Here is a 144,179-nt window from a genome sequence, read left to right as displayed (position 1 = left end):
CCATTCTCCACCTCCCCCCACACTCATTCTCCACCTCCCCACCAAACCCATTCTCCACCTCCCCCCACACTCATTCTCCACCTCCCCCCACACTCATTCTCCACCTCCCCCCACACTCATTCTCCACCTCCCCCCACACTCATTCTCCACCTCCCCTCCCCCCACACTCATTCTCCACCTCCCCTCCCCCCACACTCATTCTCCACCTCCCCCCACACTCATTCAACACCTCCCCCCACACTCATTCTCCACCTCCCCCCCACACTCTCTCCTTCTCCCTCTCTCCCCCTCGCCCCAGTAGAGTGTGAGGGTGAGTCAGAAGAGGAGGAGTCTAGTGGCGAGGTGGAGATAGAGCAGGAGGCGGGATCAGACCCTGAGGAGCCCCTCACCCCGGGGTCGTTGCTCTACCGGTCGTCACGGCTACACAACCTGCCACTCATGGCCGAGGCGCTGGCGCACGGGGCAGACGTCCACTCTGCCAGCGATGAGGAGGGAAAGACCCCGCTCATACAGGCCGTGGCAGGGGTGAGATACACGCTATAGATACACACACTATACAGACAGGGGTGAGATACACGCTATAGATACACACACTATACAGACAGGGGTGAGATACACGCTATAGATACACACACTATACAGGCAGGGGTGAGATACACGCTACAGATACACACACTATACAGGCAGGGGTGAGATACACGCTATAGATACACACACTATACAGACAGGGGTGAGATACACGCTATAGATACACACACTATACAGACAGGGGTGAGATACACGCTATAGATACACACACTATACAGACAGGGGTGAGATACACGCTATAGATACACACACTATACAGACAGGGGTGAGATACACGCTATAGATACACACACTATACAGGCAGGGGTGAGATACACACTATAGATACACACACTATACAGACAGGGGTGAGATACACGCTATAGATACACACACTATACAGACAGGGGTGAGATACACGCTATAGATACACACACTATACAGACAGGGGTGAGATACACGCTATAGATACACACACTATACAGGCAGGGGTGAGATACACGCTATAGATACACACACTATACAGACAGGGGTGAGATACACGCTATAGATACACACACTATACAGACAGGGGTGAGATACACGCTATAGATACACACACTATACAGACAGGGGTGAGATACACGCTATAGATACACACACTATACAGACAGGGGTGAGATACACGCTATAGATACACACACTATACAGGCAGGGGTGAGATACACACTATAGATACACACACTATACAGGCAGGGGTGAGATACACACTATAGATACACACACTATACAGGCAGGGGTGAGATACACGCTATAGATACACACACTATACAGACAGGGGTGAGATACACGCTATAGATACACACACTATACAGGCAGGGGTGAGATACACGCTATAGATACACACTATACAGGCAGGGGTGAGATACACGCTATAGATACACACACTATACAGGCAGGGGTGAGATACACGCTATAGATACACACTATACAGGCAGGGGTGAGATACACACTATAGACACACACACTATACAGGCAGGGGTGAGATACACACTATAGATACACACACTATACAGGCAGGGGTGAGATACACACTATAGACACACACACTATACAGGCAGGGGTGAGATACACACTATACAGGCAGGGGTGAGATACACGCTATAGATACACACACTATACAGGCAGGGGTGAGATACACACTATAGACACACACACTATACAGGCAGGGGTGAGATACACACTATAGACACACACACTATACAGGCAGGGGTGAGATACACACTATAGATACACACACTATACAGGCAGGGGTGAGATACACACTATAGACACACACACTATACAGGCAGGGGTGAGATACACACTATACAGGCAGGGGTGAGATACACGCTATAGATACACACACTATACAGGCAGGGGTGAGATACACGCTATAGATACACACACTATACAGGCAGGGGTGAGATACACACTATAGACACACACACTATACAGGCAGGGGTGAGATACACACTATAGATACACACACTATACAGGCAGGGGTGAGATACACACTATAGACACACACACTATACAGGCAGGGGTGAGATACACGCTATAGATACACACACTATACAGGCAGGGGTGAGATACACGCTATAGATACACACACTATACAGGCAGGGGTGAGATACACACTATAGATACACACACTATACAGGCAGGGGTGAGATACACACTATAGATACACACACTATACAGGCAGGGGTGAGATACACACTATAGATACACACACTATACAGGCAGGGGTGAGATACACGCTATAGATACACACACTATACAGGCAGGGGTGAGATACACGCTATAGATACACACACTATACAGGCAGGGGTGAGATACACACTATAGATACACACACTATACAGGCAGGGGTGAGATACACACTATAGATACACACACTATACAGACAGGGGTGAGATACACACTATAGATACACACACTATACAGGCAGGGGTGAGATACACACTATAGATACACACTATACAGACAGGGGTGAGATACACACTATAGAAACACACACTATACAGGCAGGGGTGAGATACACACTATAGATACACACACTATACAGGCAGGGGTGAGATACACACTATAGATACACACACTATACAGACAGGGGTGAGATACACACTATAGACACACACACTATACAGGCAGGGGTGAGATACACACTATAGATACACACACTATACAGGCAGGGGTGAGATACACACTATACAGGCAGGGGTGAGATACACGCTATAGATACACACACTATACAGGCAGGGGTGAGATACACGCTATAGATACACACACTATACAGGCAGGGGTGAGATACACACTATACAGGCAGGGGTGAGATACACACTATACAGGCAGGGGTGAGATACACGCTATAGATACACACACTATACAGGCAGGGGTGAGATACACACTATAGATACACACACTATACAGGCAGGGGTGAGATACACACTATAGATACACACACTATACAGGCAGGGGTGAGATACACACTATATATACACACACTATACAGGCCGTGGCAGGGGTGAGATACACACTATAGACACACACTATACAGGCAGGGGTGAGATACACACTATAGATACACACTATACAGGCAGGGGTGAGATACACACTATAGATACATACACTATACAGGCAGGGGTGAGATACACACTATAGATACATACACTATACAGGCAGGGGTGAGATACACACTATAGACACACACTATACAGACAGGGGTGAGATACACACTATAGACACACACACTATACAGGCAGGGGTGAGATACACACTATAGACACACACGCTATACAGGCAGGGGTGAGATACACACTATAGATACACACACTATACAGGCAGGGGTGAGATACACACTATACAGGCAGGGGTGAGATACACACTATAGATACACACACTATACAGGCAGGGGTGAGATACACACTATACAGGCAGGGGTGAGATACACACTATACAGGCAGGGGTGAGATACACACTATAGATACACACACTATAAAGGCAGGGGTGAGATACACACTATAGATACACACACTATACAGGCAGGGGTGAGATACACACTATATATACACACACTATACAGGCAGGGGTGAGATACACACTATACAGGCAGGGGTGAGATACACACTATAGATACACACACTATACAGGCAGGGGTGAGATACACACTATACAGGCAGGGGTGAGATACACACTATACAGGCAGGGGTGAGATACACACTATAGACACACACACTATACAGGCAGGGGTGAGATACACACTATAGACACACACACTATACAGGCAGGGGTGAGATACACACTATAGATACACACACTATACAGGCCGTGGCAGGGGTGAGATACACACTATAGATACACACACTATACAGGCAGGGGTGAGATACACACTATAGACACACACACTATACAGGCAGGGGTGAGATACACACTATAGATACACACACTATACAGGCAGGGGTGAGATACACACTATAGACACACACACTATACAGGCAGGGGTGAGATACACACTATACAGGCAGGGGTGAGATACACACTATAGACACACACACTATACAGGCAGGGGTGAGATACACACTATAGACACACACACTATACAGGCAGGGGTGAGATACACACTATAGATACACACACTATACAGGCCGTGGCAGGGGTGAGATACACACTATAGACACACACACTATACAGGCAGGGGTGAGATACACGCTATAGATACACACACTATACAGGCAAGGGTGAGATACACACTATAGATACACACACTATACAGGCAGGGGTGAGATACACACTATAGATACACACACTATACAGGCAGGGGTGAGATACACGCTATAGATACACACACTATACAGACAGGGGTGAGATACACGCTATAGATACACACACTATACAGGCAGGGGTGAGATACACGCTATAGATACATACTATACATGCACTGGTGAGATACACGCTATAGATACATACTATACATGCACTGGTGAGATACACACTATAGATACACACACTATACAGGCAGGGGTGAGATACACGCTATAGATACACACACTATACAGGCAGGGGTGAGATACACGCTATAGATACACACTATACAGGCAGGGGTGAGATACACGCTATGGATACACACACTATACAGGCAGGGGTGAGATACACGCTATAGATACACACACTATACAGGCAGGGGTGAGATACACGCTATAGATACACACACTATACAGGCAGGGGTGAGATACACACTATAGACACACACACTATACAGGCAGGGGTGAGATACACACTATAGACACACACACTATACAGGCAGGGGTGTGATACACACTATAGATACACACACTATACAGGCAGGGGTGAGATACACACTATAGACACACACACTATACAGGCAGGGGTGAGATACACACTATACAGGCAGGGGTGAGATACACACTATAGATACACACTATACAGACAGGGGTGAGATACACACTATAGATACACACTATACAGACAGGGGTGAGATACACACTATAGATACACACACTATACAGGCAGGGGTGAGATACACACTATAGAAACACACACTATACAGGCAGGGGTGAGATACACACTATAGATACACACACTATACAGGCAGGGGTGAGATACACACTATAGATACACACACTATACAGACAGGGGTGAGATACACACTATAGACACACACACTATACAGGCAGGGGTGAGATACACACTATAGATACACACACTATACAGGCAGGGGTGAGATACACACTATACAGGCAGGGGTGAGATACACGCTATAGATACACACACTATACAGGCAGGGGTGAGATACACGCTATAGATACACACACTATACAGGCAGGGGTGAGATACACACTAAACAGGCAGGGGTGAGATACACACTATACAGGCAGGGGTGAGATACACGCTATAGATACACACACTATACAGGCAGGGGTGAGATACACACTATAGATACACACACTATACAGGCAGGGGTGAGATACACACTATAGATACACACTATACAGGCAGGGGTGAGATACACACTATAGATACACACACTATACAGGCAGGGGTGAGATACACACTATATATACACACACTATACAGGCCGTGGCAGGGGTGAGATACACACTATAGACACACACTATACAGGCAGGGGTGAGATACACACTATAGATACATACACTATACAGGCAGGGGTGAGATACACACTATAGACACACACTATACAGACAGGGGTGAGATACACACTATAGACACACACACTATACAGGCAGGGGTGAGATACACACTATAGACACACACGCTATACAGGCAGGGGTGAGATACAGACTATAGATACACACACTATACAGGCAGGGGTGAGATACACACTATACAGGCAGGGGTGAGATACACACTATAGATACACACACTATACAGGCAGGGGTGAGATACACACTATACAGGCAGGGTTGAGATACACACTATACAGGCAGGGGTGAGATACACACTATAGATACACACACTATACAGGCAGGGGTGAGATACACACTATAGATACACACACTATACAGGCAGGGGTGAGATACACACTATATATACACACACTATACAGGCAGGGGTGAGATACACACTATACAGGCAGGGGTGAGATACACACTATAGATACACACACTATACAGGCAGGGGTGAGATACACACTATACAGGCAGGGGTGAGATACACACTATAGACACACACACTATACAGGCAGGGGTGAGATACACACTATAGACACACACACTATACAGGCAGGGGTGAGATACACACTATAGATACACACACTATACAGGCCGTGGCAGGGGTGAGATACACACTATAGATACACACACTATACAGGCAGGGGTGAGATACACACTATAGACACACACACTATACAGGCAGGGGTGAGATACACACTATAGATACACACACTATACAGGCAGGGGTGAGATACACACTATAGACACACACACTATACAGGCAGGGGTGAGATACACACTATACAGGCAGGGGTGAGATACACACTATAGACACACACACTATACAGGCAGGGGTGAGAAACACACTATAGACACACACACTATACAGGCAGGGGTGAGATACACACTATAGATACACACACTATACAGGCCGTGGCAGGGGTGAGATACACACTATAGACACACACACTATACAGGCAGGGGTGAGATACACGCTATAGATACACACACTATACAGGCAGGGGTGAGATACACACTATAGATACACACACTATACAGGCAGGGGTGAGATACACACTATAGATACACACACTATACAGGCAGGGGTGAGATACACGCTATAGATACACACACTATACAGACAGGGGTGAGATACACGCTATAGATACACACACTATACAGGCAGGGGTGAGATACACGCTACAGATACATACTATACATGCAGGGGTGAGATACACGCTATAGATACACACACTATACAGGCAGGGGTGAGATACACGCTATAGATACACACACTATACAGGCAGGGGTGAGATACACGCTATAGATACACACACTATACAGGCAGGGGTGAGATACACGCTATAGATACACACACTATACAGGCAGGGGTGAGATACACACTATAGACACACACACTATACAGGCAGGGGTGAGATACACACTATAGACACACACACTATACAGGCAGGGGTGAGATACACACTATAGATACACACACTATACAGGCAGGGGTGAGATACACACTATAGACACACACACTATACAGGCAGGGGTGAGATACACACTATACAGGCAGGGGTGAGATACACGCTATAGATACACACACTATACAGGCAGGGGTGAGATACACGCTATAGATACACACACTATACAGGCAGGGGTGAGATACACACTATAGACACACACACTATACAGGCAGGGGTGAGATACACGCTATAGATACACACACTATACAGGCAGGGGTGAGATACACACTATAGATACACACACTATACAGGCAGGGGTGAGATACACGCTATAGATACACACACTATACAGGCAGGGGTGAGATACACACTATAGACACACACACTATACAGGCAGGGGTGAGATACACGCTATAGATACACACACTATACAGGCAGGGGTGAGATACACGCTATAGATACACACACTATACAGGCAGGGGTGAGATACACACTATAGACACACACACTATACAGGCAGGGGTGAGATACACGCTATAGATACACACACTATACAGGCAGTATACACACTATACACTCTCACACTATACACTCTCCTCCCCCATCACTCTCTCTCTCCTTCTTCCCTCCCCCAACACTCTCCTCCCCCATCACTCTCTCTCTCCTTCTTCCCTCCCCCACCACTCTCCTCACATAACCACTCTCTCTCTCCCTCTTCCCTCCCCCAACACTCTCCTCCCCCATCACTCTCTCTCTCCTTCTTCCCTCCCCCACCACTCTCCTCACACAACAACTCTCTCTCTCCTTCTTCCCTCCCCCACCACTCTCCTCACACAACCACTCTCTCTCTCCCTCTTCCCCCAACACTCTCCTCCCCCCACCACTCTCTCTCCTTCCCTCCCCCAACACTCTCCTCACACAACCACTCTCTCCCTCTTCCCCCAACACTCTCCTCCCCCCACCACTCTCTCTCCTTCTTCCCTCCCCCAACACTCTCCTCCCCCCACCACTCTCTCCCTCTTCCCCCAACACTCTCCTCCCCCCACCACTCTCTCTCCTTCTTCCCTCCCCCAACACTCTCCTCACACAACCACTCTCTCCCTCTTCCCCCAACACTCTCCTCCCCCCACCACTCTCTCTCCTTCTTCCCTCCCCCACCACTCTCCTCACACAACCACTCTCTCCCTCTTCCCCCAACACTCTCCTCCCCCCACCACTCTCTCTCCTTCTTCTCTCCCCCAACACTCTCCTCCCCCCACCACTCTCTCTCCTTCTTCTCTCCCCCAACACTCTCCTCCCCCCACCACTCTCTCTCCTTCTTCCCTCCCCCAACACTCTCCTCCCCCCACCACTCTCTCTCCTTCTTCCCTCCCCCAACACTCTCCTCCCCCCACCACTCTCTCTCCTTCTTCCCTCCCCCAACACTCTCCTCCCCCCACCACTCTCTCCCTCTTCCCTCCTCCACTCATTCTCTCTCCTCTTTGTCAGGGCTCTCTAATAGCGTGTGAGTTCCTGCTGCAGAATGGGGCTGATGTGAACCAGAGGGACATGAAGGGGAGAGGACCCCTACACCACGCTACCTACCTGGGACATACAGGGTAAGAGACATTCATTCATCCCTAACCCCTACACCACGCTACCTACCTGGGACATACAGGGTAAGAGACATTCATTAATTAATTCATCCCTAACCCCTACACCACGCTACCTACCTGGGACATACAGGGTAAGAGACATTCATTCATCTCTAACCCCTTATACCACTCTACCTACTTTTTTTCAAATCAAATGTTATTTGTAACATGCGTCATAAACAACAGTGAATTTCTTACTTACGGGTCCTTTCCAACAATACAGAGAGAAAGAAAATAGAGCAATAATAGAAAGAAAAATAACATGAGGAATAAATCCACAATGAGTAACGATAACGTGGTTATATACACGGGGTACCAGTACTGAGTTGACGTGCAGGGGAACAAGGTCATTCAGGTAGATGTGTACATATATCTAGGGGTAAAGTGACTAGGCAACAGGATAGATAATAAGCAATGTATGTGATGAGTCAAAATAGTTAGTGCAAAGGGGGTTCAATGCAGATAGTCGGGGTAGCTATTGGTTAACTATTTAACTAACTATTTAGCAGTCTTGTGGATTGGGGGTAGAAGCTGTTCAGGGTCCTTTTGGTTACTGACTTGATGCATCAGTCCGGATTAGTGTCCCGCTCCCTGAAAGTGGCAGCTCTAGCCTGTTTCTCATTGCAGATATTGCCTATAATCCATGGCTTCTGGTTGGGATATGTACGTACGGTCACGGTGGGAACAACGTCGTCGATGCACTTATTAATGAAGCCGGTGACTGACGTGGTACACTCCTCAATGTTATCGGATGAATCCCAGAACATATTTCAGTCTGTGCTAGCGAAACATTCCTTTAGATTAGCATGGTGTAAAAAGGAAACATTCCTGTAGATTAGCATGGGGTAAAAAGGAAACATTCCTGTAGATTAGCATGAGGGTAAAAAGGAAACATTCCTGTAGATTAGCATGGGGTAAAAAGGAAACATTCCTGTAGATTAGCATGGGGGTAAAAAGGAAACATTCCTGTAGATTAGCATGGGGGTAAAAAGGAAACATTCCTGTAGATTAGCATGGGGTAAAAAGGAAAAATTCCTGTAGATTAGCATGGGGTAAAAAGGAAACATTCCTGTAGATTAGCATGAGGGTAAAAAGGAAACATTCCTGTAGATTAGCATGAGGGTAAAAAGGAAACATTCCTGTAGATTAGCATGAGGTATAAAAATTGGGGTACAATGGATTTCAGCTTCCCTGGCTAAGCTGGTTTTCTCTCTCTCTCTCTCTCTCTCTCTCTCTCTCTCTCTCTCTCTCTCTCTCTCTCTCTCTCTCTCTCTCTCTCTCTCTCTCTCTCTCTCTCTCTCTCTCTCTCTCTCTCTCTCTCTCTCTCTCTCTCTCTCTCTCTCTCTCTCTCTCTCTCTCTCTCTCTCTCTCTCTCTCTCTCTCTCTCTCTCTCTCTCTCTCTCTCTCTCTCTCTCTCTCTCTCTCTCTCTCTCTCTCTCTCTCTTTAGTCAGGTGTGTCTGTTCCTGAAGAGAGGGGCTTGTCAGACGGAGGTGGATGAGGAAGGTCACGACCCTCTGAGCATGGCTGTCCAGGCCGCTAACGCCGATATTGTTACACTGTAAGTCTTCACCGAAAACATCTGATACCTCTTCTAAAACTATCTTAAATAATCCCCCAGCATCCCCCCCCCCCCCCAGCCTCACTAAATGACTAAAATGTCAATATAAAATGTTACCCAAACTTTTGTTAATATTATTCTGTTTTCTGTTTCTCTTCTATATATTTTTCCTACCTCTCCAAACCTACCCCCCCTTCTCCTACCTCTCCCCCACCCTCTCCTTTTCCTCCATCACGCTCTCCCTCTCTCTCCCAGGTTGCGGTTAGCACGGATGAACGAGGAGATGCGCGAGGCGGAGGGTCCGTTTGGTCAGCCAGGTCAATACCCCAGCAGCTCCCCAACTGAACATCAGTACAGGAAATGTATTCAGGAGTTCATCTGCCTCACCATAGACTACTGCTAGGGGGCGCCACTGAGGCAGGATACATCCCAGAGGCCTATTGGTACCCTATTCCCTATGTAGTGCACTACTTTTACATAGGGAATAGGGTGCAATTTGGAATACAGCTTAGCCACTACTAACTGGGCATGGAGAGGCATATCATACAGGGCAGAGTAGTAGGATGAAGTTGCCCTTAGATAAACTGGTCTGGAGTCAGTGTTGCATTGTTACCGTAAGTGGTTAGGGTTATGATTTGTAGAGGGTAAAGCTGATTCTAGATCTGTGTCTAAGAGCAACATCTACTGGGAGTGTGTGTGTGTGTGTGAAGAGAAAATGAGCGAGGTGAGAGAAACAAGGGCCTACTGACCGTAGCGCAGAACAACGTCATTTTATCTGTCCAACAACGTGCTTCTCTTCTTGCCAACCTGGTGTCTACATCCAGGTCTTTTAACCACATCGCTCTCTGCTTTCCACACCATTCATATTATAAACTGAGTGAAACACAGTGTATCTGGCTGCTCCTAATAGTCTTGTCTGTGGTTCTCACTGTCAGGCCGTTTACTCGCTATACTGCTCAACACTCCTGCCTCTTGTACACTCTTAGAGGGGGAACAAAAAGGTGCTATTTAGAACCATTAATGTCTCTTTGGCGGTCCCCATAGGAAATCCCTTTCAAGAACCCTTTTTGGTTCCAGGTAGAACCCTTTTGAGTTCCGTATAGAACCCTTTCCACAGAGGTTTCTACATGGAACCCAAAATAGTTCTACCTGGAACCAAAAAAGGTTCTCCTGTGGACATAGCCAAAGAACCCTTTTTTTCTTAGTGTAGGCCTTCCTGTCCATGTATTACCTTTCCTCTTCCTCCCTCTCTTACCAGTAAGGACCTAAGCTTCCACAGAGTCTTTACAATATTATTCTACAGTGTCCTATTCAGCATTTTTACAGTAGTTTAGATCATTATATTATAGTGTTCTATTCAGCATTTTTACAGTAGTTTAGATCATTATATTATAGTTCTATTCAGCATTTTACAGTAGTTTAGATCATTATATTATAGTGTTCTATTCAGCATTTTTACAGTAGTTTAGATCATTATATTATAGTTCTATTCAGCATTTTTACAGTAGTTTATATTCCAGAATTTGATAGTACCATAAGAATTTATCAGCGGCCCATTGTGTTATAATTCATTAGAATCTGTCGATTTAAAAATAATGGCATGATTACAGTATGTCCATAACTCCGTATTCCTTAAAGGGTTAAATCTGGTCTGAAACGGAAGCCTTTTGTCCTTATATCTTCTGTGGGAGATGTAGGTTAGATGTAATTCAGTGGCTAGATGTGCAGGGCAGTACTTGTTCCAGCTGTTGTTTCTACGGTGGCACGAGGTTACAGTGATATGGAAGTGGGTGTTGTGTGGCTGCTATAGGCATGGTCAAGGAAGGTCCACTGCGTTAGTCTGTGAAGGTGGGGGTCGTCATGGTTTACTGTGTGCGTAATGCGAAGGGACGGATGAAGTGGTTTTAAAATGTGATGAGAATACCGAAGGACTGATGGACGGAACAAGAGACAAACACCTGCTTTGTTGTTACTTGTGAGCGAGGATTAAATGTTATATTATTATTACGATGATATCTTAATGTAAAAAAACAACTTTCCCTTCTTACAGTAAAGTGATTTCTTTGTAGTTGTTGTCGTGTTTTACGTCATGCTCTCTCATTTTGCTTGTTGAGTTTCTGTCTTTTTTTTTTGTATTCGTTTATTTATGTTAAAATAGGGAAGCAAAATTCCACTTCGGGAATCTTCCATGCGCGATTTCTGGGAAACCGAGGAGTTATTGGAACGTTGTGATCGTACGTTGAACCCAGAGGGACTAGTGCAATGATGATTATTGGGATTCAGAATTTATATGTTTCTGTAAATTATTTTCCTTTTTTTTTAATCTTTCAAACGTTTCAATACCCTCACTTTTTTTTCGGACTGGATATTTTTTGGTCTGGTCTTGCGTCATCGTGCCACAAACACATTCTGGCTTCAGTTCTAAACAAGGGTTTCATCAACCCTGTCCCTTCAACGTTCTCACTGAACTATACCTAGAATTACTGTACTAGACTTTTTGAAAAATGTCATTTATTGATAGACATTCTAGTGATTACGTGTTTCTATGTCTATATTTCAAACCTTTTTTGATTGCAGTCATTCAGTGTTTACTGATAAAGACATCTTCTTCACGACCACACCAGCGGTGCTTTGGTTGAATCAGGGGCCATTGGTAACTGTCCCTAATAGTAGGTAGGGAGAGGAAGAGCTAGACCCATTGAATTATCATCAAAACCCATTGTAATTCTATGGTTACAACTGACTGTCTTCTCCGGTCATCATTGCTCAATGCTCATTATATTCTGCATGCTTTTCGGTTGTGACCAGAACGTTCTAGAACGTATGTACGCGTTCTAGAATATGCTCTTGGGCGTTTTAGAATGCTGCGTAGTTCTTGGGGGCGTTCTAGAATGCTGTCTGCATTCGGAGCTTGATAGTCTCCTATTGGTCCCCTCATGGTGCTGTGCAGTCCTGTTAAAAAGCATGAGCTACTGTACAGTACAGCCACTTCCTCTGATGTCCTAAATCAACTTCCTCCTGTCTCTTTGGTAGACCTATGGACCTCTGTGCCATCTCTACGTCCACTTACGGACCAGCTATAGCTTCACTGTTTTTGTCAATTTGATTTATTTTTCCTTTTTTAATGAAACATAGAGCTGAACTGTTTTTCATTAGCTAGTCGACCTCTGTTTGTTCCTCAACTACGTTGGCATGAAGTCCTAAAGTAGTTTGATTTTATTTTTGTTCTCTGCCAAAGACTTTGGAACAGGGAAGTGTGCAACGGTGTTGTTAGGCATCAATCAGTTTAACTTCAGCGGGAATACATAAATACAGCGTTTAACATCTGATAACAAGTGGTACAGTCAAACAAAGTGGTAGAAACAGTGTTTTTACAAAATGTTCAAAAGAAGATAGTCACAGAACAATTATTATTTTCATCAATTGAGTGCGGCAGCAGGTGATGTTCTGCAATAACCATCTGAAAGTATTTTGAATTCAAAGTTAAATGATGGGAGTGATAAATTGGATATATTTGACCAGGGCCTGTGACTAAATAGGGTGGTAACCTAGCCCAGCTGATGTCATGGGTTTTGTTTCTTAGTGTTTTAACATTGGGGTTAAAGGATGCTTCTAAACAAACAAACTTGCTGTAAATAAAAACGCTTTTTTTATTTTGTTTAATTTTAACTCTTGACTCCAACTGCCTGCTCTGACTTCCGCATTCCACTACGGAACCCTGCCTGTTCCGTTCCATCTGTTCTGATTCTGTTCTCTTCTTCCAAACATCTTTCTGGTCAATCTTTTGGAATATTGTGACATAGCTGTCTCTCTGTACTACTTGGGGGAAACAAACATCCTTGTATTAATATCTCTACATTTGGATATCTTTGGAATAACTTTCTTTGTTCCTTGGTTTTAGAAAACACTGAGATGGTGATTTAAAAAAAAAAATGCATAAAGAGAATAAAACCAAGAAACTCTTGAACTCCTAACCTTGCTTGGACTGCTTCTGCCTCATTTCTGACTCCTGTTGTCTTCTCTCCTTGTAAACAACAAATCTTCCCTACGTTGCCGTAACTTTGCGGTTGGAATGTTACTGGAACGTTGGGAGAACATTACTCACTGGTCGCAGGGTAATTCCCTCGTCTACACTGTAACTGCGTCAACACACCACCTCACCTTAAGCATTCAACAAGGCACAGTACAGTCCCATGAAGCTAGAGCCAGATCAACGGGTCATATACTCATCTAAGAGAGGTCTTTCTTTTACCCAACTCTCTTCTGTCTCCTTCTCTGAGAAAAAAAATACACTGTCTGTTTACCAAATGCTACCCTATTCCCTACATAGTGCACTACTATAGACCAGAGCCCTATTCCCTACATAGTGCACTACTTTAGACCAGAGCCCTATTCCCTACATAGTGCACTACTTTAGACCAGAGCCCTATTCCCTACATAGTGCACTACTTTAGACCAGAGCCCTAGTTCAAAAGTAGTGCACTATACACTGAGTATACTAAACATCGGGAAGTGTTGCAGTTCTTGACACACTCAAACCGGTGCACCTGGCACCTACTACTATACCTCGTTCAACAACCCTTAAATCTTTTGTCTTGCCCTTTCACCCTCTGAATGGCACACACACACAATCCATGTGTCAATTGTCTCAAGGCTTAAAAATAATGATTTAACCCGTCTCCTCCCCTTCATCTACATTGATTAAAGGGGATTTAACAGGTGCCATCAACAAGGGATCATAACTTTCCCCTGGATTCACATTTTTGTCATTTAGCAGATGCTCTTATCCAGAGCGACTTACAGTTAGTGAATTCCTCTTCAGATAACTAGGTGAGACAACCACATATCACAGTCATAGTCAGTACATTCATCTTCAGATAACTAGGTGAGACAACCACATATCACAGTCATAGTCAGTACATTCATGTACAGATAACTAGGTGAGAGAACCACATATCACAGTCATAGTCAGTACATTCATCTTCAGATAGCTAGGTGAGACAACCACATATCACAGTCATAGTCAGTACATTCATCTACAGATAGCTAGGTGGGACAACCACATATCACAGTCAGTACATTCATCTACAGATAGCTAGGTGGGACAACCACATATCACAGTCATAGTCAGTACATTCATCTACAGATAGCTAGGTGGGACAACCACATATCACAGTCATAGTCAGTACATTCATCTTCAGATAGCTAGGTGGGACAACCACATATCACAGTCAGTACATTCATCTCCAGATAGCTAGGTGAGACAACCACATATCACAGTCATAGTCAGTACATTCATCTACAGATAGCTAGGTGGGACAACCACATATCACAGTCATAGTCAGTACATTCATCTTCAGATAGCTAGGTGAGACAACCACATTTCACAGTCATAGTCAGTACATTCATCTACAGATAGCTAGGTGGGACAACCACATATCACAGTCATAGTCAGTACATTCATCTTCAGATAGCTAGGTGAGACAACCACATATCACAGTTATAGTCAGTACATTCATCTTCAGATAGCTAGGTGGGACAACCACATATCACAGTTATAGTCAGTACATTCATCTTCAGATAGCTAGGTGGGACAACCACATATCACAGTCATAGTCAGTACATTCATCTACAGATAGCTGGGTGGGACAACCACATATCACAGTCATAGTCAGTACATTCATCTTCAGATAGCTAGGTGGGACAACCACATATCACAGTTATAGTCAGTACATTCATCTTCAGATAGCTAGGTGGGACAACCACATATCACAGTCATAGTCAGTACATTCATCTACAGATAGCTGGGTGGGACAACCACATATCACAGTCATAGTCAGTACATTCATCTTCAGAGAGCTAGGTGAGACAACCACATATCACAGTCATAGTCAGTACATTCATCTACAGATAGCTAGGTGGGACAACCACATATCACAGTCATAGTCAGTACATTCATCTACAGATAGCTAGGTGGGACAACCTCATATCACAGTCAGTACATTCATCTTCAGATAGCTAGGTGGGACAACCACATATCACAGTCATAGTCAGTACATTCATCTACAGATAGCTAGGTGAGACAACCACATATCACAGTCATAGTCAGTACATTCATCTTCAGATAGCTAGGTGAGACAACTACATATCACAGTCAGTACATTCATCTTCAGATAGCTAGGTGGGACAACCTCATATCACAGTCATAGTCAGTACATTCATCTACAGATAGCTAGGTGGGACAACCACATATCACAGTCATAGTCAGTACATTCATCTACAGATAGCTAGGAGGGACAACCACATATCACAGTCATAGTCAGTACATTCATCTACAGATAGCTAGGTGGGACAACCACATATCACAGTCATAGTCAGTACATTCATCTACAGATAGCCAGGTGGGACAACCACATATCAGAGTCATAGTCAGTACATTCATCTTCAGATAGCTAGGTGAGACAACCACATATCACAGTCATAGTCAGTACATTCATCTACAGATAGCTAGGTGAGACAACCACATATCACAGTCATAGTCAGTACATTCATCTACAGATAGCTAGGTGAGACAACCACATATCACAGTCATAGTCAGTACATTCATCTCCAGATAGCTAGGTGGGACAACCACATATCACAGTCATAGTCAGTACATTCATCTACAGATAGCTAGACAGGACAACCACATATCACAGTCATAGAAAGTATTGTTTTTCCTCAATACAGTAGCTATCAGTAGAGTCAAAGCTAGAAAGGGGGGGTGGAAGGTAAAGTGCAAGATTCATGTTTTATTTTATGGGGAGGAGCGAGGTGAGGAGGAAAGGGGGATATATAGTCAGTTGTACAACTGAAATGTGTCTTCTGCATTTAACCCAACCCCTCGGAATCAGAGAGGTGCGAGGGGGGGGGTACCTTAATCAACATCCACGTCTTCGGCGTCCAGGGAACAGTGGGTTAACTGCCTTGCTCAGGGGCAGAACAACAGATTTTTACCTTGTCAGCTCGGGGGATTCGATCCAGCAACCTTTTGGTTACTGGCCCAACGCTCTAACCGCTACTTAAGATACTGTTTTAACAGGTAGGGTTTTAGATGTTTTCACCTGGTCAGTCTATGTAATGGAAAGTGCAGGCGTTCTTAATGTTTTGAAAACTCAGTGTATAGGGAATAAGACACAGCCAAAGTAGGTTTGTAGTGTTTTGTTGACTGCTATCTGAGAAAAAGAATAAACTGACGACTGTTGTTGCTTCCGTTGCTACAGGCGTTGCCATGGGGACCAGCAGGAAGGTAAAGCGCAAGGATAGTGTTCGGGATAGAGTGAGTGATGCATCATGGTCTATCTCGCCTTGGGTGTATGGTGTGTTTGGTGTCCCTCTCTGTGGTCCATGCTATCCGGGATCCTTGGGGACATCCCTAACCGATCGGAAGTTGAAATGTAAAATGGTTAAGAAAGGGTTATTAAGGTTCGGATAAGGGTAAGGGTCTAAGGTTAGGTTTAGGATAGGAATGTCCCAGGGATCCCAGATAGCTCTGACCATCTCTCTGTCCTACTGGTGTACATGATCATATATTTAAGGAACCTCAATCTCTCTTCAAATGGTGTGCACACACACACACACATAAACAAACACAAAACACACACACACATAAACAAACACAAAACACACATGCACAAACAAACACAAAACACACACTCACACACAAACAAACACACATACACAAAAACAAACACAAAACACGCACGCGAACACACTTGCTTTGGGAGAAAATGTGGTTGGGTGACCTCACTGGTATTGTTAATCTATGTTCGGTCTCTTCCCACTGTGTGATAATATTGTTCTGCTTATCAATGGATCAACGCTTTTCTAAACATGGACAGCTGTGAGGGAAGCAGGCTACAGATGTTTGGTGATTGCAATGACCCGTTCTATCCCAGCTTTCACAATCATTACAAATCATGCTCGTCAGTATTTACCACAGGACTGAAAACACATTGGGTTTTATTTTGAATTTTGTCTGCATACCCCCGATAGCCCACCAGTAACACGTTTTGGCTAAACTTCTTACCGGAGAACGAGAAAATAAATATCTGTTTTCGTTGTTATCAAAATGGAAACCTGGTGCCTCCCAATGGATTACTATGAATTAAGAAGCTTACCTCCAAAACACTATAAGAACGAAGAGATATACTTTCTACACTTAGCTTATAGTTATACTTCACTAAATACTCGTAGGAACCAACACAGCCATAGGGAAGATAAAAATAAATAAAAAATGTTACTTTTATTTAACTTGGCAAGTCAGTTAAGAACAAATTCTTATTTTACAATGACGGCCTAGGAACAGTGTGTTAACTGTCAGCCTCCTGGGGAACAGTGGGTTAACTGCCTTGTTCAGGGGCAGAACGACAGATTCAAGATGAATGATATGACACAGAGCAGATTTCGATCAACCATAGAGAATGATAGAGGCCTCTAGAGGCCAAAATGCTGTTTTAGCATGGGCAGCGCCATTGAGGGCTTCCACCCTGGCTTCCACCATTTTAAAGTAGTCAAAGTAGTCAACTGGGTGGGGAGTCCTATGGTTTGTTGCCTCAATGGCGCTGCCCATGACGCCATAGATCCTTTAATGGCACAGATATAAAGATGAGTCCTCTATCTATCTCTAGGGGATCAACCCTCAGGCGAGGTGGTCAGGATGTTCACCACTATGGCTGTGTTTACACAGGCAGTCGAATTCTGATCTGTTGCCCAATTATAAGGAAAAGTGCTGATCTGATTGGTCAGAAGAATTACTCACTCCAGCTTCAGGGATGGGCAATATAACATTACTATAGAATACTATAGGGAAATAGATCTATATAACATTACTATAGAATACTATAGGGAACTAGATCTGTAGACCAATACTATAGAATACTATAGGACAGTAGATCTATAGAACATTACTATAGAATACTACAGGACATTAGATCTATAGAACATTACTATAGAATACTACAGGACATTAGATCTATAGAACATTACTATAGAATACTATAGGACATTACTATAGAATACTGTAGGGAATTAAAACTATAGAATATTACTATGGAATACAATAGGGCATTAGATCTATAGAATATTACTATGGAATACAATAGGGCATTAGATCTATAGAACATTACTATAGAATACTATAGGACATTACTATAGAATACTGTAGGGAATTAGATCTATAGAACATTACTATAGAATACTATAGGACATTAGATCTATAGAACATCACTATAGAATACTATAGAGAAATAGATTTATATAACATTACTATAGAATACTATAGGGAAATAGATCTATAGAACATTACTGTAGGGCATTAGATCTATACCTGTCCAATCATTTTAGACCAGTGCCATACTGAAGTACGGAAACCAATCCTGATAATTACCTGACAGTTTTTGTAGTTTTCCTATAGTAGATGTTCTGATCTAGTCCTGATACTGTGTTTTACTAACACCGGGATCTCTGAACCAGTGGGCTTCATTTAACACCACACGGGGTGACAGATTATCTGTGGGCTATCTAGTGATCTAGTCTGAACCTCTGATCAAATCAAATCAAGTTATCGCTAGTTCTATCTCTGGTCCAGGCCATTAGTGTGTGTTCCTTCACTAACCCACACAGGCACACTAATGCCCGAAACCAATGCTACTCTATTCCTTGGGGAGCTACAATGCCCGAATGGCGCCCCCTTGTGATTGTAATGTCCCCTCTTACAGGTGACACAACATATCACATCTTTCGGGAGTCCTCGCTCATGGCGTCCCACCAGCCCGAGAAGCTAAAGAAGAGAATGCACTTCAACAACTGCCAGACGTTGATGACATCAAAACATACTTCAGCCACTGCCTGAGGTAGTCAAAGACTCCTAACTTGACTCAGACTCTGAAGTGACTAACTAACAAGTCTCTGTGTCCTACACCTGAGATCTATTTAGGTAGAGCACCACCAAGACAGATCTATTTAGGTAGAGCACCACCAAGACAGATCTATTTAGGTAGAGCACCACCAAGACAGATCTATTTAGGTAGAGCACCACCAAGACAGATCTATTTAGGTAGAGCACCACCAACACAGATCTATTTAGGTAGAGCACCACCAAGACAGATCTATTTAGGTAGAGCACCACCAAGACAGATCTATTTAGGTAGAGCACCACCAAGACAGATCTATTTAGGTAGAGCACCACCAAGACAGATCTATTTAGGTAGAGCACCACCAAGACAGATCTATTTAGGTAGAGCACTATCAACAAGAAAGATTTATTTATCTACTAGTTTATTAGCATTCTACATGCCTAGTAAGTAGTTAGTAAGTGGCCTTGTGCATGCCAAAACAGCCCATAGGGCAGTGAGTCTTGTTTCTGCAGCGTGAGGCAGAAGTACATCCCTGGATAGGACATTAGTCTTATCACAGGTTCATAACTGCATAATGATGTATAATCTAAATTCAAATATGTTATTTCCTTATTTTCTTGGATTACATTTTATAATGTTATTAAGTACACAGTGTATGTGGTGATGAAAGGTTGATTTGTTAAACTTCTTACATTTTTTATATAAACTATAAACTTTTTAGTGGGTGCCCTGGTGCCCTGGTGTTCTCCTAGCAAGCGATAATTGCTCTCAGTTCCATTGCATTACACACAAGATTCATCATTGGACGAAGGCGTCTTCTGTACGGGAGTGTTTTGTTACGCTCGGTCTGAACATTTAACACCCATCGTTTGCGGTACGGTTTTGCAAGCATAAGGACCTTATCTTTATTTATTTTTTAAAGGTTAAATTGATACACACCTTTTATAGGGTTAAGGTTCCCACACGGCCGTATTTCCACGTTACAGCACTAGTTTAGGGAAAACATACGGAAGACAGAGTGGACTACCTGTGCTAATTAGTTATCAGCGTCTCCGAACGCCTGTGTGTAAGTGGAAGATGACAAACTTGTTGTCACTGAAAAATACTGTCGGCTGCAACTGCGTTGAAACCGGTTAAAACGGCGTACAGTGTATATTTAGTGTATTTTGCATTTGGGAAATTATTTAAAAGGGATTCGTGTTTCTAGAACCGTACTGCAATTGAGAATCGATTCAGGTTTGGATTGAATTTGGCTTCCAGAGCCACTTCATCTTTAAACAGAACATGTAAGGTCCTTGGACTAAGGAGTAACGTTAGGTTTCTTTAGTTCATTATTGGGTGATCGTTCCCTTAGTTAGGGAGAGTGGAAAAATTGCAGTTTCAATTCATGCTTGATTTGTATTACTGTATGTACAGAGACATGCATACTGCATACATTATGATATTGTTGTATGGTGGTATTAAGCATTTTGTATTGTAGATATGTAGTGGTGGTATTATACATGTTGTATTGTAGATATGTAGTGGTGTAATAATGTTATATAATGTACTGTTTTATCTGTAAATAAGTGCCTTAATGTGTTTGGACCCCAGGAAGAGTAGCCGCTGCCTCGGCAGGAACTAATGGGGATCCATAATAAACCCCAGGAAGAGTAGCTGCTGCCTTGGCAGGAACTAATGGGGATCCATAATAAACCCCAGGAAGAGTAGCCGCTGCCTCGGCAGGAACTAATGGGAATCCATAATAAACCCCAGGAAGAGTAGCTGCTGCCTTGACAGGAACTAATGGGGATCCATAATAAACCCCAGGAAGAGTAGCCGCTGCCTTGGCAGGAACTAATGGGGATCCATAATAAACCCCAGGAAGAGTAGCTGCTGCCTTGGCAGGAACTAATGGGGATCCATAATAAACCCCAGGAAGAGTAGCTGCTGCCTTGGCAGGAACTAATGGGGATCCATAATAAATACAAATACAGTACAGATAAAATGTGTCCTACATACAAGATAGAAAGTGTGAATATATATATATTTATATATATATTCAGACAAATTATTATTTTGCAACAAACAGGTGGAAATAAATGGGGCTATAAAATAATTTAAATGTCTGTTGGTCGTTCTTCTACATTCTATTAGGATTATTTAATACAGTTCAATGATTTAAATACACCGACTGTATTCATCATACATAGCGGCAGGTAGCCTAGCAATTGGGCCAATAACCCTGAAAGGTTGCTGGTTCAAATCCCCGAGCCGACTAGGTGAAAAATCTGTTGATGTGCCCTTGAGCATGACAGTTAACACTGTGACGCATTTAATAAAGCCTTTTTTTCTAGTAGGAGTGTGCCCTCTGGTGGTCATTTGAGAGCCATCTATAATTTTGTAGGCCTACACATGACCCATGTCATACCCAGTGAATGATGTATGATGATGTCTAGGATCATACCCAAACTGTCCATCCTATCACTGTTAATGAGAGAAGAAGAAGGAGAAGAAGGAGAAGAAGAAGAAGAAGAAGAAGAAGGAGAAGAATGTATCGTACCAAAGGTTCTAGGTCCATTTATACGAAAACAGTCTGAAACATAGATACATTTTATTACAGTGGTATACATTTACACAATGTAATATTAAATGTTGTCAAACTTAAACAAACAAACACTGATAATCAAAGTCAACATCTACCTTAGTACAATCAACCACCCCTAAATAATTATCTTCAAGAAAGACAGTTTAGTCCTCAAAACACACTTTCAGGTACAAAAAAATGCTCTCATCCTGCAGAAAAGAGGTGGTTTTATACGCACTAATTAGTCCCCTGGGAAACATAGACCGAAACCATGGTTCCTACCTTGTCACAGTACCATGTAGTAGCCTATCCTACTTGAGACAGACTCTTTTCACGCCACTTTCGATACAAAGGGATTTTCACATTAGGTTAGAAAAGCATTTTTGCTAACCCTAACCCTTTTCCTAATCTTAACCTCAGTTTCCTAACCGGTCACGTTAATTCTCCTAACATGCTATGTAATTTATCCTAACCTGTTACGATAAAGTCACTTCGGTATTAAAGTAGCATGAAAATAGTGTTTGCCTATCCTACAAATCAACCCTGAATAACAGGTCTGTATATCGTCAAATACCACAAGCCTCTATTAGAACAATAATCATTACAGTTGAATAGTTGAATAGTATTCGTCATTCTGGGTCAAGTGCCACACCTCAACAACTAACGTTGATTGCCCTTTATTCACAGAGCACAACATGTTATATATAAAACATAAGATGCATACATTTTGTGTGTTTTATTCAGTCAGATCCTTTACATATGAAGAAGAAGAAGAAAAAATAACGATTTAGAATGACAAATTATGTTAAATTAACTCTAAATAGACTATTTGTACAGTTTACACACTTTGCTTAGGATTGCACATCGTTTTATTTGTATTAATCAAATTGTATAACTATAAGTAATGTTGTTGCAAATATGATTCAATTTGTTTGGATAAATTATATTTTTATATGACTGTTAACAATGTAACAATTGCACAATGAGTTTCTAACTGTGGTGACAACATTGTAACAAGTGCAGAGGACATGTGTATCACGAGTTTGGCCTACACTTCCCCTACTGTAGATTAGACATAGTGAAACTAGCAGACGAAGCGATTACCGTTCTCCTAGCAGCAGGATATTATGCTGGCAGCACGATCACGTTTTATATATATATAAATAAGAGTCCCCTGCAAAGACATGCTAAACTGGGAATATCGTTGTTGTTTTTTTACCGATGCGGTACAACTGATTTTCACAGCATCGCAAACACCTTTTAAAAAATAAATTGATAATTTGACGTATTTCTTTTGAAAGTTTACACAAATACTGGTATGTTAAAAGCTATTGTGAAGGTTATATTCAAATAAATAAACTTTTAATAAAATAAAAAATACATGTTTTTGGAATTACTCAATAGAGTCTACAAGAATCTTGTGCTAGGCAACAGGTTTATTACAGAATACTGGTAAGTCTTTACTCCAACAACTCCATTCACTGAAATGCAATACACAGTATGTGGGATACTTATTGGCTTGTAGAGAGAGAACTTTTCTACCTGTCTCAGCTAAAGTGGGGTGGGAAATACTCAGTAGGGTAACCAAATATGTGCCGTTTTGGAGGGGAACTGATGTTGTACATATTCAACAGCACTTCCTTCTCCACCCCCTCCATAGCGCCCCAATAAAAATGCACTGTAAGTTATAGACAGCACATGTGATACATATTGGCTTGGTTTTGAAAAATTGGTTAACCGGTATTTACAGTATACCGCTAACCTTGAAAGAAAAGCAACATAGAGGTCTATAACTTGTAAATTATGTTCTCCATTGTTGTTCTGAAAGCTTGATTATATTGTGTACTGTTAGCCTTGTAGCATTGTTGTTCTGAAAGCTTGATTATACTGTGTACTGTTAGCCTTGTAGCATTGTTGTTCTGGAATCTTGATTATACTGTGTACTGTTAGCCTTGTAGCATTGTTGTTCTGAAAGCTTGATTATATTGTGTACTGTTAGCCTTGTAGCATTGTTGTTCTGAAAGCTTGATTATATTGTGTACTGTTAGCCTTGTAGCATTGTTGTTCTGAAAGCTTGATTATATTGTGTACTGTTAGCCTTGTAGCATTGTTGTTCTGAAAGCTTGATTATATTGTGTACTGTTAGCCTTGTAGCATTGTTGTCTCTTGTAATACATTTTCAACTCTACAAAAAGTGCCTTTGCTGACCTTGATCGATAATCTTTATATATATTTTTAAAACTAGGTAATAGGCCTATACCTTTACAATATACTGCTAACCTTGATAGATAAGAAGCACATATCGGCCTACAACTTGTAAATAATTTCCCCGATTGCTGTTCAGAAAGTATGATTATGCTGTGTCCTAATGGGCTGGTTTATATTCATTACATTTATTTATTACAAATAGATTAGAATTTGTTTTGATAAAAAAAAGTTTGTCTTTTGTATTTATTTGTTTCTTTTCTTTTTGTGTATATTGATTTCAGGACCATGGATAGTAGCAGGTCATTTAATAACCCTCTGGGACCATGGATAGTACCAGGTCATTTAATAACCCTCTGGGACCATGGATAGTAGCAGGTCATGTAATAGCCCTCTGGGACCATGGATAGTACCAGGTCATTTAATAACCCACTGGGACCATGGATAGTACCAGGTCATTTAATAACCCTCTGGGACCATGGATAGTACCAGGTCATTTAATAACCCTCTGGGACCATGGATAGTAGCAGGTCATTTAATAACCCTCTGGGACCATGGGTAGTAGCAGGTCATTTAATAACCCTCTGGGACCATGGATAGTACCAGGTCATTTAATAACCCTCTGGGACCATGGATAGTAGCAGGTCATTTAATAACCCTCTGGGACCATGGATAGTAGCAGGTCATTTAATAACCCTCTGGGACCATGGATAGTAGCAGGTCATTTAATAACCCTCTGGGACCATGGATAGTACCAGGTCATTTAATAACCCTCTGGGACCATGGATAGTAGCAGGTCATTTAATAACCCTCTGGGACCATGGATAGTACCAGGTCATTTAATAACCCTCTGGGACCATGGATAGTAGCAGGTCATTTAATAACCCTCTGGGACCATGAATAGTAGCAGGTCATTTAATAACCCTCTGGGACCATGGATAGTAGCAGGTCATTTAATAACCCCCTGGGACCATGGATAGTACCAGATCATTTAATAACCCCCTAGAGCATAGGTATTTAACTCTGACCCTACTAGGTCCGGAGTCTGCTGGTTTTCTGTTCTACCTGATAATTAATTGCACACACCTGGTGTACCAGATCTAATCAGTCCCTTATTACATGGGAACAATGAAAAAATGCAGTGGAACTGGAGTTGCGTTTGAGGGCTCTAAAGTCTAAAGGTGGGTTTAAGACCTTTTAAGGTATAAAAATATATATATAAAAAATGATTTGATTAAACATTGAATTTGGCCTTTTTCCTAATAGCCCATAGAAACACATTGAATAACATATTCATACATGGATAAACAGATAGTTCCCCAAAAATCTACTTGTTTTGAATTGTTTATCCTATATCTGAGAGATATAAGAAATATCAGGATTTTTTTGTTTTGTTTATGTATTTAACCTCTTATTTTAGGCACTAAACTATCTCAATACTTCCATTCATTTTTTTAAACTGGTACCTTCAGACTAGTCTTGTGAGGATCCTAGAGCAAAACAACTGACATGTAAGTGTTCGTGAGAGACTCCCCTTTCCACAGAGTGTGTAGCCCAAATAGTTCAGAGGTTGACAGATTGGATGTACCGACTTCAGAAAAGTCCCATGGTCAGAACAAAACGGAGAACACCATGTTCGTGAGAGTCATCTTTCCATAGTGCGGTCATAATAGTTGGGACACCACTGGCGTTTTCGTAAGAAGACCGATTTTTTGGGGATGTCTCATGGTCTGACAAACACAACTCTACTTCTGCCACCTTCCAACTTTCACAGATGCGGAAGGACGACATAGGCGGATGTATTTGATTGAGACGTAGCCCGTGCAAAATAAATGTTCATTGTTTGTGCTGCTGGCAGAATACTAGTCCCAAACGTCGGTGTTTTAGTAGCCCGTATTCAGGATTTGTGAAGAAAACCAACGGCTCACCATCGAGTCTTTCCACGAAGAAATACCTTCACCGGGTTCTCTAAAGAGGTATATTTCTTTAATCGAATGATTTATGTTCAGTTTGTCGTTGTTTTGATTAGAGGCTAGCTAGCCAATAATGTCGATGCAATGGCCTAGTTAGTACAGCGATAACATTAGCTGCTAACTAGCCGTTTCTTCCTATCTGTCCATTTTTACCAGTTAGCTAACGTAGCTATCTAGGTTCGTAGCAAGCAGTTGGTTAAGTATCTAGCAAAACGTTTAATAGCTTAATACATTAGTTTATAATCGAAGTTTTCAGCGAACCACGTAACCTTGACGCTGGAAATATTTTTGTTTTACGGTTACCCAACACGCAACGTTTAACTACGTTAGCTAGCCTGGCTAGCTAGCTAGCTAGCTGATTCGGTTGTGTTTGGACCAGCACTCAGTCAGAGCTAACGTTAACCACCAACCCATGGAGATACGGTATGTGTCTGCTAGCTAGATACAGGTGTAATAAATCCCCCCCGGTTGGTTTACTTTCCTTGGTAGCTAGCTAGCTAATTTATCTCAAATTGCGATATTTCCAGGTACGTAAAGACCGTAAACTCGCTCGTCTCGTTGATCATTACTTGGTGGCGGTTGTTCATTAAGTACCATAATAAATGTCAATGAGCATCATCCGATATCATGTCACTTAGAATTCAGGTACTGATTATGCCAATCAAGCTAGTTAGCTACCTAAGAAATCCTGTTAACTCGTGTCAGTCATGCTATTAACTAGTTTACAGCCCTGCACTGTGTATGTCTCAACATTGGAGAAGTGACATTTGTTTAGCCTTACGTAATCCTTGGCATTCAATATGTTGACAGATTTTATTATCCATAACATTCCCATTGATACCTGCTTCTTATGATAATTTGGGTCCCAAAGTCACTTACTTCAAGATGAGGTGTGAGCTAGTATTTATCCATGACTCAAAGGAAAACAGATTAACACAGTGTCTAATCCTTGTAAAGATGATTAATGATGTATTGTAATTTCTAATGAACTATATATGTGTGTGGTGTCTGTCTAAGGAACTCTCTGTCTGTAGATGAACAACCACGGGAATAAGAGGGCACCGACCACAGCCACCCAGAGACTAAAACAGGACTACCTCAGGATAAAGAAAGACCCTGTGCCTTACATCTGTGCTGAACCCCTACCATCCAACATCCTCGAATGGTAAGGGCTCTCGCTCTCGCATATCCATAGAGCCTCTCAGAGTAGGAGTGCTGATCTAGGATCAGGTCCCCCTGTCCATGTTACTTATTCATTATGATCTAAAAGGGGGGGAATCTGATCCTATATCAGCACTCCTACTCTGTGATGCTTTTTGAATATGGGCCCAGGAGTTTTAAGAGCTGAGTCTCAATACTTTTCAATCCTCACCTGGTCTCTTCTCTCTCTCCTCCATCTGCACTGATTTGAAAACAGAATTGGTGAAAATACTGGAGGATTGTGATTGCTTGCTGTGAATCTGTTATTTTATCTGTCCCGGTTTTTGGGGGGTCCGTGTAAATGAAGGACATTTAGACTAGGAGGAAGAGACTTCACCAGACTATTGAGATGCACCCGAGGTCTCTTTAGAGCAGGGGTGTCAAACATACGGCCCGCGGGCCGGAACCGGCCCCCAAGGAGGTTCGATCAGGCCCGCAGGATAATTTGAAAGTGGAAAAAATGCATAAAAGACATGGAATTAATATTTTTAATTCACTGCAATTCATGGATTATCCGCTAAGGGGCGCACTCTTTCCATCAGAGTAGAAGACAAGCCGCATCACTGAGACAGACTGAAAACAGCAGACGGTATCAATGCGCCATCTGCTGCTTGTTACGACGTTGTTAATACCTTGGTCTCTACCTCTCCGCTACACCCTCATTAGCCAAAATGTCGTTATCCAAACGGAGAAAAGTAGATAAGGAGTGTAGAATTTTCAAAGAAAAATGGACCACGTCCTATTTATTTACAGAGATGCACGGAAAACCTTCGTGCTTGGTGTGTTTGCAACAAGTTTCGGTATTGAAGGAATATAATATTCGACGCCACTACGAGACTCATCACAGCGAAAAATATGACGGCTTGCAAGGACAACTGAGAAGAGATAAGATTAACGAATTGCTGGCGGGTCTGAGGAAACAGCAGTCAACTTTCATCCAGAGCCGAGAAGTCAGTGAAGCAGCGGTAAAAGCCAGCTACCTAATTGCTAGCGAAATAGCATTAGCATCGAAGCCGTATTCCGACGGTGACTTTGTTAAACGATGCATGATGAAGGCGGCTGAACTTGTATGTCCCGAGAAGCGACAAGCTTTTGCCAATATTAGCCTGACGAGGAATACTATAGCAGAGAGGATTTCGGAACTATCGGCAGATTTAGACAGTCAATTGAAACAGAGAGTCAAGTCATTTATTGCATTTTCCGTGGCAATTGACGAGAGCACTGACATCACAGACGTGGCCCAACTGGCCATTTTTATTCGAGGAGTTGATGAGACATTGACTGTTACTGAAGAGTTTCTTGAGTTGGTGCCAATGATGGACACCACAACAGCCGAGGACATTTTCGGCTCTGTCGTTGCTGCATTGGACAGAGTTGGAGTGGACTGGTCCCGCGCTGTCAGCCTGGCTACAGACGGCGCGCCATCCATGGTCGGAAAGAAAGCAGGTGTCGCGACAAAGTTCAAAGACAAAGTACAAGCCCTTAATGGAGGAGATCGTTTCTGGACATTTCACTGTATTTTGCACCAGGAGGCATTGTGTTGCAAGTCGCTGAAAATGGACCACGTCATGGAGGTGGTTGTTCGCACTGTAAATTTCATCCGGTCCAGAGGTCTGAACCATCGTCAGTTTGACAAACTTCTCAGCGACAGCAACATTACCCACAGCCTGCCATACCACACTGAAGTGAGATGGTTAAGCCGAGGCGCTGTGCTGAGGCATTTCTTTGATCTACGAGAGGAAATCGGACAGTTCATGGAGAAAAAAGGAAAACCGGTGTTGGAATTACAATCTCAGGAATGGCTACGGGACCTTGCATTCTTGGTTGATATTACTGAACACTTGAACAATCTGAACAAAATGTTGCAAGGCCGCAAAAAAGTTGTCACACAGTTTTCTGACAACATACATGCATTTAAGTTGAAGCTGACTTTGTGGGAGATGCAACTGGCAAATGGCAACCCTGCTCATTTCCCCTGTCTGAGAGATGTGTGTGTGACCAGACCTGATGCGGACATGAAACGGTACAAAGACAAAATTGCAGGACTACTGCGGGAGTTTGAGAAACGTTTTCAGGTATTTGGTGAACTTGAGACAGAATTTTCTGTTTTTCGCTCACCTTTCACAGTTAAAGCTTCTGATCTGCCGGTCGAAATTCAGCTAGAGATAATTGATTTGCAGTGTGATGCAGATTTGAAGGGCAAATTTGCCTCTGTAGGTCTGGACAGATTTTATCAGTATCTACTACCAGGGTACCCCAAATTAACAGCCCTGGCTGCTAAAATTTTGTGCATGTTTGGGACAACCTACCTTTGTGAACAAATTTTCTCAGTGATGAATATCAATAAAACAAAAATGCGTTCAAGGCTCACAAACAAGCACTTAAATGACATTCTGAAAGTGACAGCTAGTCAGGACATGACACCTGGTGTTGATGCACTTGTACAGGCCAAAAGATGCCAAGTTTCAGGAACAAATACAAGTCCAGACTAGACTAACACCTTTAAAATGCTGCCTTAGATACTGTTTGCATTGAAAGAATACAGCTCTGTGAAGATGAATCCTTACTGTGGTGATTTAAAAAATGTGCACTTTAATGTTAGTCAGCAGCTTCAAAACAAAAGTTGTGTGATGGAATTCTACTGTTCATACAACTCCATAAATTTTCAGTATGTATTGTATGTGTATGTATGTTTCATGTATGAAGTTTACAGATTTACAGGACAGGCGAACACTTTCTTCATTACACATTTAAAATCACTCTCCTTAGTTTGTAAGGTGTACGCAGGGATTACATTTAGATTTTATATGCGTATGTGTAAGTGGTTTAAAAATTCCTTTCTTTAAAAGTCTCATTTAATCTTAAAGTGCATTACTATATTTTTCAGTACCAATTAAAGTTTTCTGCCTTTGTACAATTAGTGGGATCAGTTGCAATGCATATTTGTGAATGATAAAAGTAAATTGCACATTTGTCTAAGGAAATATGAGGTGTTTCATGAAATGTTTTGTAAAAGGATAGTTCATTAAATTTCAATATTTTCCTAATGTTCTTGTGCTTCTTTACACCAAAACAAAGGAAAGACATGATATTTTGGTTATTTATAGCAGAGTATGGTATAATTTTAATGGTCCGGCCCACTTGACATCTCCCTAGGCCGTATGTGGCCCACGATGCGAAATGAGTTTGACACCCCTGCTTTAGAGAATGTGATGAATGAACAGGATCTTTTATAATATGAATAAATAGTACACTTGTTGTTAGCCAAATCAGTCATGGGTTTCCTTAAAGTTGTTCACTCACTGCGTTTTCCATGTTGTGATTTCCCCCCCCCCCCCCTCTCTCTCTACAGGCACTATGTTGTTCGAGGTCCTGAGAAAACCCCATACGAAGGTAGATAAATGCACTTTTACATATAGTACAGTACTCTGAATAATATCACTTTAAATTGGGGCTCTCCAACCCGGTTCCTGTAAAAGCTAACCTCCTGTAGGTTTTTGCTACAAGCCCAGTTGTAACTAGCCTGATACATCTCATCAACCAGCTAATTATTAGAATTAAGGTGCTCTAGAATATGTTTGGAGTGAAAACCTATAGGACGGTATCTCTCCAGGAACAGGTTTGTGGAGCCCTGCTTTAATTTATCTCATACTAACTGGTGTTATGTTCACCTTTTTTTTTAAATTCTGTTTCTGACAAATTGTCCCCCCCCTCATTTTTTTTTTTTTGCTTAGATCTGCTGACTTATAGATACATTTTTGACAATATTGTTGTTACACTATATTGTAATTTAATTGATTGAATGTCTTGATTCTTTGTTCCACAGGGGGATATTATCATGGCAAACTAATATTCCCTCGGGACTTCCCCTTTAAACCACCCAGTATCTACATGATCACACCTAACGGGAGATTTAAGTGTAACACACGGTAAGAATCAAATTGAAATCACATTCTAGGGAGTTTTTCCCTGGTTTCTCTCTAGGTGCCTCTAGGTTTCTTCGTAGGTTTCTGCCTTTTTCTAGGTTTTTTTCCCTGGTTCCTCTCTAGATTAATGCCTTTTCTAGGGAGTTTTTCTATCTCAGAGCCAGGTTCCTCTATACCCGGTACAGCCAGAACAGGACTGGCAACCTGTCAGAGCCTGGTTCCTCTCTAGGATTCTTCCTAGGTTCCTGCTTTTCTAGGGAATTTTTCCTAGCCACTGTGCTTCTGGATTGCTTGCTCTCTGAAGTTTTAGGCTGGGTATCTGGAAAGCACGTGTGACAACTGTAAAAAGGGCTTAAAAAACTATATTTGATTGATTGAATTACCTCGAAGATGTTATAGAACCAATGACCAGGGTTGGGGTCAATTCCAGGAAATTCAGAAAATAAACCAAATTCCAATTCCATATTTTCCTCATTGAAGTCGGAATTAAAATCGGAATTTCAGTGTACATCCTGAATTGAAATGGAATTGACCCCAATCATACGAACACAATGAAGTACAATCTTCAGTACATATCCTAAATGGATGTCATTTAATCTCGGGGTTTAAACTATGGAACTACAGTATATTCCGTTAACTCATTGCATCTGTTTTTCTTGCTGTCTTTTCCTGAGTGTCGCCGTGACTGAGTGTGTCACGCTGTATCTCTTCCCCCCCCCCTAGGTTATGTCTGTCCATCACTGATTTCCACCCGGACACGTGGAACCCAGCCTGGTCTGTCTCCACCATCCTGACTGGTCTGCTCAGCTTCATGGTAGAGAAAGGCCCCACTCTGGGCAGCATCGAGACCTCCGATTACACTGTGAGTTCATATTGACAATGTTGTTATTCTATCAGTTGATTAGACACGGGGGGGGGGGGGGGACTATGGATACATGAGATCAAACGGATTTGGAACCATGTTTTGATACAAACAATGGCGTTAAAACCATCTTCTATTTGGGTTCTGATGGGGGGCAACAGTTGAATTTAAAGCTCATGACGCCTTAACAGTATAAAGTTATTCTTCAACAATCAATGGCTATATATCATTCATTTAAAAGGTAAAACAAACTTGATGTAACACTGGACGATTGTCCCTTTTTTAATGTTAGACCTTTAGAGTCCCGCCGCTTTATTACATTAATCTTATAAATCCTTCATAAGCACTACATAAATATGTTACAAAGCATCTATAACCATATGTCATGGGTTTTATAAAGGGTTCATAAATGTGGCATAACTGTGTGACATAATCACCCAATGCCAAATGTGACATAACCCACTATGTCGAAATATGATATAAACATGTTTTACAAAGGGCAACATGTTGTGCTGAAGGATGGCACACGCTCTAAAGTCAAGTCATTTTTGTCACATTACACCTAATCTCGTTCCCAGACACTTTCTGCTGAAGTGTGTGGATAGTGCTGAGCGATTAGTGCTTTTTGAGGTCGGTGTGATTTATTTAAAGATAATCATGGGTTTCGTTTTTTTTTTTTTTTTTTTTAGCATTAAAATGCACAATCCATTATGTGGGTTGAATGTTATAACACAGAATAAATATTTTTAAAAACAGACCAAATGGAATTCAAATAATTTAACCAATGTCGTTTATAAAACAAGTCATACTGTGGGGTGTTGGGTCCAGTCAGGTCTTTATATAACAAGTCATACTGTGGGGTGTTGGGTCCAGTCAGGTCTTTATATAACAAGTCATACTGTGGGGTGCTGGACCCAGTCAGGTCTTTATATAACAAGTCATACTGTGGGGTGTTGGGTCCAGTCAGGTCTTTATATAACAAGTCATACTGTGGGGTGCTGGACCCAGTCAGGTCTTTATATAACAAGTCATACTGTGGGGTGTTGGGTCCAGTCAGGTCTTTATATAACAAGTCATACTGTGGGGTGTTGGGTCCAGTCAGGTCTTTATATAACAAGTCATACTGTGGGGTGTTGGGTCCAGTCAGGTCTTTATATAACAAGTCATACTGTGGGGTGCTGGACCCAGTCAGGTCTTTATATAACAAGTCATACTGTGGGGTGTTGGACCCAGTCAGGTCTTTATATAACAAGTCATACTGTGGGGTGTTGGGTCCAGTCAGGTCTTTATATAACAAGTCATACTGTGGGGTGTTGGGTCCAGTCAGGTCTTTATATAACAAGTCATACTGTGGGGTGCTGGACCCAGTCAGGTCTTTATATAACAAGTCATACTGTGGGGTGTTGGGTCCAGTCAGGTCTTTATATCACAAGTCATACTGTGGGGTGTTGGGTCCAGTCAGGTCTTTATATAACAAGTCATACTGTGGGGTGTTGGGTCCAGTCAGGTCTTTATATAACAAGTCATACTGTGGGGTGCTGGACCCAGTCAGGTCTTTATATAACAAGTCATACTGTGGGGTGTTGGGTCCAGTCAGGTCTTTATATAACAAGTCATACTGTGGGGTGTTGGACCCAGTCAGGTCTTTATATAACAATATAACAAGTCATACTGTGGGGTGCTGGACCCAGTCAGGTCTTTATATAACAAGTCATACTGTGGGGTGTTGGGTCCAGTCAGGTCTTTATATAACAAGTCATACTGTGGGGTGTTGGGTCCAGTCAGGTCTTTATATAACAAGTCATACTGTGGGGTGTTGGGTCCAGTCAGGTCTTTATATAACAAGTCATACTGTGGGGTGTTGGGTCCAGTCGGGTCTTTATATAACAAGTCATACTGTGGGGTGCTGGACCCAGTCAGGTCTTTATATAACAATATAACAAGTCATACTGTGGGGTGTTGGGTCCAGTCAGGTCTTTATATAACAAGTCATACTGTGGGGTGCTGGACCCAGTCAGGTCTTTATATAACAAGTCATACTGTGGGGTGCTGGACCCAGTCAGGTCTTTATATAACAAGTCATACTGTGGGGTGCTGGGTCCAGTCAGGTCTTTATATAACAAGTCATACTGTGGGGTGCTGGACCCAGTCAGGTCTTTATATAACAATATAACTAGTCATACTGTGGGGTGTTGGACCCAGTCAGGTCTTTATATAACAATATAACAAGTCATACTGTGGGGTGTTGGGTCCAGTCAGGTCTTTATATAACAAGTCATACTGTGGGGTGCTGGACCCAGTCAGGTCTTTATATAACAAGTCATACTGTGGGGTGCTGGACCCAGTCAGGTCTTTATATAACAAGTCATACTGTGGGGTGTTGGGTCCAGTCAGGTCTTTATATAACAAGTCATACTGTGGGGTGTTGGACCCAGTCAGGTCTTTATACACTGCTCAAAAAAATAAAGGGAACACTAAAATAACACATCCTAGATCTGAATGAATTAAATATTCTTATTAAATACTTTTTCTTGACGTAGTTGAATGTGCTGACAACAAAATCACACAAATTATCAATGGAAATCAAATTTATCAACCCATGGAGGTCTGGATTTGGAGTCACACTCAAAATTTAAAGTGGAAAACCACACTACAGGCTGATCCAACTTTGATGTAATGTCCTTAAAACAAGTCAAAATGAGGCTCAGTAGTGTGTGTGGCCTCCACGTGCCTGTATGACCTCCCCACAACGCCTGGGCATGCTCCTGATGAGGTGGCGGATGGTCTCCTGAGGGATCTCCTCCCAGACCTGGGCTAAAGCATCTGCCAACTCCTGGACAGTCTGTGGTGCAACGTGGCGTTGGTGGATGGAGTGAGACATGATGTCCCAGATGTGCTCAATTGGATTCAGGTCTGGGGAACGGGCGGGCCAGTCCATAGCATGACACACTCCAGCCACATGAGGTCTAGCATTGTCTTGCATTAGGAGGAACCCAGGGCCAACCACACCAGCATATGGTCTCACAAGGGGTCTGAGGATCTCATCTCGGTACCTACTGGCAGTCAGGCTACCTCTGGCGAGCACATGGAGGGCTGTGCGGCCCCCATAGAAATGCCACCCCACACCATGACTGACCAATCGCCAAACCGATCGTGCTGGAGGATGTTGCAGGCAGCAGAATGTTCTCCACGGCGTCTCCAGACTCGGTCACGTCCGTCACGTGCTCAATTTGCCAATCTTGGTGTTCTCTGGCAAATGCCAAACGTCCTGCACGGTGTTGGGCTGTAAGCACAACCCCCACCTGTGGACGTCGGGCCCTCATACCACCCTCATGGAGTCTGTTTCTGACCGTTTGAGCAGACACATGCACATTTGTGGCCTGCTGGAGGGCATTTTGCAGGGCTCTGGCAGGGCTCCTCCTGCTCAAAGGCGGAGGTAACGGTCCTGCTGCTGGGTTGTTGCCCTCCTACGGCCTCCTCCACGTCTCCTGATGTACTGGCCTGTCTCCTGGTAGCGCCTCCATGCTCTGGACTCTACGCTGACAGACACAGCAAACCTTCTTGCCACAGCTCGCATTGATGTGCCATCCTGGATGAGCTGCACTACCTGAGCCACTTGTGTGGGTTGTAGACTCCGTCTCATGCTACCACTAGAGTGAGAGCCCCGCCAGCATTCAAAAGTGACCAAAACATCAGCCAGGAAGCATAGGAACTGAGAAGTGGTCTGTGGTCACCACCTGCAGAATCACTCCTTTTTTGGGGGTGTCTTGCTAATTGCCTATAATTTCCACCTTTTGTCTATTCCATTTGCACAACAGCATGTGAAATTTATTGTCAATCAGTGTTGCTTCCTAAGTGGACAGTTTGATTTCACAGAGGTGTGATTGACTTGGAGTTACATTGTGTTGTTTAAGTGTTCCCTTTATTTTTTTGAGCTATATAGAGCTATATATACATATACTAGCTGTTCCTGTAGACTTCCACTCATTGCGCTAACGCCAGTTAGCATTGGCTTGTGAAACTACATTGAATTTCCTTAATCCTGGACGCAGAGACAAATAAAAATTGTATCCATGAGTTAATTCGCCTCTGGAGAGAAGTAGATAATGTACTTACTTGCCAAAATCTTGAGCTATCCCTTTAAGATGAATGTTTTGACTTTAAGTCACTCTGGATAAGATGTGAATGTAATTCAAATTGTTGGTTCTTTTGGTTATTTATTGTTTTGTTTATTTCCTCCAGAAACGACAGCTGTCAGCCCAGAGCTTGGCTTTCAACCTAAAGGAGAAGGTTTTCTGTGATTTGTTTCCTGATGCCGTTGATGTGAGTCTGCATGGAATTCATTTACTAAAGACGGATACTGTATCAAAGACGGATACTATCACAAACAACTAAAGACAGATACTGTATCAAAGACAGATACCATAATAAACAACTAAAGACAGATACTGTAACAAAGACAGATACTGTAACAAACTTCTAAATACAAATCCTATGATAATACTATGATAATAAACTAAACACAGATGATACTATGATTAACTAAAAGGCAGCATAAAGTAGAGCAGTATTTCTGAAACTTGGTCCTCGCCCTCTGGGTGCAGGGGTTTTTGCTGCCATCTCTACACAGCTGATTCACTGTGAGCCAGGGAAATCTAGATCCCAACTTTCATCCACTGAGCGGATTCTATTACTGGCTTATTTTGACTGCTGACTTTCATCCTTTTCCACTTCGTCTCTCCCTGACTACTTGCTCTTTTCCATCCATCGTCCCTGCTCCACCCATCCACCCATCGTCCCTGCTCCACCCATCGTCCCTGCTCCACCCACCCATCGTCCCTGCTCCACCCATCGTCCCTGCTCCACCCACCCATCGTCCCTGCTCCACCCATCCATCCGTCCCCCGTCCCTGCTCCGTCCGTCCCTCGTCCCTGCTCCATCGTCCCTACTCCATTTCTGCCTCAATCTTTCTCCATTTCTCCCTCTCTCTCCAGGAGATAAAGCAGAAACAGAAGGCCCAGGAGGAATTGAACGCCCGTCCCCTCCCCCTCCCCGACGTGGTTCCTGACGGCGACCCTCACCACGGCAACTACGGAATCCCCGCCCTCAACGGAGGCCACGGCCCTCTGGGCCCTGCTAACCCCGCCCCCGGCCTCCAGCAGGCCAATCGAAACCACGGACTGCTGGGCGGCGCCTTGGCCAACCTGTTTGTGATTGTAGGGTTCGCGGCGTTTGCCTACACGGTGAAGTACGTGCTGCGGAGCATCGCCCAGGAGTGAGAGATGAAGAGGAGCAGAGGGTCAGCTACAGGACTATTATATGATTTAAACACATTATTGATAGAAATTCCGAGCCACCCCCCTGAATGAGGGATGGAGGAGCAGGTGGCGGGGGTTTGGGGGGGTGGGGATGACTGGGACAGGGTTGTTTGGGATCACGGTTGTTGATCCACTCTGTGTTTTTGGTGGTTATGACCTTTATAGAAGAAGAAGAAGAGCTTGGCTCATGGGTTGACCGCTGGCTCAGAACATTTTAAAGTAATTGTTCTTCTCTGCCTAATTACTCTGAAGCCACTGTGTTGTTGGTGTTCTGTGTGCTATATACATTTTCAATCTATTGTGCCGCCATATTGGTGGATCCCTGTAAAAAAAAAAAAAAAGAATCATGTGGAATTTGGAACCATGTTTCTGTTCTGCCTGTTCCGGTTCTACAAAGTATGTCTTAAGTGTCCTGAGAAACACACAGGAAGGAGTCTGTTTAATATAAGGTCAATGAAACCCTGGCTTCTTAAGTAGGCTCATCACAACAAGAGAACCTGTTTTATTCAAAACCCCCCCCAGGTTTTCGGTAATGAGTTGTGAGTCCTAAATCAGTTGTCACTGTGTGGTGTTGAGCAAATACAACAAGGCAGATCTCTCTGTTTGCTTCCCAAATGGCACCCTATTCCCTATGTAGTACACTACTTTTGACCAGGGCCTATATGGATGTGGTCTAGAGTAGTGCACTATAAAGGGAATAGGGTGCCATTTCGGGACACCGCCTCAGTCACGTCCACTGGCTTTTTTCCAAAATGGCTGACCCCCCCCGAGTGTCTTCTTCAGAATGCGTTCATAATACCACTGTCCCGCTTCATTTACCCTCTCGTCTGGTTTAAACCATATACACGACTCACAGGTTTGGCCCATGTTAATCACTGACAATGCTGTCTTAAAGGGGTTAGTTGGAAAAGAGTGGGGTTGTAGGCTAATGAGGAAATTGGTTTGAAATTACGGAAGTCATTAGTCATGGGATATGTTGCATAAGAATGGAAGAGGCAGGGAACCGAACCGCTTATCCAGCCTTAGACAGACAGACAGACATCATGCCCTGTCTGTCTGTCTGTCTTTACAATGCTACTGACCCACTCAAACGTTTTGAAAAGAGACATATGGACATGGTGGATAGGTTAACTATAGTAGTGGTATAATTAGGTTACAAATAGTAACCTACTTAATTTATATAGTGATCTCAAAGGAAGTTGTTTCAGCCTTTATACATTTAATTACACAGATCATAAATATGAAGGCAACATGTAAAGTGTTGGTTTCAGGAGCTGAAATAAAAGATCCCAGACATGTTCCATACGCACAAGTGTTTCTCAAAAAATGTTGTGCACAAATGTGTTTACATCCTTGTTAGTGACCATTTCTCCTTTGCCAAGTGGCATTATCAAGAAGCTGATTAAACAGCATGATCATTCCACAGGTGCACCTTGTGCTGGGGGGCAATAGGTCACTCTAAAATGTGCAGTTTTGTCGTCACACAAAGCAATGCCACAGATGTCTGAAGTTTTGAGGGAATGTGCAATTGGCATACTGACTACAGGAATCTCCACCAGACCTCCTGCTCTGCTCCTGCTCCTCTACCATAAGCCGCCTCCAATGTTGTTTATTTTGTCAGTCAGTGCGTCCAACCGGCCTCACAACCACAGACCGTGTGTAACCACGCCAGCCTCGGACCTCCACGTCGTCTGAGACCAGCCACCCGGACAGCTGATGAAACTGAGGAGTATTTCTGTCTGTAATGAAGCCCTTTTGTGGGGGGAAAACTCTTTCTGATTGGCTGGGCCTGGAACCCAAGTGGGTGGGCCTATGCCCCCCCCCCCCCCCAATGGCTGCGCCCCTTCCAACTTAAGTGAAATCCATAGATTAGGGCCTAATGAATTTATTTCAATTGAGTGATTTCCTTATATGAACTGTACTTAGTAAAATCGTTGAAATTGTTGCATGTTGCGTTTTTAAAAATATTTTTCAGTATAGCTAAATTCCCCATCTTAAAATACCATGTCAACCTACCTGTGTGTTTGGTATAGCTGATAACTGTTTATGTTCGGGTGGGTTTCAATACGTGCTGTGGGTCATTGCATTAGTCATTAGGCTTGTCTTAAAACCATGACAAAGGACATCAAAAAGACAGACTGCATCTGACTAGAGCACTAAATTAGGGTAGGAGATATGAGTGGATTCGTCTCTCGGTCGGCGTTTGTTGTCAGTCAGTCAACCCGTGAGCCAAGGCAGTTAAGTACAGCACTGTCAATCTCCCTAGTTGGGCTGAGACGGGGATCTCCACCGTGCTTAGCTGATCAGTTTAGTAACAACACAATGCTCTATATAGGCCCCAATGAGGAGACAACAGTCTATATAGGCCCCAATGAGGAGACAACAGTCTATATAGGCCCCAATGAGGAGACAACAGCACATGGAGAAGTAAACCTTTGTGTTTAATATAGATATTTTATTTCTTTTAATATATGCCATGGTGTGGCAGTCTGTTAGAGCTTGAACCAGCTTTCTTGTCCCTAGCAGTGTACGAAATGGCACCCTATTCCCTTGTCTTGTTCGCTACTTTTGACCGGAGCCTTTGCAAAGGTAGTGCGCTGTATAAGGAATAGGGTGTCCTTCGGGACACATCCCGTCTTGCCGAACAGGACAGGTGCTGAGAGTAGAGCTGGTTAATGTGAAAACACACCAGCACCCTCCCTGGCTAGCAGAATTGCTCATTTTACTGTCTTGCGTTGCATTTAGATTGTTCTACACTGTAGCCTACTTTTGACTTCAGAAAGCAGAATAAAATACTTTCAGATTAAAGACTTGACAAATGCTCTTTTGTCTCTTGTTCTGGTCCTTTTAATGATAGTTAATTTGAGATGCAAAGCACACAAATTCCATGCTTCGTAATTATCTCGTTTTGAAATTGTATGTTTTCATAGTTAATGGAAAATAAATGTACCCTGCTATTTTAGAGAATACGTTTGGTGGTTATTATTGGTGTGTGTCTGTGTGTGTTAAAGGGAAACCAGTGCCAGCGAGAGGTGAAGAAGGTCACGCCATCTTTGAAATGACAGTCACAACATTTGAGTGAATTGACAGGTGTGTGTGTTGTAGGAATTTCCAATCCACTACAGCAGAGTGGATATCTCTTTTAGTTGACTTCCTTTTGAGTTATAAGGGTGCCAAGCCTTATTTGAATATTTCTTAATCTGTCACGTTATTTGTATTTATTATGGATCCCTGTGAGCAGCTACTCTTCCTGGGGTCCAGCAAAATGAAGGCAGTTACATAAAAAAAATGTAACATTACAATACATTAACAACAGATTTCACAACACATAATGGTGGTGCAATGTGAAATCCAATCTCTGTTGGAATCCAGTTTGCAGGAAGATATCCAGTCCTTTTACATCACTCACAATTTGCATCTTTAATTCGTTTCAGAGTAGAACAGAAAATACAGTAGGTGAAGACTGTAAACTGGAATGATTTATCTCACTAACGGTTGCTATAAATTGAAAAATCGGTTGCTATAAATTACTGCTTATCACTTATTAACCATTTATTCACTTTACTTTTATAAAATATTTAAGTTGTTGTGTATATTACTATTATTTGAATTCCAAGTCATCTCATCTCTATAGAGCTGCTTCCTACGCTGTCTGACAAAATCATTATTTTGGTAGTTCTTCAAAGTAAATAAGGCATACTGAATACCAACTATCAATCCTATTGTATTTTCAGGTAGAGATACCTGGCGAAGCAATAGCTGCTCTCTATGTCCCCTCACCATCTCGTGCATTCTTGTCTCTTCCGTAGTACAAGAATCACAGACCGGACAAGTTGATGCGCAATGGATTATGAACATTGTAGTCAATTACCACATTTTAGTAGTATAAAAGATTGTCTTTTTAACTAGGCAAGTCAGTTAAGAACAAATTCTTCTTTACGACGGCTTACCCCGGTCAAACCCGGACGACGCTGGGCCAATTGTGCGCTGCCCTATGGGACTCCCAATCACGGCCGGATGTGATACAGCCTGGAATTTGTTCTTAACTGACTTGCCTAGTTTAAAAAATATATAGTTTACATACTAAAATGACGCCTTTTGCACTGAGATGCAGTGCCTTGGACCACTGCACCACTCGGGAGCCCCTTTGGAAACTACAACTCCCTACTACATCGCACAGTTCTGTCTGGATCTGCACAGTTTCTCTAGAGATAAATCCATGTGCGCATTGAGCTCACAGAAGAAAATGAACAGAACAAAATGGTATTCAAACAACTGAACCGATGTCAGTCAATTAGTTGTTTTAAAAAACTAATCACTCACCACTAACATTTCTGATATTTGTGTAGCATAAGATCGAAAACAATCAATGTACATGTGAAAACACAGATATTGAAAAAAACTTTTTTAAATTATTTTTTATCAACCTGCAACAGACCATGCTGTGACATGTGACAGAGGCCCCTCCCATTGGGACATATGACAGAGGCCCTGCCCATTGGGATATGTGACAGAGGCTCCTCCCATTGGGACATGTGACAGAGGCCCCTCCCATTGGGACATATGACAGAGGCCCCTCCCATATCTGTGGATAATTCTGTAGATTTAACTCCCTGTTTCTGGTTACTCTTAAAACTTCTTATGGCTGCAGGGGGCGTTACTGAGTAGCCAGCTAAATCGTGCCCATTTCAAACGGCCTCGTACTCAATTCTTGCTCGTACAATATGCATATTATTATTATTATTGGATAGAAAACACTCTCTAGTTTCTTTAGCCGTTGGAATTTTGTCTCTGAGTGAAACAGAACTCCTTCTACAGCACTTTTCCTGACAGGGAGTCAGATTTCAGAAATCTTGGCCCCTGATCTGGGGTCAGTTTAAAAGTCCCTGTAAATGCTATGAGGATACAAACACTGCTTACGTCTTCCCCTGGATGTCAGTACGTGGTGACGCTTTGAATGGAGTCGATTGCGCAATCAGGGCCTGTATAAAACAGCACAAGGTGGAAGTAGCTTCCTTTTGCTGCCTGCGCCTGACGCACGAAGGACGTCGGACTCGCCTCCTTCCAACCTGTTTTTTAGCCAGTAATATTTCTCCGGTCATGTTTTTACTCGTTATAGGTGTTAAAAACATCATAAGGTAGTTAATTTAAACCGTTTTATAGCAATTTATATCCGTTTAGTGCGATTTTGAGGCATTTCTTTCTGAGACACTTTGAACCGCTGGGCACGTTTCCAGTTCATGCCGAACGTTAGTGGTCATTTCCACATGGCAAGAGGACAGCTTTCGACCAAAAGACGATTAGACCGGAGAAAGGATTCATTGCCCAAGATTCTGATGGAAGAACAGCTTATGAACAATTTATGATGATAAATCGTGTTTCTGTCGAAAAATGTTAAACGCTTATGCATTTTGTTTGGTATAGCTTCGCTTGGCGCAACCTGTATTGAAAAGTAAGGATAATTTAAAAAATGTAATTCAGCGATTGCATTAAGAATTAAATTGTCTATCAATCGCTGTCCACCCTGTATTTTTTAGTCAAGTTTATGAGTATTTATGTATAAGACTAGATCACTGTCTAATATGGTGCACGACATTTTCTGACCAGCTGGGCTACTTTTCTCATTGTCTAACCATGATTTTGGTGGCTAAATATGCACATTTTCGAACAAACTCTATATGTGTGTTGTAATATGATGTTACAGGAGTGTCATCTGAAGAATTCTGAGAAGGTTAGTGAAAAAATTAATACATTTTGGTGGTGATAATGCTATCGCTCTTTTTGCCGTGAATCAATGCTGGGGTAATGTTTGCACATGTGCTATGGTAATATAACGATTTATTGTGTTTTCGCTGTAAGACACTTAGAAAATCTGAAATATTGTCTGGATTCACAGGATCTGTGTCTTTCAATTAGTGTACGCTGTGTATTTTTAAGAAATGTTTTATACATCGTTACCAGGCTGTGACAGAATAGTCTACATCGTTACCAGGCGGTGACAGAATAGACTACATCATTACCAGGCGGTGACAGAATAGTCTACATCGTTACCAGGCGGTGACAGAATAGTCTACATCGTTACCAGGCTGTGACAGAATAGTCTACATCATTACCAGGCTGTGACAGAATAGTCTACATCGTTACCAGGCTGTGACAGAATAGTCTACATCGTTACCAGGCGGTGACAGAATAGTCTACATCGTTACCAGGCTGTGACAGAATAGTCTACATCGTTACCAGGCTGTGACAGAATAGTCTACATCGTTACCAGGCTGTGACAGAATAGTCTACATCGTTACCAGGCGGTGACAGAATAGTCTACATCGTTACCAGGCTGTGACAGAATAGTCTACATCGTTACCAGGCGGTGACAGAATAGTCTACATCGTTACCAGGCGGTGTCAGGATAGTCTACATCGTTACCAGGCGGTGACAGAATAGTCTACATCGTTACCAGGCTGTGACAGAATAGTCTACATCGTTACCAGGCTGTGACAGAATAGTCTACATTGTTACCAGGCTGTGACAGAATAGTCTACATCGTTACCAGGCGGTGACAGAATAGTCTACATCGTTACCAGGCTGTGACAGAATAGTCTACATCATTACCATCATTTATGAGTAAATTGGTAATACACGTTGCTCTCTGTAGTAATTCTAGTCGCTTTGGTGACATTTGTGATGGTGGCTGCAATGGCAAACTATGATTTATACCTGAAATATGCACATTTTTCTAAAAAAAACTATGCTATACAATAAATATGTTATCAGACTGTCATCTGATGAGGTTTTTTCTTGGTTAGTGGCTATCAATATCTTTATTTGGTCGAATTGGTGATAGCTACTGGTGTTGAGAAAAAATGGTGGACTAAGAAAAATGGTGTCTTTTGCTAACGTGGTTAGCTAATAGATTTACATATTTTGTCTTCCCTGTAAAACATTTTAAAAATCGGACATGTTGGCTTGATTCACAAGATGTGTACCTTTCATATTCATGCTGTATTGGACTTGTTAATGTGAAAAAGTTAAATATTTAAAAAAAAATAGATTTTGAATTTCGCGCCCTGCACTTTGAGCTGGATGTTGTCATAGGTGTACCGGTGTCGGGCTGCAGCCATAAAAGGTTAATGGAGTTAAAAGTACTCAATCAATAACTCCAGGGAGCGTATCACTTCCTTGACTGTTAATAAGATAACTCCCAGTAGAGTCAATTTAACCCTCATTTTTTAAACACTGATTTCAACTATCCTTGATTTACTGTCTAGGTTAAAGGGCAACTCCACCAATTTTTAACCTCTTGTTTGTTATCTCCAGCACAATACAAGTGCCAACATATTTAAACTGTATTTCTACATTTTGTAGAAAAATGTGTTCACTTTTTAACATTTAAACAGTGATTTTCAAACACTGACATACGCAGTGACACGGGGAGCGAGAAAATACCCTCCTTTGGGCTAGAAACTAGTAAATAGCAGGTTGTTGAAAATCACTATTTTTAACTTTTAATTCTACCCTGTGATGTCACAGAAGCATTTTTTTTTAACCTTCTTCTTCTCTTTTTAACCACAGATCATAGAAACGTGCTGTTTTCACATATGTAGAAAGTGGCGAAATTGCCCATTATGTCAATCGCGTTTATTACAAGTTTTAACAGGAAGACTGTTATTTTAGCTGTTTAAGTTGGTTGTTTTACAATATTTCCGCTGAAGTTGCATGACTTTGACCTGATTTTAATAGAAATACTAATGACTTTAATCACTCTGGCATAAAAAAACGGCTGCCAGAAACTCCCATGATTGTGAATGAATTAATCCATCCATACACTAATGTATCATTGTATTTATTTAACCAGGATAGCCCACTCATTCAATAACAGCTGTTTTCCATGGAGTCCCGGGTGTCATGTAAAAATATACTTAGCAAAAATATAAACGCAACATGCAACAATTTCAAAGATTTTACTGAGTTACATACAGTTCATATACAGATATCAGTCAATTGAAAGAAATGTATTAGGCCCTAATTTATGGTTTACACGTGACTGGGAATACAGATCTGCATCTGATGGTCACAGATACCTTCAAATAAATCTCACAATGGGCATCAGGATCTCGTCACGGGTATTTCTGTGCATTCAGATTGCCATCGATAAAATGCAATTGTGTTCGTTGTCCATATCTTATGCCTGCCCATACCATAACCCCATCGCCACCACGGGGCACTTTGTTGACAACGTTGAAATCAGCAAACCTCTCGCCCACACGATGCCATGCATGTGGTCTACGGTTGTGAGACCGGTTGGACGTACTGCCAAATGATCTAAAACAATGTTGGAGGCGGCTTATGGTAGAGAAATTAACGTTAAATTCTCTGGCAACAGCTCTGTTGGACGTTCCTGCAGTCAGCATGTCAAATGCACACTCCCTCAAAGCTTGAGACATCTGTGGCATTGTGTTGTGTGACAAAACTGCACATTTTAGAGTGGCCATTTATTGTCCTCAACACAAGGTGCACCTATGTAATGATCATGCTGTTTAATCAATTTCTTGATATGCCACACCTGTCAGGTGGATGGATTATCTTGGCAAAAGAGAAATGCTCACGAACAGGGATGTAAAACAAATTTGTACACAAAATTTGAGAGCAATAAGCTTTTTGTGCGTATGGAACATTTCTGGGATCTTTTATTTCAGCTCATGAACAATGGGACCAACACTTCACATGTTGCGTTTATATTGCTAGTGACTATATTCACGGCACCAAATAATTGATTAAAACACATGGTTTTGCAATGGTCTACAATAGCCTCAACAGACCTCTGTAGGGTAGCATCATGGTGTAGCCGGAGGACAGCTAGCTTCCATCCTCCTCTGGGTACATTGACTTCAATACAAAACCTAGGAGGCTCTTGGTTCTCACCCCCTCCATAGACTTACACAGTAATTATGACAACTTCCAAAGGACGTTCTCCAACCTATCAGAGCTCTTGCAGCATGAACTGACATATTGTCCACCCAATCAAAGGATTAGAGAATGAATCTAGTTCTGAAAGCATAAGCTAGAGCTAGCTAGCACTGCCGTGTATAAAATGTGGTGAGTAGCTGACTCAGAGAAAGACGGTAGTTGTGCAGTTTTAAACAAATACATTTCTTCAGAAATTAAGGAGAAGTGAGAGAGAGAGCTAACTATATTTATATCTTATATTTATATTTTTACTTTCACTTAGCTAGCAAACGGAGCTTACTCAAACACACGGCTCAAACAACAAGGGATTACATGTTAGCTAGCCGGCTGTGGCTATCTAACATTGGAACTTTTCCAAGTCAAGGTAAGCTTTTATTAATTTATTGGTGAGAGAATGCCAAGAGTGTCATCAAGGCAAAGGGTGGCTACTTTGAAGAATCTCAAATATAGAATATATTTTGATTTGTTTAACACTCTTTTTTTATTTTTTTATTCCATATGTGTTATTTCATAGTTTGGATGTCTTCACTATTATTCTACAATGTAGAAAATAATAAAAAAATAAAGAAAAACCCTTGAATAAGTTGTTCTAAAACATTTGACCGGTATTATATAATAATACCAAATACCCCACCGAAGACATTCTTTAAAAAATATATACTCGGTCATAACAGACTTTATATGGGCAAATAAAACTGATGGAATAAAGAAAAGTTTTCCATTTCCCTAAGAGGAAACAAACATATTGAAGATAGACAAACCCGACAATCTTTTCACGTGTCTATTTCCAAAGGATAAAGCGAAGACAACTTAATAGTGTAGAACACGACAACAATATGGAAGAAAATGAAACGGATTCTACAAGAACCCTCCCTAAAAAACACACCCCTATGGAACAATCCTTGGGTAGCTTTTTAAGAATTCACATATAAATTTGGTCCACATGGAAAAAAGGCATATAAACTGTAAATTACTTGGTAAGGGAAAAATAAAACGACTTAAATGACAGAATATAAAAAAAGCAATTTTGGATTGACCAATGTAGATATTTTCAAATACGTGCAACTTAAAAAGTTTCATATCACAAAATGTTGATTTAAGTATTTTGGACATCAGAGCAATGTTGAGGGAATCCTATTTGAGTCAGAAAAGGAAACTAATATAATAGGAAAGATATACAAAACATTGCAGAGTGCCTATCCAATTTACATTCTCTTAGAAAAAAATATAAACTCTTGGTACCAAAACTTTAAAATAACTGATATTGGCACAAGATGGAGGTGTTGGAACATAACTAACGAAATTGTAAACTTAATCCACTAACGGAAATGTAAACGTAATCCAGTCATGTTTTAAGTGTAAAAGTAACAATGACTCAATAATTCATGCCTTCTGGGAATGCTATGATGTCCAACAGTTAGAAAGTTGGCTGTTAGACAGACTAAAAGTCTTCTTTAAATTTCTATCTGCATATTTCAAGGCATGGCAAATGAGGGTGAAGTGAGATACCAATGGGTTGGACCATACTTATCTAGTCAATCATTTTGGGAAAAAAATTTGCATAAAAACTGGAAATCATTAAGACAGTGGATGAATCAAATGCTTTATTATTTACATTTTGCAACAAAAAAAATGTGGGCCCACATCGAGAAATAAAATAACACAATTTGAGGCCACGTGGCATAGAGTGTTAAACGTGCTGGAAACGCCCAAGGTATAAAGAATGAGAGGGAACGTTGGACTGAGACGGAATAGATATGGGTACGGTGGGAACGTGTGGGTTTGAGCAGGTGTGATGTCATTGACGTTTGTTGGAATTTGTGTGCGTCTGTCTATTAGATTCCGTCTGTTTTCTTTTGTTTGAAAATATCTTACCAAAAACAAAAAGACATGCATATATTGTCTATATTCGTTTTTGCCACAGTGTATTAAATTACAGACACCTTAATGCATACTTTTAAAATAGATTATGTTTTCCCCTTAATAATGTATAACTGTCCCCACTAGAACAACCAAAATACTTAAATGCATCCTTGAAACATTTAATTGAAATACTGTAGAATTCCATTCATTCTTATGGAGGACTGCTCCTGGCTTCAAAGTCCCTTAATGGCCAATCAGCATCAGCAATCCAGGGTTTATACACATCATTGGTTCAAATTCTCATCCTTAGTGGAAAGACTGTTTGAAGTGCCTTGTTCATCGAATAAAATCCTGAGACTGTGGCACTGATTATACAACACAGGAAGGAGTAGTACTCACTAGTGCACAGCGGTAGAAGAAGAAAAACGTTTTATTGGAGTTTCTTATTGGACAAGTTGAGGTAGTCCCTCCCCATTTACGTCCATTTTGGTTTCTATTGAATATGGATTATGGCGAGGTCTTCCTGGTAACAGGAGATCTGCTGTGGGCAGGTTGGAGCTTCACGGTCACGTTGAGTTGTTGTGGAAACACTGTGACGGGATGAAGACCTGTGTGTAAAATTAATTCAAACATAAATCATCTAGTAAGTTACTATAAACTGTATGTAAAACATAGGTCTATTTCCTTTCAGTTTAAACTACATGTTTGAGTTCACTATCAACATGAGAAGTTTATCTAACTATTGAATGAATGATAGCCTGACACCAAAGCCTGTTACCTATGATTAGCGTTGCTTAGAGTCAAGAGACAAGACACATGGACTTCTGGGTAATTTATTTGAAAACAGTGATTGGGTTGATTTGATGTTGACATTATCCTCACCAATAACCTGATTACTAAATGCATTGTGCAACATAATGACAAAGACAAGACAGTACAGTATCAAGAAAAAAGACCAGAGAGGCTGTGACAGAATAGACTACATCATTACCAGGCTGTCTACATCGTTACCAGGCTGTGACAGAATAGTCTACATCGTTACCAGGCTGTGACAGAATAGTCTACATCGTTACCAGGCGGTGACAGAATAGACTACATCATTACCAGGCTGTGACAGAATAGTCTACATCGTTACCAGGCGGTGACAGAATAGTCTACATCGTTACCAGGCTGTGACAGAATAGTCTACATCATTACCAGGCTGTGACAGAATAGTCTACATCGTTACCAGGCTGTGACAGAATAGTCTACATCGTTACCAGGCGGTGACAGAATAGTCTACATCGTTACCAGGCTGTGACAGAATAGTCTACATCGTTACCAGGCTGTGACAGAATAGTCTACATCGTTACCAGGCTGTGACAGAATAGTCTACATCGTTACCAGGCGGTGACAGAATAGTCTACATCGTTACCAGGCTGTGACAGAATAGTCTACATCGTTACCAGGCGGTGACAGAATAGTCTACATCGTTACCAGGCGGTGACAGGATAGTCTACATCGTTACCAGGCGGTGACAGAATAGTCTACATCGTTACCAGGCGGTGACAGGATAGTCTACATCGTTACCAGGCGGTGACAGAATAGTCTACATCGTTACCAGGCGGTGACAGAATAGTCTACATCGTTACCAGGCTGTGACAGAATAGTCTACATCGTTACCAGGCTGTGACAGAATAGTCTACATCGTTACCAGGCTGTGACAGAATAGTCTACATTGTTACCAGGCTGTGACAGAATAGTCTACATCGTTACCAGGCGGTGACAGAATAGTCTACATCGTTACCAGGCTGTGACAGAATAGTCTACATCATTACCAGGCTGTCTACATCGTTACCAGGCGGTGACAGAATAGACTACATCGTTACCAGGCGGTGACAGAATAGACTACATCGTTACCAGGCGGTGACAGAATAGACTACATCGTTACCAGGCGGTGACAGAATAGACTACATCGTTACCAGGCGGTGACAGAATAGTCTACATCGTTACCAGGCGGTGACAGAATAGACTACATCGTTACCAGGCGGTGACAGAACAGCCTACATACAACATACTCATGATTTAAATGAAATGATCCATCGCATCAGTGTCAAACAACCATACATTTCTGTCTCCCTCTCCTTCCATTCAAACGTCTTACCATCCATCCGGTGCGGCACGAGCCACCAACAAGACCGTCTTGTGTGACGGCTCACATTAACAACAAAACATAATTTAAACTCACAATAGAGAAGGTTTAGAACTTAGAACATGTAGAACTAAAAACACAGGTGTTTAGGCTATATGTAAAACAATATAATACAACTATTATCAGACCATATTACGGATGTCATTGGATTAGTTTGGGTTATATAAGGGTGCTAAAGACACAAGGATCACCGTTAGAAGTTATTTAGGTTAGCATATAGCTAGCATCTCTAGCTAGTTAGCCAGCCATGCTAAAGACACACAAATCACCTTTAGGTAAGCTAGAAGATTCCAACCTTATACGCTCTGCTATATGGTTGGAAAGGGCTTTTGTTGAGATTGAGACACTGCTGAGCCATTTTCGTCCTCATGCTAGCCAGCATGTGGCTACTGCTAGCTAGCATGAGGACGAAAACGGAATCACCTTTAAGTGCTTTGTTTAAATGAGCAAGTAGCTAGCATCTCTCTAGCTAGCCTGCCATGCTAAAGATACTTGGATCACCTTTAGACCAGCCTTGGGTTAGCTAAAAACTAGCATCTCTCTAGCTAGCTGTGCTAGAGTTAGGCTACAAGAGTCTCCTGTAGGTTTTCTTTAGATTAGCTAGCATATCTAGCTAATTAGCTAGCAGTAGCATCTCCCTAGCTAGGTGTGCCGTCTCTCTAGCTACGCCTTTCTAGCCTCTCCTACATTGTCTGACGTCAGATAGCGCTGACGGCCGTCTGCACTCGGGTTTGAGGGACGAGCGTCGCGTAGGAGTGACGCCATCTGACGTGAGACAATGAGCTCTCCTATTGCAAGGAGACACAGCTAGGGCCTATTCAGGAGGCTGCAACGCTACAGGTAGCTCACAGACCAGCATAGCTGTTATATACTGTACATTTATGCCATGTAGAACACAGACTCGTGTCATATTCCTACATTTCATATGGGAATTGCATTTCATATGCCTCCTGATCCTTACATTTCATATGGGAATTGCATTTCATATGCCTCCTGATCCTTACATTTCATATGGTATAGAAACACGTTTTGTATCTCCAGTATTCTGTGTTTCAGTTCACTGACTGGACCCCTAGAGGAGACTAGTGCCCTTTAAAACACAAAGCCTTTTAAATAAACACAATTTCATAATATATATGATATTAAAAACCAGAACGCCTCACTCTACATCCAATTAAAACAGGGATAAAACAAAACAATTATACTTTTTCTACTGGGAAAAATAACAGTACAATATCACATAATAATAATAATATTACAAAAGGTCAGAAAGCTGTTAAACCAGTTTGAGGTGAACCCCTTCTTAACAGAAAGCTGTTAAACCAGTTTGAGGTGAACCCCTTCTTAACAGAAAGCTGTTAAACCAGTTTGAGGTGAACCACTGCTTAACAGAAAGCTGTTAAACCAGTTTGAGGTGAACCACTGCTTAACAGAAAGCTGTTAAACCAGTTTGAGGTGAACCACTGCTTAACAGAAAGCTGTTAAACCAGTTTGAGGTGAACCACTGCTTAACAGAAAGCTGTTAAACCAGTTTGAGGTGAACCCCTTCTTAACAGAAAGCTGTTAAACCAGTTTGAGGTGAACCCCTGCTTAACAGAAAGCTGTTAAACCAGTTTGAGGTGAACCCCTGCTTAACAGAAAGCTGTTAAACCAGTTTGAGGTGAACCACTGCTTAACAGAAAGCTGTTAAACCAGTTTGAGGTGAACCACTGCTTAACAGAAAGCTGTTAAACCAGTTTGAGGTGAACCACTGCTTAACAGTAAATAAAATGCAGTAGTGCAAAAATTCATAGGTACCCCCCCCCCACCCCTTTCCATAGCCCTCCCGGATTCATCCACAAGGTGAAGTGGGGGGGGGGGTCTTATTGCCCCTTCAGTGTGTGTGTGTGTGAGGGCCATAGTCCTACACATTATCCCCCCCCCCCCCCCCATCTCTAGCCCCAGTATCATGACATCATCAGTAGGTATACTGCTCTACCATAGCCACGTTCAGTTGCAAAACGTTGTCCCAACGTTGCAGATAAAACATGTCATGAATAGTGTCGACGTGATTTAGAGCTGGGCGATAAGGACAAAAAAAAAAATCCGCATCGGGATAAATGACCTGAATTGATTGGATAAATAGAAAGAAGCCTATATAACAATCTACACTACCATATGGTTTTAATGTCCTTTAAAGGCCCAGTGTTGTCTAAAACGTTTTTCCCCCCTGTGTGGTTGGAATAATACTGTGAAATTGTTTAAAAAAAAAAAAGAATATGATGCCCTTTAAAATGTAAAAACTGTTTGAAAAGACCGTCTGAAATGTCCTGCCTGTTTTGGTGGGATGGAGTTTTGAGCGTGTCTGGTGACGTCACCAGGTGGTTCATTAGTTAATAGACCAATAAGAAAGAGTTCCAAAACTCTCTGCCAATAACAGCTAGTTTTCAGTTTCCCCTCCCCACGCAGACCACTCCCAGACAGTCCTAGCAAAACTCTTACTTGAAAAATTGCTCTTTGCTATTTAGCTTTCTGTTTATTTTTGATTATTTCAATTGAAAACAATCCCAGTAAGGTACTTAATTCTGACCCAGAAATGACTTGATATTGCGATAAAAACGGAAGCATTGGGCCTTTAAACTACTACTACTTTGACGATTGTAGCCATCAATTGTTCTATTAACAATCACCCATATTAGTAAACTTATTTCATTTCAAACTTCACGTTTCTCTAGTAGAGGCTACTTATTGTAATGAATGATATTAACAAAATGTCTGCGATAAGTGATCGGTATAGTCGGTGTCGATCATTTTTGGTTTATCATCCCAGCTCTAATTTGATCTGCAATTCACAGACATGTTTGTTCTACATAGGATTTTTTCTATCTGAACGTTCCAAAACGTTGCATTGCGGCTGAAAGCGGCCCACGTCTCATCATAAGTAAGGGTACTGTCCCAACCGTCGAGGGCTGAGCTGGTATGCGCTGTAGGCTTCAGCCCGGGGCCTCACACTAATGTATGGGGGCCCAGCAGTAAACTGGTGCTGATAGGTTGCAGGAAGCCCCACCCCATGGATCATCCCTGACCCCACCGAAGACTCCTTCCTGGTCCCTGCGTCACTCCTGGCCAACCCAGAGGCTCCGTAAGAGACAGTGGGAGGGGCATAGGTGGAAGGGGTGGGGTGGCCACGCACCAGGAACTGTTCCATGGCCTGAGAGGCGGAGGCTAGCGCGGCGGAGGCGGGGAAGGTGTAGAGGCTGGGGGCGGAGCTTAGGGAGGGCGCTTCCTGAAAGGTGTAGTGGGAAGCGGGGCTAGGGGGGTAGGTTGCCTGGCGACGCAGGTTGCCGTGGGAACGGTCCTGAGACGAGGATGAGACTACAGGCTGTACCTGGAGAAAGAGAGGCAGGCAGACAGACAGACTGCATCAGAACATGTCTTTTGACAAATATCGCAATGAAAATAAAAACTGTATAAACAAAGAAACATTTTTACATCACTGTTTAAAAATTATAATAGACAATCAACTGTTCTACACAATACATTTCTATCTGAACTTTCTGTAACGTGTCACAGTGGCCTGGGGCACACCTGCTAGTAAGAGAGGATACTATTGGCTGGCCGACTCACCTGGCTGAGGTTGAGAGGATGTGATTGGCTGGGGACTAGCTTATGGCGGTCGCTGTTGTCACCACTACAGGGCTGTCGATTGGCCCGCTTGGGCTTGATGTAGGAGCTCTGGAGTTGCCCTGGAAACCAACCAGGAAGAGATAGAGAGACATGGTTAGAAATACAGCTTTCAACGAAAACACTCAAACTGGTTTTAAAGCATTCTGTGCCTCTGTACACTGTATTTGTGATTCTAAACTGTACAGAGCTCTGTGGGTATGTCCTAGTGTGATCAAGATACCAGAATTTTGACTTTGATACTGATACCAGGTTTAGTACCACAATACTCGATACCATCACAATACTCAAATACCAAAACAATACTAAGGCAAAAAAAAAGCATTTGAAGCAGACAGAAAGTCAGCTACTGCTCTGTTCAATCGTTGGGCAACTGTTGAGTTCAATATAACATTTGCATTTTACTTTAACATCTAAAAATGCAAGCATTAATGAATGAATTATACAACCAATTTGACTTAGTTTTTTTAAACCAATTTAGCAACATAACGGTAATAATTTATTTGAATGGTAAATCTCTATTGATAAACTGGGTAAATCAAGATGTAGCCTAGGAGTGTGTGCATACATTGAGTTATTGAGCTTGTTTTGGGCTGATTTCATGGGGCTACAGATGACAAACAATCTGTTTCCTTCATGCAGCTACAGATGACAAACAATCTGTTTCCTTCATGGGGCTACAGATGACAAACAATCTGTTTCCTTCATGCAGCTACAGATGACAAACAATCTGTTTCCTTCATGCAGCTACAGATGACAAACAATCTGTTTCCTTCATGCAGCTACAGATGACAAACAATCTGTTTCCTTCATGGGGCTACAGATGACAAACAATCTGTTTCCTTCATGCAGCTACAGATGACAAACAATCTGTTTCCTTCATGGGGCTACAGATGACAAACAATCTGTTTCCTTCATGGGGCTACAGATGACAAACAATCTGTTTCCTTCATGGGGCTACAGATGACAAACAATCTGTTTCCTTCATGGGGCTACAGATGACAAACAATCTGTTTCCTTCATGGGGCTACAGATGACAAACAATCTGTTTCCTTCATGCAGCTACAGATGACAAACAATCTGTTTCCTTCATGGGTCTACAGATGACAAACAATCTGTTTCCTTCATGGGGCTACAGATGACAAACAATCTGTTTCCTTCATGGGGCTACAGATGACAAACAATCTGTTTCCTTCCATTTGGGACTTATTTTATTGTACCGATCAACAACATTTGCATAATAGTAGCTTCTGTGCGTTCTCTTTAACCAGTAATGACATCATTTACGATGCAGTCAATTCGCTGAGGCAATAGATCATCATTGTGAGAGACGCGAGAGAGAAACTGAATAAGTGAATGAATAAAGTTGTTGGGGCAATCAGCTTTAAAATGTGCATATTTTACATTATGGTTTGCATATCACAAACAAAGGGTAGCGAATTGATGTTATCTTTAGCTTTCAGCTAGCAGGGAAAGTTAGCCTACAAAGATGGAAGCTAGCGGTATCTTCTTCCATTGTAAAGTGTTGTAGCCTGTAGGGACATTGTTTTGTGAACAGTAATGAACAGTTTCTACATGCAGCGTAACATTATTCAAATGTGTTAACTTCTGTGCAGCATGAGTGGGGAGCTAACATGATGCAGCACAGACTCCCAGGCTAGCAGTGAGTTAGTGGAGCTAACATGGTACAGCCCAGACTCCCAGGCTAGCAGTGAGTTAGTGGAGCTAACATGATGCAGCCCAGACTCCCAGGCTAGCAGTGAGTTAGTGGAGCTAACATGATGCAGCCCAGACTCCCAGGCTAGCAGTGAGTTAGTGGAGCTAACATGGTACAGCCCAGACTCCCAGGCTAGCAGTGAGTTAGTGGAGCTAACATGATGCAGCCCAGACTCCCAGGCTAGCAGTGAGTTAGTGGAGCTAACATGATGCAGCCCAGACTCCCAGGCTAACAGTGAGTTAGTGGAGCTAACATGATGCAGCCCAGACTCCCAGGCTAGCAGTGAGTTAGTGGAGCTAACATGATGCAGCCCAGACTCCCAAGCTAGCAGTGAGTTAGTGGAGCTAACATGATGCAGCCCAGACTCCCAGGCTAGCAGTGAGTTAGTGGAGCTAACATGATGCAGCCCAGACTCCCAGGCTAGCAGTGAGTTAGTGGAGCTGACATGATGCAGCCCAGATTCTCAGTACAGGCTAGCAGTGAGTTAGTGGAGCTAACATGATGCAGCCCAGACTCCCAGTACAGGCGAGCAGTGAGTTAGTGGAGCTAACATGGTGCAGCCCAGACTCCCAGGCTAGCAGTGAGTTAGTGGATCTAACATGATGCATCCCAGACTACCAGGCTAGCAGTGAGTTAGTGGAGCTAACATGATGCAGCCCAGACTCCCAGGCTAGCAGTGAGTTAGTGGAGCTAACATGATGCAGCCCAGACTCTCAGTACAGGCTAGCAGTGAGTTAGTGGAGCTAACATGATGCAGCCCAGACTCTCAGTACAGGCTAGCAGTGAGTTAGTGGAGCTAACATGATGCAGCCCAGACTCCCAGTACAGGCTAGCAGTGAGTTAGTGGAGCTAACATGATGCAGCCCAGACTCCCAGGCTAGCAGTGAGTTAGTGAAGCTAACATGGTGCAGCCCAGACTCCCAGGCTAGCAGTGAGTTAGTGGAGCTAACATGATGCATCCCAGACTACCAGGCTAGCAGTGACTTAGTGGAGCTAACATGATGCAGCCCAGACTCCCAGTGCAGGCTAGCAGTGAGTTAGTGAAGCTAACATGATGCAGCCCAGACTCCCAGTGCAGGCTAGCAGTGAGTTAGTGAAGCTAACATGATGCAGCCCAGACTCCCAGGCTAGCAGTGAGTTAGTGGAGCTAACATGATGCAGCCCAGACTCCCAGGCTAGCAGTGAGTTAGTGGAGCTAACATGATGCAGCCCAGACTCCCAGGCTAGCAGTGAGTTAGTGGATCTAACATGGTACAGCCCAGACTCCCAGTGCAGGCTAGCAGTGAGTTAGTGGAGCTAACATGATGCAGCCCAGACTCCCAGGCTAGCAGTGAGTTAGTGGGGCTAACATGATACAGCCCAGACTCCCAGGCTAGCAGTGAGTTAGTGGAGCTAACATGATGCAGCCCAGACTCCCAGGCTAGCAGTGAGTTAGTGGAGCTAACATGATGCAGCCCAGACTCCCAGGCTAGCAGTGAGTTAGTGAAGCTAACATGATGCAGCCCAGACTCCCAGGCTAGCAGTGAGTTAGTGGAGCTAACATGATGCAGCCCAGACTCCCAGTGCAGGCTAGCAGTGAGTTAGTGGAGCTAACATGATGCATCCCAGACTACCAGGCTAGCAGTGAGTTAGTGGAGCTAACATGATGCAGCCCAGACTCCCAGTGCAGGCTAGCAGTGAGTTAGTGGAGCTAACATGATGCAGCCCAGACTCCCAGGCTAGCAGTGAGTTAGTGGAGCTAACATGATGCAGCCCAGACTCCCAGGCTAGCAGTGAGTTAGTGGAGCTAACATGATGCAGCCCAGACTCCCAGGCTAGCAGTGAGTTAGTGGAGCTAACATGATGCAGCCCAGACTCCCAATGCAGGCTAGCAGTGAGTTAGTGGAGCTAACATGATGCAGCCCAGACTCCCAGGCTAGCAGTGAGTTAGTGGGGCTAACATGATACAGCCCAGACTCCCAGGCTAGCAGTGAGTTAGTGGAGCTAACATGATGCAGCCCAGACTCCCAGGCTAGCAGTGAGTTAGTGGAGCTAACATGATGCAGCCCAGACTCCCAGGCTAGCAGTGAGTTAGTGGAGCTAACATGATGCAGCCCAGACTCCCAGGCTAGCAGTGAGTTAGTGGATCTAACATGATGCAGCCCAGACTCCCAGGCTAGCAGTGAGTTAGTGGAGCTAACATGATACAGCCCAGACTCCCAGGCTAGCAGTGAGTTAGTGGAGCTGACATGATGCAGCCCAGACTCCCAGGCTAGCAGTGAGTTAGTGGATCTAACATGGTACAGCCCAGACTCCCAGGCTAGCAGTGAGTTAGTGGAGCTGACATGATGCAGCCCAGACTCCCAGGCTAGCAGTGAGTTAGTGGAGCTAACATGATACAGCCCAGACTCCCAGGCTAGCAGTGAGTTAGTGGGGCTAACATGATGCAGCCCAGACTCCCAGGCTAGCAGTGAGTTAGTGGAGCTAACATGATACAGCCCAGACTCCCAGGCTAGCAGTGACTTAGTGGAGCTGACATGATGCAGCCCAGACTCCCAGGCTAGCAGTGAGTTAGTGGGGCTAACATGATGCAGCCCAGACTCCCAGGCTAGCAGTGAGTTAGTGGAGCTGACATGATGCAGCCCAGACTCCCAGGCTAGCAGTGAGTTAGTGGAGCTAACATGATGCAGCCCAGACTCCCAGGCTAGCAGTGAGTTAGTGGAGCTAACATGATGCAGCCCAGACTCCCAGGCTAGCAGTGAGTTAGTGGGGCTAACATGGTACAGCCCAGACTACCAGGCTAGCAGTGAGTTAGTGGGGCTAACATGATGCAGCCCAGACTCCCAGGCTAGCAGTGAGTTAGTGGAGCTAACATGATACAGCCCAGACTCCCAGGCTAGCAGTGAGTTAGTGGAGCTGACATGATGCAGCCCAGACTCCCAGGCTAGCAGTGAGTTAGTGGGGCTAACATGATGCAGCCCAGACTCCCAGGCTAGCAGTGAGTTAGTGGAGCTGACATGATGCAGCCCAGACTCCCAGGCTAGCAGTGAGTTAGTGGAGCTAACATGATGCAGCCCAGACTCCCAGGCTAGCAGTGAGTTAGTGGAGCTGACATGGTACAGCCCAGACTCCCAGGCTAGCAGTGAGTTAGTGGAGCTAACATGATGCAGCCCAGACTCCCAGGCTAGCAGTGAGTTAGTGGAGCTAACATGGTGCAGCCCAGACTCCCAGTGCAGACTAGCAGTGAGTTAGTGGAGCTAACATGATGCAGCCCAGACTCCCAGGCTAGCAGTGAGTTAGTGGAGCTAACATGATGCAGCCCAGACTCCCAGGCTAGCAGTGAGTTAGTGGAGCTAACATGGTGCAGCCCAGACTCCCAGTGCAGACTAGCAGTGAGTTAGTGGAGCTAACATGGTGCAGCCCAGACTCCCAGTGCAGGCTAGCAGTGAGTTAGTGGAGCTAACATGGTGCAGCCCAGACTCCCAGGCTAGCAGTGAGTTAGTGGAGCTAACATGGTGCAGCCCAGACTCCCAGTGCAGACTAGCAGTGAGTTAGTGGAGCTAACATGATGCAGCCCAGACTCCCAGGCTAGCAGTGAGTTAGTGGAGCTAACATGATGCAGCCCAGACTCCCAGGCTAGCAGTGAGTTAGTGGATCTAACATGGTACAGCCCAGACTCCCAGGCTAGCAGTGAGTTAGTGGAGCTGACATGATGCAGCCCAGACTCCCAGGCTAGCAGTGAGTTAGTGGGGCTAACATGATGCAGCCCAGACTCCCAGGCTAGCAGTGAGTTAGTGGAGCTGACATGATGCAGCCCAGACTCCCAGGCTAGCAGTGAGTTAGTGGGGCTAACATGATGCAGCCCAGACTCCCAGGCTAGCAGTGAGTTAGTGGAGCTGACATGATGCAGCCCAGACTCCCAGGCTAGCAGTGAGTTAGTGGAGCTAACATGATGCAGCCCAGACTCCCAGGCTAGCAGTGAGTTAGTGGATCTAACATGGTACAGCCCAGACTCCCAGGCTAGCAGTGAGTTAGTGGAGCTGACATGATGCAGCCCAGACTCCCAGGCTAGCAGTGAGTTAGTGGAGCTAACATGATGCAGCCCAGACTCCCAGGCTAGCAGTGAGTTAGTGGATCTAACATGGTACAGCCCAGACTCCCAGGCTAGCAGTGAGTTAGTGGAGCTGACATGATGCAGCCCAGACTCCCAGGCTAGCAGTGAGTTAGTGGGGCTAACATGATGCAGCCCAGACTCCCAGGCTAGCAGTGAGTTAGTGGAGCTAACATGATACAGCCCAGACTCCCAGGCTAGCAGTGAGTTAGTGGAGCTAACATGATGCAGCCCAGACTCCCAGGCTAGCAGTGAGTTAGTGGAGCTAACATGATGCAGCCCAGACTACCAGTGCAGGCTAGCAGTGAGTTAGTGAAGCTAACATGGTACAGCCCAGACTACCAGTGCAAACTAGCAGCGAGTTAGTGGATCATGGAAAGTTGCGCTTGATCCCTGTGACACATCCACTGAAAGCAACACATTCTATTACCGAACCATTTTTCATGATCTAGTATCGAAAAAGTACATAACTTTCGGTATACCGTGTAACGCTAGTATGTCCTGTGTGTGTGTGTGTGTGTGTGTGTGTGTGTGTGTGTGTGTGTGTTAGACGAGTGTGAGCCACCTCACCCGTCTCAGTCGGCTGGGTCTTGACAGATGGTGCCACCACGGCCAGTGACCTGCCCATAGACGTTCCCCCTCCCCGGAGGTGTGTGAGAGTGCTGGAGCCGGCGAGGAGGCGGGGGGTGAGGGGGCTGGCCGTGGAGGAGTCAGAGTCGTGGACCGTCAAACAGCTGATCACGTTAGTCCTCTGAGCCGGACCACAGCTGTTAAACAGACGAACACAGAGATTCATACATTAGAGACATACATTAAGAGATACAGTACCAGTCAAAAGTTTGGACACACCTACTAATTCAAGGGTTTTTCTTTATTTTACTATTTTCTACATTGTAGAATAATAGTGAAGACATTGAAACTATGAAATAACACATATGGAATCATGTAGTAACCCAAAAAGTTTTAAACAAATCAAAATATATTTTATATTTGAGATTCTTCAAAGTAGCCACTCTTTGCCTTGATGACAGCTTTGCACACTCTTGGCATTCTCTCAACCAACTTCACCTGGAATGCTTTTCCAACAGTCTTGAAGGAGTTCCCACAAATGCTGAGCACTTGTTGGCTGCTTTTCTTCACTCTGTGGTCAAACTCATCCCAAACCATCTCAACTGGGTTGAGTTTGGGTAATTTGTGGAGGCCAGGTCATCTGATGCAGCACTCCATCTCTCTCCTTCTTAGTCAAATAGCTGTTACACAGCCTGGAGGTGTGTTGAGTCATTGTCCTGTTGAAAAACAAATGATAGTCCCACTAATAATAGTCCCACTAAGCGCAAACCAGATGGGATGGCATATCGCTGCAGAATGCTGTGGTAGCCATGCTGGTTTAGTGTGCCTTGAATTCTAAATAAATCACGGACAGTGTCACCAGCAAAGCACCCCCACTCCTCCTCCTCCATGCTTCATGGTGGGACCAACACCTCCTCCATGCTTCAGGGTGGGATCCACACATGCGGAGATCATCCGTTCACCTACTCTGTGTCTCACAATGACACGGCAGTTGGAACCACAAATCTCTAATTTGTCCTCATCAGACCAGAGGACAGATTTCCACTGGTCTACCGTTCATTGCTCATGTTTCTTGGCCCAAGCAAGTCTCTTCTTATTGGTGTCCTTTAGAAATGGTTTCTTTGCAGCAATTCGACCATAAAGGCCTGATTCACGCAGTCCCCTCTGAACAGTTGATGTTGAGATGTGTCTGTTACTTGAACTCCGTGAAGCATTTATTTGGGCTGCAATTTCTGAGGCTGGTAACTCTAATGAACGTATCCTCTGGCTCTTTCTTTCCTGTGGCGATCCTCATGAGAGTCAGTTTCATCATAGCGCTTGATGATTCTTGCGACTGCACTTGAAGAAACTTTCAAAGTTCTTGAAATGTTCCGGATTGACTAACCTTCATGTCTTAAAGTAATGATGGACTGTCATTTCTCTTTGCTTATTTGAGCTTTTCTTGCCATAATAATTATTTTTTTCTATAGAACCTTTATGTAACTAGGCAAGTCAGTTAAGAACAAATTCTTATTTACAATGAAGGACTAACTCAGACGACGCTGGGCCAATTGTACGCCGCCCTATTGGACTCCCAAACACGGCCGGTTGTGATACAACCTGGATGGCTTCGGGTAGAAGCTGTTGAGGAGCCTTTTGGTCCTAGACTTGGCGCTCCGGTACCGCTTATCGTGCAGTCGCAGAGAAAACAGTCTATAACTTGGGTGACTGGAGTCTCTGACAATTTTATGGGTTTTCCTCTGACACCGCCTATTATATAGGTCCTGGATGGCAGGAAGCTAGACCCCAGTGATGTACTGGGCAGTTCGCACTACCCTCTGTAGCGCCTTACAGTTAGATGCCGAGCAGTTGCCATACCAGGCGGTGATGCAACCTGTCAGGATGCTCTCGATGATGCAGCTGTAGAACCTTTTGAGGATCTGGGGACCCATGACAAATCTTTTCAGTCTCCTGAGAGGGAAAGGTTTTGTCGTGCCCTCTTCACGACTGTCTTGGTATGTTTGGACCATGATAGTTTGTTGGTGATGTGGACACCAAGGAACTTGAAACTCTCAACCTGCTCCACTACAGCCCTGTCTATGTTAATGAGGGCCTGTTCGGTCCTCCTTTTCCTGTAGTCCACGATCATCTCCTTAGTCTTGATCACGTTGAGGGAGAGGTTGTTGTCGTCTCTGACCTCCTCCCTATAGGCTGTCTCATCGTTGTCGGTGATCAGGCCTACCACTGTTGTGTTGTCAGCAAACTTAATGATGGTGTTAGAGTTGTGTTTGGCCACGCAGTCGTGGGTGAACAGGGAATACAGGAGGGGACTAAGTACACACCCCTGAGGGGCTCCAGTGTTAAGGATCAGCGTGGCGGACGTGTTACCTCAAATACCTCGACTAACCGGTGCCCCAGCACATTGACTCTGTACCGGTACCCCCTGTATATAGCCTTGCTATTGTTATTTTACTGCTGCTCTTTAATTACTTGTTACTTTAATTTTTATATATATAATAATATTTTTTCTTAAAACTGCATTGTTGGTTAAGGGCTTGTAAATAAGCATTTCACCTGTTGTATTCGGCGCATGTGACAAATTTGACAATGTAGAAAATAGTAAAAATAAAGAAAAACCCTGGAATGAGTAGGTGTGTCCAAACTTTTGACTGGTACTGTACATTAGAAACATACATTAGTTTCATAGCAACAACAGAAATAAAATGGTAGATGGTGGTGGATAGGATGATCAATTCTAGTCCATTCAGATCAGATTTACATCTGTTTTAGGAAAACTTTAATAATTGTTTTACCATCATTTTTGGATGACCTATGCTCCTCACTGAATTAAAGGGTTTAATTCAAGTTAAATCAGTGAAATTGTTGCATAGCAACAGAGATTAGTTAGGCCCGATGATAGTTTTGATAGGCTATCATCTGCAAACCATCTATAAAGGAACTATCCACATAAAACCAACAGTCGTTTGTGATTGGAGAACACACACAGGAATATGACCTCACCTGGCCGGGTGGAACTTCCTCTCGTCTTCCTCGTCTGAGTCGCTGTGGATGGTGATGACGCTGACCGCCGGGCTGGGCGTGTCTGAGATTATGATTGGCTGAGAAAGAGCTGCCACACTGCAGGTGGGCGGAGTCAGCATGGCATTGGTGAGCAGCGGCACACCAGACACACCCCTGGATACACACACGCAGGGATAAGAAACGCACTTAGGTACACACTAGTTGATAACTGTTACTATATAGTTGATAACTGTTACTAATTAATAACTAACTATATAGTTGATAAATGTTACTAATTAATATCTAACTATATAGTTGATAACTGTTACTATATAGTTGATAACTGTTACTATATAGTTGATAACTGTTACTATATAGTTGATAACTGTTACTATATAGTTGATAACTGTTACTATATAGTTGATAACTGTTACTAATTGATAACTGTTACTAATTGATAACTGTTACTATATAGTTGATAACTGTTACTAGTTAATACATGTAACTATATAGTTGATAACTGTTACTATATAGTTGATAACTGTAACTAGTTGATAACTGTTACTATATAGTTAATAACTGTTACTATATAGTTGATAACTGTTACTATATAGTTGATAACTGTTACTATATAGTTGATAACTGTAACTAGTTGATAACTGTTACTATATAGTTGATAACTGTAACTAGTTGATAACTGTTACTATATAGTTGATAACTGTTACTATATAGTTGATAACTGTTACTATATAGTTGATAACTGTTACTTTATAGTTAATAACTGTTACTATATAGTTGATAACTGTTACTATATAGTTGATAACTGTTACTATATAGTTGATAACTGTTACTAGTTGATAACTGTTACTATATAGTTGATAACTGTTACTATATAGTTGATAACTGTTACTATATAGTTGATAACTGTTACTATATAGTAATAACTGTTACTTTATAGTTAATAACTGTAACTATATAGTTGATAACTGTTACTAGTTGATAACTGTTACTATATAGTTGATAACTGTTACTAGTTGATAACTGTTACTATATAGTTGATAACTGTTACTATATAGTAATAACTGTTACTTTATAGTTAATAACTGTTACTATATAGTTGATAACTGTTACTATATAGTTGATAACTGTTACTTTATAGTTAATAACTGTTACTTTATAGTTAATAACTGTTACTATATAGTTGATAACTGTTACTAGTTGATAACTGTTACTATATAGTTGATAACTGTTACTATATAGTAATAACTGTTACTTTATAGTTAATAACTGTAACTATATAGTTGATAACTGTAACTATATAGTTGATAACTGTTACTATATAGTTGATAACTGTAACTAGTTGATAACTGTAACTAGTTGATAACTGTTACTATATAGTTGATAACTGTTACTATATAGTTGATAACTGTAACTAGTTGATAACTGTTACTATATAGTTGATAACTGTAACTAGTTGATAACTGTTACAATATAGTTGATAACTGTTACTATATAGTTAATAACTGTTACTATATAGTTGATAACTGTTACTATATAGTTGATAACTGTTACTATATAGTTGATAACTGTTACTATATAGTTAATAACTGTTACTATATAGTTGATAACTGTTACTATATAGTTGATAACTGTAACTATATAGTTGATAACTGTTACTAATTGATAACTGTTACTAGTTGATAACTGTAACTAGTTGATAACTGTTACTAATTAATAACTAACTATATAGTTGATAACTGTTACTATATAGTTGATAACTGTTACTATATAGTTAATAACTGTTACTAATTAATAACTAACTATATAGTTGATAACTGTTACTATATAGTTGACAACTGTTACTAATTAATAACAACTATATAGTTGATAACTGTTACTATATAGTTGATAACTGTTACTATATAGTTGATAACTGTAACTATATAGTTGATAACTGTTACTATATAGTTGATAACTGTAACTAGTTGATAACTTACTATATAGTTGATAACTGTTACTAGTTGATAACTGTTACTAGTTGATAACTGTAACTATATAGTTGATAACTGTTACTATATAGTTGATAACTGTAACTAGTTGATAACTTACTATATAGTTGATAACTGTAACTAGTTGATAACTGTAACTAGTTGATAACTGTAACTAGTTGATAACTGTAACTAGTTGATAACTGTTACTATATAGTTGATAACTGTTACTATATAGTTAATAACTGTTACTATATAGTTGATAACTGTTACTATATAGTTAATAACTGTTACTATATAGTTGATAACTGTAACTAGTTGATAACTGTAACTAGTTGATAACTGTTACTATATAGTTGATAACTGTTACTATATAGTTGATAACTGTAGCTAATTGATAACTGTTACTATATAGTTGATAACTGTTACTATATAGTTGATAACTGTTACTATATAGTTGATAACTGTTACTATATAGTTGATAACTGTAACTAGTTGATAACTTACTATATAGTTGATAACTGTTACTATATAGTTGATAACTGTTACTATATAGTTGATAACTGTTACTATATAGTTAATAACTGTTACTATATAGTTAATAACTGTTACTATATAGTTGATAACTGTAACTAGTTGATAACTGTAACTAGTTGATAACTGTTACTATATAGTTGATAACTGTTACTATATAGTTGATAACTGTAACTATATAGTTGATAACTGTAACTATATAGTTGATAACTGTTACTATATAGTTGATAACTGTTACTATATAGTTAATAACTGTAACTATATAGTTGATAACTGTTACTATATAGTTGATAACTGTTACTATATAGTTGATAACTGTTACTATATAGTTGATAACTGTTACTATATAGTTGATAACTGTTACTATATAGTTGATAACTGTTACTATATAGTTGATAACTGTAACTATATAGTTGATAACTGTTACTATATAGTTGATAACTGTTACTATATAGTTGATAACTGTTACTATATAGTTGATAACTGTTACTATATAGTTGATAACTGTTACTATATAGTTGATAACTGTTACTATATAGTTGATAACTGTAACTATATAGTTGATAACTGTTACTATATAGTTAATAACTGTTACTATATAGTTGATAACTGTTACTATATAGTTGATAACTGTTACTATATAGTTGATAACTGTTACTATATAGTTGATAACTGTTACTATATAGTTGATAACTGTAACTAGTTGATAACTGTTACTATATAGTTGATAACTGTTACTATATAGTTGATAACTGTTACTATATAGTTGATAACTGTTACTATATAGTTGATAACTGTAACTATATAGTTGATAACTGTAACTAGTTGATAACTGTAACTAGTTGATAACTGTTACTATATAGTTGATAACTGTTACTATATCGTTGATAACTGTTACTATATAGTTGATAACTGTTACTATATAGTTGATAACTGTTACTATATAGTTGATAACTGTAACTATATAGTTGATAACTGTAACTAGTTGATAACTGTTACTATATAGTTGATAACTGTAACTAGTTGATAACTGTAACTAGTTGATAACTGTTACTATATAGTTGATAACTGTAACTAGTTGATAACTGTTCCTATATAGTTGATAACTGTAACTAGTTGATAACTGTAACTAGTTGATAACTGTTACTATATAGTTGATAACTGTAACTAGTTGATAACTGTTACTATATAGTTGATAACTGTTACTATATAGTTGATAACTGTAACTAGTTGATAACTGTTACTATATAGTTGATAACTGTAACTAGTTGATAACTGTTACTATATAGTTGATAACTGTTACTATATAGTTGATAACTGTAACTAGTTGATAACTGTAACTATATAGTTGATAACTGTTACTATATAGTTGATAACTGTTACTAGTTGATAACTGTAACTATATAGTTGATAACTGTAACTAGTTGATAACTATAACTAGTTGATAACTGTTACTATATAGTTGATAACTGTTACTATATAGTTGATAACTGTTACTATATAGTTGATAACTGTTACTATATAGTTGATAACTGTTACTATATAGTTGATAACTGTTACTATATAGTTGATAACTGTTACTAGTTGATAACTGTTACTATATAGTTGATAACTGTTACTATATAGTTGATAACTGTAACTAGTTGATAACTGTTACTATATAGTTGATAACTGTAACTAGTTAATAACTGTTACTATATAGTTGATAACTGTTACTATATAGTTGATAACTGTTACTATATAGTTGATAACTGTAACTAGTTGATAACTGTTACTATATAGTTGATAACTGTTACTATATAGTTGATAACTGTTACTATATAGTTGATAACTGTAACTAGTTGATAACTGTTACTATATAGTTGATAACTGTAACTAGTTAATAACTGTTACTATATAGTTGATAACTGTTACTATATAGTTGATAACTGTTACTATATAGTTGATAACTGTAACTAGTTGATAACTGTTACTATATAGTTGATAACTGTAACTAGTTAATAACTGTTACTATATAGTTGATAACTGTAACTAGTTAATAACTGTTACTATATAGTTGATAACTGTTACTATATAGTTGATAACTGTTACTATATAGTTGATAACTGTAACTAGTTGATAACTGTTACTATATAGTTGATAACTGTTACTATATAGTTGATAACTGTAACTAGTTAATAACTGTTACTATATAGTTGATAACTGTTACTATATAGTTGATAACTGTAACTAATTGATAACTGTAACTAGTTGATAACTGTTATTAGTTGTTGTGCCACAATCTATCCATAAGCCTTTCTCTTCCAGTCAGTTGTACCTGGTGGTTCTGTTGTTGCCGCGGCGACCCTTGGCCCTCTTCCCCACTCCGCTCCTCTCCTGCTGTGACCTCTGGGTGGCCTGACCCCGGCTAGGGTCAAAGGTCGATTGACTCTGCTGCAGTACTCCCCTGTACTGAGACCCCCTACACACACCACACACATCTGAGTACCCCTGCTTTTCTTCAGACCTGGGTTTCAAATACCGTTTCTGTGCCTGTGAGCTTGCCTGGCTTAAATCAACCAATAGAAAAGTCCCAAAACCGCAAACCCCACCCATCTGGCACTCCAGGCAGAGAAGTAAACGCTCAAAGTTTTTAAATATTTTTGTTTCTCTTTTTCTGGGATAGTTACACCCTGACATGATCTGGGTAATAATCCTATTGATGGATTATTTCTGTTCCCTTATATAAAGAGGTCTATTCTGACAGACAGCTATGTAACCATGGTGATAACCATACCTCCAGCTGTTTGTGTGCTGGGCTGTGTCCGAAAGGAGCGTCTCTACGGGAGACTCCGCGACAACCGTCTGGTGGGAGGAGCCGTGGATGGCCACGCCAGGAACCTGCTGCCATGACGACGGGATGAGGATCTGCTGGGTGCCGGCGGGCCAAGCCTGCTACACACACACACACACACACACACACACACACACACACACACACACACACACACACACACACACACACACACACACACACACACACACACACACACACACACACACACACACACACACACACACACACAAACACACAAACACACAAAAAACAGTTAGCATTCATTCCAGTGTATATCTGTAATATCACATGAAAGCAGTGCCTGGTCAGAAAGTCATTGTCCAGAAGAGCCGATGAGTCAACCTGGAGCTAGTAATCAATGTCAGGAATAGGGATGAATATTTTACAAATGTTTCATCCTGAGAATAAATCACTTTTCTCCCAGGTAACCCAGTATTTCCCGCCAAAACCGGAAGTGTCCTTGGAAAAGCGTTATAACGCATATAAATTGGCCTATATCTGGATTTGATTAGAGCTTTGATCGAAAATTCTAGCCTGATTTTATGATCTCTACATTAACAACATTTAAAGGAAATCCAAGACCAAACGATTATGCCGTTATCTAAGACGTATATAATATATGTAGGCCGTCATTGTAAATAAGAATTTGTTCTTAACTCACTTGCTTAGTTAAATAAAGGTTAAATAAATAAAAAACGCACAACAGAAAATCCAATAGATATAGCTAGCTATATGCTTTCTTGGGTAAAATACACCGAACAAAAATATAAAACGCAACATGCAACAATTTCAATGATTTTTACTGAGTTACATTTCATTATAATGGAATCAGTCAATAGAGTCGATCAGGCTGTTGATTGTGGCCTGTGGAACGTTGTCCCACTTCTCTTCAATGGCTGTGTGAAGTTGCTGGATATTGGTGGGAACTGGAACACGCTGTAGTACACGTTGATCCAGAGCATCCCAAGCATGCTCAATGGGTGACATGTCTGGTGAGTACGTAGGTCATGGAAGAATTGGTACATTTTCGGCTTCCAGGAATTGTGTCCAGATCCTTGTGACATGGGGCCGTGCATTTATCATGCTGAAACATGAGGTGATGGCGGCGGATGAATGGCACGACAACGGGCCTCAGGATCTCGTCACGGTATCTGTGTATCTGGTATCTGTGCATTCAAATTGCCATCGATAAAATGCAATTGTGTACGTTGTCCGTAGCTTACGCCTGCCCATACCATAACCCCACCACCACCATGGGGCACTCTGTTCACAACGTTGACATCAACAAACCGCTCCCCCATACGATGCTATACACGGTTTCCGCCATCTGCCCGGTACAGTTGAAACCGGGATTCATCCGTGAAGAGCACTTTTCTCCAGCATGCGGGTGGGCATCGATGGGGAGCGTTTTCCCACTGAAGTCAGTTTACGATGCCGACCCTGGTGAGGAGGACGAGCACGCAGATGAGCTTCCCTGAGACGTTTCTGACAGTTTGTGTAGCCATTTTTCAGTTGTGCAAACCCACAGTTTCATCAGTTGTCCAGGTGGCTGGTCTCAGACGATCCAGCAGGTGAAGAAGCAGGATACTAAAGCGCTGCTCAGCCTTCTTAACAACACTATCAACAAGGCAGGAGAAATAACAGTAATAATATGCATCTCAATCTCTCATGGCTCAAAGTAGAGGAGAAATTGACTTCATCACTACTTGTATTTGTAAGGAGTATTGACATGTTGAACCGAGCTGTCTGTTTAAACGACTAGCACACATCTCAGACACCCATCCACACCCCACAAGACATGCCACCAGAGGTCTGTTTAAACTACTGGCACACAGCTCAGAGACCAATACATACCCCACAAGACATGCCACCAGAGGTCTGTCTAAACTACTAGCACACAGCTCAGACACCCATCCATACCCCACAAGACATGCCACCAGAGGTCTGTTTAAACTACTGGCACACAGCTCAGAGACCAATACATACCCCACAAGACATGCCACCAGAGGTCTGTTTAAACTACTAACACACAGCTCAGACACCAATACATACCCCACAAGACATGCCACCAGAGGTCTCTTCACAGTCCCCAAGTCCAGAACAGACTATGGGAGGAGCACAGTACTACATAGAGCCATGAGTACATGGAACTCTATTCCACATCAAGTAACTGATGCAAGCAGTTGAATCAATGTAAAATTTGACTTTAAAAAAAAAACAGATAAAAATAGACCTTATGGAACAGCGGGGACTGTGAAGAGACACACACACACACACACACCCATAAGACACGCATTCTACACACACACCACTTGTAGAGTAGTGGTCTGAGGGAACACACTTAATGTGTTGTGAAAAGTGTTATGAAATGTAATGTCATGTAGTAATATTTAAAATTATATATAACTGCCTTAATTGATGGACCCCAGGAAGAGTAGCTGCTGCCATGGCAGGAACTAATGGGGATCCGTAATAAACCCCAGGAAGACTAGCTGCTGCCTTGGCAGGAACTAATGGGGATCCATAATAAACCCCAGGAAGAGTAGCTGCTGCCTTGGCAGGAACTAATGGGGATCCGTAATAAACCCCAGGAAGAGTAGCCGCTGCCTTGGCAGGAACTAATGGGGATCCATAATAAACCCCAGGAAGAGTAGCCGCTGCCTTGGCAGGAACTAATGGAGATCAATAATAAACCCCAGGAAGAGTATCTGCTGCCTTGGCATCTAAATACTGCACAATTTAAACACCAATCCCAAAACACGTGTAAATATTGGACGATAAACTGTGCCTTCCTGTATTATACTGATGCTCAAATGTTTATTATTTTCTTCTGAGACATTTACTTTATGCTGGTATTCTTATCTTTTTTATTTATTATTATTGTTGTTGCATCGTCCAGAAGGAATCTGTATGTAAGCATTTGGTTGGACAATGCATAGCTTGCCTATCCTGTACATACGACTAATAAAACCTCAAACTTAGAGGTGAGTTAGTTACTGATTAGGCAAAGAGAGAGAGAAAGAGACAGAGAGAGAGAGAAAGAGACAGAGAGAGAGAGAGAGAGAGAAAGAGACAGAGAGAGACAGACAGAGAGAGAGATGGACAGAGAGGGAGACAAAGAGAGAGAGACGGAGAGACAGAGAGAGACAGACAGAGACAGAGAGAGAGACAAAGAGAGAGAGACGGAGAGACAGAGACAGACAGAGACAGAGAGAGACGGACAGAGAGAGACAGAGAGACGGAGAGAGAGACACGGAGAAAGAGAGACGGAGAGAGAGACACAGAGAGAGAGACACGGAGAGAGAGAGAGAGAGACGGAGAGAGAGAGACGGAGAGAGAGAGAGACGGAGAGAGAGAGACGGAGCTATATGGCTACTGACTAGCTCTCCACATCACCGATGTCATGGGAGTCTGGGAGCTGATAAACTGGACAACTACATCCAACAAGAAAGGAAGGACGGAGGGATACACTAACTACAACCTTCTCATCGCGGTGCCCATACCGTTGAGCTGAAAGGAAAGGAAAAGAATGGGTCGAGCTGTTAAGGAAAGATGTGTCTTAGCTGGTGTCTCCTTTAGGGAAAAGAGATGAGAGGAAGGAGGGGCGAGGGAGGGAGAGGGGGAACAAGCAACCACAGGACGCTTCAAGTGAAGTGAAGACAGGCATCATGCCTCCATGTCCTCAGCACAGTAGAACTACAGAAAGGAGGGGAAGAGGGTGTGTGTAGGCGCCACCGCACTGCAAGAGAGAGGAAATGACAGACTGAGAAAAGGTAAACGCGGACAGAGAGAGTAAAAGGTAAGAGACAGGGATAATCAGAGTAGAGACAGAGAACGAGGTAAGAGACAGAGATAATCAGAGTAGAGACAGAGAACGAGGTAAGAGACAGAGATAATCAGAGTAGAGACAGAGAAAGAGGTAAGAGACAGGGATAATCAGAGTAGAGACAGAGAAAGAGGTAAGAGACAGAGATAATCAGAGTAGAGACAGAGAACAGGGTAAGAGACAGAGATAATCAGAGTAGACAGAGAAAGAGGGAAGAGACAGGGATAATCAGAGTAGAGACAGAGATAATCAGAGTAGAGACAGAGAACGAGGTAAGAGACAGGGATAATCAGAGTAGAAACAGAGAAAGAGGTAAGAGACAGAGATAATCAGAGTAGAGACAGAGAACGAGGTAAGAGACAGAGATAATCAGAGTAGAGACAGAGAACGAGGTAAGAGACAGGGATAATCAGAGTAGAGACGGAGAACGAGGTAAGAGACAGGGATAATCAGAGTAGAGACAGAGAAAGAGGTAAGAGACAGAGATAATCAGAGTAGAGACAGAGACAATCAGAGTAGAGACAGAGAAAGAGGTAAGAGACAGGGATAATCAGAGTAGAGACAGAGAAAGAGGTAAGAGACCGAGATAATCAGAGTAGAGCCAATGAAAGAGGTAAGACACAGGGATAATCAGAGTAGAGACAGAGAACGAGGTAAGAGACAGAGATAATCAGAGTAGAGACAGAGAAAGAGGGAAGAGACAGGGATAATCAGAGTAGAAACGGAGAACGAGGTAAGAGACAGAGATAATCAGAGTAGAGGCAGAGAACGAGGTAAGACACAGGGATAATCAGAGTAGAGACAGAGATAATCAGAGTAGAGACAGAGAACGAGGTAAGAGACAGAGATAATCAGAGTAGAGACAGAGAACGAGGTAAGAGACAGGGATAATCAGAGTAGAGACAGAGAATGAGGTAAGAGACAGGGATAATCAGAGTAGAGACGGAGATAATCAGAGTAGAGACAGAGAACGAGGTAAGAGACAGGGATAATCAGAGTAGAGACAGAGAATGAGGTAAGAGACAGGGATAATCAGAGTAGAGACGGAGATAATCAGAGTAGAGACAGAGAACGAGGTAAGAGACAGGGATAATCAGAGTAGAGACAGAGAAAGAGGTAAGAGACAGAGATAATCAGAGTAGAGACAGAGAATCAGAGTAGAGGCAGAGAAAGAGGTAAGAGACAGGGATAATCAGAGTAGAGACATAGAAAGAGGTAAGAGACAGAGATAATCAGAGTAGAGACAGAGATAATCAGAGTAGAGACGGAGAACGAGGTAAGAGACAGGGATAATCAGAGTAGAGACAGAGAAAGAGGTAAGAGACAGAGATAATCAGAGTAGAGACAGAGATAATCAGAGTAGAGACAGAGAAAGAGGTAAGAGACAGGGATAATCAGAGTAGAGACAGAGATAATCAGAGTAGAGACAGAGAACGAGGTAAGAGACAGAGATAATCAGAGTAGAGACAGAGATAATCAGAGTAGAGACAGAACATTATTGAAAGGGAGTGAGTAAGAAGAGGGTTGAACTGGGTGAGCGAGGAGGAGGAGGGAGAACGTGGAGGTGTGTGTGTGTGTATTTTACCAGCACGGTGGCAGTGTGCTCCAGCAGAGTGGGGTGGCCGGCATCACAGCCCAGCCCCAGGGGAACAGAGTACTGGGGGACTATGCCCGCTACCGTGGGGGGGTGGGGGTGGAGGGTGGCCACCATCAGGGGTGTGCAGGAGCCCTGGGAGGTGGAGGGGGGGGGGGGGGGTCAGGAAAGGGTGGAGGGTTAAATAAGTTGGCAGAGACTCTTATTTCTCGGGTTGGTGAACACTCATTCTTTTCGACCTGTGGAAGCTGTCAAGGTAATGACGATGGTCCATGGACGGGGAGAAGAGGAGATATGAGCCCAACTCCAACAACCTTTCAACAGGAATATAATGTTCTAGATTCTTCTGAGCTACAGGACCTGGAGTTCTCACAGACGGACGGACGGACAGACAGACAGACGTACCTGTGTGAGCATGGCAGGCTGCAGCTGCAGTGGCTGTGTTGATTGGTTCTGGTTCACTATGGGGGCTGAACTGTTCATCCTCACTGGGAAACTAGAGCTCTTATTGGATGACTGGAGACCTGCAGACAGAGGAACAGCCAATCAGTGAGCACCACTACACCATGACATCACAACAGTGTTACTAAGTCCCAAGTCATTCAGACGTACAGTTGAAGTCGGAAGTTTACATACACATTAGCCAAATACATTTAAACTCCGTTTTTCACAATTCCTGACATTTAATCCCAGTAAAAATTCCCTGTCTTAGGTCAGTTAGGATCACCACTTTATTTTAAGAATGTGAAATGTCAGAATTATAGTAGATAATTATTTCAGCTTTTATTTCTTTCATTACATTCCCAGTGGGTCAGAAGTTTACATACACTCAATTAGTATTTGGTAGCTGTAACGGTAGTCCTCCTCCTCTTCAACCGAAAAGGAGGAGTATTGAGGGAACCAAGGCGCAGCGAAGTTTGAACACATAATGATTTATTAAATAAACAAAATAGACAAAGACGACGTAGACAGAAAACGAACTATACTTGAATAAACTACAAAACAAATAAACGATGAAAACAGACCTGGACACGAACTTACATATAACTTGAAGAACGCACGAACAGGTACACGACTACAAACAAACGCTACAGTCCCATGTGGCGTAACATCACACAGACACAGGAGACAATCACCCACAAACACACAGTGATAATGCCCTACCTAAATATGACTCTTGATTAGAGGAAAATGCAAACCACCTGCCTCTAATCAAGAGCCATACCAGGCAAACCGAAACCAACATAGAAACAGGTAACATAGACTGCCCACCCAAAACACATGCCCTGACCATAAACACATAAAAACTAACATAAATAGGTCAGGACTGTTACAGTACCCCCCCCCCAAGGTGCGAACGCCGGGCGCACCAGCACAAAGTCCAGGGGGGGGTCCGGGTGGGCAGTTGACCACGGTGGTGGTTCCGGTTCAGGACGCTGTCCCCGTACCACCATAGTCACTCCCCTCTTCTTTCTACCCCTTCCACTGACCACCCAAACATTACCTTCCCCTAAATAAACAGCTAGCACCGGAACAAGGGGCAGCACCGGGACAAGGGGTAGCACCGGGACAAGGGGCAGCACAACAACAAGGGGCAGCACCAGGATAAGGACCATCACCGGGATAAGGGGCAGCACCGGGACAAGGGGCAGCACCGGGACAAGGGGCAGCACCGGGACAAGGGGCAGCACCGGGACAAGAGGCAGCACCGGGACAAGGGGCAGCACCGGGACAAGGGGCAGCACCGGGACAAGGGGCAGCACCGGGACAAGGGGCAGCACCGGGACAAGGGGCAGCACCGGGACAAGGGGCAACACCGGGACAAGGGGCAACACCGGGACAAGGGGCAGATCCCTGCTGAAGGACTCTGGCAGGTCCATGCAGGCTGACGACTCTCGACGCTCATGGCAGACTGACGGCTCTCTACGCTCATGGCAGGCTGACGGCTCTCGACGCTCATGGCAGGCTGACGGCTCTCGACGCTCATGGCAGGCTGACGGCTCTCGACGCTCATGGCGCTCTGACGGCTCTCGACGCTCATGGCGCTCTGACGGCTCTGGCTGCTCATGGCTCACTGACGGCTCTGGCTGCTCATGGCTCACTGACGGCTCTGGCTGCTCATGGCTCTCTGACGGCTCTGGCTGCTCATGGCTCGCTGGCGGCTCTGGCAGATCCTGTCTGGTTGGCGGCTCTGGCAGATCCTGTCTGGTTGGCGGCTCTGGCAGATCCTGTCTGGTTGGCGGCTCTGGCAGATCCTGTCTGGTTGGCGGCTCTGGCAGATCCTGTCTGGTTGGCGGCTCTGGCAGATCCTGTCTGGCTGACGGCTCTAGCGGCTCCTGTCTGGCTGACGGCTCTAGCGGCTCCTGTCTGGCGGATGGCTCTGTAGGCTCATGGCAGACGGGCGGCTTTGCAGGCTCATGGCAGACGGGCGGCTTTGCAGGCTCATGGCAGACGGATGGCTCAGACGGCGCTGGGGAGACGGATGGCTCAGATGGCGCTGGAGAGACGGATGGCTCAGATGGCGCTGGGGAGACGGATGGCTCAGATGGCGCTGGAGAGACGGATGGCTCAGATGGCGCTAGGGAGACGGATGGCTCAGATGGCGCTGGGGAGACAGATAGCTCTGTAGGGAGGAGAAGGAGAGACAGCCTGGTGCGTGGTCTAGGCACCGGCTGCGCTGGAGAGGAGGAAACAGCAGGAGAGAGAACCCGGAGAGACAGCCTGGTACGGGGGGCTGCCACCGGAGGACTGGTACATGGAGGTGGCACCGGATATACCGGACCGTGAAGGAGGACACGTGCTCTTGAGCACCGAGCCTCCCCAACCCTACCAGGTTGAATGAACCCCGTAGCCCTGCCAGTGCGGCGAGGTGGAATAGCCCGCACTGGGCTATGCAGGCGAACCGGGGACACCACCTGTAAGGCTGGTGCCATGTACACCGGCCCGAGGAGACGTACTGGAGACCAGCTACGTTGGGCCGGCTTCATGGCACCCGGCTCGATGCCCAACCTAGCCCTCCCAGTGCGGCAAGGTGGAATAGCCCGCACTGGGCTAAGCACGCGTACTGGGGACACCGTGCGCTTTACCGCATAACACGGTGTCTTACCAGTACGACGCCTTCTACCTCCACGGTAAGCACGGGGAGTTGGCTCGGGTAATCTACCCGGCTTTACCACACTCCTCGTGTGCCCCCCCCCAAGAAATTTTTGGGTCTTACTCACGGGCTCCCAACCGCGTCGTCGCGCTGCCTCCTCATACCAGCGCTCCTGGGCTGTGGCTGCCCTCTTCTCCTCCTTAGGACGGCGATATTCCCCTGGTTGAGCCCAAGGTCCTCTACCGTCCAATATCTCCTCCCAAGTCCAGAAATCCTTATTGCTCCGTCGAGCATTCCCATACCGCTTGGTCTTTGTATTTTGGTGGGTGATTCTGTAAGAGCTGTCGCTCTCCTCATCCTCAGATGAGGTGAGGAGAGAAGGATCTTCTGACCAAAATGCGGAGTCTGGGAAATATGCCATCTTTATTATAAATTACAAACGATGCAGATGGCAACACGAAAACTAAACAAAACACTTTCAAACTACAAAATAACAAAACGACGTAGAACGAAAACCTGAACATAAACTTACATAACTGAAACGTAAACTCACGAACAGGCAACAGACGACATCGAAACAAAACGAACAGCCAAACAGTCCCGTTTGTGAATATACATCGATAACGACACGAAGACATCACCCACAAACACACAGTGATAATGCCCTACCTAAATATGACTCTTGATTAGAGGAAAATGCAAACCACCTGCCTCTAATCAAGAGCCATACCAGGCAAACCGAAACCAACATAGAAACAGGTAACATAGACTGCCCACCCAAAACACATGCCCTGACCATAAACACATAAAAACTAACATAAATAGGTCAGGACTGTTACAGTAGCATTGCCTTTAAATTGTTTAACTTGGGTCAAACGTTTCGGGTAGCCTTCCACAAGCTTCCCACAATAAGTTGGGTGAATTTTGGCCCATTCCTCCCGACAGAGCTGGTGTATCTGAGTCAGGTTTGTAGGCCTCCTTGCTCGCACATGCTTTTTCAGTTCTGCCCACACATTTTCTATAGGATTGAGGTCAGGGCTTTGTGATGGCCACTCCAATACCTTGACTTTGTTGTCCTTAAGCCATATTGCCACAACTTTGGAAGTATGCTTGGGGTCATTGTCCATTTGGAAGACCCATTTGCAACCAAGCTTTAACTTCCTGACTGATGTCTTGAGATGTTGCTTCAATATATCCACATAATTTTCCTACCTCATGATGCCATCTATTTTGTGAAGTGCACCAGTCCCTCCTGCAGCAAAGCACCCCCTCAACATGATGCTGCCACCCCCGTGCTTCACGGTTGGGATGGTGTTCTTCGGCTTGCAAGCCTCCCCCTTTTTCCTCCAAATTAAACAATGGTCATTATGGTCAAACAGTTCTATTTTTGCTTCATCATACCAGAGGACATTTCTCCAAAAAGTACGATCTTTGTCCCCATGTGCAGTTGCAAACCGTAGTCTGGCTTTTTTATGGCAGTTTTGGAGCAGTGGCTTCTTCCTTGCTGAGTGGCCTTTCAGGTTATGTCGATATAAGACTCGTTTTACTGTGGATATAGATACTTTTGTACCTGTTTCCTCCAGCATCTTCACAAGGTCCTTTGCTGTTGTTCTGCGATTGACATGCACTTCGCACCAAAGAACGTTCATCTCTAGGAGACAGAATGCGCCTCCTTCCTGAGCGGTATGACGGCTGTGTGGTCCCATGGTGTTTATACCTGCGTACGATTGTTTGTACAGATGAATGTGGTACCTTCAGGCGTTTGGAAATTGCTCCCAAGGATGAACCAGACTTGTGGAGGTCTACAATTTTTTTCTGAGGTCTTGGCTGATTTCTTTTTATTTTCCCATGATGTCAAGCAAAGAGGCACTGAGTTTAAAGGTAGGCCTTGAAATACATCCACAGGTACACCTCCAATTGACGTCAATTAGCCTATCAGAAGCTTCTAAAGCCATGACATAATTTTCTGGAATTGTCCAAGCTGTTTAAAGGCACAGTCAACTTAGTGTATGTAAACTTCTGACCTACTGGAATTGTGATACAGGGAATTATAAGTGAAATAATCTGTCTGTAAACAATTGTTGGAAAAATGACTTGTGCCATGCACAAAGTAGATGTCCTAACCGACTTTCTAAAACTATACGTATCTAGAAGGGCTCCGATACAATACAGGAACGATACGTTTTAGTTTGAAACGATTCGGTGGGATTCGGTTTGATTACAGAATGAATCGATGCGACTCGGTTCGATACAATTTGATGCACTAACATTTGGTGCATAAACACATTCATTTTCCATTCTAAATTAAAATCTTCTGCTGATGGAACTCATGAGCTGAATGTCTCTGAGCTGGATCTCTCTGAGCTGGATCTCTCTGAGCTGGATCTCTCTGAGCTGGATCTGTCTGAGCTGGATCTCTCTGAGTTGGATCTCTCTGAGTTGGGCCTCTCTGAGCTGGATCTGTCTGAGCTGGATCTCTCTGAGCTGGATCTGTCTGAGCTGGATCTGTCTGAGCTGGATCTGTCTGAGCTGGATCTCTCTGAGCTGGGCCTCTCTGAGCTGGGCCTCTCTGAGCTGGATCTCTCTGAGCTGGATCTCTCTGAGCTGGATCTGTCTGAGCTGGATCTGTCTGAGCTGGATCTGTCTGAGCTGGATCTGTCTGAGCTGGATCTGTCTGAGCTGGGCCTCTCTGGGCTGGATCTGTCTGAGCTGGATCTCTCTGAGCTGGATCTCTCTGAGCTGGATCTCTCTGAGTTGGATCTCTCTGAGTTGGATCTGTCTGAGCTGGATCTGTCTGAGCTGGATCTGTCTGAGCTGGATCTGTCTGAGCTGGATCTGTCTGAGCTGGGCCTCTCTGAGCTGGGCCTCTCTGAGCTGGATCTGTCTGAGCTGGATCTGTCTGAGCTGGGCCTCTCTGAGCTGGATCTCTCTGAGTTGGGCCTCTCTGAGTTGGGCCTCTCTGAGTTGGATCTGTCTGAGCTGGATCTCTCTGAGCTGGGCTTCTCTGAGCTGGGCCTCTCTGAGTTGGGCCTCTCTGAGTTGGGCCTCTCTGAGCTGGGCCTCTCTGAGCTGGGCCTCTCTGAGTTGGGCCTCTCTGAGTTGGGCCTCTCTGAGTTGGGCCTCTCTGAGTTGGGCCTCTCTGAGTTGGGCCTCTCTGAGTTGGGCCTCTCTGAACTGTCTGTGAACAAAAATAAACGCAACATACAACAATTTCAAAGATTTGACTTGTCCAAAAAGAAACACAAATTTAAATGATCCAGTTGAAAACATGATCCTGAACAACGTGTCATATAAAACATAAAGAACGCAGATTAAAGCCATAAAACAGCACAAACAGATCTGGCACCAGGGTAGTTCATTTATATGCTGTTATAATAGGAAGTATTCATATTTTATTTTACCCCCGTTAATTCCAATTACGATCTTGTCTCATTGCTGCAACTCCCCAACGGGCTCGGGAGAGGCGACGGTGGAGTCATGCGTCCTCTGACCCGTCTAATCGCGCTCCTTAACACCCGCCAGCTTAACCCGGAAGGCCAGCCGCACCGACGTGTCGGAGGAAAACACAGTTCAACTGGCGACTGGGGGTCAGCCCGCAGGCATCCGGCCCTCCACAAGGAGTCGCTAGAACGGCCAAAACCTCCCCTAACCCGGACGAAGCTGGGCCAATTGCGCTCCGTCCTATGGGACTCCCGGCAACGGCCGGTTGTGGCACAGCCTGGGAATGAACCCGGGTCTGTAGTAACGCCTCTAGACAACTGCGCCACTCGGGAGGCCCATAAGTATTCCTCTTACCCTCTATGGTGGACGGTAGATCATATTTTTGGAACATGTTCGGGAAAACATTTGAGACCCTACATCTTAAATAATCGTCCCACCCCCCCCCCCAAGTCGGAGGACTTGGACTTCCCTTTAGTCCTCTTATGAACTCTACACGTCGTCTCAATACCATAACATCATAGTGATTGGCTCTTACCCTGTATGGTGTTTGGTGGGCAGACGATGAGAGTCTGCTGGAAGGGCTCAGTCTGGCAGGCCAGGCCGGTGGGGCGTGCCTGCAGGGGGACACTCTGTTGGGCCAGCCCAGGGATGTTGATGGTGGCCTGCTGGTACAGGGCTGGCTGGTAGTTCATGAGAGGAACAGCGCCCCCTGCTGACGGGACCTGTTGGTTGACGTTCATTTAGAGGTTCCGCTACTGGTCAGTCGGACGGAAGTTGGAACAAACTGTGTTGTCCCGGCCATTTTGTTCATAGATCTGGACCCATTATTCTAAAGAGCCTTAGAGTACACATGCTGATCTAGGATCAGATCCCACTTGTCGATATAATATAATCCTATTCATTATGATCTCAAAAGGCAAAGCTGATCCTAAATCGGCAATCATTGATTAAGCTTGCTCCTGGTGACTTGCACTGTGTGTGTGTGTGTGTGTGTGTGTGTGTGTGTGTGTGTGTGTGTGTGTGTGTGTGTGTGTGTGTGTGTGTGTGTGTGTGTGTGTGTGTGTGTGTGTGTGTACCTGGTTGTGCTGGCTCAGCTGGCTGCTGAAGGTGACAGTGAGGTTGCCGGCGGCAGCACTAGGAAGAGTGTTGGTGGAGAAGAGAGTTTTGTTGTTGTCGAACGACGAGCTCCTATGTTTACAGAGTTCCATGTTCTGAAAGCAAGACTTCACACTGCAAAGGGGTGAGAAACAAACAATCAATCTATTGTTCCGTCAAATAATTTAATCAATCGATCAAACAATTACATTTCACCCACAGAGGGAAAATTCTAATCGTGACCCCCCCCCCACACAACCCAAACATTCTTTCACACCACAGACAGGTGTACGTACTGGGAGCTGTGAGGGAAGTCCAGCAGGTGACTCATGGTGACGAAGGGATGACCCAGCGTCTTAGTGGGCGTGATCCTCTTGTCAGCGTCCAATCGAAGCATCCGCTTCAGCAGGTCGATGAATTCCCGCCTATCAGCTTTCTCCGCAAGCATGTCCGTCCCCTCCAGGTGAGACGATAGGTTGACCTGCACCAGGAGGAAGTGATGCAACAGGAGGAAGTTAGGTTGGATGAACATGTCGCTGGAAAGATCTATTTTCAGTTTAATATTATCTAATTGTTAAAGTTAGGATTTGGGGAGAAGGAGTAGAGGAAAAGCAGAATCAATGAATTAGCCAGCAAACTTGCCTAAATGTTCAGAAATAATTTGTTTATTTTTTTAAAAGATTAAATCGTTTTTCCCCCTCATCAATCTACACATAATACCCCATCATGACAAGGCAAAAAACTGTATAAATGTTTGAAAACATGTCCTATTGGAAGGTGAACCTTCACCCCAGTCTTAGGTCCTGAGCACTCTGGAGCAGGTTTTCATCAAGGATCTCTCTGTACTTTGCTCAGTTCATCTTTCCCTCGATCCTGACTTGTCTCTCAGTCCCTTCAGTTGAAAAACATCCCTACAGCATGATGCTGCCACCACCATGCTTCACCGTAGAGATGGTGCCAGGTTTCCTCCAGACGTGACGCTTGGCATTCAGGCCAAAGAGTTCAATCTTTAATCAGACCAGAGAATCTTGTTTCTCATGGTCTGACTCCTTTAGGTGCCTTTTGTCAAACTCCAAGCGGGCTGTCATGTCCCTTTTACTGAGGAGTGGCTTCCGTCTGGTGGAGTGCTGCAGAGATGGTTGTACTTCTGGAAGGTTCTCCCATCTCCACAGAGGAACTCTGGTGCTCTGTCAGAGTGACCATCGGGTTCTTGGTCCCCTCACTGACCAAGCCCCCCCCCCCCCCCTCCCCAGATTGCTCAGTTATAAATAAACAAATGAAAAAACGAATGTAGACAATAATCGCATTTCGATAGCTTCCAGAATCTTTTTTACATGGAGGAGTACCAAGATGGCTGTGCAGTGGCTTCCCCCGTCAGTCATCCAGGGCGACATCTTTGCCCTCTGATCACAGAGTATCTCGATTAATCCCAGCAAAACACCCTACCGATGTACTTACCGGTACATTTCTTGCACTAAAAACACGCGCCTTGACTTACTAGCAGCGACTTTGTATGATAGCTTCTTTATTGAGTTACGTTTCGACTTCACGTTTCCATCCCAACCATTTCATGTGGATTAATTTACCTGACGCGTGAAAAACGTCACGACCGGGCTGATGGAAACATGAGATGTCTGTACAATTTTATAAATACAGACAATTTGTTAATTCGATATGGTGGAATATTTTTATGGTTTTAAAATTATTATTAATAATTCAAACTATTGCTGTTTGAAGCTGGTGTACAAAACCAATAGTAAACATTTTTTTTAACTAAATTTAAGAATGGGAAGCATAGAATTAGCACACATAGAACAGATATACTGCTTCTTAGACTTGATTTTAATGAGAATGACAGATCTATAACTGCCATTTCTATGTGAATTGGGTCTCCCCGAAAAAGTTACATATTGCACATTATTGCAACATGACTACAATGGTCAAATGTAAACGCAACATAACTGCCTCTTAAGGGGTTACTGTAGAATGTATAGTATAGAAGAGGACTGGCCACCCATCAGAGCCTGGTTCCTCTCCACCCGGTACAGCCAGAAGAGGACTGGCCACCCCTCGGAGCCTGGTTCCTCTCTACCCGGTACAGCCAGAAGAGGACTGGCCACCCCTCGGAGCCTGGTTCCTCTCTACCCAGTACAGCCAGAAGAGGACTGGCCACCCCTCGGAGCCTGGTTCCTCTCTACCCGGTACAGCCAGAAAAGGACTGGCCACCCCTCGGAGCCTGGTTCCTCTTTACCCGGTACAGCCAGAAGAGGACTGGCCACCCCTCGGAGCCTGGTTCCTCTCTACCCGGTACAGCCAGAAGAGGACTGGCCACCCCTCGGAGCCTGGTTCCTCTCTACCCGAACTGGTCACCCCTCTGAGCCTGGTTCCTCTCTACCCGGTACAGCCAGAAGAGGACTGGCCACCCCTCGGAGCCTGGTTCCTCTCTACCCGGTACAGCCAGAAGAGGACTGGCCACCCCTCGGAGCCTGGTTCCTCTCTACCCAGTACAGCCAGAAGAGGACTGGCCACCCCTCGGAGCCTGGTTCCTCTCTACCCGGTACAGCCAGAAGAGGACTGGCCACCCCTCGGAGCCTTGTTCCTCTCTACCCAGTACAGCCAGAAGAGGACTGGCCACCCCTCGGAGCCTGGTTCCTCTCGACCCGGTACAGCCAGAAGAGAACTGGCCACCCCTCGGAGCCTGGTTCCTCTCGACCCGGTACAGCCAGAAGAGAACTGGCCACCCCTCTGAGCCTGGTTCCTCTCTACCCGGTACAGCCAGAAGAGGACTGGCCACCCCTCGGAGCCTGGTTCCTCTCTAGGTTTCTTCTTAATTTCTTGCCTTTTAGGCACTGTGTGTGCCTCTGCATTGCGTGCTCGTTGGTGTTTTCGGCTGGGTATCGGTAAAGCACTTTGTGACAACTTTGTTTCCAAAATAATAGTCCTGTGGTATACTACGAAGCAAGCTAGATCTAGTCAGGCTTTTATAAAGCTAGCCAGCTTCAGTTAGCTTCACATTGCAGCTCAGGCTTCATCCGTACCACGACGGTGGATATCGGTTGTCTTTTAACTGCGCGTGAAGGCCAACTCTTCACTGCGACAACGCTGAACCATCGGCGAGTCGGTACCACGTTTTAATTCTTGCAAACTCAGCTGGTTGTGAACTAGGCTTTTAAAAGTGTAGTCTTCATTTTATTACTTTATCATTAACGCCGTCTTTGCTGTGCTTATCGATGCACGCAGCACCTTTTTCCTCGTCTCATATCAATAAAATCATTTTATAAAATCACATAAATGTTTTCCTGAACTTTCAAATGCATCCCATCATTAGTAAATGGTATTTTAATATAATTACAAAAACAAAAAAATTTACACCCAAAAAATTAACAAAAAACATTTGATGAATTAAATATGTAAAAATATTTCATCTTTCTTGAAGGGGATGAATCTTTACGCCAGGGATGGAATCTGATGGAATCTTAGTTCTGAAGGATACGTTGCTAATGGAAATTAACCTAGCTAAAAGCTGAGCCACTTTCCTGATATCGGTTATCCCGAGTTGAAAGTCAGTTGACCAAAGTTACCTCACCAACTCCTCAGACCTGCTTTCTAGTACACCCCTTAAGTTTCTCGTGAAAAAAAACCCCCATATATATATATATATATCTTTTTTTTCCATCTCAACGAGACTAACCTGGTTAAATAAAGGTTAAGTAAAACAAAATGGCGGATGTAAAAAGGGGGTTTATAAACATAAATGTGACATACTAGATGACGTCATAGAGCGAACCGACCTGTATCATGTCGTCCAGACAGTTGAAGATGTATTTACGGGCCTCCTTCGACTTGATACCCATCTCAGCCTCGTGGTCCGAAGGGGCCTGTTGAACAGACACATCAGGAATGTTACACTTGTTGTTATCACCAAAATATTTATTAATAAAACTAATAAAGGAAGTGCCTAGGAAAAACGTACGTTTCTATCTGCACATGCACCCCACTGAAAGCCCTGTTCACAGCAGTGTGTTGAGATCCATATGCTGATTCTGGCAGGAACAACTAGGTGATCGTCCAAAATGGAAACCTATTCCCAATATAGTTCACTACTGTTGAGGGGATAGATGGATTCAGGTGCACTGTAATACCTTGATCATCCAGAGAGGATAGATGGAGTCAGGTGTACTGTAATACCTTGATCATCCAGAGAGGATAGATAGAGTCAGGTGTACTGTAATTACCACCTTGACCATCCAGAGAGGATAGATAGAGTCAGGTGTACTGTAATTACCACCTTGACCATCCAGAGAGGATAGATAGAGTCAGGTGTACTGTAATTACCACCTTGACCATCCAGAGAGGATAGATAGAGTCAGGTGTACTGTAATTACCACCTTGACCATCCAGAGAGGATAGATAGAGTCAGGTGTACTGTAATTACCACCTTGACCATCCAGAGAGGATAGATAGAGTCAGGTGTACTGTAATTACCACCTTGACCATCCAGAGAGGATAGATAGAGTCAGGTGCACTGTAATACCTTGATCATCCAGAGAGAATAGATGGAGTCAGGTGTACTGTAATACCTTGATCATCCAGAGAGGATAGATGGAGTCAGGTGTACTGTAATACCTTGATCATCCAGAGAGGATAGATAGAGTCAGGTGTACTGTAATACCTTGACCATCCAGAGGGGTATATATATATATATATTTTATTTTATTTTTTTTGAGATTCTTTAAAGTAGCCACTCTTTGCCTTGATGACAGCTTTACACACTCTTGGCATTCTCTCAACCAGTAGTCACCTGGAATGCATTTTAATAAACAGTTGTGCCTTGTTAAAAGTTAATTTGTGGAATTTCTTTAATGCGTTAATGCGTTTGAGCCAATCAGTTGTGTTGTGACAAGGTAGTGGTGGTATACAAAAGATAGCCCTATTTGGTAAAAGACCAAATCCATATTATGGCAAAGACCAAGTCCAGCTCATATAAGCAAAGAGAAACGACAGTCCATCATTACTTTAAGACATGAAGGTCAGTCAATATGGAACATTTCTAGAACTTTGAAAGTTTCTTCGCAAAAACCATCAAGCACTATGATGAAACTAGCTCTCATGAGGACCGCCACAGGAAAGGAAGACCCAGAGGTCCCTCTGCTGCAGAGGATAAGTTCATTAGAGTTACCAGCCTCAGAAATTGCAGCCCAAATAAATGCTTCACAAAGTTCAAGTAACAGACACATCTCAACATCAACTGTTCAGAGGAGACCGTGTGAATCAGGCCTTCATGGTCGAATTGCTGCAAAGAAACCACTTCTAAAGGACACCAATAAGAAGAAGAGACTTGCTTGGGCCAAGAAACACAAGCAATAGAGATTAGACCAGTGGAAATCTGTCCTTTGGTCTGATGAGTCCAAATTAGAGATTTTTGGTAACAACCGCCGTGTCTTTGTGAGACGCAGAGTAGGTAAACGGATGATCTCTGCATGTGTGGTTCCCACCGTGAAGCATGGAGGAGGTGGTGTGATGGTGCTTTGCTGGTGACACTGTTGGTGATTTATTTACAATTCAAGGCACACTTAACCAGTATGGCTACCACAGCATTCTGCAGCGATATGCCATACCATCTGGTTTGCGCTTAGTGGGACTATCATTTAGTTTTTCAACAGGAAAATAACCCAAAACACACCTCCGGGCTGTGTAAGAGCTATTTGACCAAAAAGGAGAGTGATGGCGCGCATCCGTGCGTGACGTCAGTGTGTCGTGTACTGGAAAAGAGTCGATACCTTGATTCTCCAGACGGGGTAGCTGGAGTCAGGTCCTCTCTTGAAGAAGCGGCTTGTCTTGGTGCCGGCACTCAGCAGGTACTCTGCAGGCAGACCCTGGGTCTGAGAGATGTACCGGATCTAGTGGAGGAGGGGACATGTTACAATCCATCATAACAGTTTCAGATTAAAAATAATGTTTTTCATGTCTCGACGTGTGTGTGTGGTTCCTACCTGGTCGTACTCCGAGGCCCCGGGGTACAGGGGCCACCCCAGGAACAGCTCGGCTATAACGCAGCCTAGAGACCACATATCTATAGCCTCACAGAACGGCAGACCCAGGATGATCTCTGGAGCCCTGAGAAAACAATAACACGTCAACAACAACACATGATAACATGCTCGCACACTTAGTAGTAAGCAGTACATTGGGAAAGTGTTCTACTGATGTGAAATAAGCGCTTGTTTTTTCTCCGAAGTCTCAGATTCTCACCTGTGGATGGAATTACTTACTTGTAGATATACCTGTACCAGTCATCATGTTATACACTGCTCAAAAAAATAAAGGGAACACTTAAACAACACAATGTAACTCCAAGTCAATCACACTTCTGTGAAATCAAACTGTCCACTTAGGAAGCAACACTGATTGACAATTTGTGCAAATTTGTGGCCTGCTGGAGGTCATTTTGCAGGGCGCTGGCAGTGCACCTCCTTGCACAAAGGCGGGGGTAGCGGTCCTGCTGCTGGGTTGTTGCCCTCCTACGGCCTCCTCCACGTCTCTTGATGTACTGGCCTGTCTCCTGGTAGCGCCTGCATGCTCTGGACACTACGCTGACAGACACAGCAAACCTTTTTGCCACAGCTCGCATTGATGTGCCATCCTGGATGAACTGCACTACCTGAGCCACTTGTGTGGGTTGTAGACTCCGTCTCATGCTACCACTAGAGTGAGAGCACCGCCATCATTCAAAAGTGACCAAAACATCAGCCAGGAAGCATAGGAACTGAGAAGTGGTCTGTGGTCACCACCTGCAGAATCACTCCTGTTTTGGAGGGTGTCTTGCTAATTGCCTATAATTTCCACCTTTTGTCTATTCCATTTGCACAACAGCATGTGAAATTTATTGTCAATCAGTGTTGCTTCCTAAGTGGACAGTTTGATTTCACAGAAGTGTGACTGACTTGGAGTTACATTGAGTTGTTTAAGTGTTCCCTTTATTTTTTTGAGCAGTGTATATACCTGTACCAGTCATCATGTTAGATACACCTGTACCAGTCATCATGTTAGATACACCTGTACCAGTCATCATGTTAAATATACCTGTACCAGTCATCATGTTAGATATACCTGTACCAGTCACCATGTTAGATACACCTGTACCAGTCACCATGTTAGATACACCTGTACCAGTCATCATGTTATATACACCTGTACCAGTCATCATGTTAGATACACCTGTACCAGTCATCATGTTAGATATACCTGTACCAGTCATCATGTTAGATATACCTGTACCAGTCATCATGTTAAATACACCTGTACCAGTCATCATGTTAAATACACCTGTACCAGTCATCATGTTAGATACACCTGTACCAGTCATCATGTTAAATATACCTGTACCAGTCATCATGTTATATACACCTGTACCAGTCATCATGTTAGATATACCTGTACCAGTCATCATGTTAAATATACCTGTACCAGTCATCATGTTATATATACCTGTACCAGTCATCATGTTAGATATACCTGTACCAGTCATCATGTTAGATACACCTGTACCAGTCATCATGTTAAATATACCTGTACCAGTCATCATGTTATATATACCTGTACCAGTCATCATGTTAGATATACCTGTACCAGTCATCATGTTAGATACACCTGTACCAGTCATCATGTTAGATATACCTGTACCAGTCATCATGTTAGATATACCTGTACCAGTCATCATGTTAAATACACCTGTACCAGTCATCATGTTAGATATACCTGTACCAGTCACCATGTTAGATACACCTGTACCAGTCACCATGTTAGATACACCTGTACCAGTCATCATGTTATATACACCTGTACCAGTCATCATGTTAGATACACCTGTACCAGTCATCATGTTAGATACACCTGTACCAGTCATCATGTTATATACACCTGTACCAGTCATCATGTTAGATATACCTGTACCAGTCATCATGTTATATACACCTGTACCAGTCATCATGTTAGATATACCTGTACCAGTCATCATGTTAAATATACCTGTACCAGTCATCATGTTAGATATACCTGTACCAGTCATCATGTTAAATATACCTGTACCAGTCATCATGTTAAATATACCTGTACCAGTCATCATGTTAGATATACCTGTAGCAGTCATCATGTTAAATACACCTGTACCAGTCATCATGTTATATACACCTGTACCAGTCATCATGTTAGTTACACCTGTACCAGTCATCATGTTAGATATACCTGTACCAGTCATCATGTTAGATATACCTGTACCAGTCATCATGTTAAATACACCTGTACCAGTCATCATGTTAGTTACACCTGTACCAGTCATCATGTTAGATATACCTGTAGCAGTCATCATGTTAAATACACCTGTACCAGTCATCATGTTATATACACCTGTACCAGTCATCATGTTAGTTACACCTGTACCAGTCATCATGTTAGATATACCTGTACCAGTCATCATGTTAGATATACCTGTACCAGTCATCATGTTAGTTACACCTGTACCAGTCATCATGTTAGATATACCTGTACCAGTCATCATGTTAAATACACCTGTACCAGTCATCATGTTATATACACCTGTACCAGTCATCATGTTAGATATACCTGTACCAGTCATCATGTTAGATACACCTGTACCAGTCATCATGTTAGTTACACCTGTACCAGTCATCATGTTATATACACCTGTACCAGTCATCATGTTAGTTACACCTGTACCAGTCATCATGTTAGATATACCTGTACCAGTCATCATGTTATATACACCTGTACCAGTCATCATGTTAGATATACCTGTACCAGTCATCATGTTAGATATACCTGTACCAGTCATCATGTTAAATACACCTGTACCAGTCATCATGTTAGTTACACCTGTACCAGTCATCATGTTAGATATACCTGTAGCAGTCATCATGTTAAATACACCTGTACCAGTCATCATGTTATATACACCTGTACCAGTCATCATGTTAGTTACACCTGTACCAGTCATCATGTTAGATATACCTGTACCAGTCATCATGTTAGATATACCTGTACCAGTCATCATGTTAGTTACACCTGTACCAGTCATCATGTTAGATATACCTGTACCAGTCATCATGTTAGATATACCTGTACCAGTCATCATGTTAGATATACCTGTACCAGTCATCATGTTAGATATACCTGTACCAGTCATCATGTTAGATACACCTGTACCAGTCATCATGTTAGATATACCTGTACCAGTCATCATGTTAGATATACCTGTACCAGTCATCATGTTAGATATACCTGTACCAGTCATCATGTTATATACACCTGTACCAGTCATCATGTTAGATATACCTGTACCAGTCATCATGTTAGATACACCTGTACCAGTCATCATGTTAAATATACCTGTACCAGTCATCATGTTAGATACACCTGTACCAGTCATCATGTTAGATATACCTGTACCAGTCATCATGTTAAATATACCTGTACCAGTCATCATGTTAAATACACCTGTACCAGTCATCATGTTATATACACCTGTACCAGTCATCATGTTAGATATACCTGTACCAGTCATCATGTTAGATATACCTGTACCAGTCATCATGTTAGATATACCTGTACCAGTCATCATGTTAGATACACCTGTACCAGTCATCATGTTAAATATACCTGTACCAGTCATCATGTTAGATATACCTGTACCAGTCATCATGTTAGATATACCTGTACCAGTCATCATGTTAGATATAACTGTACCAGTCATCATGTTAGATATACCTGTACCAGTCATCATGTTAAATATACCTGTACCAGTCATCATGTTAGATACACCTGTACCAGTCATCATGTTATATACACCTGTACCAGTCATCATGTTAAATATACCTGTACCAGTCATCATGTTAGATATACCTGTACCAGTCATCATGTTAGATATACCTGTACCAGTCATCATGTTAGATATACCTGTACCAGTCATCATGTTAAATATACCTGTACCAGTCATCATGTTAGATACACCTGTACCAGTCATCATGTTATATACACCTGTACCAGTCATCATGTTAAATATACCTGTACCAGTCATCATGTTAGATATACCTGTACCAGTCATCATGTTAGATATACCTGTACCAGTCATCATGTTAAATATACCTGTACCAGTCATCATGTTAGATACACCTGTACCAGTCATCATGTTAGATATACCTGTACCAGTCATCATGTTAAATATACCTGTACCAGTCATCATGTTAGATACACCTGTACCAGTCATCATGTTAAATACACCTGTACCAGTCATCATGTTAAATACACCTGTACCAGTCATCATGTTAAATATACCTGTACCAGTCATCATGTTAAATACACCTGTACCAGTCATCATGTTAAATACACCTGTACCAGTCATCATGTTAAATATACCTGTACCAGTCATCATGTTAGATACACCTGTACCAGTCATCATCATGTTATATACACCTGTACCAGTCATCATGTTAAATATACCTGTACCAGTCATCATGTTAGATATACCTGTACCAGTCATCATGTTAGATATACCTGTACCAGTCATCATGTTAAATATACCTGTACCAGTCATCATGTTAGATACACCTGTACCAGTCATCATGTTAGATATACCTGTACCAGTCATCATGTTAGATATACCTGTACCAGTCATCATGTTAAATATACCTGTACCAGTCATCATGTTAGATATACCTGTACCAGTCATCATGTTAGATATACCTGTACCAGTCATCATGTTAAATATACCTGTACCAGTCATCATGTTAGATATACCTGTACCAGTCATCATGTTAGATATACCTGTACCAGTCATCATGTTAAATATACCTGTACCAGTCATCATGTTAAATACACCTGTACCAGTCATCATGTTAAATACACCTGTACCAGTCATCATGTTAAATACACCTGTACCAGTCATCATGTTAAATACACCTGTACCAGTCATCATGTTAAATATACCTGTACCAGTCATCATGTTAGATATACCTGTACCAGTCATCATGTTAGATATACCTGTACCAGTCATCATGTTAGTTACACCTGTACCAGTCATCATGTTAAATATACCTGTACCAGTCATCATGTTAGATATACCTGTACCAGTCATCATGTTAGATATACCTGTACCAGTCATCATGTTAGATACACCTGTACCAGTCATCATGTTAGATATACCTGTACCAGTCATCATGTTAGATATACCTGTACCAGTCATCATGTTAGATATACCTGTACCAGTCATCATGTTAGTTACACCTGTACCAGTCATCATGTTAGATATACCTGTACCAGTCATCATGTTATATACACCTGTACCAGTCATCATGTTAGATACACCTGTACCAGTCATCATGTTAGATATACCTGTACCAGTCATCATGTTAAATATACCTGTACCAGTCACCATGTTAGATATACCTGTACCAGTCATCATGTTAGATATACCTGTACCAGTCATCATGTTATATATACCTGTACCAGTCATCATGTTATATATACCTGTACCAGTCATCATGTTAGATATACCTGTACCAGTCATCATGTTAGATACACCTGCACCAGTCATCATGTTAGATACACCTGTACCAGTCATCATGTTAGATATACCTGTACCAGTCATCATGTTAGATATACCTGTACCAGTCATCATGTTAGATATACCTGTACCAGTCATCATGTTAAATATACCTGTACCAGTCATCATGTTAAATACACCTGTACCAGTCATCATGTTAAATACACCTGTACCAGTCATCATGTTAAATATACCTGTACCAGTCATCATGTTAGATATACCTGTACCAGTCATCATGTTATATATACCTGTACCAGTCATCATGTTAGATATACCTGTACCAGTCATCATGTTAAATACACCTGTACCAGTCATCATGTTAGATATACCTGTACCAGCTACTACTCACTGATGCAAACATGCTGTATCTCTCACACACCTGTAAAGAAAACCCCAATATGAGGTGTAAAAACAGGTGAATCTACCTGTAGTATCGTGACTGCAGGTACGTTGAGCAGACAGCCTTGGAGACGTGTGAGGCTGAGCCGAAGTCGATGACCTTGACCCTGTAGGGCTGTCTGAGAGGATCCACCAGCATGATGTTCTCTGGCTTCAGGTCAGCATGGATCAGACCCAGAGACTTCAACTTCATCAGCGCCGTCGCCACCTGGTGGGGAAATAGATGTAACACTGAAGGGTTAAACAGCTGTGTGCCAGCTATGGACACTAAAGGGTTAAACAGCTGTGTGCCAGCTATGGACACTAAAGGGTTAAACAGCTGTGTGCCAGCTATGGACACTAAAGGGTTAAACAGCTGTGTGCCAGCTATGGACACTAAAGGGTTAAACAGCTGTGTGCCAGCTATGGACACTAAAGGGTTAAACAGCGGTGTGCCAGCTATGGACACTAAAGGGTTAAACAGCTGTGTGCCAGCTGTGGACACTAAAGGGTTAAACAGCTATGGACACTAAAGGGTTACTCTTTTCAAGGAACATTTTACTAAGACTTTAATGACAATTTAAAGACACAAACACACATTAACGCTGACACACAGATCAAGTAAAGTAACATGCAAATTGTATTGTTTTGGAGAGTTATTTGATTACAATGTATGGTGAGGTAATAGTCAGGTAACCGGTTAAATACGTAACAAATGACTCATTCAGAATAAACACCAGGTAATTGTCACATTGTCTCTGTATCAATAAAGTTGTATTGTATTGTCACCTGTTGCAGTATGGGTCTGATGTGTTGTAGTGGCAGGGGGCTGAACTTGCTGTGCTTCAGGAAGTCGTACAGGTTCTGCTCCAGCATCTCAAACACCAGGCAGGTGTGACCTTTGTGTTGGAAACACTCGTAGGAACGCACAAAGTTAAACTCGTCGGCGTTCTCCTCACTCAGACGGTTCAGGATGCCCACCTGGGAACAGACAGGAGGACATGACCTTGAAACTCTACGTCACGTATGCTAGTGCTGTACATTTTAGTAATAGTCTAGCTCAAGTTTTGCTAGAATTTCCTCTTGAAGGCCAATAGAAATCTATCAATTAAATCGATCGAGTATCTCAACATACTTAACAGTCAGTCCCTATCTATTATAGTAGTAGGTGCGTCCCAATAACATCTAATTTCTCCTGAAGTGTGCACTCAAGTCACTACTTCACAAAACATCTAAAAAGCACTGGATTGGTGGAGGCATGGGTTAGTGGGACATTACACCATATTTTTTTTATACCAGTTATTTCCTTTCAAATCAGTGAAGGAAAAGTTAACAACTGCAAACTTAGGGAGGAAGGAGAGATACATTGGGACTTCGCCCTGGTCTAGTGCTTGCATGTGGTAATGACAGGAGGGGTTTAAAGGGGAACTGCGCCCGCTGACTTGGCCTCGTTTTTTTTTTGCTTGCTCTTCAAGAAATGCTGGCGGCCGTGACAGAAGCCAAACGTGAGTTGGCTTGGGGGTGTGGTTTGATGTGGGTGTGTCCTTGCCACCACCAAGACACACCCATCTGTCAGAACCTTGCCCACAGCTGTTTCCTCTCCACTCAATCACTAATAACAAACCTCATGCAGGGTGAGTCCAATAACTACAGGCAGATGTATGGTAAGATGCCGGAGGAAGCTTTGGGTCAGTAGCCTCCAGAGAAATACGAGAAGAATGCAATTGCGGAATTTTTGTAGATATTCTAAACTACGTTTTTTTTTTTTTATAACGTTCAAATGTAGTAACAGGTCCATGTAGAATAAACAACCCTTTACGTAATACCATAGAAGAAGTGTTCTGCTAATATAAAAATGTTCACTTTTCATCTGTCTTTCCCAGCCGATACAGATAGTGTACAACAGTAGTTCACTGATCCTGGTTCAGAATACACAGGGTTTCTCCCTCCCCTTATTGACTGATACCTGATCCTGGTTCAGAATACACAGGGTTTCTCCCTCCCCATATTAACTGATACCTGATCCTGGTTCAGAATACACAGGGTTTCTCCCTCCCCATATTGACTGATACCTGATCCTGGTCCAGAATACACAGGGTTTCTCCCTCCCCATATTAACTGATCCTGGTCCAGAATACACAGGGTTTCTCCCTCCCCATATTGACTGATACCTGATCCTGGTCCAGAATACACAGGGTTTCTCCCTCCCCATATTGACTGATCCTGGTCCAGAATACACAGGGTTTCTCCCTCCCCATATTGACTGATCCTGGTCCAGAATACACAGGGTTTCTCCCTCCCCATATTGACTGATCCTGGTCCAGAATACACAGGGTTTCTCCCTCCCCATATTGACTGATCCTGGTCCAGAATACACAGGGTTTCTCCCTCCCCATATTGACTGATCCTGGTCCAGAATACACAGGGTTTCTCCCTCCTCATATTGACTGATACCTGATCCTGGTCCAGAATACACAGGGTTTCTCCCTCCCCATATTGACTGATACCTGATCCTGGTCCAGAATACACAGGGTTTCTCCCTCCTCATATTGACTGATCCTGGTCCAGAATACACAGAGTTTCTCCCTCCCCATATTGACTGATACCTGATCCTGGTCCAGAATACACAGGGTTTCTCCCTCCCCATATTGACTGATACCTGATCCTGGTCCAGAATACACAGGGTTTCTCCCTCCCCATATTGACTGATCCTGGTCCAGAATACACAGGGTTTCTCCCTCCCCATATTGATTGATCCTGGTGCAGAATACACAGGGTTTCTCCCTCCCCTTATTGACTGATACCTGATCCTGGTCCAGAATACACAGGGTTTCTCCCACCCCTTATTGACTGATACCTGATCCTGGTTCAGAATACACAGGGTTTCTCCCTCCCCATATTGACTGATACCTGATCCTGGTCCAGAATACACAGGGTTTCTCCCTCCCCATATTAACTGATCCTGGTCCAGAATACACAGGGTTTCTCCCTCCCCATATTGACTGATCCTGGTGCAGAATACACAGGGTTTCTCCCTCATATTGACTGATACCTGATCCTGGTTCAGAATACACAGGGTTTCTCCCTTCCCATATTGACTGATCCTGGTCCAGAATACACAGGGTTTCTCCCTCCTCATATTGACTGATACCTGATCCTGGTCCAGAATACACAGGGTTTCTCTATAATAATTAAAAAAGACAATGCAAGTAAAAGATGTCAACTAAAGGTTTAATGCAGAGTGACAGGTTTATTTTCATTTCCGAGACATCAAGCCAGTCCGGACATCCTCCTGCAAGTCTCCATAGATCCATCTGTGAACTGTTCTATGACCAATGGAAGTTAGGATCGATGCTATCTGACAAACATGTCCTCTGTTGAAGTTTGAACAGGTCAGACTAAACCTAACAAAATTATGTTCTCCCCACTGAAAACCGCTGGTGAGCAGGCAAAGAGGATGGCAAATCAAAGATACTGGTCGGTCACACATAAAAAAAAAAACACTTTGTCATTATGGGGTAATTGTGTGTAGATGGGTGAGAAAATATATACTTTATGCATTTTTTATTCAAGCTGTAACACAACATGTGGAATACATCAAGGGGTATGAACATTAATTATAATCCATCCAAACTAGGCCCATCTCAATGTATATGTAACCGGTGTGAAATGGCTAGCTAGTTAGCGAGGTGCGCGCTAATAGCGTTTCAATAGGTGACATCACTCGAGACCTTGAAGTAGTTGTGTTCCCCTTGCTCTGCAAAGGCCGCGGCTTTTGTGGAGAGATGGGTAACGATGCTTCGATGCTAATGTCGATGTGTGCAGAGGGTCACCGGTTGGAGCCCAGGTAGGGGCGAGGAGAGGAACGGAAGCTATAACTCATACATACAGTGGGGAGAACAAGTATTTGATACACTGACGATTTTGCAGGTTTTCCTACTTACAAAGCATGTAGAGGTCTGTAATTTTTTATCATAGGTACACTTCAACTGTGAGAGACGGAATCTAAAACAAAAATCCAGAAAATCACATTGTATGATTTTTAAGTAATTAATTAGAATTTTATTGCATGACATAAGTATTTGATACATCAGAAAAGCAGAACTTAATATTTGGTACAGAAACCTTTGTTGGCAATTAGAGATCATACGTTTCCTGTAGTTCTTGACCAGGTTTGCACACACTGCAGCAGGGATTTTGACCCACTCCTCCATACAGACCTTCTCCAGATCCTTCAGGTTTCGGGGCTGTCGCTGGGAAATACGGACTTTCAGCTCCCTCCGAAGATTATCTATTGGGTTCAGGTCTGGAGACTGGCTAGGCCACTCCAGGACCTTGAGATGCTTCTTACGGAGCCACTCCTTAGTTGCCCTGGCTGTGTATTTCAGGTAGTTGTCATGCTGGAAGACCCAGCCACGACCCATCTTCAATGCTCTTACTGAGGGAAGGAGGTTGTTGGCCAAGATCTCGCGATACATGTCCCCATCCATCCTTCCCTCAATACGGTGCAGTCGTCCTGTCCCCTTTGCAGAATAGCATCCCCAAAGAATGATGTTTCCACCTCCATGCTTCACGGTTGGGATGGTGTTCTTGGGGTTGTACTCATCCCTCTTCTTCCTCCAAACACGGCGAGTGGAGTTTAGACCAAAAAGGTCTATTTTTGTCTCATCAGACCACATGACCTTCTCCCATTCCTCCTCTGGATCATCCAGATGGTCATTGGCAAACTTCAGACGGGCCTGGACATGCGCTGGCTTGAGCAGGGGGACCTTGCGTGCGCTGCAGGATTTTAATCCATGACGGTGTAGTGTGTTACTAATGGTTTTCTTTGAGACTGTGGTCCCAGCTCTCTTCAGGTCATTGACTAGGTCCTGCCGTGTTGTTCTGGGCTGATCCCTCACCTTCCTCATGATCATTGATGCCCCACGAGGTGAGATCTTACATGGAGCTCCAGACCGAGGGTGATTGACCGTCATCTTGAACTTCTTCCATTTTCTAATAATTGCGCCAACAGTTGTTGCCTTCTCACCAAGCTGCTTGCCTATTGTCCTGTAGCCCATCCCAGCCTTGTGCAGGTCTACAATTTTATCCCTGATGTCCTTACACAGCTCTCTGGTCTTGGCCATTGTGGAGAGGTTGGAGTCTGTTTGATTGAGTGTGTGGACAGGTGTCTTTTATACAGGTAACGAGTTCAAACAGGTGCAGTTAATACAGGTAATGAGTGGGGAACAGGAGTACTTCTTAAAGAAAAACTAACAGGTCTGTGAGAGCCGGAATTCTTACTGGTTGGTAGGTGATCAAATACTTATGTCATGCAATAAAATGCAAATGAATTACTTAAAAATCATACAATGTGATTTTCTGGATTTTTGAAGTCTCTCAGAGTTGAAGTGTACCTATGATAAAAATTACAGACCTCTACATGCTTTGTAAGTAGGAAAACCTGCAAAATCGGCAGTGTATCAAATACTTGTTCTCCCCACTGTATAAACGATCAATGAAATAAACCAGGAATCCTAATAGTATTGTTCTGGGGGGGAAAAATGCCTCCGTAGTAGATTGATACACTGTGTATATGGATAATATTTACGTAGGTAGGCTACTTGTTTATGCCAGACAAAACCAGAGGAAATTAAAACAAGCGCTTTCTGGTCACTAATGTCGATATGTGCGCCAATGTTGAGGAATTGTCATTGGTCAACATTCAAGACGCGGAACTTTTTGGGTTCTGAAGCACAGAGATGTTTTTTTAAACAAGAATTTGGTGCAATGCCGTAGTGTCTATGTTAGTTACCAGATCGAATATGTAAAGGTATAAATAGAAAATACAAATGGTAAGCTAATAGCCTATTAAAATATGTACAGCATATAAAATAAATCCCATTCAGTTTCACACTGGTGACCCCAAAAAAACATTCTCACTAGGCTAGCTCATCTGAAATGTGTTGATTGACAGTCTGCTGGTCCAATCAGAGGGATGAATGTGCAATGCTGCGGCTACTGTCTACGGTGGCTTGGAGTAACCACGTAGCCTTTTGGTAAAACATTACAAAACCTGGTCAGATCATTTCAAGTCATCAGTCTCAAAGTAAAGTAAAGTCTCAAGTTATTATATTTTCTATAAAGACGAGTTAAGTCATCAAATTTGTGACTCGAGTCCAAGTCATTTTTTAAATTATTTTTTTATTTTAAAGGCAAGTCAGTTAAGAACAAATTCTTTTTGACGGCCTAGGAACAGTGGGTTAACTGCCTGTTCAGGGGCAGAACGAGAGATTTGTACCTTGCCAGCTCAGGGATTTGAACTTGCAACCTTTCGGTTACTAGTCCAACACTCTAACCACTAGGCTACCCTGCCGCCCATGTGACTCGAGTCCACACATCTACAGCATGGGTATGTCTGCGTAATGCAGCGGGTCCCTTTGCTGGTCTTCTCACAGTTGCATGTTGGGCTGCAAACTGGACCTCTCTCCAACAACTGCAGCAGGCGATCCTCATATACAATGTACTTCCTCATCTTATGAGGTGGTGTTGACACGGAGGGCCTGTGACAGGGTGATACAATAGACACGTGGTTAAATTGCATTTTGTTAGAAAAGGACAAAGCTTTTTGATAATGTACTTCACAACCAAAATGACTCTACTGCTTGTATCTGCTGGGCTGGGTGAATTAACCTAGCCGTCTGTCATCAGGGCAGTAACCTCGGTAAAGCCATTTCGAAATCGTCACTAGTTACCACAGCCACAAACCCCACCCATTTCTAAACATTATTAAAATGTGATTTTAAACCTAACCACAATGCTAACCGTATGTCTAACCTTAAATCAAGACCGAAAAAGCACTTCTTTTTTTCCCCTTCATGATTTGTTACATTATAGCGAATTTTGACAATGTGGCTGTGGTAACCCTAATTTCATGCTTTACAGATATAGACTTGACTTGACTGACTGTACCTCCAGATGGGATTAGAGTCAGGTGGGTGACGACTTTGCGGTTTGATGCTCAAAATTCACTGTATTAGTCATACTCCGAGGTGAAGTTGCTACTACCAGAGTTGCATCCATTATTTAGTTTTGCCTTAGACAATACACTTGTATGAGCTACGAACTAACTTGCAAATCGGACTTGCAGGCTAACGTTAGCTAGCTAGCTACCTAACCTGTAACTAGCTTGCAAATCGCTAGCATTATCAAATAACAACGTTACAAAACCAGCAGTATCTAGACAATACACAAACCGTTATGAGCACACAACCTAACTAAATTGTAATGAGGTAGCTGGCTAGCTAGTTAGGTTTACGTTAGCTAAAATGTCAGCTAGCCTGCCCCGTTTTATCTCAAAAAGATAGCTACCTACATAACCAGCAATAACGTTATCGAACGTCGTTAACTAAGTCATACCGGGGAGGTCATTATCTCTGGTTAATACTCACCACCACCGGAAGTTGCACACAAAGCTAGTGTTACTGGTGCAGACGAACGCCAACCACCTATTCCGCATAGCCAGGATCCTTCGGCAGGGCATGCAAACCATATAACTTTGGCTGTGGAGGCATGGTCACGATCTGCCTTCCGTTGAACGTGTTGTGTTGGGTTGGGGGGGGGCGATGGAAGAATGGAGCTCCATTCAATGAAAGGAAGCAGGCAGAGGGGGCAAATTGCACGTGGAGATTGGCAAAAGGGGGCATGATTTTATTAACAATTTTAATCCAAACCCAACCTTCATTTGTCCCATAATTCCACCCATACAACGACAAAGGCCTAGGGATATATACACAATATATAAAACATTAGGAACACCTTTCCATGACAGACTGACCGGGGTGAAAGTGATGATTCCTTATTGATGTAATTTGTTAAATTCACTTCTAATCAGTGTAGATGAAGGGGAGGACACAGGTTAAAGAAGGATTTTTAAGCCTTGAGACAAATGGGTCATGGATTATGTGTGTTCCATTCAGAGGTAGAATGGACAAGACAAAATATTTAAGTGCCTTTGAACAGGGTATGGTAGTAGGTGCCGGGCGCAGCGGTTTGAGCAAGAACTGTCAAGAACTGCAACACTGCTAGGTTTTTCACGCTCAACAGTCTCCTGTGTGTATCAAGATTAGTCCACCACCCAAAGGACATCCAGCCAACTGTGGGAAACATTGGAGTCAACATGGGCCAGTCTCCCTATGGAACGCTTTCGACACCTTGTCGAGTCCCATGCCCGACGAATTGAGGCTGTTCTGAGGGCAAAAAGGGGGTCCAACTCAGAATTAAGGTGTTCCTAATGTTTTGTAGACTGTGTACATCCTTTAAGGAGGGTTCATACAGACATCGGCAAGTCCATTTCAATGATTTTTTTCAAGCAATTAAACTGTAATTTTTTAAGTACCTCAATGTTATACAATTGCATTGATTTATATAATTGTACATTATGGTGGCAAAACTACAAACTCTGTTATACACATGTGCTGTATAAGCTTTAAACCTGTACATTTTCACTGTTTCTCTCATGTAAGAAAAAAGCCCGTGTTTTCCTCTCTTGTTTCTGAGTAACTTGGTCACGCGGCCAAAGACAAAAGAGCCTCAGAGTGACCACGGGTTTATGGGCCATCCTGTTCTTTTCGTATCTTTCAAGGACACAGCTGTGTGGAGATATGAAGAGAACAGAGGCGAGCTTGAGCAGCAGTTATCACTTGTTATGTTCCCATTAGGATCTCACACACACACACACCTGCCACATAGCCTTTATAGGGAAAATACAATCTCTGTCTGAGACCCAAATCTTGTTTGTTGGGCTCTTAACGCTGCACTGTTAAGTGGATTGTTAACCAGCTCCAGATTTGCAAATCTTATAATAAATATAATATATTATAATAGACAAAATATAGGGCTTAACATAGAACCACTTAAAAAACAACACATTTTATTTAGGCCAAGCAAACGCATTGATATTCAACTTGTTATTCAATTAAAAAATAACAGAATAATGGACTTGCCTGACTAAATAAATTGGATGCATGCATGGCCATTTTTCTTTAGCCTATGAGACCGACACAGCAACACATAATAAATCCACCAATAGCGGTAGCATTAATCTCACCATCGCAGGTTTTAGAATGAGAAAATGACCAAAAATTAAAAACAGGTTCCTTTTGTAATAGAAAGATTTGTATGGAAAGCCAAGTTGAAGACAGAATTAGATGCTGTCGTTCTCATAACGTGATTTTAAAACAAAACAGAGTAGTGAAACACCCTTTTACAATATTCTCTTATCCAAAGCGACTTACAGTTTAGTGAATTCCTCTTAAAAGATAGCTAGGTAGGAAAACCACATATCACAGTCAGTCATAATAAGTACACTTCCCCTCAATAAAGAAGCTATCAGCAAAGTCCTAGCTAGTAAAGGGGAAAAGCTTGGACTGGGCTGAGCGGGACTCGTCCGAACGGGACTCGTCCGAGCGGGACTCGTCCGAGCGGGACTCGTCCTCCCTTAAAGATGAGAGGGCCAAGAGACCAGAGGTGGCAGGAAAGAGGGCACAGGGTGTGGTGAGGGGTTTGCGCATAGCCTGAAAGTAAAGAGGGGCAGTTCCTCTTGCTGTGGTGGCTATTCAGCAGCCTGATGGTCTGGGGGTAAAAAACTATCGGCCAGCATGTAGCCTAGTGGTTAGAGCGTTGGGCCAGTAAACAAAAGGCTGCTAGATCGAATCCCCGAGCTGATAAGGTAAAAATCTGTCATTCTGCCCCTGAACAAGGCAGTTAACCCAGTGTTCCTAGGCCGTAATTGTAAATAATAATTTGTTCTTAAGTGACCGGCCTAGTTAAATAAAGGTTCAATAAAAAAATTACAAGTCTGACAGTTTTAGCCATGATGCTGCTATACTGCCCATGTCTGAGTGATGGAAGTGAGGAGAACGGGTCATGGCTGGGGTCCCTGATGATCTTCTCGTGTCCTTGGAGGCCAGGCAGTGAGCGTACCACCCTCTGTTGCACCTTGCGGTCCTTGGCGGTGCCGTACCAGGCGGTGTTGCACCCCGACAGCATGATCTCGATGGTGCTCCTTTAGAACACTGAGGGGCCTCAGGGACATGACGAATTTCTTCACTATCCTAAGTTGAAGAGTCACTGTCATGCCTTCACCACGGTGTCCATGGGGTTTGACCAGTTCAGCTCATTCAGAGATGAGTGTTGCACCCCGACAGCATGATCTCGATGGTGCTCCTTTAGAACACTGAGGGGCCTCAGGGACATGACGAATTTCTTCACTATCCTAAGTTGAAGAGTCACTGTCATGCCTTCACCACGGTGTCCATGGGGTTTGACAAGTTCAGCTCATTCAGAGATGTATGATATCTACTGTATGAGATCTACTACTGTATGCAGAGGAACTTAAGTTTTTGGCCATCTCCACAGCAACCCCGTTGATGAGAATGGGGGCATGCCCAGCCTGGTTTGTCCTGAAGTCCACAATCAGCTCCTTTGTTTTTCTGACATTGAGGGAGAAGTTGTTTACCTGGCACCACACTGTCAGAGTGCCTACCTCCTCCCTGTAGACAGTTTCGTTGTTGCTGGTAATCAGGCCTACTACTGTCGTCTCGTAAGCGAACTTAATGGAGTTGGAACTGTGTGAGGCCACTCAGTCGTGGGTATACAGGGAGTACAGGAAGGGACTGAGGACGCACTCTTGTGGGGCCCCCCGAGTTGAGGATCAGTGTGGAAGAGGTACCACTTGGGGGCGTCTCGTCAGGATATCCAGGACCCAGCTGCATAGGGAGGAGGTCACTCCCAGGCACGTTAGTTTTGTGGTGAGCTTAGAGGGCACCATGGTATTGAAGGCTGAGCTATAGTCGATGGAACAGCACCCTCACATATGCATTCCTTTTATCCAGGTGGGTGAAGGCAGTGCAATGGCGATTGCGTCATCCGTGGATCTGTCAAGGGCCGGCAGCCAAATTGGAAAGGGTCGAGTGTGTCGGGGAGGGAGGTGGTTATGTGGACTTTGAATCACTTCATGATGAAGGAAGTGAGTGCTACTGGTCAGTGGTCATTCAGTTCAGTTACTTTCCCTTTCCTGGGCACGGGGATGATAGCGGACATCTTGGATGGCGTCCTGAGCTAGAGAGAGACTTGAAAATGTCAGAAAACACAACAGCCAGCTGGTTTGCACATACTCTGAGGACGTGGCTTTGGATGCAGTCTTGGTCGGCAGCCTTGCGAGGGTTAACTTGTTTGAATGACTTACACACGTCCTCCGTGGAGACCGTAAGTATCCCTCGTTGTCTTCCAGGGGATTTTCCTCGGCCGCTCAAAATCGTCACTGAAAAAGATGTTCAGCTTGTCCAATAGGGCGGCGTTGGTGTCCGCGACGTGGCTGGCTTTCTTTTTGTAATCCGTGATCGCTAGGGGCCCCTGCTCTGGGAAAACTTGTGAAAGTTGAACACCAGGCGGTCTCTGCAGCATTCTGAATAAGTTTGTAGGGATTTGACATCAATTCGTTAGGGATATTCGATCCAACGTGGATCCAGGCATAACTGTTTTCACCGGAATAACAAACGAGACACCAAAATGTTCTGGACATTCCTCGTAAACACCTTTTTTTTTTTCAGCACTTGGGCTGTTGTTGCATCACAACAGTTCTTCCCTTGACTGTCAGTCAGAAAATTCCTTCCTGGATCAGATGATGTGTGAAAATATCAAAGAGTAATTAAACAGCTCGACACCAGATGCGCATCCAGCAAGTCTAATAGCATAATTAGAAATATTCTATTTCATTTAACCTTTATTTAACTAGGAAATTATTATTTTACAATGACGTCGAAACGCGGACTACGCTGGGCCAATTGTGCGCCGCCCTAATGACAGTATGGATTTAGGTCTTAAGTATCATGGTTCGGTGAGTCGCTTAGAGATTCCGTAATGCAGACATTATTTTGGATTTGTGTGCCCATGAAAACAGTTTTCACCCCGTTGACATAAGGAGACACTAAATGTGACGTAGTTACACCGCATTACTGAGATCTCTATACAACAACAAAAAATGTCTGACAGATTGAACCTTGTAAGAATCCTGGATCTACGGCTAATTTAACTGACTAATTAAATGCAAGGACAGAAAAGTATATGTTTTATGTCACACGAATTTGGACAAATCCGTCAAGACGCCAACCATGAGAAAGGCTTAAACATCAACGTAAGTGTTATATTGAATATAGCTATGATCCCCCTTATATAATAATGTAATGACACAAAAAAAATTGAGCTGATTATTATCAATGACTTATCAACCGATTTAGCAAGTTGTCCAGCGTAGAAAATCCTCAGTGATACCTAGTTTCTAGACATAACCATTTACTAGTTGTGACACACTCAGGTTCCAAACTCTGTTTTAGACAAGACTGACTTTAAGACCAAAATTCTCCAATTTACACTTTCTAGTCAATTTTTGACACTAGACTAAATTAGTCTGATTCATATCGATGCGACATAGGCTGTTTTCAAGGGGATTGGTTGCTTTTTTTAGGGGCAGTCGCTCTAAGGAACATTTCCTCTTGAAAGTCAATAAACGTCTAACCAGGTATCCGAGCTGATATGCTCTCACGTCACAAAACCATGAAGGTGAAACGGATCACATTAGTCTGGAATCCAGGCTAATACACATCACCAATTAAAATCAACCAACCGTAACAGACTAACAAAGTAGTACCACGTCTTGAAGGGCGATAAACATGAATTAATCCAATCCAGATCAAAAAGGACTCACCTCGATCTGGCCCTGTCGTGCATACGAAGGGTGGTTCTTGAGGATCTTGATAGCCACGATCTCATTGGTTCCCCTCTTCCAACACTTGGCCACCTGACCGAAGGTCCCCCTCCCCAGGAACTCCAGCACCTCATAACTACAGGAGACTGAACACAGAATCTCATGCTGCACCAGCTGGTAGTCCCCCTCTCCGCTGGAGCTGGAGCTCTTGGTGGTGGGGGCCGAGTGGGGGATGGACTGGCCCGTACCCCCTCCTCCTCCCCCCGTACGCGTGGAGAAGACAGGAGGAGGGGCAGAGAGCTCCTCCAAGATCTGAACACTCCCACAGCCGCTCCCGCTCCCTTTGACGACGTCGTCATTCTTCCTCTTCTGGCCCCGTCGTCGTATCCCGTTCCCCATGCTGGCCGTCTCAGAGTTTGTGTGCGAGGAGTGTGTGTACTGGTCGTTGAGGCGGCGACTGGAGCCCCGGGGGAGGTTACCCGTGCTGTCTGCTGGCCTGACCACCACCTGGCCACGGGAGCCTGCGGCAGGAGGGAACACTAACGCAGAGGGGACGAAGGGGGGCACCGCCACGCCTAGTGCAGGGGTGAAGGAGTAACCCCCTACTCCCTGCTGGCCCCCCACGGAACCGTATGGGCAGTCAGAGGACGTGTCCCAAACACAGTTCTCCACCTTCATCTTCTTGACGCGGCAAAATGCGCTGGAGGAGCTGGAGGGAGCCGAGAACACCTGGAGCTGGGACGACATACCTAAGGAGAGGAGGGGAGAGGGAAGGAGAGAAAAGAAGAGAACCTATCAATGAGGGACATATCTTGTACAGTATTTACCATGTCATCACGCCTTGATGACAGGTCTTAGCAAAAAAACATTGCATGTTACAGAATGCTCATTTAGCAAGAAATACATACTGTGAATATGTGATGTGTCCATTTTATCTGTCTGCTAAATTCTTCTCCTATCAGCCAAAGACTGACTCCTGAGCCTTTGTTCACGAAGCATCCCAGAACAGGAATACTGAACTAGGATACGTTCTCTTTTTGATAAAGATCACATGGACACCAGAGATCTGGGCCCGTATACACAAAGCATTTCAGAGTAGGAGTGCTGATCTGGGATCAGTTCTCTCTTTTAGATTGTAATGAATGGACAGGAGAGATCTGGGGCCTGGGCCCGTATATACAAAGCATTTCAGAGTAGGAGTGCTGATCTGGGATCAGTTCTTTTAGATTGTAAGGAATGGACCGGAGAAAAACAAATACAGACCACAGCCCTTATCTAGTGTCTGACTGTCAAGTTGTTGACAACGTTGTTCCAAAACAGCTATCTAGCTAGTGTGCTCAAGACAACTGCACTTATCAACATTATACATGTTATAATAGCCATTTATGATACAAATAAAAAGAGAAGGAGCTTCTCCATTTAACTGTTTTCCATCTAGGTTGACCATTGCAATGTTAAAGCCAAGACAGTGGACTTTCCTGAGACAAAGGCCTAGCTAGATATCTATCAAAATGTTGTGGCACTCATTGGTGAACATCCACATTTCACCTCCAGGCGTAATCTATTGCAGCGGTTCCCAAACGGTGGGTTGCGTGATGACATTGACAAAATAATATATATACACACACACAGAGAGAACAAAAATATAAACACATGTCTCATGTTTCATGAGCTAAAATACGAAATTCAATAAATGTTCCATACGCACAAAAAGCTTATTTCTCTCAAATTTTGGGCACAAATGTGTTTCCATTCCTGTTAGTGTGCATTTCTCCTTTGCTAAAAATAATCCATCACCCTGACAGTTGTATCATATCAAGAAGCGGATTCAACAGCATGATCATTACACAGGTGCACCTTGTGCTGGGGACAATAAAAGGCCACTTTAAAATGTGCAGTTTTGTCACAACACAATGCCACAGATGTCTCAAGTTGAGGGAGCGCACAATTGGCATGCTGAGTGCAGGAATGTCCACCAGACCTGTTGCCAGAAAATGTAATGCTCCTTTCTCTACCATAAGCAGTCTCCAACTTTATTTTAGAGAATTTGCAGACCACATGCAGCCACGCGAGCCCAGGACCTCCACATCCTGCTTCTTTGCCTGCGGGATTCTGAGGGGTATTTTTGTTTGTAATAAAGCACTTTTGTGGGGAAAAAATCATTCTGATTGGCTGTGCCTGGCTCCCCAGTGGGTGGGCCTATGCCGTCCAAATCAGGGGTAGCCTAGTGGTTAGAGCATTGGGCTAGTAACCGAAAGGTTGCAAGTTCGAATCTCCCAGCTGACAAGGTACAAATCTGTTGTTCTGCCCCTGAACAAGGCAGTTAACCCACTGTTCCTAGGCCGTCATTGAAAATAAGAATTTGTTCTTAAATGACTTGCCTAGTTAAAAAAAGGTTTATAAAAATAATTACATTTAAAAAAAGTGAAATCCATAGATTAGTGGCAAATTAATATATTTCAATTGACATATTTCCTTATATGAACTGTAACTCAGTAAATTCTTTGAAAGTGTTGCATTCATATTTTTGTGTTTAAATAATAATTTTTCGGTATCAAAAAATGCTTTCAGTGTAAACTTAAAAATCTAAAACCAAATAAATGTTATGTAAAAAGGTCAATAGCCTATAATCTCACAATAGCCTATAATCTTTCATCATTTACAATCAACAAAATACAAGCTAGACAATCAGGGCCCCATTGATTTTGATGTTTGAGCATAAGAACACAGCATCGGCCATGTCAAAATGCGTAAATTGTATGAAATTAGCTTAAAAACGGTAACGTTTTCCTTTCAGTTCCATGGCAGGGTATCTGGATTTGCATGAGATGAACTTTTAATCTGCTACAGTTTCAATCTGCTGCCATGATAATATTGTTGATGTATTGCTTGATCTGCTTGTTTTTGCACCACTCAACCCTTATGGTGGGTCGCAACTCAAAAGACACCTCAATTGGTGGGTCACGAAGCAAAACAGTTTGGGAACCCCTGATCTATTCAATATGACGTTTTATTGTATTTGATACCCATTTCTCAAACAATACAATCGATCAAATCCAGAAAAGTAAAACAGAGCTAGCCGAGATTGTCATTACTGAAGACATAGACAACTACAGTAGCTAGCTGGCTAACTTTAGCTACGTATCCCATTGCAAGCCTAGCTAGGAAACGTAGTTAGAAACGTCAATATCCCACTCGGATGTAACCCAACCGAAAACATCGTGTTTGAGACATAAACCATCTACATACCTGATTTGATTTCACAGTGTAATGTCGATGATTAATACAGTCATCAACTGAAATCCCACACAGACTAGTAGATTATCTGATGTAGTTAGCTGACGTTCGCTATTTTGCCGATTAACTAGTAACGCTAGGCCTTCATTTCATTGTTTTCCAACGACAGAGAAGTAGATACGCAGACACACACAATTCGCGAGGGGTTTCGGTCGGAAACAGTCGACTCGGTTGTAATAAAATTAAATAAAAAGTAGTTACATAATAAAACGTATTTCTGTAAAATTAAAAACACTTCTTTTATAAGCTAAAACACGATCATAAGACCGCTGTGAAGCAAGCCAGAAATACTAAGTACTTCCGTGTCACGGATTCTTCTTCTGTGGTGGGGTTTATCGGCGGTTGGCGTCCAACGTTATGGTGCAATACCTCCACCTACCAGAGACCGCCCCGTTGCTCTCAAAAAATATAAAATATTTCAGACTATATCTAATGACGTTCTACTCAATATACTCTTTAAAATAATTTCCTGTATCCCCTTCTCTCTCATACTAGATCTCAGCCTCTCTCTTTCCCTCTGATACTGCCCACACTGTAGCAATACAAGCTCTGTTTCCTGGCAATAATTACACTTTCCTGTTGGATACTTTCCCATCACATTTAAGGTCTTAATCAACTGGCTCTGTCCCATCCTTAATCTTGTAAAAATAGCCTCCTCTCTCCTATCCCTTCCTGCCGTCCTCCCTTCCCAGACTTTCCTCTGTACTTGAAATAAATGCCTGCCCTTAGTATCACTATTCCACTGCTCCTGTCATCTCTGCACCATCACTGTCCATATCAGGCTTTTAACCTGCTCCTGCCATCTCTGCACCATCACTGTCCATATCAGGCTTTTAGCCTGCCATCTCTACACCATCACTGTCCATATCAGACTTTAAGCCTGCCATCTCTACACCATCACTGTCCATATCAGGCTTTTAACGTGCTCCTGCCATCTCTGCACCATCACTGTCCATATCAGGCTTTTAGCCTGCCATCTCTACACCATCACTGTCCATATCAGGCTTTTACATACATACATGCAACATACATGGTCCTCAATGAGGAACGCCCAGCCTCCCACTCCGTCCCCGTCAGACAGGATCAATGCAACATACATGGTCCTCAATGAGGAACGCCCAGCCCCCCACTCCTTCCCCGTCAGACAGGGCATCACATTTAGCACCTTCTTACACTTTCCCACCCTCTCAATGTGTTCTGTCCAGGTCAGTCTAGGGTCAAAGTTTACCCCAAGGAACCTGAAGGCCCCCACCCTCTCAATGTGTTCTGTCCAGGTCAGTCTAGGGTCAAAGTTTACCCCAAGGAACCTGAAGGCCCCCACCCTCTCAATGTGTTCTGCCCAGGTCAGTCTAGGGTCAAAGTATACCCCAAGGAACCTGATGGGCCCCCACCCTCTCCAAGTTGCTCCCATATAATCTCAAGCATACCTCATCTCCCACCTTCCTCCTGGTAAAGAACACTGTCTGAGTTCTCTCTACAGAGAACCTGAATCCCCACATTAACGCCCACTGCTCTACCTCATCAATTGCTTCCTGTACCTTCCTGACTATATATGGCACATTTCTTCCCCTCTTCCATAAGGCCCCATCATCTGCAAATAATGACCTCCCAATATCCGTCTGTACCTGAGAGTAAACATAATTGATCATGATTGAGAACAACAGAGGACTAATCGCGCTCCCCTGTGGTGTACCGTTATCCACCAGGTGGGCCTGAGGGACATCCCCACCCTCACCTGGATAGACCTTCCAAACAGGAAATCCTTTATCCAGTTATATGTTCTTCCTCCTACCCCCATAATATCATGCTTGATTAACAACCCCTCCTTCCACATCATATCATATACGCCTTCTCCACATCAAAAAAGACAGCTACAACAGTCTCCTTGTTCACCTGAGCCTTCCTGACCTCTGCTTCTAAGCAGAGCACTGGGCCCATAGTTCCCCTCCCCTTCCTGAACCCAGTCTGATGTGGCGATACTAGCCCCCTGCTCTCCAGGAAGTAAGTTAGCCTCTCCGTAATCATACGTTCCATAATCTTACATACAAGTGATGTTAAAGCTATTGGCCAATAGCTTGTTGGCCTCGTTGGGTCCTTCCCTGGCTTCCGGATTGGTCCCACTACTGTCTCCTTCCAGCTGTCTGGTAGTTGATCGGTCCCACTACTGTCTCCTTCCAGCTGTCTGGTAGTTGATTGGTCCCACTACTGTCTCCTTCCAGCTGTCTGGTAGTTGATTGGTCCCACTACGGTCTCCTTCCAGCTGTCTGGTAGTTGATCGGTCCCACTACTGTCTCCTTCCAGCTGTCTGGTAGTTGATTGGTCCCACTACTGTCTCTTTCCAGCTGTCTCGTAGTTGATTGGTCCCACTACTGTCTCTTTCCAGCTGTCTGGTAGTTGATTGGTCCCACTACTGTCTCCTTCCAGCTGTCTGGTAGTTGATTGGTCCCACTACTGTCTCCTTCCAGCTGTCTGGTAGTTGATTGGTCCCACTACTGTCTCCTTCCAGCTGTCTGGTAGTTGATTGGTCCCACTACTGTCTCCTTCCAGCTGTCTGGTAGTTGATTGGTCCCACTACTGTCTCTTTCCAGCTGTCTGGTAGTTGATTGGTCCCACTACTGTCTCTTTCCAGCTGTCTGGTAGTTGATTGGTCCCACTACTGTCTCTTTCCAGCTGTCTGGTAGTTGATTGGTCCCACTACTGTCTCCTTCCAGCTGTCTGGTAGTTGATTGGTCCCACTACTGTCTCTTTCCAGCTGTCTGGTAGTTGATTGGTCCCACTACTGTCTCTTTCCAGCTGTCTGGTAGTTGATTGGTCCCACTACTGTCTCTTTCCAGCTGTCTGGTAGTTGATTGGTCCCACTACTGTCTCTTTCCAGCTGTCTGGTAGTTGATTGGTCCCACTACTGTCTCTTTCCATGACTAAGATGGGCCAACATAACATAACATAGCACACCTCATCTTTCCCAGGTGAAGTTAACCCAGCCTTATCTATTGCCCTTTTCACCTCTGCCATGGCACATTCAACACATCATTTATATCCTCCCTCCTATCCAGCACTCCAGGATGCTCCTCTCTCGTTTCCTCTCTCCCCCTCCGTCCCTCTGACAAATTTGCAGAGCTGTGCACTTCTACAAACGCTTTGGCCATCATCTCTGCCTTCTCCTCATCTGTTACTGCCACATCCTTCCCACTCGTCAACACTGGATAATCCCACTCCCTTCTGACCCCACTCATCCTCTTAGTCATCCCCCACAGGTGTCGCCCCTTTCCTATGGTGTCGCAGAACCAACGCCAACATGACCTCTTTGCCTGATGGATAGTTCTCCTCGCCAGGGCCTGGGCCTGTTTATACTGAATCAGACTGGTGGATAGTTCTCCTCACCAGGGCCTGGGCCTGTTTATACTGAATCAGACTGACAGATAGTTCTCCTCACCAGGGCCTGGGCCTGTTTATACTGAATCAGACTGACGGATAGTTCTCCTCACCAGGGCCTGGGCCTGTTTATACTGAATCAGACTGACGGATAGCTCTCCTCACCAGGGCCTGTTTATACTGAATCAGACTGACGGATAGTTCTCCTCACCAGGGCCTGGGCCTGTTTATACTGAATCAGACTGACGGATAGCTCTCCTCACCAGGGCCTGTTTATACTGAATCAGACTGACAGATAGTTCTCCTCACCAGGGCCTGGGCCTGTTTATACTGAATCAGACTGACGGATAGTTCTCCTCACCAGGGCCTGGGCCTGTTTATACTGAATCAGACTGACGGATAGCTCTCCTCACCAGGGCCTGTTTATACTGAATCAGACTGACGGATAGTTCTCCTCACCAGGGCCTGGGCCTGTTTATACTGAATCAGACTGACGGATAGCTCTCCTCACCAGGGCCTGTTTATACTGAATCAGACTGACAGATAGTTCTCCTCACCAGGGCCTGGGCCTGTTTATACTGAATCAGACTGACGGATAGTTCTCCTCACCAGGGCCTGGGCCTGTTTATACTGAATCAGACTGACAGATAGTTCTCCTCACCAGGGCCTGTTTATACTGAATCAGACTGACGGATAGTTCTCCTCACCAGGGCCTGTTTATACTGAATCAGACTGACGGATAGTTCTCCTCACCAGGGCCTGGGCCTGTTTATACTGAATCAGACTGACGGATAGTTCCCCTCACCAGGGCCTGGGCCTGTTTATACTGAATCAGACTGACAGATAGTTCTCCTCACCAGGGCCTGTTTATACTGAATCAGACTGACAGATAGTTCTCCTCACCAGAGCCTGTTTATACTGAATCAGACTGACAGATAGTTCTCCTCACCAGGGCCTGTTTATACTGAATCAGACTGACGGATAGTTCCCCTCACCAGGGCCTGGGCCTGTTTATACTGAATCAGACTGACAGATAGTTCTCCCCACCAGGGCCTGTTTATACTGAATCAGACTGACAGATAGTTCTCCTCACCAGGGCCTGTTTATACTGAATCAGACTGACGGATAGTTCTCCTCACCAGGGCCTGTTTATACTGAATCAGACTGACGGATAGTTCTCCTCACCAGGGCCTGGGCCTGTTTATACTGAATCAGACTGACAGATAGTTCTCCTCACCAGGGCCTGTTTATACTGAATCAGACTGACGGATAGTTCTCCTCACCAGGGCCTGTTTATACTGAATCAGACTGACAGATAGTTCTCCTCACCAGGGCCTGTTTATACTGAATCAGACTGACAGATAGTTCTCCTCACCAGGGCCTGGGCCTGTTTATACTGAATCAGACTGACAGATAGTTCTCCTCACCAGTGCCTGTTAATACTGAATCAGATTGACGGATAGTTCTCCTCACCAGGGCCTGTTTATACTGAATCAGACTGACAGATAGTTCTCCTCACCAGGGCCTGGGCCTGTTTATACTGAATCAGACTGACAGATAGTTCTCCTCACCAGGGCCTGTTTATACTGAATCAGACTGACAGATAGTTCTCCTCACCAGAGTCTGGGCCTGTTAATACTGAATCAGATGTTGGAAGTTATGTGTCCTTTTCAGTACTCTAAATGTCCTGTTCCTACTCTTCCCCGCTGCCCCACACTCCTCCGTCCACCATGGGACTCCTCCTCCTCTTCCTCCTCCTCCTCCCTGAACTCTTAGGTATAACCTCAGTAGCTGTCCCCACTAATGCTGTTCTCACCCAGTTACTCATACTATCCACATCCCCTCTCATTTGAATCTGAGCCATAACCTGCTCATTCAACTCCTGAAATGGATCCCACTTTGACCCTTTCAAACACCCACCTGCCTACTCCTTCCACTTCCGGGTCACGGATCTCTTCTTCTTCTTCTTCTTCTTTAAGATAGGGGGGGGAACCCGACATCATATATATATATATATATATATATATATATACACTGCTCAAAAAAATAAAGGGAACACTTAAACAACACAATGTAACTCCAAGTCAATCACACTTCTGTGAAATCAAACTGTCCACTTAGGAAGCAGCACTGATTGACAATACATTTCACATGCTGTTGTGCAAATGGAATAGACAAAAGGTGGAAATTATAGGCAATTAGTAAGACACCCCCAAAAAAGGAATGGTTCTGCAGGTGGTGACCACACACCACTTCTCAGTTCCTATGCTTCCTGGCTGATGTTTTGGTCACTTTTGAATGCTGGCGGTGCTCTCACTCTAGTGGTAACATGAGACGGAGTCTACAACCCACACAAGTGGCTCAGGTAGTGCAGTTCATCCAGGATGGCACATCAATGCGAGCTGTGGCAAAAAGGTTTGTTGTGTCTGTCAGCGTAGTGTCCAGAGCATGGAGGCGCTACCAGGAGACAGGCCAGTACATCAGGAGACGTGGAGGAGGCCGTAGGAGGGCAACAACCCAGCAGCAGGACTGCTACTTCCGCCTTTGTGCAAGGAGGTGCACTGCCAGAGCCCTGCAAAATGACCTCCAGCAGGCCACAAATGTGCATGTGTCTGCTCAAACGGTCAGAAACAGACTCCATGAGGGTTTGTATGAGGGCCCGACGTCCACATGTGGGGGTTGTGCTTACAGCCCAACACCGTGCAGGACGTTTGGCATTTGCCAGAGAACACCAAGATTGGCAAATTCGCCACTGGCGCCCTGTGCTCTTCACAGATGAAAGCAGGTTCACACTGAGCACATGAGCACATGTGACAGACGTGACAGAGTCTGGAGACGCCGTGGAGAACGTTCTGCTGCCTGCAACATCCTCCAGCATGACCGGTTTGGCGGTGGGTCAGTCATGGTCTGGGTTGGCATTTCTTTGTGGGGCCGCACAGCCCTCCATGTGCTCGCCAGAGGTAGCCTGACTGCCATTAGGTACCGAGATGTGATCCTCAGACCCCTTGTGAGACTATATGCTGACACATGCACATTTGTGGCCTGCTGGAGGTCATTTTGCAGTGCTCTGGCAGTGCCCTCCTTGCACAAAGGCGGAGGTAGCGGTCCTGCTGCTGGGTTGTTGCCCTCCTACGGCCTCCTCCACGTCTCCTGATGTACTGGCCTGTCTCCTGGTAGCGCCTCCATGCTCTGGACATTACGCTGACAGACACAGCAAACCTTTTGCCACAGCTCACATTGATGTGCCATCCTGGATGAACTGCACTACCTGAGCCACTTGTGTGGGTTGTAGACTCCGTCTCATGCTACCACTAGAGTGAGAGCACCGCCAGCATTCAAAAGTGACCAAAACATCAGCCAGGAAGCATAGGAACTGAGAAGTGGTGTGTGGTCACCACCTGCAGAACCATTCCTTTTTTGGGGGTGTCTTACTAATTGCCTATAATTTCCACCTTTTGTCTATTCCATTTGCACAACAGCATGTGAAATGTATTGTCAATCAGTGTTGCTTCCTAAGTGGACAGTTTGATTTCACAGAAGTGTGATTGACTTGGAGTTACATTGTGTTGTTAGTGTTCCCTTTATTTTTTTAAGCAGTGTATATATATATAAATAAATAAAATAACCATCCCACTCCTTCAGTCACAGTTCACATCACACCCGCAGCACTCGCAAAGATGCCTATTTTCTCAGATTTCCACTGTTTGCGCTATGTAGTTGTTAAATAAACCCAATGCATTAAAAGTTACAAAGTCCACCTTTCTGTCAGGATCCCTGTGTTGACAAGGAACAGTATCTGGTGTCTCTATTCCTACTACCATTAGTTTTTGCAACTTTATTCCTTTATTCCAGTCTTCTCACCTGCGCCGTAGTAGTCACGCTGGACAGCCCTTACGTTTACCAACTCCTTCTCCTTCACCCTGTCAGAACACTCCAGACATGTGGGTGCACGTTCACCACCACATTGCAGCATTTAGGCTCAGCTGGGCTACATACACATGATCAAATCATTAGCATTTATTACACTGCATGGGTTTGGCGCACAAAGGCTCTCACAGGGTTTCAAAATAAAAAATATATTCTAAATAAAAAATATATTCTAAATAAATAAAAAATATTCAATTTTTTTATTCAAAATAAAAAATATATTCTAAATAAAAAAGAGATTCTAAATAAATAAAAAATATTCATTTAAAAAAAAAAATGATTGTAAATAAAAAATAGATTCTAAATGTTAAAAAATTATTCTAAATAAAAAATAGATTCTAAATAAAAAAATAGATTCTATTTTTTTTTTTAAACTATAGAATGGATGGAGTGGGCTTCCTCACTCCATCCACCATGCGGGTCAGTCGGTATGCACCAACCGCACCATTCTACTGCCAATGTTTGTCTACGGAGACTGCATGGCTGTGTGCTGGATTTTATACACCTGTCATCAACGGGTGTGGCTGAAATAGTCGAATCCACTAATTTGAAGAGGGTGTCCACATACTTTTGGGGTGTATTTCTTTTGCTTTTACTTCTGGCGCCACCCCGGCGATATCACCCTTGATAGGCGCCCTGCTTCGAAGATCCACACACGACACATTCCAATCCGATATCCTCGAGGTGCAGATCACGCTCCTTCTGTTCCATAGATACGAGAATTGGGCTTATTTTTGTGTTACTCTCATCGATGCCACTTCATTCAAAGCATAGAGACTTCACATCTCCCAGGTAACAACATCAATCAAAAAAAAAACGTACAATTTTTTTTGCAGAACTAGGTTTGGATTGACAAGATAGTTTAGCGAGCGACAGAGCATTCCGAAAGTATTCAGACCCCTTCCATTTTTCCACATTTTGTTAAATTACAGCCTAATTCTAAAATGTATTAAATAAAAACAAATCAATCTACACACAATACCCCATAATGACAAAGTGAAAACAAACGTATTAAAAATTAAAAACAGAAATACCTTATTTACATAAGTATTCGGACCCTTTGCTATGAAACACGAAAGAGAGCTCAGGTGCATCCTGTTTCCATTGATCGTCCTTGAGATATTTCTACAACTTGATTGGAGTCCACCTGTGGTAAATTCAATTGAGTGGACATGATTTGGAAAGGCACACACCTGTCTATATAAGATCTCACAGTTGACAGTGCATGTCAGAGCAAAAACCAAGCCATGAGGTCGAACGAATTGTCCATAGAGCATCGAGACAGGATTGTGTCGAAGCACAGATCTGGGGAAGGGTACAAAAAAATGTCTGCAGAATTGAAGATCCCCAAGAACACAGTGGCCTCCACCATTCTTAAATGGAAGAAGATTGAACCACTACGGAGGAGTTTTGCTTCCTGCCCTGCCTTCTCCCTCTGAGCATTTTTTTTTTATTTCACCTTTATTTAACCAGGTAGGCTAGCTGAGAACAAGTTCTCATTTGCAACTGCGACCTGGCCAAGATAAAGCATAGCAGTGTGAACAGACAACAACACAGAGTTACACATGGAGTAAACAATAAACAAGTCAATAACATGGTAGAAAAAAGAGAATCTATATACAATGTGTGCAAAAGGCATGAGGTAGGCAATAAATCGAATAATTACAATTTAGCAGATTAACACTGGAGTGATACTGGAGTGATCACTGGAGTGATACATTACTGCTGCGTTGAAAAGAACTGGGAACTCGGAAATCTCAGACTTCCAACTTCAGTGCGTTCAAGACAACTGGGAACTTGAAAAGAAACGAGTTCCAACTGGGAAAAATCGTTTTGAATGGCTATCCAACTCGGAATTCCAACTCAGGAAGTCGGGCCCTTTTCTAGAGCTCTGATTTTCCCGACCTAAAGATCACTGATGTCATGATTTGACCTCATATTTTTCAGAGTTCCCAGTTGTCTTGAAAGCACCATATAACTCATGGTGGGCTACCCTTTACCAGCTCATATCTGTGTGAAGCTGGATTCAGTGCTCTCGTCTGCATTAAAACCAAATATCCATCCAGGTTGGATTTGACAGCAGAGGTGAGGTGTGCTCTATCGACCACGCCCCCTGACATGCGTCAAGCACACCCATCTCATTAGTGGAGGTGAGATAAGATACATTGTGTCAGACTCATTTTCAATTGACTGTCACAGCCCCACATTAAAAGTATGTGATGGTGAGTTGAGAAGAAAATCAGAAATATTGTTAGAATGTTTTGCAAGTGACTGCCATAGTCCCAAATAAAAACAAGTAAAACTTGGCATTTAATTACCACATTTTGTCACATGGTTGAGGTCACAAGAATTTTCAGATATCAAAATGGGGTCGTGGGGCAGAAAAGTTTGGGAACCCTTGCAATATTGTCTACCTGTGCGTTTTAGCCACTGGGGAGGTGAGAGAAAAAAACTTGTTTTCTTATTTCATAAGGTGCGGTCTCTCACCTCCTCCACTTTCAGGTGATGCAGGTTCGTTCATTGGCAGGTTAGTTCATTGGAAGTAGAAAAACACGTTTGAGCCTCTTCTATAGAATTGTCATCACTTGTGGAGAATTCACAACATGTTTTCTTTCTTCCACTAAAAACTTCTTTGTCAGGACCTTGCAGAGACATTTAGGGGACAGGTGTTCATGTCTAAAACGACACATATGTCCAGGTTTTTGGTCACCAATATCTAAAATAGATGAATCTTATTTGTTGGGGTATTTTGACTGGAGGAGGGTAGCACTTCTAGACCCCTATCTGAGAACGTGTCTTGTCATTGATTTTTATGGGGATTTTTTTCATAATGCCAAATATATTTCCAAGTGTACGCAGACATCGACTCTGGTTAAAACCACAACAGTCTTTTTAAACTAGAGATTATAATTTTGGAAACAGTGAGAGGAAACGCCAATCAGATGCTAAACATTTATTCATCCGGTGAAATATCTGGCTCATTGTTCCGTCTGTGCTCCAACCGTGTGTCATCACCTTCAGGTATCCCGCTTTCACTTTCCCTTCTCAAGAATCAGCTGTTTCTCGTGCATCTCCGGTCCGGGGTCACAGATTTTTATAATCCTTCAGAATAATAGTCCCGTTCCGTATACTTTGTAAATTAATAATTAGGGCGAAAATTATGAAAATGTGCACAATTATCGCAGCAGGCTCCTGACTGTTTTTTACCGAACAAACCACGGCCTTTATAAACCCTAAACTCTGAATTGTCTATACCGTAATTACAGTACGAGCTGTCGCATCTATACCGTAATTACACTAAGAGCTGTTGCACCATGGATACAAGCTTTCTAACTCCAGTGGCGTAACAATGACATGGCAGCGAATGTAACGTAATTATATGATATTGTTGCGCATTACACCATACTTTCGGCTCTAATAACATTTGCTTAATTTGCTGTTACTACAATAATAGTTCCTCAAACCAGAGAGAGAGAGAGAGATGGAGAGAGATAATTGATTGCATCAAAGAGTGATTTCACAACTAGAAGACAGACATTTTAAAGCAGATTAATATATTTTACAATGATAGCAATTTTCACTGGAGGAGGGTAGCACTTATAGACCCCTATCTGAGAACATGCCTTGTCATTGTAATGGTTTTAACTAAAGTCGATGTCTGCGCATTACGCCAATTCCAATTAGCATAATAAAACAATTCCCCATAAAAAAATCTGTCTGTTTAAGCTGTTGTTTTGTTGCATGGGGCAGCGTGTCAATCCACTGCATCTGCTGATGTAGGCGTTCCTGTATCTGGTAGAGCTACAGCGGTGTGAGTCAGACCAGGAAACATCCCGAAAAAATCAATGTCTTCTCACTAAAACATCTGTAGCATCTGAACGGTTTGGTATACAAATTATTACCTAACCCTTCTATGGAAAGATGAGATTCTCACAATCAGTTAGAATTTTGTTAGGAAATTTAGGCTATTATTTATACATAATTCTTTACTGTCATAATGTGTAAACATTTCTCACGTATTTTTTGTGGAACAGTTAGGAAACATTTCATTACAGCTGAACAACAAAGGCCGAATAATAATGCGGTTAAAAAATAAGACATTGTTTATTGTAAAATACACGGTTAAATTGTACTAAAACAACAGAAACAACTATTAGGAAAGCTGACAGAGATCTCGGTCTGAAAAAAAATAATATATTACTACAACAAATCTGGACATTTACACCTGGATCTGCTATCCGAGTGACTATTGCCTTACGTCGGTCCCGGAGCTGTCACGGCTGTCAAAAGGAGGAGACCAAGGAGCAGCGTGGTATGTGTACATTCTTCTTTATTATAAGAATGAACACTGGTCAGGTCAGGGCGTGACAGTACCACCCCCCCCCCCCAAAGGTGCGGACTCCCGGCCGCAAACCTGAACCTATAGGGGAGGGTCCGGGTGGGCATCTACCCTCGGTGGCGGCTCCGGTTCTGGACGCAGCCCCTACTCTTTACGCTGATCCCTCCGCCTTTGTAGAACCGGACCATGGATCATCGCCGGAGACCCCGGACTGGGGACCTTTGCCGGAGACCCCGGACTGGGGAGCTTCGGACTGGGGATCGCCGCCGGAGTCTCCGGACTGAGGATCGCCGCCGGAGGCTCCGGACTGAGGATCGCCGCCGGAGGCTCCGGACTGAGGATCGCCGTCGGAGGCTCCGGACTGGGGACCGTCGCTGGAGGCTCCGGACTTTGGCCCATCGTTGGAGGTTCCGGACTGTGGCACGTCGCCGGAAGCTCTGGACTGGGAACTGTCACCGGAAGGGAAGCTCTGGACTGGGTACTGTCGCCGGAAGGGAAGCTCTGGACTGGGTACTGTCGTCGGAAGCTCTGGACTGGGTACTGTCGCCGGAAGCTCTGGACTGGGTACTGTCGCCGGAAGCTCTGGACTGGGTACTGTCGCCGAAAGCTCTGGACTGTGGAAGCGCACTGGAAGCCTGAAGCGTGGTGCCGGAACTGGTGGTACCGGGCTGAGGACACGCACCTCAGTGCGAGTGCGGGGAAGAGACACAGGCGGTACTGGACTGTGGAAGCGCACTGGAGGCCTGATGCGTGGTGCCGGAACTGGTGGTACCGGGCTGAGGACACGCACCTCAGGGCGAGTGCGGAGAGGAGGCACATGACGTACTGGACTGTGTCTTATCGGCTGCTTTCTGAATAGGTCTATCGGACAATGGTCCCCTCTACCACACGGAACCCCACTAATCTACCGACGGAAACGCACGAGGTGTCTAAAAACAGACCTCCATCCTCTGCCAGCTTGCTACCCATGGCCCGGCTAGCTGTCTTAATCGCCGTGACCCCAACCAACCTCACTACTCACTGGAACCTTGTGATCACTCTGCTAAAAATGCCTCTCCTTAATGTCAATATGCCTTGTCCATTGCTGTTTTGGTTAGTGTTTATTGGCTTATTTCACTGTAGAGCCTCTAGCCCTGCTCATTATACCTTATCCAATCTTTCAGTTCCACCACCCACACATGCGATGTTTCAATGATGTTTCTAGAGACAATATCTCTCTCATCATCACTCAATACCTAGGTTTACCTCCACTGTATTCACATCCTACCATACCTTTGTTTGTACATTAGACCTTGAAGCTATTTTATCGCCCCCAGAAACCTGCTCCTTTCACTCTCTGTTCCAGACGTCCTAGACGACCAATTCTTATAGCTTTTAGCCGTACCCTTATCCTACTCCTCCTCTGTTCCTCTGGTGATGGAGAGGTGAATCCAGACCCTGCAGTGCCTAGCTCCACTCCTATTCTCCAGGCGCTCTCTTTTGATGACTTCTGTAACCGTAATAGCCTTGGTTTCATGCATCTTAAAACTTTTTGGGGATAGGGGGCACCATTTTCACTTTTGGATGAATAGCGTGCCCAGAGTGAACTGCCTCCTACTCTGTCCCAGATGCTAATATATGCATAATATTATTGCTATTGGATAGACAACACTAGGAAGTTTCTAAAACTGTTTGAATGATGTCTGTGTGTATAACAGAAATCATATGGCAGGCAAAAACCTGAGAATCCAAACAGGAAGTGAGAATTCTGAGGCTGGTCGATTTTCGACTCATCGCCTATTGAAATCCCAGGGGGATATGGATCTGTTTGCACTTCCTACGCCTTCAATTAGATGTCAACAGTCTGTAGAATGTTGAATGAAGCTTATATTGGGATGTTGAGCCGGATGGGAGCTGTTTCAGTCAGTGGTCTGGCAGAGAGCCAAGTCCTGGTCACGCGCATTTCACATGGTAGCGACTTGCGTTCCATTACTTCTACAGACACAAAGGAATTCTCCGGTTGGAACGTTATTGAATATTTATGATAACAGCATCCTAAAGATTGATTCTATACTTAGTTTGACAAGTTTATTCAACCTGTAATATAACTTTTTGAAGTTTTCGTCCGACGTTATGCGGGAACTGCACGAGCGTTTGGATATGTTTACTAAAGGCGCTAACAAAAGTAGCTACTTGGACATAAATGATGGACATTATCGTACAACACAACAATTTATTGTGGAACTAGGATTCCTGGGAGTGCATTCTGATGAAGATCAGCAAAGGTAAGGGAATATTTATATTGTAATTTCTGATTTATGTTGACTCCAACAATTTTTAATTTAATTTTTTTAATTTTTAATTTCACCTTTATTTAACCAGGTAGGCTAGCTGAGAACAAGTTCTCATTTGCAACTGCGACCTGGCCAAGATAAAGCATAGCAGTGTGAACAGACAACAACACAGAGTTACACATGGAGTAAACAATAAACAAGTCAATAACATAGTAGGGGAAAAAAGAAAAAAAGAGAATCTATATACAATGTGTACAAAAGGCATGAGGAGGTAGGCAACAAATAGGCCATAGGAGCGAATAATTACAATTTAGCAGATTAACACTGGGGTGATAAATCATCAGATGATCATGTGCAAGTAGAGATACTGGTGTGCAAAAGAGCAGAAAAGTAAATAAATAAAAACAGTATGGGGATGAGGTAGGTAAATTGGGTGGGCTATATACCAATGGACTATGTACAGCTGCGGCGATCGGTTAGCTGCTCAGATAGCAAATGTTTAAAGTTGTTGAGGGAAATAAAGTCTCCAACTTCAGAGATTTTTGCAATTCGTTTCAGTCGCAGGCGGATAAAAAAAAAACAATTCTGAGCGCAGTCTCAGATTATTGCATGGTTTGCTTTTTCCGTAAAGTTTATTTTAAATCTGACACAGCGGTTGCATTAAGAACAAGTGTATCTTTAATTCTATGTATAACATGTATCTTTCATCAAAGTTTATGATGAGTATTTCTGTTATTTGATGTGGCTCTCTGCAATTTCTACGGATATTTTGGAGGCATTTCTGAACATGGCGCCAATGTAAACTAAGATTTTTGGATATAAATATGCACATTATCGAACAAAACATACATGTATTGTGTAACATGATGTCCTATGAGTGTCATCTGATGAAGATCATCAAAGGTTAGTGATTCATTTTATCTCTATTTCTTCTTTTTGTGACTCCTATCTTTGGCTGGAAAAATGGCTGTGTTTTTCTGTGGCTATGTACTGACCTAACATAATCGTTTGGTGTGCTTTCGCCGTAAATCCTTTTTGAAATCAGACATGTTGGCTGGATTCACAACAAGTGTAGCTTTAATTTGGTGTCTTTCAAGTGTGATTTCATGAAAGTTAGATTTTTATATTAATTTATTTGAATTTGGCGCTCTGCATTTTTACTGGCTTTTGGCCAAAGGGGACGTTAGCGTCCCACATATCCCAAAGAAGTTAACATTAGAAGCCTCCTCCCTAAGTTTGTTTTATTCACTGCTTTAGCACACTATGCAAACCCGGATGTCCTAGCCGTGTCTGAATCCTGGCTTAGGAAGACCACCAAAAACTCTGAAATCTCCATCCCTAACTACAACATTTTCAGACAAGATAGAACGACCAAAGGGGGCGGTGTTGCAATCTACTGCAGAGATAGCCTGCATAGTTCTGTCTTACTATCCAGGTCTGTACCCAAACAATTTGAACTTCTACTTTTAAAAATCCACCTCTCTAAAAACAAGTCTCTCACTGTTGCCGCCTGCTATAGACCACCCTCTGCCCCCAGCTGTGCTCTGGACACCATATGTGAACTGATTGCCCCCCATCTATCTCGTGCTGCTAGGTGACCTAAACTGGGACATGCTTAACACCCCAGCCATCCTACAATCTAAGCTTGATGCCCTCAATCTCACACAAATGATCAATGAACCTACCAGGTACCACCCCAAAGCCGTAAACATGGGCACCCTCATAGATATCATCCTAACCAACTTGCCCTCTAAATACACCTCTGCTGTTTTCAACCAAGATCTCAGCGATCACTGCCTCATTGCCTGCATCCGTAATGGGTCAGCGGTCAATCGACCTCCACTCATCACTGTCAAACGCTCCCTAAAACACTTCAGCTTCCTTTCTAATGGACCTGGCCCGGGTATCCTGGAAGGATATTGACCTCATTCCATCAGTAGAGGATGCCTGGTTGCTCTTTAAAAGTGCTTTCCTCACCATCTTAAATAAGCATGCCCCATTCAAAAAAATGTAGAACCAGGAACAGATATAGCCCTTGGTTCACTCCAAACCTGACTGTCCTTAACCAACACAAAAACATCCTATGGCGTTCTGCATTAGCATCGAACAGCCCCCGTGATATGCAACTTTTCAGGGAAGTTAGAAACCAATATACACAGGCAGTTCAAAAAGCCAAGGCTAGCTTTTTCAAACAGAAATTTGCTTCCTGCAACACAAACTCAAAAAAATTCTGGGACGCTGTAGAGTCCATGGAGAATAAGAACACCTCCTCCCAGCTGCCCACTGCACTGAGGATAGGAAACTCTGTCACCACCGATAAATCCACTATAATTGAGAATTTCAATAAGCATTTTTCTACGGCTGGCCATGCTTTCCACCTGGCTACCCCTACTCCGGTCAACAGCACTGCACCCCCCACAGCAACTCGCCCAAGCCTTCCCCATTTCTCCTTCTCCCAAATACAGTCAGCTGATGTTCTGAAAGAGCTGCAAAATCTGGACCCCTACAAATCAGCCGGGCTAGACAATCTGGACCCTTTCTTTGTAAAACTATCTGCCGAAGGAGGCTTTGTTTGCGAAATAGTAAGCCGATTCTAGATTTAATTTTGGATTGCAGAGGTTTCATATGAGTCTGGAAGGAGAGTTTACAGTCTATCCAGCCACCTAGGTATTTGTAGTTGTCCACATATTCTTAAGTCGGAACCGTCCAGAGTAGTGATGCTAGTCGGGCGGGCATGTGCGGGCAGTGAGCGGTTGAAAAGCATGCATTTAGTTTTTACTAGCGTTTAAGAGCAGTTCGAGGCCACGGAAGGAGTATTGTATGGCATTGACATCACCTATCAATACACAACCAAGACCTTAATGTCTTCCCTTCTTTTAGTCTTCTCTGACCATTGTGCTTCATTCTCCTCCAGAAACTCTGTAGCTTGATCCTCACACCAGAATGCCCCAATGAAGAGCTAGAAGAGAGGACCAGAGAAGAAAGAGGGAGATAATTACAATCTAGTACTGTGTATCAGACTCTTGAATTACCTCCTATCCTGAGCATCAACCCAATAACAAAACTGATACGATCATCATAAGTGAAACCTAAAGTAATACTATCACAGTAAGACAAAAAACGAGATTCAGAGAGAGAGAGAGAGAAGATTGAGTTAGACAGAGAGAGAGAGAGACAGAGAGAGAGAGAGAGAAGATTGAGTTAGACAGAGAGAGAGAGAGAGAAGATTGAGTTAGACAGAGAGAGAGAGAGAGAGAAGATTGAGTTAGACAGAGAGAGAGAGAGAGAAGATTGAGTTAGACAGAGAGAGAGAGAGAGAGAAGATTGAGTTAGACAGAGAGAGACTGGAGGAAGATCAGACAACAACAGCCATCCATTAACAGAGACCAGAGGAAGGTTTCTAGAGGTTTCTAAATCCATCTACATAGCAGCCATCCATTAACAGAGACCAGAGGAAGGTTTCTAGAGGTTTCTAAATCCATCTACATAGCAGCCATCCATTAACAGAGACCAGAGGAAGGTTTCTAGAGGTTTCTAAATCCATCTACATAGCAGCCATCCATTAACAGAGACCAGAGGAAGGTTTCTAGAGGTTTCTAAATCCATCTACATAGCAGCCATCCATTAACAGAGACCAGAGGAAGGTTTCTAGAGGTTTCTAAATCCATCTACATAGCAGCCATCCATCCATCTTAGCCTGGAGTACTCACCATTTGTACTGTGTGGAGGTCTGTGTCTGTCTGTTATCTCCTATCCACGCCTCCTTCTCCTCCTCTTCCTCCTGTCTGTCTGCTATCTGGTCCCAGATATCAGTGTTGACAAACAGAGAACCAGCAAAGGGTAAGCTGGCCCGGCTACAGGTGATCCAGCGGCACAGAGGGCAGCACACGGTCAGTAGGCCACTCTGGAGCCTGGAGATCGCCTCCAAGCACGGCCCACAGAAGGTGTGTTCGCAGTGGAGCACCCGAGGGATATTCTCCGTGCGAGAGTAGGGTTCGAAGCAGACGCAGCAATTCATGTCTTCACTCATCAGATCCATGGCTGGTTGGCTGGGGTGTGGAGGGATGAATGGATGGATAGACGGATGGACAGTTAGAGCACAGAGGAACTCTGGATGGAGAGCAGTGTCTGGGCAGGAAGACGTGGGGTTTAAACGCTGGTCTAAGGTCAGTTTTCCCCTTTGTGGATTATTAAGGTCCTGGTTTGGATTTGACGAGGGTGAGCTGATCCTAGATCTGTCCTTTGGAGCATGGATCAGGAAGCTGCAATAGACATCAGGATGTTTAAATGACTTCAATCACCGACACTATATGAACATATCTAATGATATCTCTCAAATCAACAGGCTGGTTTTTCTGAGAAGACATGAAAAATTTGTTTTTTTAAATCATGCAACTCTAACATCCATAGTTATCACACTTATACAATATGTTTTTCCTTTCATCATTATCAATAAGAGGAAAGATTTTTACTATAAGAGGAAAGATTTTTACTTACTTGGGAGGTTTACAGCCCAGGAACCAACTATTCGATGCCTAAACTTTATCTGTGAATGTGTGTGAGAGAGAATAAAAGTCTTGTAATATTGTCTGCCTGTGTGTGCTCTCCTTTTAAGCCACTGGGAAGGTGAAAACAAATCTTATTTCATAAGGGGCGGTCTCTCACCTCCTCCACTCTCAGGTGACACAGGTAAGTTCCATGGAAGTAGAAAAACATGTTTAAGCCCTCTTCTACAGAATTGTTATCACTTGTGGAGAATTCACAACATGTTTTCTTTCTTCCAAGGAATGCTTTGGTGGAATCCTCTTTGTCAGGACCTTGCAGAGACATTTAGGAGACAGGTGTTCATGTCTAAAAACGGCACATATGTCCAGTTTTTGGTCACCAATATCTAAAATAGATCAATCTTATTTGTAGGGGTATTTTCACTGGAGGAGGGTAGGAATTCTAGACCCCTATCTGAGAACGTGTCTTGTCATTGTAGTGGTTTTAACCAGAGTCGATGTCTGCCATTACGCCAGTATAATTAGCATAATTTAAAAAAAATCCCCCATTAAAAATCAGTCTGTTTAAGATAGAGAGAGATGCTGTTGTTTTGTTGCATGGGACAGCGTGTCAATCCACTGTATCTGCTGATGTCGGCACCGAGAGAGCTGAACAGCAATCTAGCTTTTGCTGTTTTGCAGCAGAACCGTCATCGTCAGCGTTAAAGACAATCGGCTGACGTGGGTCTTTCTGCACCAGTCTTGTGGAGCTGATCTTGCCCTGAAGGTGCATCTTGATATTTAAAGTTGAGTTCTTCGCATCTGACATGCACTTATCATCGAGGCCCAGTTTGCATTTTATTATTATAAAAAAACACATTTTAAAGTTAATATTCGCTTATTTGAAAAAGTAACGTGTTAAGTTACTTGCTATCACAAAAAAAGTAATTTGAGTACTCTAAGCTGTTACTTTGTAAATGCATTACCCCCAACTGATTGTGAGAGTCTCATCTTTCCGTAGAAGGGTTAGGTAATAATTTGTATACCAAACCGTTCAGATGCTACAGATGTGAGAAGACATTGATTTTTTCGGGATGTTTCCTGGTCTGACTCACACCGCTGTAGCTCTACCAGATACAGGAACGCCTACATCAGCAGATGCAGTGGATTGACACGCTGCCCCATGCAACAAAACAACAGCTTAAACAGACAGATTTTTTATGGGGAATTGTTTTATTATGCTAATTGGATTGGCGTAATGCGCGGACATCGACTTTAGTTAAAACCACTACAATGACAAGGCATGTTCTCAGATAGGGGTCTATAAGTGCTACCCTCCAGTGAAAATGCCCCTACAAATAAGATTGATCTATTTTATTGGACATATGTGCCGTTTTTAGACAGGAACACCTGTGCCCTAAATGTCTCTGCAAGGTCCTGACAAAGAGGATTCCACAAAAGCATTCCTTGGAAGAAAAAAAACATGGCGTGTCTGTCTTCTAGTTGGGAAATCACTCTCTGATTCAATCAATTCTCTCTCTCTCCATCACTCTCTCCCTCTGGTTTGAGGAACTATTATTGTAGTAACAGCAAAATAAGCAAATGTTATTAGAGCCGTAAGTATGGTGTAATGCGCAACAATATCATATAATTACGTTACATTCGCTGCCATGTCATTGTTACTTCACTGGAGTTAGAAAGCTTGTATCCATGGTGCAACAGCTGTTAGTGTAATTACGGTATAGGTGCGACAGCTCTTACTGTAATTACGGTATAGACAATTCAGAGTTTAGGGTTTATAAAGGCCGTGGTTTGTTCGTGTAACAGTATAACTTTAGACCGTCCCCTCGCGAACCAGGGACCTTCTGCACACATCAACAGTCACCCACGAAGCGTCGTTACCCATCGCTCCACAAAAGCCGCGGCCCTTGCAGAGCAAGGGGAACCACTACTTCAGGGTCTCGAAGTGAGTGACCGATTGAAACGCTATTAGCGCGTACCACCGCTAAGTAGCTAGCCATTTCACATCCGTTACATTTGGTTAAAAAACAGTCAGGAGCCTGCTGCGATAATTGTGCACATTTTCATAATTTTCGCCCTAATTATTAATTTACAAACTATTCGGGGCTTTTATTCTGAAGGATTATAAAAATCCATGACCCCGGACCAGAGATGCAGGAGAAACAGCTGATTCTTGAGAAGGGAAAGTGAAAGCGGGATACCTGAAGGTGATGACACGGTTGGAGCACAGACGGAACAATGAGCCAGATATTTCACCGGATGAATAAATGTTTAGCATCTGATTGGCGTTTCCTCTCACTGTTTCCAAAATTAGAATCTCTCTCTAGTTTAAAAAGATAGATTTTTATGTGGATTTTTTTCATAATGCCAATTAGATTTCCAAGGGGACGCAGACATCGACTTTAGTTAAAACCACAACAATGACAAGACACGTTCTCAGATAGGGGTCTAGAAGTGCTACCCTCCTCCAGTGAAAATACCCCTACAAATAAAATTGATCTATTTTAGATATTGGTGACCAAAAACTGGACATATGTGCCGTTTTTAGACATGAACACCTGTCTCCTAAATGTCTCTGCAAGGTCCTGACAAAGAGGATTCCACCAAAGCATTCCTTGGAAGAAAGAAAACATGTTGTGAATTCTCCACAAGTGATAACAATTCTGTAGAAGAGGGCTTAAAAGTGTTTTTCTACTTCCATGGAACTTACCTGTGTCACCTGAGAGTGGAGGAGGTGAGAGACCGCCCCTTATGAAATAAGATTTGTTTTCACCTTCCCAGTGGCTTAAAAGGAGAGCACACACAGGCAGACAATATTACAAGACTTTTATTCTCTCACACACACATTCACAGATAAAGTTTAGGCATCGAATAGTTGGTTCCTGGGCTGTAAACTTGCCAAATAAGTAAAATCTTTCCTCTTATTGATAATGATGAAAGGAAAAAATATTGTCTAAGTGTGATAACTATGGATGTTAGAGTTGCATGATTTAAAAAAACACATTTTTCATGTCTTCTCAGAAAAACCAGCCTGTTGATTTGAGAGATATCATTAGATATGTTCATATAGTGTCGGTGATTGAAGTCATTTAAACATCCTGATGTCTATTGCAGCTTCCTGATCCATGCTCCAAAGGACAGATCTAGGATCAGCTCACCCTCGTCAAATCCAAACCAGGACCTTAATAATCCACAAAGGGGAAAACTGACCTTAGACCAGCATTTAAACCCCACGTCTTCCTGCCCAGACACTGCTCTCCATCCAGAGTTCCTCTATGCTCTAACTGTCCATCCGTCTATCCATCCATTCATCCCTCCACACCCCAGCCAACCAGCCATGGATCTGATGAGTGAAGACATGAATTGCTGCGTCTGCTTCGAACCCTACTCTCACACGGAGAATATCCCTCAGGTGCTCCACTGCGAACACACCTTCTGTGGGCCGTGCTTGGAGGCGATCTCCAGGCTCCAGAGTGGCCTACTGACCGTGTGCTGCCCTCTGTGCCGCTGGATCACCTGTACCCTGGTCAGCTTACCCTTTGCTGGTTCTCTGTTTGTCAACACTGACATCTGGGACCAGATAGCAGACACATACAACGCAGAGTTACAGCAGTGCAGTACAACACCGGTTACATTGGTTAACGTTGATCGTATTCTATTTAGGAACCAGGCTGACTCCTGGGCGTGAGCCGGGTGCCCTGTTCAGGCGGACACCGAAGTCGGATCAACAGAAAAGTGGCGTAGTTTAAGCACAATGTAGTAATGACTATGATTCTGTGTTTTCACTTGTACAAGTGATTGCTTTTGATAAACGCTTTATCTGCCTGTCCAATTAAAAACTGGATTGAAATTCAAACAGATTTTTTTTAATGGAAAATGTTTATGTTTCTGAAAGATGCAACATGCTGCATTGTTGACAATATGACCGAGCGGCGCATATTACCATACGATTTGAGCAGGGCGCGCCGCCCTCATCCGTTTAGCCCATTTCAATGCATGGCAGAACTCTCTCAAGATATACTATATGTACAAAAGTATGTGGACACTATTGTGAATTTTTCAGTACATATGTGGCAATTATTTATTTCAGAAGGAGCCAGCAAAATTAGTTATGTGCTTTGGGTCATTTGACAACATTAGACATACACGGCTGGTTATTCTTATAACTGTTATGGCCAACTATTTACTGTTGCTATGAGGTGTAAATACCTCTTGGGAGTTTTTCCTAAAACGGGGGTGTCCCTTTCAGAGGAGTTAGCAGGATGACATGTTGGTTATTCCGGTAGTGCCAAGGTCCGTTGCTATGGTGGCGGGCTCAAGATGGCGGCATGAGAGGGTGGGAACATTTATACCTGAGGAACAATTTGAGGGTTTTCTCACAAAGTTTATAGTTTTAGGCTGCAGTTGCAATTTGGTTATTTTGTTTCTCACAAAAAAATGATATCTAACCACACAATGTAGCTATTTTGAATAATTTTGTAATTAATCAAACCATTGAAATAAAATAAAAATTACAATTTCCAACGAACAAGCTAGCTATCGAAAAGTTTCAGCGTGTTTAGTTAAGTTAGCTTGCTAACGTCTTTCTGGCTAACGTTAGTAGCATGTAATCAGGACATGACCAAACTTGCTGAGATAATGGATGTTGAAACTTCCAAGTAGAAAAAAAGGCATTGTTGAAACTCACTCATATGCTTGCGGTGTAAAAAAAGAGGGGTGAATGTGATTCATACCCGAATACCCCAACCAAGGAGCAACTTCCAAAGAATCTGAGAAGTGAAACGTCAATGAGCCAGCTACAGGACAACATCGTCCGCATCCTCACGGCTAAAATCAAAGAGAGTGCAGATGACATCCATGGATTTGGTGTAAAAGAACTCTATCAGTATCGTTAACCTGAAGAAAATCGATTGATTTCAATGCTGAGGAAGTAAAAACTCTGAAGCAGCAGAACGCAACATTGAACATTCAGGTTGCAAAGCAGGATTAGAAACTCCCTGAAATGGAGTCAAAGGTAAACGAGAATGACCGGTATAGTCGGAGATGGAATCTTCAAATGTATGGAATAGCAGAAAAATCTGACGAGAACATCAAAGCAAGAGTGAAAGACATTTGCAGGGCAATAGTCCCGGAGGAGGAGTGAAATGTTGTTGCAGGTTCTCTGGATGCAGTGCACCGCCTGGGTAGGCTGAGAGATGGGGAGAACAACCAGCCACCATGACCAGTGATCATGAGATTCATCTCCAGGACAGCGAGGGATATGACATGGAAAAGTGCAAATATATATAATTTGTTTTATGGCAGGGAAATTCGCACTGACACTTAATGTTATCTTGATGGCTATTCGTTTTTACCAATCTATGGTACAATGTTATTTGCAATTGTATATAAAATATATATAATTTAAGTCAACCACTTGCGTGGTGCAAAGGACTGTTTTTTATTTGCAACTAGTAAGAACTTTTCTTTTTATGAGAACCCGATCCATGTGAACGTATACAAGCTTAATATTCTTCATATAGTCACTGTGATAGTAAATGTCCATTTCTGTTTCTTCTATTAATGCCAGGGGAATCCGTAATATTTTGAAAGTTAAATCTTTATTTTTGTATTGTAAGGGTAAGAGTGCCAACTTTTATTTCATTCAAGAAACTCATGCCTGTTCCACAGATACTGCGTTTTGGAAGTGTCAATGGGGGAATGATATTAGGTTTTCATTTGGTACTAATCGGTCAGCAGGTGTCGCTATTTTAAAAGGTAACTTTAAGGGTCATTATATTGAGTCATGAAGCAGATAATTCAGGGAGATGGATTATACTATTGGTAGATGTCAACCACGTTCAATTTACTGTTGTAAATACTTATGCTTCCAATAACAAGTCAAGTAACTGTATTTTATTTAGAGACATTGAAAGGAAAATAAGTTAAATGATGTCTACATTTCCATTGGCCAAAGTAATATGGGGTGGAGATTTTAATACAGTATTACATGATAATCTAGATAGATGGCCTCCTAAGAATAGCAATTCTGTTTGTGAGATAAGGAATATATGTCTAAGGTTAGGTGTTCTAGATATTTGGAGACATAAGAACCCAGATAAGATTATGTTTACAGGGAGTACCAAAGATTTATCTATACAATCCCGTATTGATTTCTGACTGATATCTGAAGATATGGCTGACAAGGTTGATACAGTCTCGATTGAACCATCGATTTTAACAGACCACAAAGGGATCTCAATAAAGATAGATATGCATGGTTTGTCAACAAAAAAAGTTAGTAAAGGTTACTGGAAAATGAACAAGACTTTACTAGAGAATGAAGTATTTAAGAAGGAAGTAGCAGGAATTATTGATAAATACTGGAATTGTGCCTGTGTTATGAATACGTTTAGAAGTTACTGGGAACTGATGAAATTTGATATATGGCTTTTGGCTATTTCAATGGGGAAAGAAATTGCTCGTGCCAAGAGAGAGAAAGAATATGACATCATAAAGGGAATAATGGATTATACAAAAAAAAACTGAACTAACTAATCAGGAATTACTGGAGCTATCATCACTACAAATGGTGTTAGACTGTATTGACGAGGAAAAGGCCCAGGGAGCGTTTGTAAGATCAAGACGAAAATGGATGAAAAAGGGAGAGAAAAATACAAAATATTTCTCTAATTTAGAAAAAAAGAGCAGGCGAAAAGACTTCCATATGTAAATTAATGATTAATAATACTCCCAATGAAAATCCAAAAAAGAAATCTCCCAGCATGTTGCCCAGTTTTATCAGAATTTGTATACATCAGCCCAGTCAACTTCCAATACGGATATTTTCTTAGACAATGTAGCTAAGAAGATAGATAACTTTGGGGCGGCAGGTAGCCTAGTGGTTAGAGCGTTGGACCGAAAGGTTAGAAGATCGAATCTCCGAGCTGCCCCTGAACAAGGCAGTTAACCCACTGTTCCTAGGCTGTCATTGTAAATAAGAACATATTCTTAACTGACTTGCCTAGTTAAATAAAGGTTAAATAAGGATTTTTGTGATGATGAGTTATCTGAAATTGAGATAAAAGACTATTAAAAGCCTTAAGGACAATATGGTTTAATGGAAATGATGGCGAGTTTTATAAAGCATTCAATGATAAATTGATTCCTTTCATTCTTGCTATGTTCCAAGAATCAATAGAAAAAGGGGAGTTACCGGCTTCCTCAAAGCAAGGTGTAATTACTTTGATTCCCAAACCTAATAAGGATACTCTTTATATAGACAACTGGAGACCCATTAGCCTGTTGAATAATGATGGGAAATTATTTGCCCTTGTATTTGCTAAGAGGTTGAAACAAGGCTCGCGTCATATAATTGAGGAAGAACAATCAGGTTTTATGCATGGTCGACACATTAGTAATAACATCAGGTTGATCTTAGACATGATTGACTATAATGACCTCATCCTTGATGATAGTTTTCTTATGTTTGTTGATTTTTATAAAGCTTTTGACACTGTAGAACATGAGTTTATGTTCAAAGCAATACGTTTTTGGGGGTTTGGTGACTATTTTTTGAAAGCAGCCCAAACTTGATATAGTGGTTGTACTAGCTCTGTAAAATTAGCTCATGGGACATCCCAAAGATTTGATATTGGCCGTGGCATTAGGCAGGGCTGCCCAATTAGTCCATTTGTATTTTTATTGGTGACTCAAATTAAGGCTCTTCATATCAAGAAAGGGTATTTTCAAAGTGTTTCAGCACTTGGCAATGAATTTAAACTATGTCAACTGGCTGATGATACCACCATATTTTTGAGAGACAGGAATGAGTTTTCTAAAGCAGTTTCCTGTATTGAAGACTTTTCAGTAGTTTCGGGTTTGAAAATTAACATCAATAAATCAGTCTTATTTCCACTCAAGGATTGTGTTTTACAGGAAGTATATGGTATCCCAATTAAAGATAAGATTACTTATCTTGGAATTGTTGTTGTTATATGCAAGGATGAAAAACAAAGGAGTGAATTGAACTTTAACCCCATTACTGAGAAAACAAATAAGAAATTGAACCTGGTTGCTGAGAGATATTTCGTTATACGGTCGTGTTTTATTGTCCAAAGCTGAAGATCCAGATCGGATTATGTCTCGTTATCACTTGAATTATCCCCCCAAAATTGTAAAGGACTTAGATAAGATTCTTTATAATTTTATTTGGAGGAACAAGCCTCACTGTCTACGGAAAGATATTCTCACTAATATCCAAGAACAAGGAGGTCTTGACGTTTTAGATTTCAATACTCTAAATAATACTTTTTAAATTAATTGGATTCTGAAGTATGTTAAGAACCAGAACAGTATTTGGAATGTCTTCCATAAGTATTTATTTGACTCTGTTGGTGGTTTAGAATTTTTTGCTTCGATGTAATTTTGATGTTGATAAAATCCCAGTAAAATTGGCCAAATTCCATAAGCAGGCAATTTTAGCTTGAATGTCAGCGTATAAACACAAATTTTCCCCTCACAGATACTTTCTATGGAACAACAAAGATATATAATTTAAAATTAAGTATTTTTTTTATAACTGGTTTGAGAATAAAATTATTTTGGTTGGTCAGTTACTGAATAAGGATGGATATCTACTCTCATATGGGGAATTTCTTGATAAGTTTAAAATTCCAATAACCCCGAAAGAATATGCAATTGTTTTTGATGCGATTCCAAGGGGGGCTGTATCTCTTTTAAAAGCCTTTGTGGTTGATGTAAGTAACAGATTTACATGAAAATATATTCATTGGTAATATTAACATCAAAGATAAATGTAGTAATAAACAGATTAGGAATATTGTTTGTGATACTACAATTCCCTCAGCAAGATTACTTTGGTCAAATATCTATGGTGATATACAATGGGGGAAAGCATGGAAAATTGCTAACAAATATTTTATCAGTAACAAGGTAAAGGAAGTTTAATTTAAAATGTTACATAGAATTTATCCTGTGAAACATGTTTTGGAAAGATTCAAGCTGAATATTGACTATAAATGTCATTTCTGTGGAATGGAGAAGGAGACCATTTTGCATTTGTTTTTTGCCTGTATTAATAGCTGAATGTTTGGGATTGACATACAGAATTTTGTTACAAAAAAATAGGACTGGTTGTACTATTGAATGGTTTTGATATAATGATTTATTTCATAAATTCTAACATAGATAAAGATGTAGTATATTTCATTCAACTGCTAATAATACTAGGTCAATTTCATATTCACAAATGCAAATGGTCTCATTCACAACCTAACTTTTTCAACTTTATAAATTAATTTAAACAATATGGCACTACTGCACCTTTGCTGCGCTGCACCTTTGTCCGGTCATTTATCATCCGACGACGAGCGTAACAGGATCTCTCTTGCCTGGAAATGTGTCACTCTTCATCCCAAGGTTGTGTTTTCAGTCGTCATGGAACTGCCCTAAAAATTGTCAAAGACCCCAGCCACCCCAGTCAGACTGTTCTCTCTACTACCGCATGGCAAGCGGTACCGGAGTGCCAAGTCTAGGACAAAAAGGCTTCTCAACCGTTTTTACCCCCAAGCCTCAAGACTCCTGAACAGGTAATAAAATAGCTACCCGGACGATTTGTATTGTGTGCCCCCCCCAACCCCTCTTTTTACGCTGCTGCTACTCTGTTTATCAAATATGCATAGTCACTTTAACCAAATCTACATGTACATACTACCTCAATCAGCCTGACTAACTGGTGTCTGAATGTAGCCTCGCTACTGTAAATAGCCTGTCTTTTTACTGTTTTATTTCTTTACTTACCTATTGTTCACCTAATACCTTTTTGCACTATTGGTTAGAGCCTGTAAATAAGCATTTCACTGTAAGGTTTACATCTGTTTTATTAAGCGCACGTGACAAATACACTTTGATTTGTTGTGTGTGTCTTCTATGCGCTAAAGTCATTTATGATTTATCGCCCAACATCAGTGCCCGACCTCACTAATGGTCTTGTGGCTGAATGGAAGCAAGTCCCCGCAGCAGTGTTCCAGCATCTAGTGGAAAGCCTTCCTAGAAGAGTGGAGGCTGTTATAGCAGCAAAGGGGGAACAACTCCATATTAATGCCCATGATTTTGGAATGAGATGTTCGATGAGCAGGTGTCCACATACTTTTGGTCATGTAGTGTATCATGCAACCTTTATAGACTTTCTCACAACTACTAAGAACAAACCTTGCAGACCCCCTTTTCCATGCAAATGCATGATTTTTTAAATTAAATTTTTAATTTATTTCACCTTTATTTAACCAGGTAGGCCAGTTGAGAACAAGTTCTCATTTACAACTGCGACCTGGCCATGATAAAGCAAAGCAGTGCGACAAAAACAACAACACAGAGTTACACATGCAGTTAATATCTATGTAGAGTTAATATCCATGTACAGCTGAAGTTGGAAGTTTACACACACTTAGGTTGGAGTCATTAAAACTTGTTTTTCAACCACTCCACACATTTCTTGTTAACAAACTATAGTTTTGGCAAGTCGTTTAGGACATCTACTTTGTGCATGACACAAGTCATTTTTCCAACAATTGTTTACAGACAGATTATTTCACTTATAATTCACTGTATCACAATTCCAGTGGGTCAGAAGTTTACATACACTAAGTTGACTGTGCCTTTAAACAGCTTGGAAAATTCCAGAAAATTATGTCATAGCTTTAGAAGCTTCTGATAGACTAATTGACATCATTTGAGTCAATTGGAGGTGTACCTGTGGATGTATTTCAAGGCCTACCTTCAAACTCAGTGCGTCTTTGCTTGACATCATGGGAAAATCAAAAGAAATCAGCCAAAACCTCAGGAAAAAAATTGTAGACCTCCACAAGTCTGGTTCATCCTTGGGAGCAATTTCCAAACGCCTGAAGGTACCATGTTCATCTGTACAAACAATCGTACGCAAGTACAAACACCATGGGACCACGCAGCCGTCATACCGCTCAGGAAGGAGACGCATTCTGTCTCCTAGAGATGAACGTACTTTGGTGCGAAAAGTGCAAATCAATCCCAGAACAACAGCAAAGGACCTTGTGAAGATGCTGGAGGAAACAGGTGCAAAAGTATCTATATCCACAGTAAAACAAGTCCTATATCAACATAACCTGAAAGACCGCTCAGCAAGGAAGAAGCCACTGCTCCAAAACCGCCATAAAAAAGCCAGACTACGGTTTGCAACGGCACATGGGGACAAAGATCGTACTTTTTTGGTCTGATGAAACAAAAATAGAACTGTTTGACCATAATGACCTTTATGTTTGGAGGAAAAAGGTGGAGGCTTGCAAGCCGAAGAACACCATCCCAACCGTGAAGCACGGGGGTGGCAGCATCATGTTGTGGGCGTGCTTTGCTGCAGGAGGGACTTGTGTACTTCACAAAATAGATGGCATTATGAGGAAGGGGAAATTATGTGGATATATTGAAGCAACATCTCAAGACATCAGTCAGGAAGTTAAAGCTTGGTTGCAAATGGTCTTCCAAATGGACAATGACCCCAAGCATACTTTCAAAGTTGTGGCAAAATGAATTAAGGACAACAAAGTCAAGGTATTGAAGTGGCCATCACAAAGCCCTGACCTCAATCTTATAGAAAATTTGTGAGCAGAACTGAAAAAGCTTGTGCGAGCAAGGAGGCCTACAAACCTGACTCAGTTACACCAGCTCTGTCAGGAGGAATGGGCCAAAATTCACCCAATTTATTGTGGGAAGCTTGTGGAAGGCTACCCGAAACGTTTGACCCAAGTTAAACAATTTAAAGGCAATGCTACCAAATACTAATTGAGTGTATGTAAACTTCTGACCCACTGGGAATGTAATGAAAGAAATAAAAGCTGAAATAATTATCTACTATAATTCTGACATTTCACATTCTTAAAATAAAGTGGTGATCCTAACTGACCTAAGACAGGGAATTTTTACTAGGATTAAATGTCAGGAATTGTGAAAAACTGAGTTTAAATGTATTTGGCTAAGGTGCATGTAAACTTCCAACTTCAACTGTAGCTAATATCTATGTAGTGAATATCTATGTAGAGTTTATATCCATGTAGTTAATATCCATGTAGTTTATATCTATGTAGAGTTAATATCTATGTAGTTAATATCTATATAGAGTTAATATCTATGTAGTTAATATCTATGTAGAGTTTATATCCATGTAGTTAATATCTATGTAGTTAATATCTATATAGAGTTAATATCTATGTAGTTAATATCTATGTAGAGTTTATATCCATGTAGTTAATATCTATGTAGTTAATATCTATGTAGTTAATATCTATATAGAGTTAATATCTATGTAGTTAATATCTATGTAGTTAATATCTATGTAGAGTTTATATCCATGTAGTTAATATCTATGTAGTTAATATCTATGTAGTTAATATCTATGTAGAGTTTATATCCATGTAGTTAATATCTATGTAGTTAATATCTATATAGAGTTAATATCTATGTAGTTAATATCTATGTAGAGTTTATATCCATGTAGTTAATATCTATGTAGTTAATATCTATGTAGTGAATATCTATGTAGAGTTAATATCTATGTAGTTAATATCCATGTAGTTAATATCTATGTAGAGTTAATATCCATGTAGTTAATATCTATGTAGTGAATATCTATGTAGAGTTAATATCTATGTAGTTATTTTCTATGTACAGTTAATATCTATTTAGTTAATAATATTTAAGGATCGGATCCTTTTTTCAATTTTCCTCTAAAATGACATACCCAAATCTAACTGCCTGTAGCTCAGGACCTGAAGCAAGGATATGCATATTCTTGATACCATTTGAAAGGAAACACTTAAGTTTGTGGAAATGTGAAATGAATGTAGGAGAATATAACACATTACATCTGGTAAAAGATAATAAAAAATAAAAAAACATGGAACAAAAACAACATTTCGAAAACATCATCTTTGAAATGCAAGAGAAAGGCCATAAAATCACGAGTTCTGTCACGTTCTGACCTTAGTTCCTTTTTTATGTCTTTATTTTAGTTTGGTCAGGGCGTGAGTTGGGGTGGGCATTCTATGTTGTTTTTCTATGTTTTGGTCTGTACGTTATATTTCTATGTGTTTGGCCTAGTATGGTTCTCAATCAGAGGCAGGTGTCGATCGTTGTCTCTGATTGAGAATCATACTTAGGTAGCCTGTTTTCCCACTATGGGTTGTGGGTAGTTATTTTCCATTTCAGTGTTTGCACCATACGGGACTGTTTCGGGTGTGTTTGTTTGTACTTTTGTTATTTTTGTTCAGTGTTCTGTTGTTTTATTAAATATCTCATTATGGACACTTACCACGCTGCACATTGGTCCGATCCTTGCTACTCCTCCTCAGACGAAGAGGAAATCCGTTACGAGTTCAGGCGCAATTTAGATTTTGACCAACAGCAGTGTGTGTTACATTACTACACTATAGTTTGTGTGAAGAGTGTTTGTGTGAAGAGTTACATTACTACACTATAGTTTGTATCATGTCTGCCAGGAGTTACATTACTACACTATAGTTTGTATCATGTCTGCCAGGAGTTACATTACTACACTATAGTTTGTATCATGTCTGCCAGGAGTTACATTACTACACTATAGTTTGTATCATGTCTGCCAGGAGTTACATTACTACACTATAGTTTGTATCATGTCTGCCAGGAGTTACATTACTACACTATAGTTTGTATCATGTCTGCCAGGAGTTACATTACTACACTATAGTTTGTATCATGTCTGCCAGGAGTTACATTACTACACTATAGTTTGTATCATGTCTGCCAGGAGTTACATTACTACACTATAGTTTGTATCATGTCTGCCAGGAGTTACATTACTACACTATAGTTTGTATCATGTCTGCCAGGAGTTACATTACTACACTATAGTTTGTATCATGTCTGCCAGGAGTTACATTACTACACTATAGTTTGTATCATGTCTGCCAGGCGTTACATTACTACACTGTAGTTTGTATCATGTCTGCCAGGAGTTACATTACTACACTATAGTTTGTATCATGTCTGCCAGGAGTTACATTACTACACTGTAGTTTGTATCATGTCTGCCAGGAGTTACATTACTACACTATAGTTTGTATCATGTCTGCCAGGAGTTACATTACTACACTATAGTTTGTATCATGTCTGCCAGGAGTTACATTACTACACTATAGTTTGTATCATGTCTGCCAGGAGTTACATTACTACACTATAGTTTGTATCATGTCTGCCAGGAGTTACATTACTACACTATAGTTTGTATCATGTCTGCCAGGAGTTACATTACTACACTATAGTTTGTATCATGTCTGCCAGGAGTTACATTACTACACTATAGTTTGTATCATGTCTGCCAGGAGTTACATTACTACACTATAGTTTGTATCATGTCTGCCAGGAGTTACATTACTACACTATAGTTTGTATCATGTCTGCCAGGAGTTACATTACTACACTATAGTTTGTATCATGTCTGCCAGGAGTTACATTACTACACTATAGTTTGTATCATGTCTGCCAGGAGTTACATTACTACACTGTAGTTTGTATCATGTCTGCCAGGAGTTACATTACTACACTATAGTTTGTATCATGTCTGCCAGGAGTTACATTACTACACTATAGTTTATAACATGTCTGCCAGGAGTTACATTACTACACTATAGTTTGTATCATGTCTGCCAGGAGTTACATTACTACACTATAGTTTGTATCATGTCTGCCAGGAGTTACATTACTACACTATAGTTTGTATCATGTCTGCCAGGAGTTTGCCCAAATGTGCAAAATTGGTAAATTTTACCACAACGGTGCACTTAAGCAGTTTTACAATCCAGAAAAC

At 42.7% G+C, this 144,179-nt stretch overlaps 4 protein-coding genes across 8 annotated transcripts in view; 2 read left to right on the top strand and 2 right to left on the bottom strand.

Annotated features, from left to right (window-relative positions):
- The window catches only part of LOC129815785 (arf-GAP with coiled-coil, ANK repeat and PH domain-containing protein 3-like), a 110,026-nt gene extending 95,605 nt beyond the window's left edge, over nt 1-14,421 (top strand). Inside the window, exons 20-23 of the mRNA XM_055869905.1 lie at nt 299-525; nt 8,738-8,847; nt 10,332-10,442; nt 10,698-14,421. Of these exons, the coding sequence (XP_055725880.1) occupies nt 299-525; nt 8,738-8,847; nt 10,332-10,442; nt 10,698-10,845 (596 nt within the window). The 3' untranslated portion in view covers nt 10,846-14,421. The remainder of the gene's footprint in view (nt 1-298; nt 526-8,737; nt 8,848-10,331; nt 10,443-10,697) is intronic.
- Nucleotides 14,422-26,669: 12,248 nt separating this feature from the next.
- Nucleotides 26,670-41,355, top strand: LOC129815784 (ubiquitin-conjugating enzyme E2 J2-like). 2 transcript variants are annotated; one of them, XM_055869903.1, is made up of 7 exons: nt 26,670-27,085; nt 28,117-28,247; nt 31,635-31,675; nt 32,109-32,211; nt 32,932-33,070; nt 37,313-37,393; nt 38,065-41,355. In XM_055869903.1, exons 2-7 carry the CDS (start codon nt 28,117-28,119, stop codon nt 38,347-38,349), a joined length of 780 nt encoding a protein of 259 aa, XP_055725878.1. In that variant the 5' UTR covers nt 26,670-27,085; the 3' UTR covers nt 38,350-41,355. The 2 variants fall into 2 exon arrangements, with proteins under 2 accessions (XP_055725878.1, XP_055725877.1); XM_055869902.1 differs by having other exon boundaries at nt 26,673-27,085; nt 28,100-28,247.
- Nucleotides 41,356-50,034: 8,679 nt separating this feature from the next.
- Nucleotides 50,035-111,203, bottom strand: LOC129815782 (homeodomain-interacting protein kinase 1-like). Of its 4 annotated transcripts, none has more exons than XM_055869898.1 (18): nt 110,844-111,203; nt 107,595-108,343; nt 95,639-95,830; nt 94,897-95,078; nt 88,848-88,971; nt 88,635-88,754; nt 86,646-86,732; nt 83,151-83,335; nt 82,836-82,989; nt 82,295-82,481; nt 75,630-75,748; nt 75,216-75,359; nt 69,745-69,902; nt 69,286-69,429; nt 64,447-64,620; nt 61,447-61,643; nt 55,013-55,131; nt 50,035-54,773 (listed from the first exon to the last, which is right to left on the bottom strand). In XM_055869898.1, the coding sequence occupies exons 2-18, from the start codon at nt 108,339-108,341 to the stop codon at nt 54,321-54,323; spliced, it is 3,486 nt and encodes a 1,161-aa protein (XP_055725873.1). In that variant the 5' UTR covers nt 108,342-108,343; nt 110,844-111,203; the 3' UTR covers nt 50,035-54,320. The 4 variants fall into 4 exon arrangements, with proteins under 4 accessions (XP_055725873.1, XP_055725874.1, XP_055725875.1 ...); XM_055869899.1 differs by having other exon boundaries at nt 69,745-69,899; XM_055869900.1 differs by lacking the exon at nt 75,216-75,359.
- An 11,126-nt stretch (nt 111,204-122,329) lies between these two features.
- On the bottom strand, nt 122,330-129,387 carry LOC129815781 (uncharacterized). Its single transcript, XM_055869897.1, has 3 exons — nt 129,300-129,387; nt 128,513-129,064; nt 122,330-127,761 (listed from the first exon to the last, which is right to left on the bottom strand). The coding sequence occupies exon 3, from the start codon at nt 123,346-123,348 to the stop codon at nt 122,674-122,676; it is 675 nt and encodes a 224-aa protein (XP_055725872.1). The 5' UTR covers nt 123,349-127,761; nt 128,513-129,064; nt 129,300-129,387; the 3' UTR covers nt 122,330-122,673.
- Between the last annotated feature and the right edge of the window lie 14,792 nt (nt 129,388-144,179).

Source organism: Salvelinus fontinalis, chromosome 18 (genome assembly GCF_029448725.1).
Source record: "Salvelinus fontinalis isolate EN_2023a chromosome 18, ASM2944872v1, whole genome shotgun sequence".
NCBI classification, from domain to species: domain Eukaryota; kingdom Metazoa; phylum Chordata; class Actinopteri; order Salmoniformes; family Salmonidae; genus Salvelinus; species Salvelinus fontinalis.
The sequence above is the reverse complement of the archived record's forward strand: the minus strand, read 5'-3'. Positions and strand labels throughout refer to the sequence as shown.

Bases quoted from the DNA above. Each gene is read 5' to 3' on its own strand.
- LOC129815782 (XM_055869898.1), bottom strand. From the start codon at position 108,341: ATGTCGTCCCAGCTCCAGGTGTTCTCGGCTCCCTCCAGCTCCTCCAGC. The intron at 95,831-107,594 runs GTGAGTCCTTTT...GTCTGTTCCCAG, and splicing joins CACGACAGGGCCAGATCGAG to GTGGGCATCCTGAACCGTCT. The intron at 83,336-86,645 runs GTCGGTTCGCTC...CTCCTGGTGCAG, and splicing joins GTCTGGACGACATGATACAG to GTCAACCTATCGTCTCACCT.
- LOC129815784 (XM_055869903.1), top strand. From the start codon at position 28,117: ATGAACAACCACGGGAATAAGAGGGCACCGACCACAGCCACCCAGAGA. The intron at 28,248-31,634 runs GTAAGGGCTCTC...CTCTCTCTACAG, and splicing joins CCATCCAACATCCTCGAATG to GCACTATGTTGTTCGAGGTC. The intron at 31,676-32,108 runs GTAGATAAATGC...TTTGTTCCACAG, and splicing joins TGAGAAAACCCCATACGAAG to GGGGATATTATCATGGCAAA.
- LOC129815781 (XM_055869897.1), bottom strand. From the start codon at position 123,348: ATGTGCCTCCTCTCCGCACTCGCCCTGAGGTGCGTGTCCTCAGCCCGG.